We start from the raw sequence: 144,179 nt of genomic DNA, 5'->3' as shown, positions 1-144,179 counted from the left end.
TCATGCAAGCCAATAGCTTGCCACTATGTATTTTCTTGCCTTGTTACCTTTTAGCACGGGCGTGTTGTAAGTCATTTCAGGAAATTGTAGCGCACATACTACAATTTTGAAATTCATAATCCACTTTGCTCGGGACCATTGCGTCATGTGAAAATGATATGAAAAGAACAGATTGAGACCTTTCCAAAAGACCGTTTGTCGACCTCACAAATCCGAGTAACAGTATTGTCTTTTACTCATTGTTTTACCTTGATTGATGAAAACAACGAAGAGCTGGGAACCATGAAGAGTGACGTAGAACTATCGCAGTGTACGTTTTGCGTCAGTCACGTGGGGACATATAGATGATTGTGATCAGCATGAAAAGCAGACACCATCCCTATCAGAACATGGATGCTTAATATACGCACTGGCACATTTAGAAGCATGTGTTACAGCAATGTCAGTGAACTGTTACCACTTTAATTATTGAAGGAACTGTCACTGTTCAAGCTGTGAAACCTGGCACTGCCAAAATATTTGATGAATATGTCGTTACTTGTCCCTTACAGTCATCAGAAACCGATATTTACATCATACCTCATGCCGCTCACACGGCAAAGCATGGCCATGATGTCATGAACAGTAGCTGCGGATGCAACGCAGTAACGCTTGCTCAAAACATGCACTCAAACCACCGAGTGCACCTGCACCTACAGCATGTTAAAAGTCAGCCTACCAGACAGGCCATATATAAGTCCCTTCTTCCACAGAAAAGGGTAAGCGTGTTCTCTAACGGACAACATATCACCTCGCACTAACGCCGTGTGAAGAGGTGGTCTCTTGTGGTTAGAGAAAGAGGTGTAGCAACCTATCGAGTGCAAACAGTTCTCACTTAAATACACTGCTGATGTGAGGACCATAACACAGACTCTCCTGATATTTACCAAGAGTTATCATTTTATTTAAACTGATCCTGTAATGCATAAACGGCCTTTCCAAAGTTAAAACAGTAGCGAGGAAAGGCAAAGTAGAAAAAGCAAACGTTCGTGATGATGCCAGTTTGAATCGGTCATCTGGGATCCATGCTTGTCGTAAGAGGCGATTAATGGAATCGGGTGGTCATTCTGGGTGGCATTCTTCAAGCACTCCAAAGCAACACACATCCTCTTACAGCGGATATACAATGTTTCCTTGTGTTGCGTGTGACATTCTACTGTATGCTTGCATGGGTATATGTCTAAAGGCGAGTATAACTCGAGGATGTGTAAGAGACTGATGGTAAATTTCAGACCCCTGAAGATTCCGGCTAGACAACTCTACAGGTTGTATACAGTCAGGCTCGCTGACCTGGTTGACAGACACACTGTCATGTAATCGTAGCCCAGATACGTAGATCATGATCATGCTGTCGATCTCTTGATAGGTGGATAATTTTCAGACCGATTCCATGCAGTAGGAATATTGCCGAGTGCGACATTAACGACAAACAAACACAAAATTGAGTGCTTCCATATCTTCAAATTTCAGTTGATAGCTCTGAGAATACTATAGATATGTTGGATGTACGTGTCTTTTGGAAATGCGTCTTGTCTGCTCATTAAACCATTTGAATTGATGATCCATGAACTTCAATCGCAAAGCAAATGTGATAGTAGTAAGCCTTTTATATTTCGACCAGGCGCCTTCGAAGTTTGACAACCATTTGAGAAGACCAATCGGTTATTAATTTTATAGATTACCCTCAGTCTGAGAACCAGTTAAGATCATCAGAGAGGTTGTTATGAAATATTATAACATATATCATCATAAACGGGGCGATATATATATATGTAAAAGTCATTTATCCCCATGTTAAATATTTGTTATAGACACGGGACATCACTGTTACAGGTAGGACAAATACTTTCTACTATAGGTAGCTGCCGGTTTCACTTTACGTCCATATATACAGATTACTGGCATGCGATGCGTTGTCAATACCTGTAAAACGTAGCATTGTGGTCGAACGTATGGACCTTTGTTAAAACAAGTTTCAAGCATCCTACATAAAACCCATTATCGTGAGAAATCTGAAGTACTTTTGTACGGGTAAGAAATTGTGTTTGTGTTAAACCAAATATGAATTCGAAGGATATCGAAACATTAATCTACTAGTAGTTTGAACCATTTGAATTATTGTTATTAGTTAAAGAGCATAATACTTGTGTAAATGTGACACCTTCCATACTGAGTCCAGGTCTGTAAAACAGTCTCAGAGACATCTTCTTTTCGCTTCCAACAAGCCCCACAAAAAGCATGTCTCAGGTTGAAGGTAGCACTGTGGACTACATGGGTGATCGTATCTACTGCACAGCGTCGGGCACGTGCTATATTTTAAAATTTTGGGATTCGCTTTACCGGCGGGTACGAGGAATGACTTCGTTTGCTGGTTATAAGTGTCTGACTAGCGTGAGTTGGAGTCCCTCAAAATCTAAAATATCTTCTTTACTGAATAGGTGTAATCCCAAATATAACACGTGTTGCATCTGACCACCTTCTACATGACCTTGTGTATTTATCAAGGCCACGATGGAAACGGCATGTATTAATGATTAATCACAAGTTGATATCAGCTTTGAAGGATTGTTCTTCTCCAATCGATTTGAGAGTAACGGTCCACAGATAACGATATCTATATTGTATGACGGGTGCTGTTCGTTGTTATTACAACTGCTGAGAAAGACCAGAGCCATGAGTAACTGAGACACTAGGTACCTATCGGAATTCACAGAGAAGCTGAATTCTCCATGTATTTGAATGAAGTTAATCATGTAGAGAACTCTCAGCATCATCAGTCCATAGTGTATTTGTTAATAACTGTCATTCATAGATGACAGAAATCATGTCACGTGATAATTATACCAGATAAACACTAATGAAGACAAATAATTGTATCTAAAATGTGACACAATGGTGTGCTGATTAGTCACATACTGAATCGATGAATGGAGATAAAAGTAATTCCAGCTCTGTGCCCTCAGATGCATTTGTATAGGACCGCACTCGCAATTCAAACCTTATGGGACTGGTCTATCGTTTCCTTCTATCGTTTATCATCTTTATAACCCTCAGGTCCCGTCCCGTCTCGTCAAGTATGCTCTGTCAATCTATTTTAGCACATTATTACATGTATTGATTAAATCAAGTTAAGTCACACATTGAATGCCAGTACACATCACATTAATATATTATGGAGTAGATACATAGTCAAAGTTGAATTGCATACCAATATGTGCTAACTGCTGTTCTGGTCGTCGCTCGGTAGATTACTGAGTCTCTTGATATAGCAATTCTAGTTTACAGCTTGCTGTATCAAACGTTTAGACTACAGGGAGTCAACAGCCTTGTCAGTGTGTGTACACGAAGATAATGACAGACAATCGAACCACTCCCAACAAGTTCCTTCCTCTACTCACTATTGACTTCCGCTCTTCACCGCTCGTCTCGCTCAGGTCAGTGACCTCAAGGGACAGACGTTGACTGAAAGCTTTGATGTTTGTTGTTTCTAACAATCCACAAATTCACGACATGAGCACCGATCAACAACATTGCGATACGACAATTAGCTGCTGTAACTACCCAATCCCGCCAGATGTCCCGTAGGACAAGAATGGTAAACGTAGGGTCAAAATACCTGTGGCCCGTAGGACAAGCACGGTACACTTAGGGTCTTTGTACCGCCAGTTCTCATTTAAGGACATGCATGGTGCACGAAGGGTCCAAATAGTCTTTTAAGGAGCTGTACGGCGATCGTAGGTTTAACTGTTATACTGTAATCATTTAAATGTGGATGTCCTATCGAATGTTCTATAAAAGTGTCACAATACAGGACGTGGCATCTGTCAAACAGAAAATGCAACCTTTATTTATGGCCACATGTCAAATATGAAATCTGAAACTGTGGTAATAAAGAAAACAGGATGGTCGCCCATCCACTGGGCCCAAATACCCACTCAAGGCTCACATCACTCCCTGTTGCAGTCCTGTTCACTATCACGGTATTCTACTTCTGTTCACTACTGCATTACCCAAATTGACTAAAGCTAGAAAATATACATGAATTCCTGCTGTCATGTGAACAGTGTTTGAAATCTAGGTATCATCTGGCCGTCAGATTTACACACATTTCAAGGGGTGTTTGCATGTATTTCACAGGTGTGTAAATCTGGCCATTGTTTTCATGGGTTTCTAACATGTGTAACATTTGTAAATGTTGTGATTGCAGGACATGCATTTCAATACCTTTGAAATCTCGTATGATCAGGGTTATTTAGTACACGCGTAAACAGGTGGTAATGGGTAAATATAATGTTACACGACACCATTTAACATGTATTTCAGTGGTTCTGTAAGCGTAAGCGTAAGCGCGTCCGACTTCACCATACGACACTGAGACAACTGGAGACACATGGTGATGATGCCCATGGCAGAGCGGCACTATCAACGTGCGTGTCTTTCTTGACATACACATAATGTCAGTTTGAAAGGTTCAAATAAGGGGTCTATGGGCCAGAGCGACATACATGCTCGGAAGTGTGTAAGTCTGTCTCACAGTCCCTTAACTGCATTATTTTCCCTTCTGCTAAGCTCTCTCTGCAATGCTAAAGCCTGAAATGAAGCGTGCGCGTGCGCGTGTGTCTGTGTGTGCATGTGTGTGCATGTGTGTGCATGTGTATGCGTGTTTGTGAGAGGGGGACTGTGTGGGATGGGGTAGACCTAAGGTGGGATGGTGGCAGTTGGTCGGTGATAGGGCTCTGATAAGTCTTTCTAATCAATAGGTAATATCGTTTATATTTGTTTTGTAATGGAAATTACAATACAGTTTAAAGAACTGACCTAAGGTACACTTCTTCTCGTTGCCTAAATTTAGGTCCCTAAGTTTAGTGCTCACTTGTATGAGTTATCCGACTGATCATAGCTGCACATTTTCGTTATCTTGGCTAGATTCCATCTCTTGGGTAGATTACAGAAATTTCTAGTGATTACAGTTAGTTCATAAACTTAGGTAACTACGCAGGTTAGATGTGTGAAAATGTTTCTTGGAAAAAGAAACTGAAAATTGCTAAATTGGGTAAAATATTTCAAGATTGCAAACAATTATTGTGTGTATAATTAAATCATCAGTGGGCAGACCACGGCTGCGTTCCACAAAACCTCCTAAATTTAGGAGGTCGTAGCCCATAAGACCTTGCTTACGACCCTCTTCCGACCTCCTTTACGACCGTTTCCCAAACACGTCGTATCCATGTCGTACATCGTTTAAAGAGGTACGCTGTCGCATAGCAACGCATACAGAGAGACTAAACAGGCACCTGCGTACCTTGTTATTACCGAAGTATTTCAAAATAGAAACACAGTCACTAATATAAAAACCGAAGGATATATTGTGACTAAACTGGGTTTGAATGTATAATAAATGTACCAATGTATATTCTTGAAACAGTATCAAGGAAAGATGGGGTACACTTGTCAGGTCAAAAGCCAGTGTTTGATTCCCGACATAGGCACATTTTAAGACTGAGGCTTAGTGTCTTGAAAATGTATAATTTTGATAAAAGGCAAAGAACATAATTTCCGTTGAAAAATGGACCAAGTATTTTGAAGATTCACAGACTAATTAACACGGAGAATCAGTGGTTTAGGGGCCCGTATTGCAGTTCTCGTGCATGTGTTATTTACGCAGCATGGACAGCTTGTTACATCACTATTTGGTTATGATTAAAAAACACGCTTATGGTACGGTCGGAATCGTGCTACGGGTTAACATGTATTTATCATGAAAAAAGTCTTTTCATGTACGTGGTTTGAAACTTGCGTTTACAAAGGCCTATAAGTTCGATCACAATATTCATCATTTAACAGCTTCTTTTCTCTTAACAAAACTGATTTAAATTCTAATCGCTGATTAAAGAACAAGACAATAAATAGTATGCCAAATTATCGTTACGACGACAACCCTGTGATATTGATGGACACAGCAGTACTATACAACAGATGATCCTGTCGGCCGGACATAGTTTCTTCAACGCCATCACTAATCACTGGGTATCTGTACAATCATATGTGTGATGGAGGTGAACTTATGTCGCTAGTTTTCTCCATTATCTGAATACATGAACGTATTTCTCACGATATCGGTTTTAATGTAGGATGCTTGAAACTTGTTTTAACAAAGGTCCATACGTTCGACCACAATGCTACGTTTTACAGGTAGTGACAACGAATCGCATGCCAGTAATCTGAATATATGGCCGTAAAGTGAAACTGACAGATCCTTATAGGAGAAAGTGTTTACCATGCTTGTAACAACGATAACTCTCGTGTCTATAAAAGGGATATAATGTGGAGATGAATGACATGTACTTTTATCTTTGCCCGTTTATGATAATACATATTGCGATCTTTCACAGTGATCTCTCTGGCTGTCAGGTTGAGGGCACTCTTCATGCATTACGGGTATTTCTATTATTGCATTTATATTGTAACATTCCTCGAACGTTCTCCAAATACATCCGTCAGTTACATCGTTACATCACTCTTTTCCGTTTTGATGTTCTCAACGACTGCTACAAGAATCCTGGTCAAAGTAGAAAAATATTAAGACTATTCCCTACAATTCTTTAACATATTGTACCTTAACTGGATATAGCTTCCGTGCGGGGGAATATCAGAAGGACAGCAATGCACTTATCTGCAATGTTGTAGAAAGCGCTCCACTGAATTATGAAAACAACAGCACGCTGAGATACTGCTTTCATGTCAGAAAAACAATTCCCGCCCCTGTCAGTTTTGAACTTGAATATGCAAGATCAGCGGCTATGTCGGGGTAAAGGCCTATAAGTTGTTTAGCAACACAGGGGCTTAATAGTCATAGGCCTGCTCCAAAATCACGGAATGTATATCATGTAAGAAAGACTTCTCCGACGGGAAAATTACAGCAATGCAACATCGCATTTACTCTGTGACATTCGCTTTCGAAGTATGAGATAATCGATTGCCAATGTAAACAGTACAATCAAGACGGATTTCACAAAAGGTACGGATATCCAACATGCCTATGGTATACCAAGAGAACGCACCCGCCTGTGCTGCCATAAGTGCTACGTCAATATGTAACTAACTTTTTCCAAAAGCTAATGCGCACAACCTCGTCAGAAGCTTTCTGAAAATAAAGAAAGGTCATAGGCCTGCTCAAAACAAGGGAATATATACATCTTGTGAGAATGATACATACGTTAATCAGAACCCACAGATATGTGCTATTTATTTGCAAAATGTGATTATTCTCATTGTGTGCAACATGAGAGTCAGTACCAATCTTCATTTGCGTCCACTTCATTGTGTGCAACATGCGAGTCAGTAACAATCTTCATTTGCGTCCACTTCATTGTGTGCAACATGAGGGTCAGTAACAATCTTCATTTGCGTCCACTTCATTGTGTGCAACATGAGGGTCAGTAACAATCTTCATTTGCGTCCACTTCATTGTGTGCAACATGCGAGTCAGTAACAATCTTCATTTGCGTCCACTTCATTGTGTGCAACATGAGGGTCAGTAACAATCTTCATTTGCGTCCACTCCATTGTGTGCAACATGAGGGTCAGTAACAATCTTCATTTGCGTCCACTTCATTGTGTGCAACATGAGGCAGTCAAGTTCAGTTGCATGTCAGGTTCCACGGAAAACACAAAAAATAATGTTTCCATAAATTATTACTGTAATCAGTGCATGGCAAAACCATTGCCTAGCAATAAAGTTTAGTAGAGTCAAGTAGAAAGTCTTGTGAGCTTTATACGTCAACATCAGTCATTTCCATGTCCCAAAGTGGGAAGCGGGACTATGTGAGCTGTCACATAGTCGATCACGATCAGTACGGTACACTGTTTTTGACAGTACATAATTGGAATACTATTGCACTGCATGTGACCTTTCTTAACAGTCTCACCAAACCATGTTATTTCTCCATCCGCTCAACTGTAATAACGCCATACATAAACTTTAAAGTTGTCCACATTTGTTTCACTGGCGCAAAAGTATAACAAACAATGCCATATCAAAATATATATTTTGTGAGACATGAAAAATAGTTTTTGTCGTGTAGCGATTATGGCCGGATACCACGGGCAGGTGCGTTCTCTGAGTGTACCAAATGATGTATTTTTATCGATAATTAATTGCTTCACCGACATGCACCTAGATGTATATATTTAACGCTCCTATTCAATTGCTTCGATTATTTCGAAACACATATATCATACTAGCCATGTCCTAGCGACAACTTACGTAATACATTCTGTTGTCAGTAAATCGCCACATTGTGAATGGTATTCTTCGGTGTATATTATCCTCTTTGAAAAGACGTAAAACCGCTGAATATCACATGCGATTCCGTATTTACTGCATCGTCAGCGATTTTACATAATGCACTGTTAGCTTCTAGAAATTGCAGTTGGAATATATGTATATGAAGCATGAACCCGGCAAATAGCTTTTGAAGAAGGTGTTTTTGCCTCGTGTCTGTCCAAGAGCATCCGCTGTGATTGCTCGCGGGTGGTAGTTCAGGATGGTGGGCAAGAGGCGGAGGGAGTCAGTGTGGTAAAGATCAAGACAGCAGCAGTCATGTTTGAATGATGGTCCAAAAGGTATATATAGTGGTAAACATGTGACAGAACGCACATCGGGACTGAATGGAAAATGTTCCCGATGAGGAGACCCGCTCTGTCACTTACACACATTCAGAAGTCGGATGGCGATTCTTCATCTTCGGCGTAGTCGTAGGCGGGGCGACGACCTTGGCTGACACCCCAACTAGCCACACAATCTGTCCACTTTGTCGATGATATGGTTCCGAGTTGAGTTCCGGTGGCTGGTCTCGCTGGTTGGTCTCCCTGCTTGGTCTCTCTGGTTGGTATCTGATGTTGTGAGCGCAGCCATGTAAAAGAGCTTTGCAGACATTTGACCACATGGCTGAAAACTGCTGCTGAATGAGAAAACGTAGCACTACCATTTCAAGGTAAAAATAATAACCCACGAAGTGTTGTCTGTTTGTTGGTGAATAAAATCATTGCAAACCAATGAGTGAAAAATAAAAGCGCTCGTTTTAAGCATGAACAAAGAGAAATCATAAAATACTGTGAAGCTGCCAAATACACAGCTTTTACAACACGATCTAATAACAAGTTTTTTCTCCTTTTGGTCATCTTCTCACAAATTACTTCGAGGTGAAATGTAGATGCTCTATGATCTACCAAGTACTTTCTTCTAACTAAAATAAACAAAGTATGTGGTTTGTGATGTGCCTATAATCTGAGATATTTTTTGTCCGATTTTTTAATTCAATTGAATATGCTTGATATGCAGTGACTGTCAATCAAGGAACCTGGAACAGGAACTCGTAATGATTAGCACACCACAATCGCGATATTGACAACTAAGGTCGAAAGACATGAAGCAGTTCAAACTTGCAGACACCAAGGATACCTCACCACACCCTCCCGCAGCCATATAGATGGAATATTGCTGGGTGCGGCGTAAAACTGTACTCACTCACTCACCCGCCTTCAAAGAACTGTTAGAACAGAACAGGATACTCACCCTTATGGCTACTTGATAACATGAGAGTTGGGGTTCACTTATAGGAAACTCACAAGAATTTTGTACTGTATTGAGGCAGTATTTGGTTGATTAGTTTTTACAAAATGGATAAGTGATATTGATAATAGCACTAAGCTAGATGTACATTCAGATATTAAGGATATAGTTTTCAATGAATGATATCTTAAGAATGCCCTTCGAAGCCTGTCCTGTTACAATACACGTTTAATAATAGAATGTCATTGTTAAAAATAGAAGTTGGTAGATATTTGCATTTAGATAAAGCATTGCGAGTATGTTAGTTTTGTGTTGAGCAAGGTATTTCTGCCATCAAAGATGAATATCATTTCATTTGTGTATGCCCGAAATATCGTGTAAATAGAATGAGTGCCTGAGTGAGTTTAGTTTTACGCCACACTCAGCAATATTCCAGCTATATGGCGGCGGTCTGTGAATAATAGAGTCTGGACCAGGCAATCCAGTGATCAACGACATGAACATCGATCAGAGCAATTGGGAGCAGATGACATGTGTCAACCAAGTTTGCGAGCCTGACCACCCGATCCCCTTAGTCGCCTCTTACGACAAACATAATCGCCTTTTATGGCAAGCCTGGGTTGCTGAAGGCCTATTCTACCCCGGGGCCTTCACGGGTTTGTAGAGTGAAATATATTGATCGATTTTATTGGGAATGTCGATCAGGGTTCATTTTTTAAAGATGTTACAGTTCTCTAATAAGATGTCTCAGTTGCATATAGTTAAATTCATCAAGCAATGTTTATATTTAAAAGCCAATTTCGAAATGTCCAGACTCCTTGCTCCGTATGTAAAATGTATTGGGTAGTGATGATGAGGGGCTCAATGAGCTCAAGTCCGCAAGAATAAACTTGGTGTCTTGTCTTGTCTTGTGTTGTCTCTTGATAATCAATCCCATCTGCTGTGTATATTTTAATATTTTCCTCCTCATCAACGTTTGGCTTCCCCCAATGTTACTGCATCATTACTCATATCCATTCTTGCTGTTGCTGTTAATCCCTTTGATACACAGCCTCATGTTGTCTTACTTAATCTCTCTCACATGTCGCTTCTGTGCTGTATTACTTTACTCATGCTTGAGAACGGCATGAATATCTATACTGACACGTCGCGTCATACTATAACAGTGTCAAAAGCGGCATATTTTACCTTTAGTTTTACTAAAATTGGAAAATAATCTATAATGTATATTCAACTTTAGTTTACTCTAACTACTCTGGCACTTGGTAGCTGGCATATTATCACTTATTACCTCAGGATGCAAGCTGTCGCAACTGGTCGAGCATGCAGTCACGACTAGTCAAGAGACGCTACAAACAGAGAGGATATCAAACGACCTTCCGTGTAATACCATTTTCATTAAACGAGTTAATGATTTGGTATCAAACGAGAGAAACGAGTTTGATACTATATCTTTAACGAGTTTAATAAAAACGGTATTTCAAGAATGCGAGTTTAGTATTCTGTTCATTACTAGCCAACATAAATTGACAGAAACGGCGGCGACATTACCTACAGTGTGAGGACTCTCAGCTGTCAAGCAGGGTCTAGTAAAATTCCGACCGCGACATTAGCATTGTGACGTCACAACTTTGAACCAGTTTGACGTACTACACAAGTGTAATATTGCCGTAAAAATATATTGATTGCCGTAGTATATTAATATTGCTGTAAAAATATTTCAGTGCAGTATCTTCAACAGGCGAGTAATAAAATTAGATGTTAGGTCACTTTGAGTTCTAATCGAAATACAGGGCTTTGGTGATGTACGGAGCCTGAAAGCGCAGTGACTACGCCAGGTATATTCTATTATTAAATCGGGAATTGGCTCGCTTGTCAAGAGGTATGACTATACCAACCCACACATAACACAACACCTGAGTAAAACAAACGAGGAGTTTAATGCATAGCAATCGCATTATAGCTATTAATCAGCTTTCATTATACGTAGATTTGTTATACATACTACATCAATCACGATACACATTCAAAAGTATACAACGTCATGTTATTGTCAAATACTCTACACCTCAAGCCAGAGGGCGTTTACACAATCGACGTTGTACACAGCATAGTATTTACAACGTAATACCATGGATAAAACATGTCACATACAACCTAATAGGCGTTCATGCAGCACAAACAGCAAGGTGCTGATAGCGCAATGTACAATACACTTTATACAGTCCACAATAGCTACAAAACAAAGTAAAGTTAAACATTATTTACAAACAATTTATAAACAATTCTAAACCGCAATATACACTCTGTGTAACTCAGAAATGCATTTAATTACGTCACGTTTCACATAGACCTAACGGTTGTGCCAAGGGTCGGAACATACAGGTAAAGTATCAACAATAGATTATAGTTAATACAGAATAGCAATGGTAACGATTTGTCAAAAGTAGAAGAAAAGAAAGTTTCTTACCTGAGTAAAGCAAACGAGGAGTTTTATGGACAGCAATTACAAAATGATTTGTGACTGTGTGCCATCCCTGTTTTATACCTATTCCAGTTATCATTACCAATCCCATTTACTGATAAAACTGACTAAAAGCTGTAGTTGTGAACTTCAGTTGCTATATATTAAACCTTTTGCCTAACTCAACTGGCGATAAGGTGCCTTCTGCGCAGTTACGTTACACTATACTTTATCTTGACAAGATTATATAAAGATTTTGATAAACGTCGGTGTTGATGAGTGAAGTTCACACTGAATTCAATTAGCCTATCTCAATCTGCTGATCATACAAGATACTGGTCTCGGACGTTCGTTATCAGTGTGAGCCATGACCAACTGAAGATTGTGAAACGTGTTTAGTTAGTCTGTAATACTTCCACATTTCATTAACACATACTGTCATAAAATATTCAGAAACACTGTGCGTTTTCCTCATGTTAATGTTATCAAAAGACATGAACAACCAGCACGAGCGGTGACATTCTAACGGGATTCATAAATCTTTTATTATCTAACTTTCATTACTTTCATCCAAAAGTGCGTAACGTAACCAGCGTGTCATATATTCGGCAAAAACATCTGCTAATTGAACGTGCACATACCTCGGGCCTCGGGTATATAAAGGATGCTTGCACACTAGAATCATTCCTGTTTTGCCTGAGATCCCTCTCTCTTTGGTTTTGAAGGTAAGTCACTTTTACTTTGCCATTTTTTTGTCAACCTTTGCTTAAAACTCTGGCACTCTGCTTGAAAGATTTGAATTTAAGTAACACTCAGTCAAATATGTAAAATGCCGTTCGAACTCACTAATTTGTAGGTGTATTTCATTTAGGTGAATTAAATTGTCGCATCCAATACAGTACTAAATATAATACGGGTTATCGTTTTCATTTAAAAATCAAATTATAGAGAATGTGAATGTTTCAAATAAATTATTACGTTGAAGTGTTTACATACGTTTTAGCATTGATCTCCGTTTACCCTATTTACCCTAATATTCTACAATGTTAAAATTGTAATAGTTTTAATCATTCAAGTAATTATAGTTATGAATGTGTATGACTAATGTAAACTAAGAATATTATGTTATGCATTTATCTTATATTGTTGAGGTAAAGGTTAATTACTTATAAGACCTTTGATGTTGCGTCATAAGGATGAATTGTCTCGTTAATGATTAATTACATGAATATTCCATATATGCGATCGATTGATTGATTGATTGTCAACGCAACGGTCACAACAAGACTTGTTTCAACCGGTGTAGTATACGGGTATTGAAAAATGTGGGCAATACAATCTGTCTGAATAATACATACTACCTCCAATAGATCTTTGCTGCAGGAACTGGGGTACTGGATACTGTAGGCGCCACTGCTGATTGCTGGACTGTCTTGGAGGAGGCTGATTCCTTGGATGCGGTCGACCTTGAAGCAGCGGGTACTGTTGAGGAGGTAGTGGTTGTTTCTGGACTTGGGTGGCATGAAGCTGCTGCCGACTGTATTGGTAGCATTGAGGACGGTGTGGCATGAAGCTGCTGCCGACTGTATTGGTAGCATTGAGGACGGTGTGGAATGAAGCTGCTGCCGACTGGATTGGTAGCATTGAGGACGGTGTGGCATGAAGCTGCTGCCGACTGGATTGGTAGCATTGAGGACGGTGTGACATGAAGCTGCTGCCGTCTGGATTGGTAGCATTGAGGACGGTGTGGCATGAAGCTGCTGTCGACTGGATTGGTAGCATTGAGGACGGTGTGGCATGAAGCTGCTGTCGACTGGATTGGTAGCATTGAGGACGGTGTGGCATGAAGCTGCTGCCGACTGTATTGGTAGCATTGAGGACGGTGTGGCATGAAGCTGCTGCCGTCTGGATTGGTAGCATTGAGGACGGTGTGGCATGAAGCTGCTGCCGACTGGATTGGTAGCATTGAGGACGGTGTGGCATGAAGCTGCTGCCGACTGGATTGGTAGCATTGAGGACGGTGTGACATGAAGCTGCTGCCGACTGTATTGGTAGCATTGAGGACGGTGTGGCATGAAGCTGCTGTCGACTGGATTGGTAGCATTGAGGACGGTGTGGCATGAAGCTGCTGTCGACTGGATTGGTAGCATTGAGGACGGTGTGGCATGAAGCTGCTGCCGACTGGATTGGTAGCATTGAGGACGGTGTGGCATGAAGCTGCTGCCGACTGGATTGGTAGCATTGAGGACGGTGTGCATGAAGCTGCTGTCGACTGGATTGGTAGCATTGAGGACGGTGTGGCATGAAGCTGCTGCCGACTCGATAGGTAGCATTGAGGACGGTGTGCATGAAGCTGCTGCCGACTGGATTGGTAGCATTGAGGACGGTGTGGCTGGAGCTGTTGTGAGCCTGGATGTTGACCGCTGGCTAAGTCGGCTTCTCTGTTTTAGTTATCAATGTTGCCATTATCACCAACAACTGGTCCACTTTCAACGTCACTTATACCTCTTGTGTACCAGAACCCGACTGAGACCAGTTTAGCATAGTGACGGACATCTACAAGAGTGGCAAGCTCTATATTAATAACCCAATGACGGATGCTAGGAATGAAATCACTGACAGCTACTGCCACAGTCACTAACGCTGGCAGTGCTAAATTGTGTGTAGCTTTCTGTAGCCTTGTCAAATATTCCGCCCTGGCCTCTCCCGTTGACTGCGACATTTGTAAAGCATTCACGTTGAAGGTTCGTCGCTTGTGAAACCTTGACGTGAAGGCTGCCTCCAAATGGGTCATATTTTGTTTGGCGCATCGTCCGGAAGATCTTGGTGCCTGACGTAGGCTCTCCCCTCCAAACAGAAAGGAAACAACAGGCACTGAACCGAAACAACCTTGTCAATGTATGAAGTCCTGCCACCAGGATGCTGCCTGCCCCTTGGGGGGTGGGGAGGGGGGGGTCCGTAATTTAATGTGTGGAGTTGCCATGCTGAAGGCTGGAAGTGAAGATGTTGACGGAGGTGTTGATGGTGTTGAGGAGGACAATGATGTGGGCGTTTGCTGATGATGAAGCTGCTGGTTATGCTGAGGATGTAGCCGTGAGAATGGTCTGGGAGTGGGAGGCTGGGCGGGGTGAAGCCTGCGTCTTGAAGGAACTGGCTAGTTGTCGCTTTGGCTCAGACCGTCGAAGTCTCTGCTTGATGCATGATGATCAGATCAATTTACCTAGCTCTTGGCCTGATACAAATACCATTATCGCCATTACTGCTTCGGCTACTTCAGTTGCGTTTATTGTTTTATTAATTTGAATGTTATTTTGAAAGTACGTGCACTCTCGGCTGCACAGTTGCTAGTTACTTAAGTTGCTCCAGTTAAGGCAATATAGTCTCGAGCACTGAAGTATCATGTACAGACATAAACTTGCGTAACGTAGACAGCATATGATATGTTCTATTATCGAAATTACTAAGTGTCTGTCCGACCAGACAAGTCGTCTTTTGTGGCAAGCATGGGCTGCTCAAGGCCTAGTATACCCCGGACCTTCACGGGCCAAATTCGGACAAGAGGCCTCGAGCATATATACCGGATGGTTGTAGAATCATTCCTGCTTTGCCTGAGATCTCTCTCTTTTTTGAAGGTAAGTCACTTTTACTTTACTATTTTTGTAAATACTTGAAAATCCGGCATTCTGCTTGAAAGCTGAATTTAAGCAACACTTAGTCAAAAACGTAAAATGCCGTTCGAACACACTAGTTTGTCCCTATGTTTCATTTAGGTGAATTAAATTGTGTCGTCAAATACAGTCAGTAAAAAAACATACAAACATGTTTGTGTGTCAAGCAGTATACATACATAAACATACAAACAAGTCAAGATACAATGTACACCACCCGGCCGGAAAGGCCCATGAGACAAGAGATGTCAGTAGGATAGATCGATGGATCGAGAATTGAGTGAAAATAGCTTTAGTATCGATATATTATAAGCCTAAAAAATGGAAGTGTATAACACCCGACCTGTAAGGTCTACGAGACACGTGATGTCAGTAAGTTCAATGAACAGGAATACAAACACGATTAACACGATCGAAGACCTTCATGGCATCGATATAGCATACAAAAGTTGAAGTCTTGACAGATTTCCTATATCAATTAATTACTGAAAACAGAGTATATATGTTAGAGTGTACTGTGCTTGCTTCGGAAACCATTTCGTTCCTCAGTCAAAATATCGTTAGCTTCTAACCAGTTTGTGAAGCGGGTATTTAATATATCCTAATACATCTTACAAAGAATAGAAAGTAGTGATACGCCGCGATAAAGGATCCCTCGGGTCGCTACCCGGTTTCTTTACAGGTGTAATTATACTTTCGCCCCAAGTTTCTGGACAGAAATTATTCTCAAAGTAGTACGTAAACAACCGAACCAACAATATCAACACAGGATTCGTTCTGAAGTGCCTCTGCGGTGATGGGATCACAGTCAACAGCCTTATCGCACTTGTTATCTGTTGCGGCGGGATGAGATCACAATCAACAGCCTTAAAGCACTTGTTATCTGTTGCGGCGAGGTGAAAACGCAGAAACGGAAAAGCCACTATCTCGTCGTACACGGGAGCCACATGCCTGATGAAAGATTAAAAAGGTTGAATGCTGACGTGATAACGTTGATGAATAAAGTGTACGATCTTTTCCGTGCTGAAGCCGAAATGAGCAAACCATATTAAGCCAGTGTACTTGGACGAGACCTAGGTCAATGCATCGCACACTGCCAGCAGTCAGTGGGTACCCGGTTCGGGTGATAAGGAGTCACGTAGAAAGCTGCCTCTGGGGAAAGGAGAGAGACTAATCATTCTCCATGCTAGCTGCTCCAGCAAAGGCTTTTTCCCAGGCTGCGACTTGGTATTCAGGGCAAAGTCCACTGATAAGAGAGACTACCATTCCGAGATGAATGGTGCGGTTTTCCACGACTTGGTTAAAAACAAGTTGGTACCAGCTCTACCAGAGTTGTGTTTTATCTTAATGGACAGTGCCCCATACCACAGCGTGCAGGACCCCGACAGTAAAGCCCTGACATCGAACAGTCGAAAAGGTGATATGACATCATGGTTCGACAAATTTCAGATCGCACGGCCTTCAAAGGCAACGAAGCTTCAGCTATATGATATCATAAAAAAACACAAAGGTGAACCTTTCTACAAAGCTCACAGTTACATAAAAAGTAAGGATCACGATATTCTGCGACTTCCACCCTATCACATTGTCAAAGGAGATGTTTCCAGGTTAAACACAACTTTTGGTTACGTGACGTAGAAGTGAGATCTTCCTGCAACATTGCACGGGGAAATTCTGTACTGGGCATCAGATTCCCCTTTGCCTTCAGAAGTTTTCCAGAGACTTAATTTTATCATTTAGCTTATCAATCTGCTTATCAAAGTCACGTTTCATTTTCTCAGTCTCTTCACGTAGGACTGATCTTGTGTGATTCAAAACCCTGTCCTCGTTTTCACAAATGTTCAATAGGGTTAAGATCCGGTGATCGTGAGGGACAATCAAGAACCTGAACGTTGTTCTGGGCAAGGAAATCCCTGGTTATTCATGCTGTATGCGAGCGAGTGTTCTCATGCTCAAAATGAAAGAAAGGACATGAGACCTGGTGATTTCATCTCGGTAACGTCTAGCTGTCAAATTGCCCTGGACCTGAATGAGATCTGTCCCGCCACTGTATGAGTTGCCAGCCCAAACCATGACACCTCTGCCACCAAATCTGTCCACTTCCTGTACACAATTTGCAGCGTAGCATTCGTTACGACGTCGATATACACGTACACTTCCGTCAGGACGTCGTAGCATGTAACGTGACTCATCACTGAACAGTTCTCCACCTTTGCAATGGCCATGGGAGATGTTCGCGACACCACTGTGTAAGGACAGCTCCTCTTCTGGGCCTAGATTTCTGAAGCTCTCTTAGCGCTAAGATAGTAGAAAGTTAATGTTAATGTATGGCACTTACGATTATCGATTATCCTAAATTTAGGCCCTGGAACAAATACCGGCCTCAAGTAAGCGGTTCCTCACAGAAATTGTTCCGAGTCTTGGCACTACCAGTGTTGTGGAGGATGCTGTGGTGCACCTGTACCGCAAATGTCGAAGACGAATAAACCTGCCCTGAGTGGGCCTGGTCATACGGGATCGACCTGACCTGGAGCAATCACGTGTTGACCCTTGCTGCTGGTAGCGAACTCAAAGTCTTGCTATGGTACTATGCGACACATTCAGTTGCCTTGCAATCGCTGACTGAGACTTCCCAGCCTCCAAATGACCAATCGCATTGTAGCGCTGAACCTCAGTAAGTCCCGGCATGACTTTAACACCTTTAAGATGGTCAACTGTCGCAAGAGCATCGAATTCCCCCCGACTTTTATTGGAAATGATGCATGGAATGTGCGTGCAATAGGAAACGCATGAATTTCTTCACGTTCACAATTCATTGCATTTGTTGGGGAAACCAGATTTTGGTGCGTTTTGGCGAGTTGTCCTCAATGACAATGGATTCAAAGTCGGAAGTGTTTGCAGACAGCGTTCACCACAAGTATACTGATTACATAGACGCTAATGATTCAAATTCGAAAAGTTACATAGAAAAATACTACCTATTCGTTTCATTTTTTGTGTGTAGTTTAGTTACCCGTGGATGGCGTTGTTATTGTCTGGTATTGTTGGATTTGATTTTCCAATTCGTGAACAGCCGGGCGTGAACACGTCCTGGCAGGCCAAGGGTAGATGACTCATACGTTAAAAGTAAGCAATCTCAATAATGTCCCACTATCATCATTAATCCGTTACGGTCAGGAGCTTACATGGACGCCGGGGAAGTGTATACCTTGTGAAGCTCAGCCTCATTGTCACCATGGCATCACTTCCTTGGCTATTGCCATGTATGTCAGTTATCGTTTTTATTTAAAATTAAATCATGAACAATGCGAATGTTTCAAATAAATTATTACGTTGAAGTTTTTACATACTTGTTTTTAGCATTGATCTCCAATTATTGTGTATTTACGGTCATATTCTACAATACCGAAATTGTAATAGTTTTCATTATTCAAGTATTTATTCAAGCTACCTTTATTATGAATGTGTATGAATAATGTGAGCTAAGAATAGTATGGTATACCGTATGTATTTGTATTATAGTGTTGAGGTAAAAGTTAATTACTAATCTTTAGTATGACGCACAATGTTCGGCAATGAATTAGATAAAGCCATTTATAGATATAGTATAAAACCTGTGATGTTACTTCATAAGGATGAATTGTCTTAATATAATTAATAAATTCAAGTAATTAATAAATCATTAATTACTTGAATATTCAAGTAATACTTGGATATGTCTGCGATTGATTGACCTTATTTATTGATTGATAGGTTGATTGATTGACTGGTCAATGATCAATGCTTTGCCTGAGAGGAGTGGAACATCAGGCACGGCAGCAACACATAACATTTAACATTATAACGTCAATATTACGCAACATGGATTGTAATCTCCTATTTCGAAATATAGACTATTTTGACTAAAGCAATATAGATATATTATCCTAATTAAATTAAAATAAGCTTAAAATATATGTATCGTGATACATGTACACATACCTTTGTACAGTATTAGAATAACACACAAAAAATGAATCTCGTAAATACACGTATTTCTTTGAACAATAAATGAATAAACAGGTATTATGATTATATGAATATCTCTCCGACACAAAAGTAATACAAATGCAAAATGCATTTATCAACTCTGGAAAACACTCTCTAAAGTCACATTAATAAATACTAGTGTACTAGGTACATTAACAATACATGAAATAGAAGGAAATTAGGCAGAGAAACACTTTGTCAGGGTAAAATAGTTGTGCACAGATTTGACAATATTTGGATTGATTTCATGAGAAAATACATATGCAAATTCTTTCAATAACACCGTAAATCATACTGTTAGAATAAGTTCATGAAGTGTCGTGATATATATCCTATTAGGCATATGAATGAACTGCAATACAAAACCATAGAGGGGGATAATGTATGGTCATCCATGGGGCATTTTTCACGTCTTGGTATTTGTTCGTGATTATAACTATTTGGATTTTATACTTACGTTCCTGTGAAGCTATACAACGCCAAGAGTTGGACAACATGGGACTTGTAAGACAGCGTTTCTTGATGTGCATGAGGTCATTTACCGTGAATTTCATTTAAAAATACCGAAAGCTGCTCTCATTTTACTTTAAGTTCAGTTAAATATGCTGGACATGCGGTGCTTGTCGTCCTGGAAAAGCTACATGGCATTGCCACGTCTGAAATTGGAACAGGAAGCCGTAACGTTTCACCGTCAACAATTAGCATATTGCAACCACGATATTAACAAGGAAATCGGAGACAAGATAAAACAGTTTCGTCAGAACGACTGTGTTCCAAAACTGTTGTCAGATTAGTGTTTATGTGATGCGTATTGTTTTTACCGTTTACCACAAGTGATACATATGGACTCTATGTGCACTTGCAAAGCGAAAACATATGAGTATACAGGAAGAGAATCTATGATCGCCCAAGGTACTGTCCAAATTTCGACTCTTTGAAATTTGAGGCCACCGATCAATGTTTTATTTCTTCATTTTCACGTCTTTGTATATGTTCGTGGTAATAGCTATATGAAATGTATGCCTTTTTTGTGAGGCTGCCCATAGTGCTGAAAGCTGGACAAAATGTCTTCTAGAATACAAATGGAGCGTGTCACAGATAATGTAAACAATAATGTGTACACGGTTTGCTTCTCCTAGCGTCAGTATCTCAGTTCCTGTATACATCTCCGATACAATAACCTGCAATAATGTCCCTTGCCGATAGTATACATTCACTAGTCAATGTTGGTACGAATTAAGGTAGGACATTTATGAATCTCCATTTGCTCCACAAAGGAAGGATATACAATTATTATTGGAAATGAACTTACAAGTTTAAACCCATTAAACCTTATCATATGTTTTCACGGAATTTTATGAAGATGCTACTGGTCTCATATACAGTTCCTTATTTGTATTACAAAAATGGCAATGTAATGTTGCACAAGTGATTGTTAAATGTACAACTCCACGCCAGTGAACGGCTTGTTTCAAGGTGCTCGTGGACCTGCACCCATGTAAGTTTGCTCTCTATGTTGTGCACCAGTACTAGCAACCAATATGTTCGGTGAGGCGTTTATTTTAACCAGTTTCATTACTGCAGAAGTGAGTGCATTAAAAATGCAGTGGTAATTGGAAATGTCCGGTGGACATGCACTGCCGATACTGACAAAATCTGGTCCACTGTAAACTAGTTTGCATCACTTATTTGTATCGCTGGTCTGTACCACTCGTTTGCCGAGATTCATCTTCCGAGACGTCCCTTCTTGTGTCCCGCTCGGTCGGTCGGTCGACAAGCCATCTCCTCATATAACGCTTGTTAATCGAGTTGTTCTAGTGTCATATGATAGCATACTTGCTTCTGCCGTATTGATATTCTATTAATCTTAATCCTCGGCAAAACCGGTCAGACATTAACATGAAATAGGCATTTTCCCGTAAGACATGTCCATGTGTCTTTTAAACTCTAAACCAGGTGATTTAGATTTGAACAGAAAGAAGCGAGTTTACCATAAAACAACCGTGTATTTTGAACGAAACATTGATAAATAGTTATTTCTGGAATAGCGACTGTACACAAATATGTGAATATCATTTTCATATCTGTTCCGAGAGAATTCCTCATGGTACAACATGAAGAACATGGGGGCTCGGTGGGCGAGCTGACTAAAGCACCAGGCTAATGATCCAGCGGGGTTGACGTGTCGGGATCGAGCCCACCTGTGACCGGGTTTAAAAACCTTGGCGTAAACTTTGTGTGCAGACTCTTTCAGTGTTGTCAGAACCCCTAGTGTACAGGTCACACCCCTGTGCACCTAAAAGAACCCACGAATCCGTTGGTATATGGCCAGATGGTGGCATCATGAATAGGCGAATACACCTAGTTGCGGGTACAGCAACTTGCAGTGAATTTGAACTTGGACTATGTGTCCCATCCATCCAGCTGTTAATGGGTAACTTGTTAGGATGAGAAAGCCACAATAACCTCAGTGCGCCAAGTGGCAGCAGGAGTTGTATACTCCCAAGGGAGTTGAGATTGAAACACGATGTGCTGTTGAGTGATCCAGTGATCGAGTGAAAGGTACCAGCGCCTTGAGCATGGACTCGTGCCTGGATGTGTGCTCTATATAAATAGTCTATATCATATATAACATCTATTCCATTTTTTCTTGTACAGGAAATGGTAAACGCATACCAAGTGATTGTTTACAATACATCTAGACTCTACGGTATCCATGTCTTTGTGTAATCCTGTAAAAAAGGTTCCAATTAATAGAGCGCATGTCAGCATAAACACCTATTAAATGCAATGCCAGTCAGCTAATGTTTCTGCTGATTGTGTTAATTTCTTGCTTCAAGGCCAAGAAGTGAGCTGCTGTTGGTGTCGCGAACCGGACGTGGCTGGGGCACGTGAAGAGGTTGGTGGTTAGTGGATTGACCATTGACGGAAGTAGATAAGAAGTCACTTCAGTCATCTCATGTGGCCGGAAGTGACCTGGATTTAACATCATCTGCAAGACCAGCACAATGAACTTAAATCTTTATTTACATGCGTTAAAGATCTGTTTCCCGCTGCAACATACTCCATCAGAGTTGTGCTGCATGCACACTGGAACACAGTAAGGAATGAAAAGCGCAAATACCAAATTGAAAATCCTTGAATTATTTTAGTAAAATTAGTAGCAATATCAAATTAATTAATATTGTGATAAATTACGGGACTACAACACAGGGAAAGGGGAATTTCGTAAATATGATTGTTGTATTGTTATTGGTGGCATTTTAAATCTGTTCCTCATGCAGTTTCTCATAGGCTGATATCCACACATGCATCACACTTTACAGGTTTTTACCGATAAGAAAAGGGAAAGTGCATGTTTGCAACTGTGAATGGTGACATTATTTCACATGTGACTTCCTATTTCATTGAACAGTGAATTTGTGGACAAGTCACGATTGTAGCAAGTACTTCTACAGAGTGATTAGAGAAGGATGACTTCACACATCCATGAAAAAACCAGTGCCGATTGATTCTCAGTTGTGTTAAGGATTTCATATCTCAGGTTTAAAAGACGTAAAAGGATTACTGATAAATTCATTACATTTGTAATGTAAAACGGATTGCACTTCCAATGTGTGTAGTTCTTATATATCAATAGAAGAACGCTATTCTGCATATGTGCATAAACCTTGAGCACAATAAACATGCATTGATATATAAATGTTTATACTGTCCATTTTCTGTACACTGCTGTGCATATGCAAACAGATATTATGTATTGTTCAAGAAGGCAAATAGTCCATATACTATCCATTTAAGGAGAGTTGTATAGTGGTCGCCACGCCCCCTTCTGGGCTGTATATAAGAGTCTGCCGACGTCTGCTGCCGCACCCGAGGACAGACAGGCGAGCAGACGATACATCAAACATGGCGATGTCAAGTGGCTTGCTGGTATTGGCGGTAAGATCTTTCATTTTCCTTTTTTGTTACTTTTACAAGAAATGAATGAGAAACAAATATTCTGTTCCTGCATATGCTAGATGTGTAAATAGCATGTAGCTATGCTTTCTTCAACCTTCATTTCATTATTTTAATGAGTCCCGTTTCTTGATAGAATTGATGTCTATGTGTCTGGTCAACAACTAACTCCTGAAATCATTCAGGAAACCCTTGAATATTTACTTCAGTATACACAACCTTATCGAAAACATTTTATCAGTCAGTGTGAAGGCCATTTTGATGCCCGCCGTCGTTATATTGTCATGTATGACAACCATCTGTAATAGACTCAGTCAGTGACAATATGCGCATCGCTTTTCGCAAACACTTCCCATTAAGTCGCCGTAATATTGCATAATTATCCATATAGAATAGCACGGTATCGTCATTTTGAGCACAGCTAAACCCCCGAGACAAACCACCCCAATTTCAAACTCTATTCAGTTCGAGCAACACTGCTGTATAAAACATATTTCATATACACGTGGGTGGAATATATCAGCCGTGGTGAAAAGCTAAAGCAACCCGAACATTTGTTGTTGTATGTTGTCTCAGACTGGTGGGATTGCGTCAACACCTCTAAAATTCAGTCTTGACCGACCCCGCCCAGGGGTAGAATCATTCAACAGAACCATTGACCATGGGGCCGGTGTACAATGTGACCTTATAGCTCGTAACTCCCACAATACGTAACATAGGTGTACGACTGCCGTAGCGCTGAGGTGTACGACTGCCGCAGTGTTGAGGTGGTTTTGCTCAACGGTGCTGTGGGACGTCTTCAAAACTAGGCTACACCTCCACTTCTAAAATCACTCACCCACCAGCTGTCGTATCAATACTGCGTGGATCGATCTTCATGATGTTAATCACTGGGTTGTCTGGTCCAGATTCGATTATTAACACACCATACACTTGGAGTGCGCCGTTAAACAACAAACCACCACAACAGTCTCCACCCACCTCTTTCAGGATCATGACACTACCTTCAGGATACAATCACCTCACTTAACATCAAATAGCTGCAGCTGCAGATGCAGGTGAAGGTGCTGAATTTACAATATTATTATTTGTAAACAATATAACATAAATGGGGAAGACAGTACCACAGTTGGTATCCACAAGATAACAGGATTACGTGGTAGAGATGTCAGTGGCATGCGCATAGGTTCTCCTTACATGAAATACTCTGTGTCTATACAAATTTTATTTTCCAAAGACATCGCTCAACCCAAAAGTTTAACTTAAGTGTCACAATTCCCGCGATGGAACGGGTTAGGGAGAGAGAGACGCACAATGATACACGTCTGTCTTATTTGCACACACAAGCAGTCATTTAGCACTGTAGAGATGGTTAGTGATGATTATACCCATTTAAATATTTAACGAGGTTCATCTGTGCGAGGGTCAGCTTTGTGTTTTGTTGTTGTTCTGTGTTCAGTGTGTTTGTGTTGACTGTTCCAGGTTCTTGCGGTTGGGGTATTCGCACGTAAGTACAGCAGATTTTGCAATATTATATATACTTGGTGAGCCTTGTATTTGTCAATGTAAAGTTTAACATATATAAACATACGGTTGTCGAATTTATTCCACGCGTAAGTATGGGAGATAATCTGATATCTTAGAAAGTCATAAAAAGTAGTAGAATTTGAATACGTGAGCATTTAAGATACATTGCAATGTCCGGGCAGTTAGATAATTCGTTATATCAGTATCAATGGCACTCATAGAAGCAGCAGATAATCCAGCTATTTACAATCTATACTCCATATGCGTGTACATACATGTATATGTCTATACGAAGTTACTAAGTAGCAATATTGATGTTATGTTGCAGCTGTTTTCAAGATCATGACGGCTTGTTTGAAACATTTTGATGAGTAGTGCGACTAAGGGTCTAACAAAGCAAAGGAAATGCAGTCTGGTTAACAGGAATTATATGTACAAATTATGGAGAGAACTGAGATGCTAAATTCCATAAGATATATCTTAAATCATTGTAGGGGGGATATAAAGCTAAACATATACCTAATCTTCGATATTATTACGTTTATAAAGCCTACAGACACGCTCTTAAAGTGGAGTTCAGAGGAAACTACATCTACCTAATTCTGCTTCTGGAGGTGATGAACCACAAAGACATTTACCTAACATACTGAGTTGAGATCATATTAACAGAAGGTTCCACGGTTAAAGAATTTTAAACGATCCATGTATATGCAATGCTTTACCATGAGTTTGGCCTGAATCATTCCAAAGCGCGTGTAACCAGTCAGAGGTTCTAGCCAACAAAATGTTTTGTAATATAGTAATGTAAGTAGACACCAATGGGTCATAGATTTACAGGAATTACACCGACTTTATCGTCAACACATAACCCTGGTTACAACTGCTGCCTGGTATTTCCCCATGTCAACACAAACACACACACACTGTGCCATGGGACCAAGTGGGTACTGTAACAGATATAGTAGCTGCTTGTTAGGAGACGGAAGGAAATACAATAGTGACATTTCTCACCATGACAATGTTCATTGATAGTCTGTAGCTTAGCTTGCACACACACTACTCACAGGACAGGAACACCCTGTTGGGTTTCTGGTGACCGTTCTTTACGGTTCTGAACATTGGAATATGCTGTGAGGCAGTACCGTGTCCAGTATATGTAATGGCTGGCCTAGGACAATCGCCGTAAGGTTATTACACTTTTCAAAATTCAATTAAAGCAGAATTAACAATAATTTCTCTTGGGAAATAAGGGTGAAAAGTTTGTAAACCGCAGTAATTTTGAAGTGATAACTTTTGACAGCAGGAAGTGCGCTGGCTCGTATGTTTCTCACGGTCCATGCTCATTAAAAATATTGTACTAATTGTACTTTCATTCTTACGTAACTATCGCCTCGGCGGAGACCACTGTTGGTTGGTGGCATTCCACTCTCGTAATATCAAATATCTCCTACCGACAGACATTACTCTACTTACTGAAATGACGCACAGAAGAAAGTGCACACCGACGGTTTTCAGCTTATGAAAAAGATAACTATCTACGTAAAGAAAAACGTGGTCACTAAGATTATTACATGTTGCTAAAACAACCCAGGTACCGGACACAAACGCAACGTTGCTCACGTTTCACGCTCCGTGCGCAGCGTCTGTTTCAAATAACCGAGTCTTTTGTATGTCCTGGTATTGTATGTGACATATTCCTTGGAGACGTAGCTGGCTTCAGCATATCATTACTCGACGGACATAAGTCGTTGTCTGAAGGACTTAGGGTTTACAGACCTGACAGAGACTTGAGCAAGCAGGTTCGTGCTCATTCATACATTTACGTCTGACATTGTCTGAAAAGTCATAATCATTTTCAATATAATTTACATGCACACTCATATCTGAAATACTTCATTTCCAGAACGTAACGGCCTACCGGATTTCGACCAGAGTAAGTTCATTAGCCGTAATCGAGTCTTTACCTAAGTGAAAACGTTACACACGTGCTTAGCTGAAACGAGTTTTTTTAAATACTGACAACTGCTACCCAGAATTACCGTGCATGCTACCCTGAGTATCTCTGCATGATACCTTGAATACCCGTAGGTGCTACCCTCAATAACTGTGCATGCTACCTTGAATATCAGTGTGTGCTACCCTGAATAACCGTGCCTGCTACCCTGAATAACCGCGCATGCAACCTTGAATACCCGTAGATGCTACCCTGAATAAGAGACGTCTAGACGTAACCTGATCATGCCGTCTCTCTGTGGTCAGCAATGCCATCCTGTCGTGGAAAAGAGGCCGATATCTTCTTCATCTTGGACTCGTCCAGCTCAATCTACATTGAGGACTACGAACTACAACGTCAGTTTGTCCGGGAGGTGATCAACCGGCTCGACATATCTGCACTGAGCACACGCGTGGGCGCCCTGGCTTTCAGCGATAACTATCGTATCTCTTTTAACCTTGGCGAGTTCCAGACCAAAGAGGAGCTGCGTAATGCCGTCAACGACAGGAACATCCCCTACCTCACAGGACTTACCAACACCGCCGAGGCTATCAGGTTTGTTTTAGATACGTTATTTTGCAGGAGGGAAATGTTTGTGATAACATTTAATCGACAATACTCCAGCAATATGGAAAAAGTGCGATATGATAAACAAATGTTACTAACTGTATCAGCTACGTAACAAGTAAATACTTACATATAGGGACTGGTCATTCTTAGTCTAAACGTTTGGTGCCTCTTGTTATAGTTTTGTTCGTTTTACTGGTAGCTGCGTCAAACCAAACTCTTTAACACGTTTAAGTCGGTCCAAAAAGAACCCTAAACACAAATATGGGCGAGGGAACACTGATTATATAAGTGCTGCTTCCTTCAGAACTGTCCGAACAAACAATCAGTTCCGCGCCGACGTGACCCGGGTCATCGTTGTGGTGACTGATGGCTACTCGCGTCAGCCCGGCGCTACCCGGAACGAGGCAGACACCGCAAGGCGTGAGGGCTTCTATATGTTTGTTATCGGCGTCGGGCAATACACGGACGAAAGAGAATGGAGAGCCATTGCCAACGACCCAGACAGCAGCTTCATGTACAACATCACCAACTACAGGGGTCTCGACAGACTCTACAGTACTATTCCCAACAACATCTGCAATCTCCCGCCAATTATACTCAACAGCGGAAGTAGGTTGACATGACAATTCAGCCTAAAACATATTAACATATGATCTCTTGAACTTTAGGCTTTAGATTTAAAGAAACATCACAGTTACAAAAACTACATGTTACAATTGTAAAAGGCAATTTTAGTGTACCATAGTTTATGCTTTGTTTTGTTTAAGAATAGTCTCTATACAATTCTTAAATTAAATGTTAGCCATATTGATAGCCTGTACAATGATTCTCCAATCCTTCACCTGTATTGATGACCTATAACACTCCTTCTGTACCTATAGCCTGCAATGTCGCCGAGAACGCTGACCTCATCTTCGTCGCCGGACCATCAGAAGCTGACAACGCCTTCAGCATCGTAAGCAACATGGTGAACGCCCTCCGAGACGCCCGTGGTCAGCTGCGTCTGTCCCTGCTCCTCGGCTCATGTCGAGCTAACGAAGTTCCTCTCTCCGACCCCTCCCTCTTCTGCAACAACTTCGGCGACCCGATCCCTCGCCAGGATTCCTACAGTAACCTGTTGAAGGAGATGCGGGCCGAGGCTAGGGATGCACGGGGCACAAGACCTCAAGCTAACCAGGTGGGCTAAGAGATGGTTGTTCCCGGGGCAGTCTAAGAAAACTTGATTTCAGTAAAGCTCGTTACACTCCTCTAACAAACCCCAGTACGAGGTCGCGTCAAAGTAACATTTGAGATTGACCAATCAAAACACAGCTTACCAAATCGCTAAAGTGGATATTCGCACATATATTTCGAATTTTTACCTCGAAAAGGTTTGTACCCGAACGATTCCGAATGCTATTTTGTACCATCGCTTCCGGGTGATGCACATGAAGCACGTTACATCACTGTCAAGAGGGCGTAAACAGTCGCTTGTCAGTATTCAAGCATGTCAGCTTGCGGACATATTAGCTGACGGTAACCATGTCACCAGAAAGCCCCAAGCGTATGCACCGCAGGTCAAATATCCGTTTTATGCGAATGTTTATTTGTTGAAGGATAGGTTTCGGTGACTGTTTGTAAGTCCCGCCAAACAGTGTCTGTTTTCTGATTGGCTACGTCCGTTCGGCCAGGTCGTGTTTGATTGGGCGGTGACAGATCGCCCAAGGGTTACCTGACGCGACCTCCTACCAGGCTTTGTTAGACTCAGTATAGGAGTGTAACGAATAATACTGAGATCAAGTTTGTTTAGACTGTTCCCGGGGTGACCTTGTTTATCGGGTAGCTAGGAATGAGTGGGTGGGGTGTTGGAATGGTTGTGTTGTTGATGAGAGTGCCAATGTTCAAATTGAAAATCAAACGGTAAATGTCTAATCAATACACAATAATACGGAATGTTTGTTGCAGTAAATGATACATGGTAGTTATCTAATGATGACGTGATTGCTTCCAGGTGGCCATCTTGTTCCTAGACCAGCAAACCATGGAACTAGGTAGATTCGACATTCTCCGCCAAGCCAGGGACGCCCAGTTCGACGGCATTGACATCTACGTTGTCGACCTTGGTGTCAGGACCAACCAGAACTTCTTGGGTAGTATCGCTTCGAGCAGAGATAATGTCCTGTCCACCAGTGGCCCCGGGAATCTGGAGAACATCCTCCTCAACAAAGTCTGTGACAGTGAGTATATTCAGGCCCATGCTTCTTGTCAGTTACACAAAACCATCCTGGCCGCGACCATCAAAGTAATTTTGTTCGATATTTAAACCTGCACTCAATAATCCAAACATGTACAGACGTTCTCTGCGTAATCGAAACTAGACAATCGATCAAATGCATCAGCGAGCCTGATCACCCAATACAGTTTGCTGGGGACCAGTTCTAGTCTGAAATTCACCACAAACAAATACATTAAAAGTATTTGAATTGGGATAATTATTGGATCTGTGATGTGCTGGGCGCTGCGTATTAACACAAACGTCAAGTATTCAAAGAAGCTCCACGAAACAACCGTGTAATACCGAGTTCTCATAGCTCATGTGGCCACCTTGAATCTTCATGTCAAATAGGACTTTGGCGATGAATCTTGATGAACCAGCTTTATACATTATTGAGGTGTTCAACAGAGATGGGATCGTCAAATCGGGTATTTCAAAGTTTGTAAATACCTTTGATTGACCAATCATGGAGTTTGAGATATTTTACAGATTACATCAAAATCTTTAACTAAAACCTGAAACACTCATTGGTTGTCTCCCAAGTAGCGTTAAACTTTAATATTATTTTTTGACGTCTTTGAGATTAATCCGATGTATTTCCTTTTCAGCTTTAAATCAAGTCTCAAACCCCCTGCCAACTCTCCCCTCATCCTAAATTGACGATCGCAGAATGGACAGTGGAGCGCACACGGGGGCACATGATGAGTTGTCGCCCATTGATAAGCCGACAACCAGAGGGCATATCTGAAAAGTCAGGACAGTTCCATCTGGTCCACCAACTGCCCCAAAGACTCTGAAAGTCAATTCTGTGGAACAAAGATTTTCAAAGCTATTTTGGAAAAATGAAAAAAATAAAATATACAAAAATATGGAATCGTGTGGTTTAAAAAGTACAAAGTCTATGCTTTTACTATTGCTGTTCCCACTTCTTTATGGTCATCTCGAGGGTGCACTTACAAAATGTCGTATCAGGCTTTTGGTTTATGGAAATCATGTTGAATTTGAGCATTATTTTTTAACAAGAAAGTTTGGTTTACGAATTTATATTCTCTTCGTTTTCTGTGTAGATTTAAATCCCATTGTTGCGTCAGGATCCGCTCATCTCTGGATTGATTCCCACTTTATCCATGCATAAAGGTGTAAACCTTCAGTTGATATCCGCGATATGTATGCTGTAGTGTTAAAAGCAGTGATATAGTCAATAGTTATAACAGCCAAATGTCATATATTATGACGCATAACATGAGGCACATTACAAATATCAATATTTTAGCCTGAATCCCAATTATCGCTAATTTGCGTGTTAGAAGCACGGGAGCATTTTCTTTTTATTCGGTATACTTATAAAGCTGGCGTACAACTATCTATTTTAGTGATGTGTATTAGATAACAATGAAATAATAAATGTCTGTATTTTAGGTAAAATCAAAAACATCTTCCCATTTACATTCGCAACCACCGCTCTAATTTTATGAACATGTATTGGTTTCACAAACCTGCGTTCTTTCTTTCTCTCTCTCTCTCTCTCTCTCTCTCACACACACACACAGACACACAGACACACTATAAGTCCTGACTGAAATCTCAACATCGGTGAAAGACAGCCTGCGACATATGTCCAATGTTGAACATATGAACGTGGAATTTCTGTCATTTGCAAGGTTAAGTCACAGTGTTTAATGCCATGATTTGTCCAGTAAGCTTTGGGTCTTATGACCAGGGAATTCGAAACCAGGCAACATCCACTTATATATGAAAACATGTATATTTAATCAAACAATCAATTTAGTGTTAAGAAATATGTCTTCATTCAAAAAGTGCATACACAATGTCATGTAATTGAAAAACACAACACTGAAAACGTGTGTACCGGACGGATATTGCAAAACCTGATTTACTGGCATTTACTGGTTCCTCTGCAGTTTGTTTTCAGGTGTTAATTAAATATTAAGGATGTTATAGGTGCAGTAAAGCAGTATGATAAACTGGGTATCAAAATCTGACAAATATGCAGATTAGGCTAATGTACAAACTATTTTCACAAAACTATATACACATGTATAAGAGATTGTCGCGAGTTTTTCAAGGTGTGGAGTGTGGGGTGTGGGGTGTGGGGTGTGGGGTGTGGGGTGTGGGGTGTGGGGTGTGTGTGGGTTCCGATGCATCACGACCTTCACCTTGGTTTATTTTAGTATTTTTACGCTTTTTTAAGAGTAAATTTCATAGTAACATAATATGATAACAGATTATTAACCTCGTATGTTACCGCTTCATTAACATCATGGATTGGGAATACACATAATTAGGAATTAGGAATAAATATATAGCAATTTTTGGTATGAATATGATAATCTGTGTGCGTCTGCACATCTGCTTACACATTATGGTTGCGGGTTTCTGGACCGAGAAAAGACACCACGCATGTCTCGTATAATGAATGTAGCCTAGGTAATTAATGTTAGACTCGGGCTATTCATGGAAAGTTGAAAAAACCGTTCTGAGTTCTGAAGGTGGACTTACAGGGACGATTAGTGGAAGGGGCACCCTTGTCTGGACTCATACTCGGACCTCAATATCCCCGGACCTCAATATCCACAGAGTCAATCAGACGAGTCTAGTTTTAAGACTGTCATGACCGCTCACTAAGCGGCCCAGAAACACCTGGATTACAGTAGCACTAATATCTATCTCCCCACGGCAAGGATGTCTGCTTGGATATTATAGGCCAGTGGACACCCATGCTGGTTGAGCATGAGGCTCAACACAATCAGGCTCACAACAATGTCGGATATGCTACTGACTTTACGTGGCGTCGAGATTGTACGGACGCTTCGTTGCTTTAATTGCCAACGGAATCATTTCGGGGAAGAAATAATCACTGGAGTGCCAAATAGTTGTACTTTGATCATCACAGTAACAGGAATTCACGCATAATCAACATTTCGAACATTTTTTATACTCAGTCATCACCATGACCACCAGACAACTCTGTTAGTGAAGAACGTCGGACAAAATACAGTCATAGTATGTTTCCCCGCTTTGGACTGGCTAACTGGTACTAACTTGTACTAACTGGTACCGGCGATGTATCGGTACTACTGGCCATCTGTATCAAGTTTAACATTCGCGAAATTGAATTTGAATGTGAACAAAAGATGTGAACTAAATATATCTTCAAATTATAACTGTTTATAGTCCTCACGACTTGAGCGCTCATATGTTTGGAAGGAGACCCGTGAAGGTCCGGGGTAGAGCAGGCCTTCAGCAACCCATGCTTGCCATAAAGGGCGAGTATGCTTGTCGCAAAAGGCGACTAACGAGATTGGATACTCCCAGTCGGTTCCCAATTGCCAAGACCGATGCTCATGATAGTGATCACTGGATTGTCTGGTCCAGACTCGATTATTTATAGACCGCCACCATATAGCTGGAATATTGCCGACTGCGGTCTAAAACTAAACTCACTCACTCACAACCGAAAGGAACACCTTCAAGTCAGGTGCATTGAAGAGATATCCTTAAGCATACCACTATTCACTGGTCTGTGTGTTTAAATGGCTAATTTCACAATGATTCTTGGATACTGATATATATCCCATAATATCTTGTTACTTTGTATTCGCAAGTTTCCTGTAAGTTCTACCTTACATGTATTCACATCGATCTGTGCATCCTTTGATACTTCGATACAAGAGTGATTGACTGTTCTGAACCTACTGAATATATTAACAAATCCGCTGCACGACAAATAAAACCAAAGTTTTAGCTATGCCGTCTTTCACCCTCGCTGATTTACTTGCATCTATGCACTGGTTCCATCCCTTGCATGTCTACGGCTTTTTCTGCACATTAGCGGCTAAATTGTTAGTGGCTGTGTTATGTCTTTCGTGTGCTGCTTTTAACGAGATCCCACTCAATAATAGACGTCAGAATGGGTACTCATGTAAGGAACAGAACCCAGACCTTCTGCATGATCCCATCTGACCACCTCCGCAAAAACTATAAACCAAAATGTTTAATTTCTGTGTCCCCTTTGGTCTAAATCGTGTTTACATGACATGGACAATAACGATTGTCATGTGTAGGATTTACCCACACAGCACAACAGCACAACAGAACAACAGTTCCTTTTCAACTCACGTAAATCAGAATGCCATTCATAAATCGCCAGAATCCATGCATCAAAGTTTACGGTGTTACACATTTTTACTATCCCGGTCAATGGGTCTGCCAGCACTCGAATTTTATTCTCAGCTCCACGGGAAGTATAAACCCGAAGCTGCCTATGAGGTGTAACAATGACACAGTTCCATTACAAAGCCACCTGACGACACAACAGGCAGTAAGCGCTTCCGTGTGGGGCTGTAGGGAGCCAGGCTGGAGAACATGTCCACCATCTGCCTATACACTACACTCTGTATAATCTGGGCTCCATGCAGGACCACCTGCTACCACTTTAATGCAACTAACAGATCCTATTTAGGGTAGTCATATTGTAGGAGAATTAACTTGACGCAACCTGCGTATTTGATCTAAATTGTGGCATAGTGTTGTCGGAGTTCGTCTGTCTGTTAATTTTGTGCTCACTGTTAAGATAGTTAAATACACCATAACATACCCAAGGAATAGTCTGTCTCACTAGCCCTGAACCATATTATTTCCCTTCCTCGCAGCTCTTACTGGAACTAATCTCTGACTCCCTAACTGAGACAAGACGTCAGGACACTACCACCCCACCGCGGATACTTATCAACGTAGATAATGGTGTTTGTTTCTGTCTAAACTAAGCGTAAACTGATGGACGGTCCAGGTTGTGCTGAAACCGCCCTTGTGCCTGCAATATGTGTAAGGAAGTATGTATATGTTGCAGATGTCGTATGTTGTACTCATACGTGTACAGATGCACATAGGAAGTATCTGCAGTTTGTACTCCGTCGACGATGTATCACACACACACACACACACACAAACACAAACACACACAAACACACACACAAACACTCACACACAAACACACACAAACACACAGGTTAAGTTTGATAAGGGCTCATGGGACACACCAGTATCTTCCTGACTGAACATTATCAGAAACATTTCATTGTGTTGAAAAGTAGGAACTGCTGTAGGTTACAGTAATGAAGTGTCACGATCACATGTTTGTTCGGTGTACTTAATCGGTCAGAACAGAAGTTTTCTACATACTATATATACCCTTGGCCATACATATGGGTAAGTGGAATCAGTCAGAGAACGTGGTCTTACGCCACTGTGATAATACGTCAGACATAGTAGAAGTTGATCAGTAGTAACAAAGGCAGAAACACTCGTGGATAACAACTTCCTATTATCTAATGGTGGATGCTTCGTTATAGATTTTTTGCGGGTCACTTGGCTGAAACTCATGAGAACGTGTATGTTGTTGACAAACCAAGGTTGTTGGCGTATGTTGGGTATGTTGTTGACAAGCCAAGGTTGTTGGCGTATGTTGGGTATGTTGTTGACAAGCCAAGGTTGTTGGCGACTAAAGGTTTGTGGCGTGGCTGAAGACGCAACACTCCACAGCGAAATATGGTGCCTTGAACAACCCGGCTACCTTCCATTTTCCTCATGTTGAAACACTGATCTAATTACTTTCGCACACCTCTGTGAAACTATTGCTCAATGATTTCTCAAGAGGGGGAACAAAGGAACAAATAGTAATGTAGGAATTCATCCGTGCACCAACGTTTCAGCCGTAAAACGAATATGAGAAATTTCTAAATACCCAGACAAGGAGGTCCTGATTTAAACAGGTCTGTGCAGCATATGGTATTCTAAAGCGAGCACATGGACGGCAGTTAACTATGGACTCCAAGTTGTACGTTGAATACGTAGTATTTCCAATGTGGATCTCGGTACGGTTCAGATTTCAATAACTTCCTTCCTACAGATGGCTTCCGGTGTTAGTCAGGACGTTCCCCCTACGCTGTACGAATGTTCAATACATGCGTATTTTAAGGCAGACGGACCACCCACAGATTTTGGTCTAATTTCTATTATAATGTGCGTTTGTTGATGTGTCTGCACGTCTGTATACAGTTACAATACAACATGTTCCAAGTTACAGACATATGGCCTTAATCGAGACTGAATGCTTCTTTAATTAAATGTTGATTAAATTAAATTATGCGGAAGAAGAAGAAGAAGGAAACCCGTTCAGAACATTCTGCAAGATGCTTTTCACATATATTTGTCACTGGTGACTACAGTGTGGAGATATGTGAATGTGTCTCTACAGATATTCCGCCTCCATACCTCAATAATACGACCAACAGAACGTGCACAATGTGTAAAGCCTGTATTGAGTCATGATCACGTGTTTAAGTATAGGAAGAGATGTGCACCTTGACATTTGATAGAAAATTCCGCTGCTCGCTGCTTCCCCGACAAATAATTGTTGTTGCGAAAACTTGAGAGAGTGGTTTTATTTTCATTTTGAAAAAAAAAACGCTTTTGGTTTGACTGTTTAGTTCTATCTTGCCGAGCGAGTACAATCCTTGAACTTTGGAAAAAATAAGACATTATAACGGGGATGGAATTGTAATTGGGATGAATTGTGTCCACGAATGTGTATACAACAAGTCGTGTTATGTTTGGGAATAGACATGCGATCAAGGGGATTTCAAAGCGAACGAAAGGAGGGAACATTAGAAGATATCGATCAAAAATACATTCACTTTAAAGTGAATAAATCACTTTATCCTAAACACATACAACATTAGGTCAAAACAACTTTATGTTGATCACATGAAACAGGGTGCTGTATGAGTTGGAGAGTTGTTCTCTCCTCACGAGTCACCTGTTTGTAATTCCACCGTATAGAATGAGAAATCATCTGATGCATACAGCAGGAATCCTTTATATCTCCAGTTAATGTCAAACACATGCACACTACCCAGCAGTCACGGAGCTGCAATGCTGTGTTGTAATGCACCTGTGTCCAGTGGAGTGAGTGATAAATGAAGGATGCTCCTAGTCCTCGCCTAGATCTATTTAAAACTGCTTCTTGGTACTGAACAGAAACACACACAAACAAACACATACACACACACACACACGTACACACACACACGTACACGCACACACATGTTCCATGTTCGACAGAAGGTTAATGAATATGCCATATTCCACAATCTTGCTTTTACCAGGCTGTAGCCGTACTCTACAGTTCACATTGGCTGTGTAACTGGGTTATCAATTTCAACCAAAATAAGGCACTTTGAAAACCCTGTGCGTACATTTGTCTATGAGCACTTCACTAAAATAGTTTCACCAAGACCTTCCCATGAGATTCCGTCATTATAAAATTAATTACGTTTGAATTATTCAAAGCTCGGAAATGTAGTCATCTCCTGAATGTAGTTGAGACAAAGCCTGGCCTGTCAGCCTACTTGACACTGGGGTCATGTTTGGGGTCCGGCCGTCAGTCCGCCTGAAGTCATTCAATACGTAGTGACATTGTAACGTTTCCTAGAGAAGCGTCGGTGGCGGCGTGGATTCATTCATAACTTTATTGAATCCTCCTGCCGTGGGAACATGGCATCACGTGGTACACGATACTGCCCGACTATTGGTCAGCAGGATGGAGGAGGCAGATGAATCATGTAAATAGGTTCCATATATGGCCAAAGCGCCGGGGTTTGAGGTTGGTCGCATCCTGTCCCATGACAACACCGGGGTGCTGTTACGATAGCGATGGCGTAAGCGGAGGAGGAGAGAGACTATAAAGGCAGTCTGAGACTGCTACCCTGCAGGAATCTTCCCCTGACTAGTCACTAAGGAACCAGTGTGGACCTGACAGAACCACAGTCAAGATGTTTCTCGCTGAACTTGCTATGGCAACTCTGGTAAGGCTTGTCCAAGCATTATGCAGTCTTTCTTACGTAACACTGATTCTGTTGCATAACTATAACTAAAGTATAGCATAGCATACATTTGAAAGATATATTTGATGACGCTGATTATTGTATCTCATTGTGGAGAATATTAGAACGAGTTAGGATGTAATATTCACATGGCTTTCATATCTATAAAGCTTCATAAAGACGAGGCATTAACTTGTCGCATATAATAAAGCCTTATTTTATATTTCAGATGGTGTCATTTGTATCTTCAAGGCCATGTAAGTATACGTAACTAGATAAGCATCGCTATACCTGAACATATTGTCATTCTTCAGTGTAACCTTTCAACATTTCCAGTTCCTGAAACATAAATGCCTACATCATTTCATTCAGAATTTCAATTGCGTTATTCTGATGTTAACATAAAAGAGTTCAATGAAAATGTTTACTGGGTTTATAGACAACGAAACAAATATACTGCGTACATTCCTAGTTAGCATAACATGTTCCTTGTGCAATATTCGAGCCTTAATAAGAAACACAAACTTCAAAATATATATTTGATTTAATAGTAGTTATTAGTAAATCTTTATGATTTTCTTTCTCTTTTAGCGGTGATTGACTGCGGCGGTAAAGCAGCAGACATCGTGTTTGTGGTGGATACATCGAGATCGATATGGCCGCCAGATTTCAACAGACACGTGCTTCCTTTCGTCAGTGACGTTGTCGGCATGTTTGACGTGGGGCCAGGTGAAAAACAAACACGCGTTGGGATGATCACATTCGGAAACACATACCATCACCAGTTCCACCTGAAGGACTACCAGGACAAGGAATCAGTCACAAAGAAAATCCTCAACACACCATTCAGGGGAGGCAACACCAAGACGGATGCAGCTCTAGACTATGTGAGGAATGTCATGTTTGCACCTGAGAACGGTGCTCGTGAAGGAGTCACCCACATAGCTGTTGTTCTCACAGATGGTGAATCAGACAACACAGAATTGACCAATGTGGCTGCATCCCTAGCTAAGAAGGCTGGAATCCAGATCTTTGCTATCGGCGTTGGGCATCGTGTTGTATATTCCGAACTGAGGAATATTGCTTCTGAACCTGATAGTCAGTATATGTTCCATGTTGGAAACTTCCGGGCTCTCGACAGTATCAAAGATAACCTTGCAATTCGTACATGTGCAGGTGAGTGATGTATTCAGAGTTTGTTTGATACAATGTATATTGATGTACACGGTCTCCATGCTGAACATGCTTTTAATATCGCATATTACCATGTATTTTGAAATTACTCAATATAGTTTTAAGCGTTATGTATGGACATTCTAACAACCTTTTCTGCCTATAGCAACGACTAAGGCTCCCTCTACGACAGAGCGCCTGACAACACCAATCACTACTACCACCACAACTACCACAACGACACCATCAACGACAACAACAACAACGACGACTACGACGACAAAACCATCAACAACCAGTACTGCACCTACAACTACTGCTGAACCAACTACAGGCACCACCACCACAACAACCATTAGAGCATCACCATACACGTTTCCTCCACGGACACCAGCCAAGATTGGCGCAGCTACAACATCAGCTCCACAAACGTCAACAACTGAACGACTGAGTGGCGATGAGGGTCGCCCAGACACCGACGTCGAACCTGATGGTAAATATTGGTATTTCTGTTTGTCATTTATGCATTTGGCAGTTAGAATGACATATTTCTTGTAGGCCGGCTTGACAGAAATATTACAAGAGAAACCGTGCGAAATAGCACCTATATGGATAGAATGTTATGCTTTTGAGGGGCATATTTCATTTACGATCTGTTTTTAAGAAGCTGTCGAGTTCAACAAGGAATAATGATGTAAATTATCCATGTGAATATACAGACTTAAATTCTAACACTAGATAATTGATAACGTAGTAACACCTGAGACCTATTTACGGACACAGCGTCACGCACACTGGAATGAAATATATTATATTGCAATAGTTTATGGCAATATAGTTGGAGCTGCCGAAAACTGAAGAAAATCTATCCCTCCCTCCTTATTTCAGACTGCAAGAGCAAACCTGCCGACATATATTTTATTCTGGATGTGTCCGCTAGTCTGTACATCAAACACTTTAATGAAAAGGTCATCCCCTTTGTCTACGACGCCGTCAAGGACTTCGACATCAGCCCCACCCACACTCGTGTCGGTCTTGTCACCTTCGCCGACAACGTCACATCTGTCTTCGGACTGGACACGTATAAAACCAAGGACGAACTTCAGAAGGCTATATCCGCCAACAACATCGTATACACCGGTGGTCTGTACACGAACACAGCTGACGCCATAGCTCACGTCAGAGAGGTTGGCTTTGCTCGCAACGTTGCTCGGAAAGGAGTCACCAAGATGGCGGTCGTTGTAACAGATGGCATGTCATTCGATCCATTGTTGACAGCAAAGGAAGCTAAGCTCACCAAGGATTCTGGAATCTTCATGTTTGCTATTGGTGTTGGTCCAAGCATTAACCCAGCAGAGATGAAAGTTATTGCCAGTCATCCCGAGGAACAGTTTGTTTTCCATGTCACTCATTTTGACGCCCTGGCTGGAGTGACAGATATTCTGAAGGAGAAGACATGCCGACTAAAGGGAGCGAATACTATCGTCTTTGATCCTGAAAGTGAGTATCAGTTCGTTCCTAAAGCATTAACTTGTATTTCCATACACATAACTATATCCGAAGGATATAACAGGTGCAAACAGTTTCCATTTTTGAATGTTTCCAGTCAAAGGAAATGTCAAACCGTCATCCACTTAAAGTAAGGCAATTCTAATCTCGACAAAATTGACACTTTCAATCATTTTTAATAAAAATTATCATTTTTCCAGACTGCGTCATTGATCCCACTGACATCATGTTTGTCTTCGAGTCCGCCTCTAAACTTCCATCAAGCCGTAGCATCATGAGAACAGTAATCACCAACTTTGCTGAGAAATTGAAGGTGAAGGCCGAGCAGGTGCGTGTTGGGTCACTGACTGATCCTTGTCCTGCAGAGGAGGACCTATCCTTCATCAGCCTCGAGGCATTTAAGCAAAAGGTCAATACCATTGTACATAACACAGAGGGAGAGATGCATCGTCTTATCAGCACCTTGAGGACAGAAGAGTTCAAGGAAAAATCCGCACGTCGTCAAGTGGCAGTGCTGTTCTTGGACGAGAACACTCGAAAAGCAGGCTTGGTAGTGCGTCAGGCAATGAAACTGAAGAAAGAAGGTGTGGAGGTTTATGTCGTTGCCGTAGGAGATGTCTCTGAGTACATGGTAACAGGATCAGCTTCTGAACTCCTCATAGATCACGTGATACGGCTCCAGAGTTATCCTCATCTCAAATCAGTGAAACTGAACAAGCTTTGGAACATTTGTGCAGGTAAATATTGACCCCCGACAGCAATGTAATATGATATGGAATTCCAAAGTTAAGTATGACGTTGACAATCGATCCTGTCAAAATTATTCTTTCAAGCAATGATTTGTTTTAATTTCAGAAGCTGAATCAAAGCAACCGAAGCAGTAGGTGTCAATGACACTTATCCAAGGTTAAAAGGAATCCTTGACTATGATGGCGCTCGTAACATTCCCATGGAGTTCTGAGGATCTCATTCCAAGGTTGTGATATCTCTGATCTCTAGCACGCAGGGTCTTCTTGGCCCTTCTAGCGTTCAGCCAGGGTATGCCGTACTGTGTCGAGACATTCTGAATGTACTTAATACCCGCAATGTGGACGCGTAACATGTTCCTCTATATGGCGATGATACTCATATTTGTTTCAAACGTCATTGTGTTTTCTGGTGAGTTTGTTCAGTTTCGTATATTTTCGAAAAGAGAGACTCCAACTTCCATATCTGACTGGTACTCTACATTCACATTCATAGGGTAATGTCCCTTTGTTCATGTTTGAAGTGACCTGCTGGGATCATGTGTTCATTTGCTTCAAAAGAGCAGTGTCAATTGTAAAACTGTTTTTGTCCATTGGTCCATTGGTGTTTTCCAGTGTAAACGCAGACTCTCCTCTTGCCTAGGTGTGTTATGATGTCAGTGTTACATAACAGCGTACCAATAGCAAGATGTGCTACAAGAACGATGCTCATCCCTGTTGTCAGCTGCATGCTATCACGTCAATATACATCCCTGCGAATCTAGTTGGAACCCATGCTGTTTCATTGTGATGATCCATTGGCCAAGCCTTTGTTGCAAAGCAAATGCTCTTATGTATGAATCTATTTGATCGATCTAATCGATCTATCTACATATTACCTTCATGAGTATATATTTGTGACAGTCATACAGAGTGATTTGTATAATTTTCATATTTTCTCTTACAATAAAATATATTAACATTTGATATGTGTTTGTGATCACAGAATGTGTTATAAAGTATTTACATGGATGCATCATAATGTACGATTTCCATCATCACGTGGCAAGATGGTGGCACGTTCACACAAACGTAACATTTTTTTATTTAAGGGTGTGGCACTCATACATGGCCATATCATATAGTTAAGACTCCAGTGGTAATGCAAGAAGGGGTGTGGCACCCACACATGGACACATCATATAGTGAGACTCCAGTGGTAATGTGAGAAGGGGTGTGGCAAACACACACGGACATATCATATAGTGAGACTCCAGTGGTAATGTGAGATGGGGTGTGGCACCCACACATGGACATATCATATAGTTAGACTCCAGTGGTAATGTGAGATGGGTTGTGGCACCCACACATGGACATATGATGTAGTGAGACTCCAGTGGTAATGTGAGATGGGGTGTGGCAAACACACATGGACATATCATATAGTGAGACTCCAGTGGTAATGTGAGATGGGTTGTGGCACCCACACATGGACACATCATGTAGTGAGACTCCAGTGGTAATGTGAGATGGGGTGTGGCAAACACACACGGACATATCATGTAGTGAGACTCCAGTGGTAATGTGAGATGGGGTGTGGCACCCACACATGGACATATCATATAGTGAGACTCCAGTGGTAATGTGAGATGGGTTGTGGCAAACACACACGGACATATCATGTAGTGAGACTCCAGTGGTAATGTGAGATGGGGTGTGGCACCCACACATGGACATATCATATAGTGAGACTCCAGTGGTAATGTGAGATGGGTTGTGGCACCCACACATGGACATATCATGTAGTGAGACTCCAGTGGTAATGTGAGATGGGGTGTGGCACCCACACATGGACATATCATGTAGTGAGACTCCAGTGGTAATGTGAGATGGGGTGTGGCAAACACACACGGACATATCATATAGTGAGACTCCAGTGGTAATGTGAGATGGGGTGTGGCACCCACACATGGACATATCATATAGTGAGACTCCAGTGGTAATGTGAGATGGGGTGTGGCAAACACACACGGACATATCATACATAGTTAGAGTCCAGTGGTAATGTCAAAAAGGGGTGTGGCATCCACTCATGGACATATCATGTAGTGAGACTCTAGTGGTAATGTGAGATGGGGTGTGGCAAACACACACGGACATATCATGTAGTGAGACTCCAGTGGTAATGTGAGATGGGGTGTGGCAAACACACACGGACATATCATACATAGTTAGAGTCCAGTGGTAATGTCAAAAAGGGGTGTGGCATCCACTCATGGACATATCATGTAGTGAGGCTCCAGTGGTAATGTGAGATGGGTTGTGGCAAACACACACGGACATATCATGTAGTGAGACTCCAGTGGTAATGTGAGATGGGTTGTGGCACCCACACATGAGACATATCATGTAGTGAGACTCCAGTGGTAATGTGAGATGGGGTGTGGCAAACACACATGGACATATCATATAGTGAGACTCCAGTGGTAATGTGAGATGGGGTGTGGCAAACACACACGGACATATCATATAGTGAGACTCCAGTGGTAATGTGAGATGGGGTGTGGCACCCACACATGGACATATCATGTAGTGAGACTCCAGTGGTAATGTGAGATGGGGTGTGGCACCCACACATGGACATATCATGTAGTGGGACTCCAGTGGTAATGTGAGATGGGTTGTGGCACCCACACATGGACACATCATATAGTGAGACTCCAGTGGTAATGTGAGATGGGTTGTGGCACCCACACATGAGACATATCATGTAGTGAGACTCCAGTGGTAATGTGAGATGGGGTGTGGCAAACACACATGGACATATCATATAGTTAGACTCCAGTGGTAATGTGAGATGGGGTGTGGCAAACACACACGGACATATCATATAGTGAGACTCCAGTGGTAATGTGAGATGGGGTGTGGCACCCACACATGGACATATCATGTAGTGAGACTCCAGTGGTAATGTGAGATGGGGTGTGGCAAACACACATGGACATATCATATAGTGAGACTCCAGTTTTAATGTGAGAAGGGGTGTTTCGCCTACAGTTAATGGTGTGTCATATCAGGATGTGACCCCAACTCATGAAAGTATATTATGATGTGAGATTCTCATCATACTGTGGTTGGGATTTGACACCCACACACCTAGATATATCACCATTTGCGATTCCCATCATTATTTTAGAGGAAATATTACACCTTGATGAAAGGCTATATCATATTTCGATATATTTGGTTTTTGAAATATTCTAATCACAAGATACAAAACTTGCATGTGTCCAGCCTATTCTATATTAGTTAAGCTGTTTAAAGACGCTATGGAAGCGGTACTCAGTACAACTTGTATGTGTCTGGTGTCTCTCTGTGTGATGTTAATTGTACAATAATAAAACAGTACCATTGGATGCGAGGTGGCAGATTATTGGTTCAACCTATGAAACCAGGATCAAAGCTTGGCTGCGTCCTGTTGGATACCATTCACGGTCACGTGAGCAGAGCGGTGGGAAGTACATAGCGTTGTGGGATAAGTTATGACTGATACACGGCATTTCAGCGCTGTTTTGCCTTTTGTACCCCATTGAATCTGTTTTGGCGCATATTCCGGGAAGGATATACTCTTGCTTTGACGTTGTGCATGATATGAAACTGGATTCTACGTGTGTAGTATTCAAGAGAGGAGTTTTTGCGAACGTGGATGTAGACAATCTATCTACAAGATGTTTCTGGCGAAATCTGTTTTTGCTTTCATACTGGTAAGCAACTTTCGTATGTATATTTCTAAACATTCTAGGAACAGTTTGTTACATTGCAAACACTGAAAAGAGGTTTGGTGACTGCTTTGTGTTGCTACAATGGAACCTTTATGATACTTAAAGACAGGTGAATGTTACAGTTGTCATTGCATTCTTAAATATGTTAGTGTTGTTGCAGACGATGTCCGGTGTGTCGTCTTCTCCATGTAAGTATACATTTTGAGGTTTGGGTTTAGTTATCGACAAATGAGTAATAATGTAAACGCCATTTTGTTCTAATTTCGAGACATGAAGATGGTATGCTTGTTGTAAGAGGGACAATCAGGCTTGAATTGGTAGCCACATGTCATATTATCCCAATCATTGCTTAGATCGTTGCTCATGTTAATCACTGGATTGTCTGGTCCAGACTCGATTATTTACAGAATGCTGCCACCTACTTTGAATATTGGTGAGTGTGGTGTAAAACTAAACTCAGTCACTTTTCTAGTTTCGACTGTCGATTGTCTTCTTTGTTTTAAGATAAAGCAGGTTGTAGGGGTAAAGGAGTTGACATCGTTTTCATCGTGGATGCATCTACTTCAATATGGCCGCCAGATTTCCACAGTCGTGTACTTCCCTTTGTCAGCAACGTGATCAAGCTTTTTGACGTGGGGCCAGGTGAAAAACAAACACGCGTTGGGATGATCACATTCGGAAACACATACCATCACCAGTTCCACCTGAAGGACTATCAGGACAAGGAGTCACTCACAAAGAAAATCCTCAACACACCATTCAGGGGAGGCAACACCAAGGTTAATGAAGCACTAGACTATGTGAGGAAGGTGATGTTTGCACCTGAGAACGGTGCACGTGATAGTGCAAGTGACATTGCTGTTATTCTCACTGATGGCGAATCAGACAACACAGAATTGACCAAAGTGTCTGCATCCCTAGCTAAGAAGGCTGGAATCCAGATCTTTGCTATCGGCGTTGGGCATCGTGTTGTATATTCCGAACTGAGGAATATTGCTTCTGAACCTGATAGTCTGTTCCATGTTGGAAGCTTCCGAGCACTTGACAGTATCAAAGAAATACTGGCTCGACGAACCTGCGCTGGTATGATTTCATATATGTCTTTTTATGTCAACAGTTTAAAATTTCATTGGTGTCTATTTGACAGTTCATTAATTCATACGTGCTTTTGATGGTGCATGGGTCGCTCGGCCCCTCCATATAATTTTAATATCTGTCATATGTCCTACATCCTGTGACATCTGTTTATTGATACCGATTACGTAACGTGTCTCATTTCCTTCAGTTGACTTTGTTGACAATATTTGTACGGTAACTTGTCTTTTTTTCTACCGACAATAGTTGCAATACAAACACGTCACACAACAACAGTCAGCACATCTGAGCCAGCAATCACACCGACCACAGAGCCCAGTACCTACCAACCAGTATCCCCTACGTCGTTCTCCCTACCCCCGAAAACACCACCAGCGACAGAGGAGTCATCAAATGGGAGATTCATTGGTGACGAGAGTCACATAGATTCTGTCAAGAACGGTAAGCATTGTGAGTCATTGTTACCATACCCCTTGGAATTATTTCACGATTTGGGCCTGGATTCTGAAATTTGAAACATGCCATACAATACGTTTCATTCAAGTCCATTCCTTCTTTCAGGATGCAAGACCATACCTGCCGACATATATTTTATTCTGGATGTGTCCGCTAGTCTGTACATCAAACACTTCCAAGGGAAGGTTATCCCCTTTGTCTACGACGCCGTCAAGGACTTCGACATCAACCCCACCCACACTCGTGTCGGTCTTGTCACCTTCGCCACTAACGTCACATCTGTCTTCGGACTGGAAGGCTGCGCAACCCATGACGAACTTCAGAAGGCTATATCCGCCAACAACATCGTATACACCGGTGGTCGCAGAACAAACACAGCTGACGCTATAGCTTACGTCAGAGAAGTTGGCTTTGCTCGCAACGTTGCTCGGAAAGGAGTCACAAAGATTGCCGTGGTTGTGACAGATGGCATGTCATACGATCCATTGTTGACAGCAAAGGAAGCTAAGCTCACCAAGGATTCCGGAATCTTCATGTTTGCTATTGGTCCCAGCTTTGACCCAGTTGAGATGAAAGCTATTGGCAGTCACCCAGAGGAACGGTTTGTTTTCCATGTCAACACTTTAGAAGCCCTGGATCGAATGACAGACATTTTGAAGGAGGAGATGTGCCGACTAAAAGGAGCGAATACAATCATTTTTGATCCTGAAAGTGAGTATGTGTTCGTCCCTAAACACATAACTTGTATTTCCATACGCATCACTACCTCAGAAGGATATAATAGCGGATGGGAACGTTCAGTGAACATTATGGCATGTTCCCAACCAAACAAGATTGGTAGTGGCTCCACCAGTGGACCATTTGTAGGGCATTTTTAATCTCGACAAAATCCTTTTAATATAAACTGGGTATTTGTAATGTCGACGAAATCCTTTTCTATTGTAAACTGTCATTTTTCCAGATTGTGCCATTGGTTCCACTGACATCATGTTTGTCTTCGAGTCCGCCTCTAAACTTCCATCAAGCCGTAGCATCATGAGAACAGTAATCACCAACTTTGCTGAGAAATTGAAGGTGAAGGCCGAGCAGGTGCGTGTTGGGTCACTGACTGATCCTTGTCCTGACGAGGAGGACATTTTCAGCCTCGAGGCATTTATGCAGAAAGTCAACACCATTGTACAGAACACAGAGGGTGAGATGCATCGTCTCATCAACATCCTGAAGATAGTAAGGTTCAACGAAAAGGCAACGTCCGTGCGTCGCCAGGTGGCAGTGCTGTTCTTGGATGAGCACACGCGAAGTGGTGCCTTGGTAGTGCGTCAGGCAAGGGAACTGAAGAAAGAAGGTGTGGAGGTTTATGTCGTTGCCATAGGGGATGTCTCTGAATACATAGTCACAGGATCAGCATCTGAACTCCTCATAGATCACGTGATACGGCTCCAGAGTTATCCTCATCTCAAATCAGTGAAACTGAACAAGCTTTGGAACATTTGTGCAGGTAAATATTGACTTGATACTGTGAATTCACAATGGATCTTACAACGTGATCAAATACAGACACAGGCAATGGGAACCACGCCAGCTGGTGCTTGGTTCATATGTCTGGTTTATTGAACAACGCCACGATGTTGACAAGCTGGCTTGATTGATTCTGGATGAGAATGTCCTTTTCGGCCATTCGTTTATCCAAATTCAATTTAATATCTTGCATCAGCATTCACCCTAACGAAGTCCATATACATATACGTACGAAGGCACATTCTTTACCGTTTCGTTTTCTATTTGCAGATGCTGAGATGAGCAAACATGGTTGATCTGCTGCTGGCGACTTCTACCCATGCCAAAATGCTCAGGCGCTGACGTTATGTCAAACATTCAAAACGAGGCCACTAGAGTTATATGTGCATGGCATATGACAGATGTCAGCTTGAACTGCTAATGTATACTCGAACTACTAAATATCGAGCTTTTTTCAAAGCAGCGATGGCATGTGTGCCCACCGATAGATTTGCTGCAGTATGACTGTACCCGTCATTACAAGAGTGTGTGTTACTGCCCATCTCCTTACCCACGTAATATATCTCAGGCAATTTGTACTTGAAATCTTTGGTATGCCTGGTCTTTAATGTGCCCGATGTTGTAGTGACAAGTCACATTATCATTGAAACACCTGCGGTTTTACATTCACCGTTCACTAATATCCTTGTCATAATGCTACGCACCTGCTTTTGGTTGGTATATTAGTAGATGTGAAGGATATGTTCACAGCATCTGTCAGGTCTTACGCCATCAAACAAAACCAAGGAACAGTCCTTTATCTTATAAACCGCTGAGTCGACTGTTTTGAAGCTTGGAGTATTTCTCCATTCATGACAACGCGACAAGGACATCTAGAGAAACGCTCGTAAAATATATGTGGCTAGGAAATGATAACAATGGCACTTCAGAATGAACCACATGTCAGCAACGGGTTCTGAGGCCACCATTCATGTCTTGTTTATATTGTACAACACTGGAACACTAAATCCACGTTTCACATGTAAAACATATGGTATATTATGAAATAGATATTCGTCGATCATTCCAGTTGAGTGTATACTCATCATGACGTCCTGTGTTACAGAGGTGAATCTGTACATGTGTCCGTGGACTGACGTAAACTTCAGCAGATACACTGTTGTCACAAGCGACAGATTCCAGAACTATAGCTCCTCCTATATTAGGGACAAGAAATAGTTTAGAAATGTCGCGGTAAACAAATAGAGAAGTTGTTATCATTAATGTTTGCCTTGCATCGATAACTCAAGCTGATCACTGGATTGTCTGGTTCAGACTCGACTACTGACAGTCCGCCGCCATTAAGCTGGAATACTGCTTGAGAGCGGCGTTAAACAACACACAACGAGTGTCACTAGTTTATGTTCCATACCAAATCACCTAAATAAATGAAACATGATTTGTCGTGAAATGCACATCGATGCTATAAAAATGATGTACTTGAAATGTGTTTGGAATGACCCCGGTATCAAGATCTGTCACATCTATAACTGTTTCGTGGTAATACCATCTGATGCACTGATCTGAAAACCATGATGATATAGATTCTTTAATAGATATAGTTGACGTAAAGTTGCAGTACACCAACAAATACACCTGACAATCTAAGTACATGTTAATATTGCAACATTTAATAGGCATAGCTTAACTGTTGTGAAAGCAATAATACATGTACCACACAGATATATGGTGATGATGTATAGTAGTTTAGCCTTAAACTAGAACAATATCAATGATAACACATCCTGCAAATAGTCAGAAAAAGACGAGTATCCGCTGGATGGATGCCTCACATAGATTATGGTGGCACACACAAGGTCATCCCTTTGTAGTGACCATACATTCTATAGGACAATATATTGAAGTTAAACAACATGGACCTTGCTCCTCGTAATGCACATCTAAGATTTGTCAACAGGGGTAGTCATTAATTCTATTGTTACCATGCTGTCACCTTTAGATATTGTTTGTGAACGTCCTGGGTACTAGTGTTAGATACAAACAGGACACCCGTCCTCACTTTCCATCTCGCTGTGGTTATAAAGGACGAGTGGTCACCTTCTCACTGACGGAGAGTCTGGAGCAGTTAGTGGTGAAATGCCTTTTGTAAATTATTTCATCAATCGGTGTACTTTGAATCAATATCGAAGCAGGGAAGATAAAGATATGAAGCGACATTTTAGTGCACTACTCTAGTAATTTGGGGGTTATGTTATGTAGCATGAAGTCAGGAGAGAGCCTATATGTGTGTCACATATTTAACCCCTTCCATCACAAACAATCCCCATCGTCCAATCAGAAACTACGGTATACGGCCCGACCTACATTTATTAATGGGATTCCTGGCTTTTCGTGCATAGTTGTGTATGTTTTGTGTATAAATAACCATGTTCAATGCCCAAACCCTGGATTCATATTTTGTAACCCAAATAATGAAACTATCGTACCAAACTTCAGATTTTAGAAAATGTGCAACATTTGAAATTGAATCATAAAACGTCAAGCCCAGCCAGTCAATAACTGTCAATTATCCAGCTGAGCAGTTTCCCACGAGTTTATCAGGAGACAAACAGCGTTAGAAGGATCATTGGAAATCGGTGGAGATATCAAATACCTGCATGTAGGGGTCCCTGCGACTTGTTCGCTACAACGACTAAACATACCTGGCACAGACTGAAGGACAGCGCATTTCTCTGATGACTGTGCAGGGAATGTACGATACCATAGATCTAACCGATGTACTTGGTCGTTTTAAAGGGTATTGTCAATTTGTTGAAATAGAAAGGGACCATAGGTACAACATGAGCTGTGGAATTCCGGATTGCCGAGATTATGGTGACAGTTTAGGATACAACATTTACTACTAATTCCGCCATCCCAATTCCAGAATTGTGTTTCTTCGCACACCAATAGAATGGTGGACTGAGTAAAGTAATGACACAGTGCCAAGAATGGTATCAGTTAATCTAACCTACAGATCTGCATTTAGAAATAAACCCAGAAACCATAGTCGATTTCCTATCAGGATACATCTAGAAATTCAAAATGATGGCAGCGTGTGCATCAAACTCTGCGCCAGGTGAGGTGATTTCCAAGGCATTTATGGCAGACATCTGTAAATTTCGCAGTTGTACGCATCACTGACAAATATATATGAACTATATTGTACCACTTGTTTCCGTGTATTATGTGAAGAGTTGACTGCCTCACCTTTACGTAACCACCCTGTAGAATCACTGTTTGACTCCTAACATGACACAGACTGGCATTTACTGTAAAATTCTTATAACTATGGAAAGAAATTATCGTATTGAACTATGGGATTTGTTTCCACACCAACTTAATATTTTCCTGATAAAAATACATGACAATCCTTGACAAGTATCCACTTATGTGACCGGCAACTTGCTCGTATGTATGAGCCTGAGCAGATGACTAATAATTTGAGGCTACGTATTGAAACTAGTGACTGCTAGCAACCTTGTGCGTTATTTCCGGTTACCCTTCGTCTAACTGATAACCACCCACGTGCACAGCGACGTCAGGGTGCAGTGTCCGGCTCCAAGTATTCAAAATGTAATAATATCCTTGAAGCATTCTCTAAATCAATCAGTGCTGTACATACCAATGAGAGGCCATGGGTCTGTGGTACATGCTATTGTCTAACGTGTAGATATATGATCATAGACATATACATACAATGACATGGCCATTTCATTATAACGGTGATCGTACTTGACATTAACAATCAACATCTCTGGATCATGGAATAACCATTTCATAAATATGACGAGAGAAAAGCAATGTGATTTGTTATAGAGACAACAGGCAAAAAGCACTGATAAATGGAAGTTAGATTTCTAAGCACTGCAATTTATGGCTTTGGGAATAAGATACTTGTAGATGCAGTTGGTGATCTTTATTGTATGAAGTAGACACACACGGACACATCTTCTGAGTAAACTACTTTCAAATTTCAACATAACACGTACTGTTAGTAAGAAATAACATTCACTTTTTAACAAATATGACAGATTCTTCGTTTTTTCACTCTTGAAAAACCAATATTACCGCTAAAAAACTGTTATGCTTATATTTGCCCGTCAGACCTAACACCCTAATGCATACGGCACCTTAACTTCTCCAAGTGTCCTGCTCAGACCGTGTGTTTTAGACTGTAGTTTCTTTCAGCTAACAGAAAGAAAGTCTTTCGAACAATCTACAGAGACTGAACGTGATCAACACCTTTGCTTAGTACAATGTACTTATTTTGTCAACAAATATGACAGATTTCCAGATTTGTAACTGATCCCATGAAACCAACATCGCTAATCTCTTCAAAATCACAGAACACGTGTGCTTTTTTCAGATTTAAATGAACATTTCGCCAGCATCCGTACAACGAAATGTCTACAACACGTGCGTCGTTCTTTGAACAATGTGCACAGAGACGTTCATATGTTAATAGTAGTTTTCAGAAGAACATGTCTTCAGAGAATTGTAAGGCCATCCTGTTTGGTTCGTGATATCAGTGTGTAACGGGAAACGTCATCACACTTGCATGAAAATAAAGCATTAGCTAACGCAGGGTGTCCTAGCTGTCTCCTGCTTTCATCTCCTGGACAAAGGGCGAAATTATAGTACTGGACTGGATCAGCTGGAAAAGGGCGAAAGTATACACCACTTTGGACAATCTCATAATTCCCTAAGTCGCAGTCTGTAAGACGAGGGACCTGACGCAAATGCAAGTGCTATTCTATGTCGACTAAACTCGGACTTCTTGTTAACCATGTATTCAACAGTTAACTACGGTGGTAAAGACAGCAACAAAGTTGCTCGGAAATATAAGAAAAACAAGATTTATGGATGACAACTTTTATATTGTGAATAACGCGACGTTTTCGAATATATGCATGCTCCTTCATCAGGTGAATCAGGTGAGTGATGAAGGAGCAAGCTTACGCTCCGAGACGTCGTGTTGTGCACAATAAAGAAATTGACATCTTGCTTTGTTTATGCATTCCACGTCTAAATGCCCTTCAGAGATTTCACTCTGGAATATGACAATACATGTCATGTACAGATATTTTATGTAGTTGTATAGCATGTGTTAGAGTTCAGACTTATGTCTGGAAGATGCCCGCTAGTAAATTGACGTTTGTGCTGAAGATAATGGCGAGTTGATATAGCTGCCAGGTAACACTCCACAGAAATTCAGCAATATTGCGTGAAATGTCTTAACGACGTAGTTTACAGAGCCCTTGACCTCACGGATATCCCCCATTCCCCTTGAACACCACCTTCCGCGTGGGCATTCTGTACCACAGACAGTGTTGGGATTCCTGTAGTTCTCATTCTCCGGGATTCGCAATTTGCATCAGCAGACCTGATTATCTGAAATCATATCAAGCTATACTGGCTAGAAAATTCTATTTTCCCCGAAATGGATAATCTAGATCTGTCTATATATACATCCAGCAGTTTGCCATATGTAATAGCAGTTAAAGTTACCACTTCATCAATGACTTGTTACCAAAATAGTTATAACAGCTGTAATATATGAAATGGCATCAGTGTATGAATGCGTGGTTAATACCTTGCAAGAGTAACGCCGTGCAAGGCGATACTATTAGTACTGAAATTACTTCAACAGTGTGAACATGCTGTACATAATTCATTAGAATAATGTACTCATATAAGACCATGATCTTGCTAATTACCCCATTACAGCAGAGACTAATGAATATTCAGATACACCTCTTTCCAAGACTCGCCCGGTGGACAGTTACAAAGTAACGTTACGTCTTTATTGTTTGCTGCTTGACTTGTTGTAGGTCATTACTGAATACAAACATATTCCGGGAGGAAGCCGTCACGACATCACTGCGTCTTCACTGTGACGCTCTGTGAGGTCATTATTACTGCAATACAACGTTCATGTAGACCCTCATGACGTCATAATGGTGTTTGGAGCAAAACAGAAATCGCGTATTTTCTCTAGGGATATCGGTTTGAATTATAATTTCTGATATCGTGTTCTGTTTGTTTTCTCTCTGTTAAGGAGCCTTTAATTCGACCTTTCTACCCCTACTGAAAATATCAACCTCTGCCATCACTGGTCAGATCTCCTCTAGATATACGGCTGAGAGTCATTTGTGAAGAACAGCGTGGAGACGCATCTGGTGTGGGGATGTTTCCATTGTTTTCTACGACGACTCACTGGCAGCGTTATGGTGTACACCTCTTACAAGAAACAAATACATATCCCCACAATTTAAACTAAGTCTTGTATTATGTAACTGTCGCTGGTGCTTCCTAATTGCTGATAGGAACGAGTATGATGTTCTGTAATACTGTCGCATGTAGCCATTTTTAAGACATAGTCCCATGAAAATCAGCGTTGTGTCAGGTCGATAATGTTACGAATCAGGGAGATTTTGTGACGAACTACTATTTGATCATTGATTACCCTATTCACGGAGGGTTGTTTGTTATAAACTCACCAGTCCCTCGTACCAAACACATTTGCTGTCATGTTATATTCGCTACGCATTTGATAAAAAGGCAATAATAGTCATCCTTAATCGATGCAAATGAATATTTTACGCATACAGTAAGGTTCATTGACATCGCATATATTCCTCATTGAGTAAAAAATGTATCATCACAATGTAATGTAATTATTCATCATTTTGTAAAAGACGCAGAATCTAATCAAGCATTGACTTGTATTCAGTGTATATTTGTCTTTGAGCATACTTTAAACACATGCTGAACAAAAGGAACATGTATCTACTTTCGTATTACGCACAGCAAATCCCCGTGACATACAGGTTTAAATTAAACATTGTCGGGAAGGAAATCACAACATGAGTACTCCGGGTTTCCCGTTAGGGGTGGACCAGACGTCAACATAATTATCTTCACTGCAGTTATCGCCCTTTGATTTCAACATTATATCTGATTCAAACGTAGTGCAAGTGTAGAAAGTGTCACCATCTTTAATAGGAGAAACCAGTTATTTAACATCGTAGGTCGTTATGAATATTTCGACTAAAATCTGCACCAGGTGCTACACCTGTCTCTTTGTTATCATCGCGTTCGTGGTAAGAGTAGGTCACTGGGCGTAACAGCATAGTCTTATTAAGCACGTGTGTTATTGTTAAGCACGTGTGTTTATGTTTAGCACGTGTGGTTTTATTAAACACGTGTGGGCAGAATGAAAACGTAAATACATTGAAGAGAACAAAGTTTCATGAATTAATTTCATTATTCTTCGCAGTTCAAGGATATGAGGAATAATCTACATTGTGATTAACACTCACTGTCGGTATTCACATGTCTTGTATATCCTATAACAGGGCGACAAGACAGAAATCGGTACAGTACCTAGTGTATGTTACCAAGAGATGAGTTATTCAGGTCCAGCATTCCACGCTGTCCATACGGAAGTGGATCTGTTATCAGAATAACCGCGGTTACAATCAGCACTTGACACTGGCCACGTGACCAGCGACCTTTATACGTCTTCGGAAGCTCCCACGCCAAATCCACGCATGTTGAATGAATTGAAGCACCGGACAAGATAGTATATAAGGTCCATGAGATGTCCAGTTCCATGTCTAACCCAGCCAGAGGAAACCTGAGCAGACGATCTGAAGGCAGGAGACATGATGTCCATATCGGCACACATCTTGATCTTGGCGGTGGTAAGTCAAATTTAATGTACACTTTTTATGGCGATACTGTTTCAGATTCAAATTGGATTTAAATAAACACAGTGGTCCACACCAGCGCTTCTTCTACCGGAAACGGCACTCTGATTATAAGATCTGCTATATTTAAGTTTGAATTCTTTTTGAATTTTGTTTTCAAAGGAAGTTTCTTTCTGTTCTTACAGGGCTTCGGTGCAGTTCAATGTCATCTATGTAAGTAAAGTCTTCTCATGGTATCTTGCTCAATAAAACCCACTAAGATTTGCGGTTAGAACTGTCCTTCAGCAAGGAGTCCTTTCGTAAGAGCAGGTCGTTGTTTGTTGATAATGTACCTCGAGTTCCATTATTCGATGTCAAAATACTGGATTGCCTTGTTCTAGATAGACCTCGAGTTTTATAATTCGATGTCAAAATACTGAATTGCCTTGTTCTAGATAGATCCCAGTCAAAAAGCTGCAATATTGCTATTACAGAAAACAATCCCACAGTTTACATATTTTTGCTTTCTCTCCTCAGCACTGAAAACGTGTTCTGGCAAGGCAGCTGATGTTGTGTTTGTGTTGGACACCTCCACAAGCATTTGGGTGTCCGACTTCAACCAGTACGTCCGCCCGTTTGTTCGTGATGTTGTACGTATGTTCGATGTCGGGGCAGCCCCTTCACAGACACGAGTGGGTGTTGTCACCTACAGCGACGAGTACCACCCTCAGTTTGACCTGGGCACCTACCTAACACGTGACTCTCTAGAACAGGCCATCGAAAATATCGTCTTCACTGGAGGTAGTACCTTCACCAGCAAAGCACTTCATTATGTGGCAGATGACATGTTTAGGCTGAAGAACGGGGCAAGATCAGAGGCTACCTCCGTTATTATCCTGGTGACGGACGGAAGGTCACGGTTCCCAACAGTCACTAGGGTCGAGGCTGACCGAGCACGCGTCAAGGGCGCCCACATCTTTGCTATTGGTGTGGGAGAGGATGTTGATGAGAGTGAGCTGCGTGCCATATCGGACAACCCGGACTCTATGTTCATGTTCCATGTCAAAGACTACATGGCTCTACATGGCATCAAGAGACACCTTGCCATTAGAACATGCGAAGGTAACCACAAAGCTTGAGTTCCGAATACGACGTTGTGCATCATAGATGTTTGAGTATAAGTCGTACAGGCATACTTGTGCTACAGTCGTGTATATTGTTATTACCATTATTTTGATCTTGTACTCTAGTTTGAGTGAGCGTAAACACAGCCAAGAGAGATGAATGTGAACTATAGTTTCTTATTGGTTTAGGTTTAAATGACTGTATTTCGTTCACCGCTGTCTTAGTTAGGTGCTGGACCATGTAATAACTGACGGCTTTGCGTTTTCCAGTTATCCCGACCGTACCTGTACCAACTGACGGGCCACAGAACGACATTGATCCGGAGGCCATTAAATGTTAGTATGGGCCACTAAAGTGTGTTCTCAAGGCATCGTTAGTATTAGCTTGCAACATTTGTGTGGAAGGATAGATGGAGATATGTCACAGTCTGAAACACCAACCAGTTATGACTACAGCATCAGAAAATACATTTTGAACTCATAAATGTTTACTCTTAAATACTTCTACGTCTCTATAAACTTAAGGGGGATGATATAGAGGTTTACTAAACTGTACCCAACATTTCTTGTTGACAGATTGTGGAGGGAAACCAGCAGACGTTTTCTTCCTCTTGGACGTTTCCTCTAGCGTCTGGATAAAGAACTTCAGGACAAAGGTTCTACCCTTTGTCAGAGACATGGTCTCTATCTTTGACATTGGATCAACGAAGACTCGCATTGGCCTAGTAACATTCTCCAACAAAACTACCCCAATCTTTTCTCTCAACCACTTCAACAACCGCGAGCAACTCAAGCAAGCACTGAACCCTGAACGAGTGCGCTACACTGGTGGGCAGACCTACACGTCTTCAGCTCTCGCTTATGTCAGAGATTACGGATTCGCGCCAAATATCGCGAGACCAGGTGTCGCCCAGGTAATCATCCTCGTCACCGATGGCATTTCCTACGACCCAGCCCTGACTGCTGCAGAGGCTGAGAAGGCAAAGAAGAAGGGGATGTACATCTTCGCCATCGGCGTTGGGCCCAGCATAGATTACAAAGAACTGAGAGACGTGAGCAGTGACCCCGATGAACGCTTCGTCTTCACTGTAACCAATTTTGCTGCTTTGTCCAGCATCAGAAACATCCTGGCCATCCAGACATGCCGAGTTGAGCCAACCCAACCACCGCCTGCCGACATCAGCAGTATGTACATACTCTCATTCATTCCTCTCAGTACAAGGTTTGCCCCGTACTGTAGAGTTGCGTCCCTTGTCCATGCCAGAAATCTGTGATCGTTGGTAAAGTGGTAATGAGCACCAGCTTTAGGAGCCACGTCGTCATATATCAGAAATATCGTTCAAATCTACCTAAACCCCAGTTCACTCAGTGGAGAAGGCATGCCCTTTGAGTATTATATGTGTATACACAGTTTGTCATTGTATTATCTTAAATACATAGTCTGCTCATAGGTGTATAAATTTCGTTTAGAAAGGTGTAGTAAAGGATACAAGTGAAAATATTGTCAATAATATATTTTTGTTTATTTTCAGTTTGTAACATCGATTCTTCCGATATATATTTCGTCTTTGAATCGGACCCCAAGACAATCGAGGAACGGAAACAGTTCCGTTCTAACGTTATTAAACTGGTCAAGAACACATTCTCCAGCAACAGGGGCATCCGTATCTCCGCCATCACCGACCCTTGTATCGGGGATCGCGACATTCCTTTCACCACACTTCTCGACTTCAAATTCAGGTTTGGTTCAACGCCAGTACCTCCTAAAACGAAGATGCATGATCTCATCAACAAACTGAAGGATCAGGCTGTGGAAACACACAGGAGAACTCGTCGTTCACGACAGGTAGGAGTTATCTTCCTTGACGAGAAGACAACAAATTTAATGGACGTCGTTATGGAAGCTAGACGGGCACAGGACATGGGTGTGGAACTTTATGTTGTTGCTATTGGTAGCTTGCAGAGTCGGATCATCGATATGATTGGATCAAGCCCAGCACGTGATCACGTGGTGATGTTTGAAAGTTATGACGACCTGCACACGCTCAATGATGTGTTGGGGAAGAAGATGTGTTAATACTCTCGTACATGCATTCAAATGCTGACCTACAATTGATGATCTCAGTAAACTGCACAATGTTTCCTTTACATAATACCCATACATTGTGTATTGTTATCGTGCTGGACGCGAAATAACGTGACTGTATTTTTGTCTCAGATTAAAAAAAATTCATCCACGCTGTATTTTATTCAGTCTTTATGTTTGAATTGTTTAGATAATTGTCAACGCGTGTCTGTAGTCATCGGCTCGTGGTGAATTACCTCATGATATTGATGAACATTACATTGACGAAGACAAATGAATACGTTGATGAAGACGAAGGCATAGTTTAGTTGTTAAACTTCTTTAGTTGGTTTCACAAGACATTACAAACAAGTATACATGAATGAGATGAGCGGACTTCCTGCTCAACCCCCAGGGCCTTTCCTGCGAGCGACATAATCCTGCTCGCGGTCGTCCCTGCAAAGACAGCCGGAATGCCGGTCTCCACACTCACATCTCAGTATAGTTGTGAGCATACATATATATGATATAATTATAGCTTTTAACATCATCAGACAGGCAAAGACAGATAGAGAAACAATAGCACTTCCTTCTACAGTTGATGTGATGACAGATTCAGGCAAGGGGGATGACCAATAAAGGCCATAAATGTCATATACAGTAATTAATGGAAGTGACAAAGAGAAACAAGGTAGCTGGCGAAACAGTGTACTCTGCGGTAGTGATAAAGATCAAGATTGCAGATTGAATAATGATAACTAAATATGATATAATCTGGCTACATAGTTTTTGGTCTGTAGAAATATTTGGATATGGCTGTCCTGAAGTAGACACTATAACAAAATTTTGCGTTGCGTAAATACTGAAACAATATCACAATATTCCAGGCAGTCAGGGATGGACGAGTAAAGATAGTGTTATATATGCTTTCGTTGAGTATCGTGCTTTTATTTAGTATCGTGCAGTCCGGTTCTACCGCGAAAAGAAGCAGGGATGGTTTGAACTGTACAAACCTTCTACATGCACTAACCCGGAGACATCAGCACAAACAATACTGTTTAGCATTACGGCTGTTTGCTTTGAGGTTGGTCTACAAACACAGATGTATACACGTCGTATCTCTAAACACTACTGATAAAATACAGTTACTGTTTGAAAGTAACAGGTACACATTTGTCGGTACGAGATGACCACACATTAACACAGACGTAAACCACACTTATAGTCCAAACTCAACAGATTAAGATCATCAAGGGGCATCAACAAAGTACTGCAAGTCGTTGCTACGTCTTATAGTTCTGTCTTATTACGGCCTGTTGGCTCAATGCTAGCAACATAAAAACATAAAACATCGCAAACCGATGAGTAGGACACCCAGTAGATTGGTGCGCTCTCGATATCTAGAGACACATACTGACAGGATGGGCGTGCGAAAATCAAAGTTATCCAAATATTCCAGTCAGAACATGAGATCGACAACGTCTAACTATGTCATGAAATTTCTGTTGCGAGTGCATCGAAACAGTGAGAAAGAAGCGGCTGTAAAATTCCCACATACTCCGCTGTGTATGCCATACACGTGGGCCAGAGACGTTTGGCTCTGGACGCGTATGTGAGTGGGTGAGTATGATTTTATTCCGCCTTTAGCAATATTATAGCAATTTAAAGGCAGAGGACACTAGAAATGGGCCTCACACACTGTACCCATATGGGGACTCTAAACCTAATCTTCGACGTGACGAGAGGACCTCTTTAGCAACTTCTTTACCCTACAGTTCTCTGCAAACTGCAGCATTCGCGACTTGCATATTCTAAGTTCTTTGAACTTTTTATTGCGTGTTTATTCACTTTACTTGGTGAAACCCACCAATTTGCTTCTACTTATTTAAGCACTTATATTATCAGAAAACAATTAGCAAACTGTACTCTTAAGCTATTTAACACCCTTCTGTCATGCCGGAAAGATATACTGAACACATTGCAGAACCAATCGGTCCTCTAATTTATGACTGCCATCTTATTTATACACGTCAGTGTAATGAGGAGTGAGTGAGTGAGTGAGCTAGTTTGAAGCCGTAATCTTCAACATTCCATGTATATTCACATGGGATACGATTACATGAGTCAACCAAGGGAGCGAACCCGACACCTGAACCCGTTGTAGTGTTTTGAAATATAACTCCATCAAGTAAGTCAGTTAAAGTTTGGTTCTGAGACTTTCAGACACCCTGCTTGACTGTGCAAAGGTACATCTCCCGTTCTGTACCTCTGACCTTGACGACACACCCACTTCCCATTGTCCGTCTCCTGATTGTGAAAGATGGACTTTCAACATGGTTGTATTGCACAATTCTGTCAAGCCCTTACGAGAGGATACAACCACTTGTATATGGCAAGAAATTATACAGACGTATTTCTATCTATTTCCTGTCATCACCATTGGTACAAATATCTCCCGTAGACATAATAACCCTGCCATGTATAAATATAAATGATTCAACACATATATTTATATATAATGTAAACCGAAGCTACCAAAGGCATTAAAGTATTATTTGACTAAACTGATCTCACATTCTCTCCCACATTCTTTGGTGGTAACGATCAACAAAATCAATCGAATCCCCGAGATCATGACATAACGGACGTTTTTCCCCACTATTACAGGCAGGTGATGAGACAAATATGTTGGGTAAACAAACAAGATGGTGAGTACTTCGTATGTTTGTGTGTTTCTTTGTGTTTATACCTATTCAAATCCCTAATCATAAACTCCCCTCTTAAAAATGCTAAATCACGTTTCAGTCTCAATGAAACAATGAAACATAACGGAATATATTTTGTAACAATGTAACGCCAATACCCGCTTTCTATTACTTGTGCAACAAGCTTCAGTTATCCTGTGTGACATCGTGCCCTTCCGATCCGACGTCGGTGTTGCCACACTCAGTCTGACCATGGCCCTGCGGCAGCTGATGCAGTGTCTAGCGGTGCTGATGTTACTGAGTGGCCGCATCAAAGGTAAGATTCCGCTGCTGAAACAGGTCATTAGTAGGATGCAGTTGTCTCACTAAACACTTGTTTGGCTGAAGGAAGCTGACACTAAGGTAGAGCTCAATCAACTCGCTGGTCGTCATTAGTAGGATGCAGTTGTCTCACTAAACACTCTGCTTTGGCTGAAGGAAGCTGACACTAACGTCAAGCTCAATTACCTCACTGGTCGGTTAGCAGCACATAGATATAACCTGTAGTTACATGATAAATGCACCAATATTTATTATACGGAACGCTGCGCATTATCCATCTATGGTAAAATAACGTCTAGCCAGACACTTGAGACTCTGACAGAAAATTAGCTATTGTATGCGTCAGAGAAGTAAAGTTTAGGTGTGATTTGAATGAGCCAGTGCCGCAATGAGATGTCAGGTGTATTTTTGGAATCGATTCCACGAGTTTGGTGGATTTGAAAACAACGGCAGGTGATACCATTGGGTTTTAGGGAATGTGGCAAAGGAGAAGTGCGAGGATCGAAGAGCTCATACGGGTTGACATACCGGAGGACCTGATTGCGGAGACGCTTGAAAACAAGAAGAACAACTTTGTATTTGATCCGCTGTGGCACTGGCAATCAGTGTAGATACTGGGGAATCGGTGTGATGTGGTCATGTCTCGGTGTTCATGTTGCTATTCGGGCTGCTAAGGTTTGTACAACTTGTAACTTCCTGATCAGACACGATGCCAAACCTTACCGGACAGTGTTACAGTAGTCGTGACAACACATTGAGAAGGACCAGGGAGATGGCGGTTCTATTGTTTATGTACATTCGTACCAAGGCAATGTTGCGGATATGAAAATAAGATTTCCTGCACACAGAATGTATGTGAAACTCAAGTGTCATGTCTGCATAAAAGTGACACCTAGATTTCGGGCCTGTTGGCTTGGTTGCCGATGTAGAATTATGACAAAAATTCTGTTTTGTCTCCTTTTAGTTTTAGATAATGGGATATCATCCATTCCTATGTCTCGTCAGTGCATGTTTCCAGCACAGTGAAGGTATCAGAAATGGATGATTTCATCAACGGTCTGAATGCTATGTAAAGCTGAGAGTCCATGTGATCGTCCGATGTCATCAAGTGGTGAAGAGTTGATGGTGAACAGTATGGGCCCCAGCACTGAACCTTGCAGCACACCATACAGCAGATCTCATGAGTCAGAGGAATGATCATTACTGACAAAACGTCATGTTGTAGTTTTTACGAAATCTTCCTCAGTTTGATGCTGGTTAAAAAGAGACGTACTTTGGTTACCATCATTCTGTTATTGCACAAAAAATAACCCTGTCCTGAAACTGTGTCATGTAACTGGCGAATCACGCAGTAGGGTTATTTTCAAATGTATTCGTATTTTCTTTAACAGCGGAATTGATAGTGCTCATCACCGACCACAACGGCGCCATCTACAAGATAGATTCAAATGGCCAGAACATGTTATACGACGATCAAGAAGGAACGGAAGATATTGCCTATGATCCAGTTGAAGAACAAGTGTATTGGTCCAATCTTGACACCCATTCTGTTAGCAGAATTGACCTCGATGGACGAAATTACGTGAAACTTTTCGACATCGAAAGTAAGAATAATTTTATTAGTCATGACACTTTTCTTATACTTAGTACACTTTGTTAAACTGGTCATTGTCCTATGTCGCTTCAACTTACCGGAAACATGGGAATCCCGCTTGGGACTTGGGGGAATGCATGTATTTCATGAGTACAGTAGGCAATGCATTTTCTCACTTTAAATACCAACCGTTTCATGAATATAAAGACATCTACGCATATTTTAACTCCCTGTGTGATATGACAAAGACAACATTACATCCATATTGAGGCGATATAGCTATATAGCGTACAGTGAAACGTGAACCAGCTGTGTCAGTGGTTACATCCATATTGAGGCGATATAGCTATATAGCGTACAGTGAAACGTGAACCAGCTGTGTCAGTGGTTACATCCATATTGAGGCGATATAGCTATATAGCGTACAGTGAAACGTGAACCAGCTGTGTCAGTGGTTACATCCATATTGAGGCGATATAGCTATATAGCGTACAGTGAAACGTGAACCAGCTGTGTCAGTGGTTACATCCATATTGAGGCGATATAGCTATATAGCGTACAGTGAAACGTGAACCATCTGTGTCAGTGGTTACATCCATATTGAGGCGATATAGCTATATAGCGTACAGTGAAACGTGAACCATCTGTGTCAGTGGTTACATCCATATTAAGGCGATATAGCTATATTGCGTACAGTGAAACGTGAACCAGCTGTGTCAGTGGTTACATCCATATTGAGGCGATATAGCTATATAGCGTATAGTGAAACGTGAACCAGCTGTGTCAGTGGTTACATCCATATTGAGGCTATATAGCGTACAGTGAAACGTGAACCATCTGTGTCAGTGGTTAATAGAAGGGTTTTTACCACCGCTTGATAAGAACATGTACGACATGGACATACAAGTCAGTACAGCAACAGTTTGGTTCATACAACCGATGCACCCCCTCCAAGGAGGTGAGAAAGAGAAAGGAGAGGACACACTAGTACTTGAGGGAGGAAACTGGCGATGTCCGACTACTTATCGCTCATCACGTCTAATGCATACAGAGACGCCAATCGCTGCCTTGGCCTGTCACCCCTATAAAACGAGGAGGTGGGATCAAGCATTTCATGTGTTATTCATTGAATAATTGCATAGAAGCTATTGTCAGACAGAAGATAGATATCGCCCAGTCTTCCTACACAAACAACGTCAGGGCTAAACATTGAGGGTAGGGTTGAGTTGGCGCGAGTCTGAAGTTACTCATTTATCGCGAATCTTCCATCCACAATGTTGGCAATGTTGGTTGTTGCTAAACTAGAGTGTACACCACTTTATGGAGACTACCCATCAGGTACAGACTCTCTTGGATAAATGTGGCTATTTACTTCAGTCAACAGGTCTAAACTAGATTTTCCAAAGTATTTTATTTGAAGGTACTGTTTACAAATGAACTCATGTATTGTAAAACAAATTCGTAACGTTGAAAAGATTATTGTAATGAGTTCAGGAAATGATGAAAATCAGTGAAAAGTGGCAAATTGGCAAACAAAATTTGTACCAAGACGCAACTGTTCACATAGAGATATTTGCACATGCTTTATAGCAATTTGCTGCATGATCCTTGTGCAATACAACTGCAGTTGGTTTCCCCGAACACCAAGTGAAATATTTCACCTTCGATGTAACCACATACACATGCATAACATATAGTGAGTTCTTTTTGAAGCAAGGCTAAACGTGTGATGGTAGTATACATTCATAATGTACAGTAGAGATGTCAACCCAATTCCTTCATAACTCTATGTGTACATCGGGACTATATACACCATTTAATGTGTTTACTACCAGGACACAACATGTCGCTTCATTGGGAGTCGTTTTTCACTCGCCAATAATTCGCTAGTTTTCTCCAAAAACATGCCTTTAACGTTATTGTACACCTGACACTGAGCACATTCAGCCGTCCAGTGTGACATATACTTATTTCAAGCATTAATAAGAAGGTAATGGGTGTACAATTGGTTGTGTTCTATTTAACTAACTACTAAGTTTAATGGACCTTGTCTTGAGCGTTTTTATATACATGATTTAATTAGCCCCCTCATCACCTCCCCTACCCCTACCCACCCACGCATGACACAAACACGCTCAAACACGCCCCCGCCCAACGGTTGACATGTTGATTGGTGCTTCTTTGTTCTCTCTTTCAGAATGTCAGGGACTTGTGTTGGATCCGACCTCAAGGATCCTTTTTTACAGCGATGATAAAACAGCGATCATTGGGAAGTACTATCTGGAGACCAGCGTGAAGGAAGTGATTGTTCGTTCAGATTTGACCAGACCACACGCCCTTGCAGCTGATGCACGTAGGAGGTATGGCGACGAACATTAAGAGAGTTTGATCGATGAGAGAGCGCATGTGCCTCTTTGTGTGTGTGAGTGTACGCGTGTGTGTGTGAGAGAGAGAGAGAGAGACAGGTGGTGGAGAGGGAGGGAGAGACAGAGGGGAGGGAAGGGAGATGTGAGAAAGAGTAAAAGAGAGAGTGGGAGGGAGAGGAAAAGAGAGGAGAGAAGAGAGAGAGGGAGAGTGAGCCGGATGAGAGAGAGAAGGGAGAGTCTCTCTGTCTGGGGGCGGAGGAGAGTGAGGAGGGATGGACGATCGAGTCATAAAACGTGCAGCATTAGGTGGCAGCATTCTACGCCCATGGTAGTCTATATGTGGTTATTTTGTTCTTTGATGTTGATCATTATGTACACAGGAAACTGTACTGGTCAGACATTGGAGTCGACCCCAAACTAGAGATGGCTGACTACGATGGAGATGACCGAGAAACTCTTGAACGGTCTAGTCTCATCTGGCCCACGTCGTTGGCGTTAGACAAAACCGGTAAACTGTCACAAACATGTCCACATGTCGTGGATATCACTATAAGCTACATTCCCCTACATTCATACAGCATCAACATTGGTGTAAATACATTTTATTTCTTAACTGTTCGCAGCATTGTATTGCTTGTTCCATGATGAATTCATCTGAACATGTGAGAGTTTCAAGTTTTCATTGTTGCCTGCATGTATTGTCAGTGGAATTTGTTACGTAGGTGACAACTTGTTCTGGGTTGATGAACACGGAAGCCTGAATGATGTGAAGGCGCTGGACCTGTCCACAAGGACAACAAGGTCCATAACATACAGGGGATTCCAACGGGAATTCTTCGATATTGATTTGTGCAACGACATGTTATACCTTATTGACCGGGAGAGAGCGTAAGTGACGTTATGCTAGATATGTATGTTCACTCACTAGTCGTGATTGCCCTAGAGTTACATTGCCACCATGGATGTTGACAGAGATATACTAGTGTAAAATCTGCAGTCTACAGAACAGCATGATACAACATTCATAATGTGGTACTGTGCGCTAAGTTTTACTTGTAGATTTACAAATCTGTCTATCTTTAAAAAGTATAGACCTTCTTTCGCAAGGGAAAATGAATGAAATCGGATATAAGAGGACATATCAACTTTTGTCTTGCAAATGCATTCTTTTTCAGGTCTGTCTATTTATCGATGCCAATAACGGGTGGGCGATTAATAACAACATCAATACCGGGAGGGATGTCCATGTACAGACATATCCGGGTGTTTAACCACCCACAAGGTGAGTACATCTATGTGACAGGGGTACACGTACATATTCAAACATATCCGGGTGTTCAACCAACCACAAGGAAATTACATCTGTGTGACAGGGTTACACGTCCATATACAGACATATCTCGGTGTTGAACCACCCACAAGGGCAGTACATCTGTGTAACAAGGTCACATGTCCATATACAGTCTTTTAAGGACCGCGTGTACTCAGGAGAAATCTTTTGAAATATGTACATAGTTGCCCCTAGTTAGATTCTACTGAAATACACTACTTGCATCAAAAGAACCACTTCATTACCCTTAATATAAACATCATAACACAATGACTATCATGACATATAGCATCTATCATGACCTCATGACATTATTAATTCAAGCCATTCAAGGGTATATAAAACAACTGACACAAGTTTCTGATTTTCCATGCGCAATAATACATGGTGCACAGTAACTTACTGACTTTAAGGACTGTCTTTTAAGGGGCAGTAAGAATATTGTTGAGCTCCTTCACATATATTTCAGAATGCCCGCCTGGTAGGCACGGAAAGGAATGCCAGCTACCATGTGGACGCTGCCGTGATGATACGCCGTGCATGCGTGATACTGGGTACTGCCCATCAGGATGCCGGCCAGGGTGGACAGGGAACATGTGCACTGAGGGTAGGACGTTTTCCTGCAAGCTGCTCAGTCAGGCCCATTAATGTACATTCTCATAAAATCACTTTGAAAATGCGTACTTGAATATATACTGTAACCGTGGGACCTTTAATCAACTTCTGTAACTTATATTACAAGTGAGGTTTAACGGACACAAATCACATTCAAAGCCAAATGATATTAATAATGGTAATTAGATGACACTACACTGACTGTGTGTCAGATTCTGGATTATTCTGCATATATTAGCAAACAGATTTAACCTTTTTCTAAGGGAATGTTTTGGTATATTTTGTATTAATGTAAAAGTCAATTTGAAGATTAAAACACAGCAATTTCCCGACAATGCACTTGTGACTTGTGTTCATTAACGTCCAGTGCCTTGAAGTGACGTAAATCCTTGAAACCAAGTGTCGAGAACGGCTTCACAGCGCTGACAGTCACATAACGCTTGACAATGTTCGATTCATGGTTTAGGCAGCATTGTCTTGTATTAGGCGCATAATGCTGACCTATGTGGTGTGTGTATATCCTCTCTACCAGCATGACACAAGAAGCAGTAGACACTAAAGGAAGGAACCTCGTAACAAACCTTCAAGGGACTTAGCATGTTATATTTCAGAGTGCATGGATGGTTATTTTGGGATCAACTGCAAGGATTCATGTGGCCATTGCAAAGGAGAAACTGCATGTGACAAATCGAATGGGCAGTGTGCCTCGGGATGTGAGCGCGGCTGGGTTGGATATAACTGTGCTCAAGGTGAGATTTCTTACATAATATGTTTGCAGTGGGTTGCACTTATCTCGAAATGTAATGAAATGGGTTTGCAGAGTGGACGCCTTCCTTCAAATGCTTGCAGCTGTTCTTAATGACCAAATAATGTTCAAATAATGTAACCGTCATGTCAATGTTTTGAGGAAACTCCTTGGTAAAGGTGGCATGTAGGCCACATCCACGGGCATAATGTTCAAGGAGGCAGAATATCTACCAAACCATTCATCAATGATATCAAGATTTGCAAGTGCACTTAAACCAGCAGATATGTCCACTCTTCATTTGTACAGGGAAAGAAAATATACAACTGAATGTTTGTCTCGGGGATAACAAACAACCCTTCATACAATCAATGAAGGACTCTCCTGTTATTCTGAAAAGGTACTTTAGGCAAGTGTTTATTTTCAAGCAAGCCTCACGGTAGTTTCTTCACGCTTCACAATGACAGGAAAGGTTCAGTTCTGTCAGAACATTTGATTTTCAGCTGAAAGCTTGCACCATCAGGAGCGGCCATAGAAACAGCACTGTCGTCAGAGGTTTCGAACAATGTGTCAAAAATGAAAAGAAATAAGGTTTACTAGGAATATAAAGTGTGAAATGCTGTAAAACGTTCCAAAAGCATCTGACATAAGACATCTGCGCAAGAAGTACGTATTCAGCTGACACCAGATGTGCTTTTCCTATCTTGTTGATGTGTTTCTTTACGTACATTGACGGGGATTTCATCTCGGACTGGCAAATACGTCGACCTTAATCTTCTAGTATACAAATAATCTGATCTCGTTCACTAGCTATGAGGTAGTGATGACGTTTATACACAAATGCCTAACTTTCATGTCATCTAAGACGATTTGTTGATTTCAAATGTAAATATACATCTATTTGGCATTTCATCAGTACAATATTGCCGCATATGAACTGTATATGGAAGGCAATATGCACCATGGGCTAAATGCAGTGTTGTAATCATTGCCATATTTCAGAGTGCACGGAAGGTTATTTTGGAGTGAATTGTACGGAGATGTGTGGTCACTGTCTGAGTGGAGCTGCCTGCGACAAAGCAGATGGGCGGTGTAGTACAGGCTGTGATGGTGGCTGGTTTGGATTCACCTGTACTAAAGGTACGAAATCATTAAAAGTCTGCAGGTCACCGGTTTCAGAGGAAATGATCTTTACATATGTGGAAAAGTAATACCTATTTCCTTAACACCTATCTCCTTAATGTGTTTGTCTGGTTAGACATAGGATGACCTTTTCTTAACAAGCACAATCAACATCAAATGTTGCATACCCAGATATTCTGTTATTTGTTATGTCTGAGATAATCAATGTGTTATTAAGAGTGCGTCGATGGCTATTTTGGTGTCAACTGCAATGAGTCCTGCGGCAAATGCAAGGATGACCATCCATGTGACACAAAAGATGGGAGATGCCTGTTTGGGTGTGAAACTGGCTGGATTGGGAACAACTGTACTCAGGCCACCCCAGCATCAGGTACTCATTCAGGTGGGTTCTCTGCGATATCCATGTCAGCGATCTGAGCATGGAATCTGGTTGATATTTATTTCGGCAAAGAACGAAACCAAGATGTTCTTTCGCTATAAACACGAAAGACCAGATTTATGATCTAAATAAATAAGTTTAACTATAAACTGTCTGTACTCACTCCACAGATAAATGATGATGCCTCTCACTCAGAATAGTGTGACTTCGATGCAGTTATGAAAATGTCCTTGACGGGATAAATGGGGGGATCCGTTATATGATATTTGTACTTCAGAATTCAACCTCGTCCCCGTCGTGATTGGTGTTTGTGTTGCTGCTGCTGTCGTGTTTGTTGTCTTGGCACTTGGTATCTACACATGCAGGTGAATATAGAACCCACTGCTAAAACAAACAGATTATTTAAGATTTCAACCATACTATAAGCACATGCTTATATAAGTAATCAGTATTACGTTTATCTCCATGAGGAACTAGTGAGTTAATAAAAGGGCAATCCATTCATAAGTTATACGTTTTTTGAGAAGTTTCGAATGTTAACGTTTTTAGAGTTTTGAGAGTTGTAAGCGTTTCATTGTAATCAATAGTGTCTACTGCAGTTTGACTTTCTTTCACAGCCTTTCAAAACTCTAATCGGTTTGTTGTTATTGTTCATAATGACATTTTGTTTCTATTTATTTCATTCAATAACACTTGATGCTGGGGTCAATGTTCCGATGTTATGTTGTAGACTTATGTACTATCTATAACTAAGTCTGCCTTGTTTTCTTTTCATGAAGAAAATCATCAGCACCCAGACAAGGGCAAGGTACTGTAGCATACCGCACCGTCAAGAACCGCTAGCGGAGAAAATCTGTGGACACACCATTGAACGACAGTTATATATCTATTATCTGAAGAAAAAAAACCCCACACTGATTCGAGTATTTTAGAACACTGCCTTTAACTACTAGTATACTACCAATCAAGTTAGGCTCACTCGAAGCACTCACTATATATTATCAATATATTATTAAAATATGGTTACATCGAAAATGAATGTCTTCCCTGACTCTAGGAAACCAACCGCAAACGTTATGCAAGTATTAAAAAGCATGTGCAAATATCATGCATTGTGGCGTAAAGTTTTGTTAATTTTCACTGATTTTCATCATTTACTGAGCTCAAGACAAAAAAATATTTTCAACGTTACAAATTTGTTTCACAATACATCAGTTCATCTGTAAACAGTACTTTTAAACAGAACGGAATAATTTGCAAAATCTAGTAAAATGGCAACATTTACACTAGTAAGTCTAAATTTTTTATGGTTAATATATCTGTGCACTAGTAACTTACAACGGCTACATGAATATATTCTGTAACAATTTCTTTCATTAGCAGGTCTAACCAGCTGTAATTTCCTTTTGTTTGAAAATTTATGGTTGAAATAAACGATTTCATAATATTGTGTAAACAGTTTTGATTCTCACATCGACAATGTCTTGTGTTCGAGTCTGTCTTTAGGCAATACAGCGTCTGTCTTTAGGCGCTACAGTGTCTCTCTGTCTTTAGGCGCTACAGTGTCTGTCTCCAGGCTACAGTGTCTGTCTTCAGGCACTACAGTGTCTGTCATGCGTGAGAAGGAAATGTAACATTTGGTTATAGTAGATCTAGTAACGCATGGTAGTCAATGACCGATGGAAACATACAACAGTGGCGGATTCGGGGGGTGGGGTGGGAGGGGGGTGGTCCGTCCATGTACAAGGTAAATGACTTTCATTATTGCTGTAGGGGTTTTTGAGAAACGTATGTACTCTAGTCTACACTGCACAACAGGGACAGGGGGTAGTTGACAGGTAGGAGCCTGACATGTGACCGCGAATTGATCGGAATTATTTTGACGCATCTAGGTGGGAAGGAGGACCATAGTAACATGACAGTGCATTTTTTTAAACAAAAACGTTAGAAATTTCAACATTGTTCAATAAAACTCTTATTCAACTTAGCATTACTGGTTAAAATTTCATGAATACTAGCATTATCAAAGCATAAATTTGATCTACTCTTGTATGTCAACAAGAGTATTAAAGAGTTGTAATTTGGTGAAACACTCAGTGATATTTGTGTTAAAGTTTTCATGCAGTAGCTGTTTACGTCTACCCTTCTCAGTTACCATGGAGAACGTGCAGAACAGAATATTAACATTCCCCAAATATGACACAAAACGTGTCATAGTAGTCTCCCTTTGTTGCTAACTTGAGGTCCATATTCCATCCTAGAAGTATTCCATGGGGAAGAGCTATCTACACTGTGTTGGATGCTAATTTGAGAAAGAATATGGTTGTTAATAATATTTAAGAACAACATCAATACATATAATATATAAAAGAATCAAGTCTGTGTGTACATATAGTACACACGTATGCAAATATGTCTTTATGGTACATGCAAATGCTGTACCTAAACTAAGGGAACGCGGCAGATCAGGGTTTTATCTGTTCAATGGTTCACACACCCCTCATCTTTTCTCATACATAAACTGATAAATGAATGAGTGATACGATGATTTTTGACGCACTCATGCACACACGCGCACGAGCCTCTGCAAGAACTACAAAAGCGGAAACACATCACCTCACATACGCGTAAGATCAAATGCCTGCCATTCTTCTCGAACGAAGTACTGCACCTGTACATTAATTTTCTTTTCCACTTCAGTATAAATGGTTGAAATGCTATCCTGGGCAAACTTACCTTTCAAATTAATTTCAACTTTACCAAAACCGTGCAGAATTCGTGAAGAGAATAGTGAGGTTTTCAGGAAGCTCTTCCGACAAGCATGTCTATAGTTGTACCACAGAACATCTATTTACATGTACATAGAACATGCAGAGAGTGGTCAGTTCTCTAAAACAGACGTGTGTCAGAAACAGATTACCTCAGGCCGTTTTCATTCTCAGATTTGCCCTTTCTTTTGTTTGTTAGTTACCATCTTGGTAAAGAGTCATTTGTATTTGAATTAATGTAGTCTGTCTGGAACAAACGTTTGCAAAATAATATAATGTATAATGTCGCATTATACAGAGTCCACTGTATGTAATGTCGATATTGACGTGTCCCCTACCGCAGTACGTGTCAAGTACCACTTTAGATGATACTTATTAGATGTGGTGCTCTAGGCGTCATTGTTCTGAAACGTAGACTCGTGTCAGTGGGAAGGAGAACTCGAGAGAAATGTGTAGTCGTTACGCACAAACATTCCGTGAGGGTTAGGATGGAAGATCGGGCCTTTCTGAAGAAAACCTCCTAACATTACCGCTGAATATTCTCGCTGAACACCTCCAAACTTGGCTTTCAAGAATCGGCATTGACTCACTCACCTTGTGTGGATGTTGAAAATGAACGGATATGGTTGTTTTGGTACACTCTGTGGATTTATTTTTATGAACACGGTATTAACAGGTAAGGCATATTGTATTGCATTGAAGGTTAGTTGACTGGGGTCATTCGTAGGTACATGTAGGTCATGTTTTACATCTGTGATTTGCACATTAGACAGAACAGTATCGCAGGGGTGCTGTCACCTAGAATATATTCATTAAACGTTACAGCCTTGCTTACGTTCTAGTATTACCGTCAGCCCTGAAACATTGTCTCCCAAAATATCATAGCGACACAATTCATGTACATACAGATGATCTCTTAATACAACTGTTTGCCACATGAATCTCGACACGATTGGAAGAAATCACAAGATTAAACAGCGTTCACAATCAACGATGAAATATCTCATGTTGAACATATTTCATTCGCCCACACAAAGTTAGACTGTTTGTTGTTTACAGATATTGTGTACATGATCAGAATTGAACGTTAATGTCATGGCAGATTGTCAAGCTGATGTCATGGCACTTGTCACCGACTACAATGGCCCCATCTACAAGGTGAACACTAGTTCTGGAAATGTCAGTGTTGTGTACCGCGATGTAGTTGGTGTTGAGGACCTCGCCTATGATTCTCGGATGGAGCATGTCTACTGGTCTCATCTCATACGCAAAAATATTCAGAGAGTCGACCTCAAAGACGGACAACATACCACAATTTTGAAAGTGGGAAGTAAGATTATTTTAGAATGTATATCCAGCATGCAATTGTAAATGTAATAACTTTTTGACAACTTGCATAACATGGCGGAGACACCAAACTACTCATACAAAACGAATCTCGGTTACCCGAAAGTCCTTGGAGCAGAGTTTGGTCTGTATCATATAGAAGTAAATCATAAGAGTTCTACAAATGATGCATTTGGTTATTTCCGTAGATTAACGTCTTTCTTCGTACTGCCAAATACACTAAACACCGAAAGAAACGTTACCCCCGTCATCAATGACGGAGGTACCTACCTTCAGCTGGCGTTGTGGTGCGTGTACGTCTACTTCATGGTCTGGCTGTCCACAGTGACTTCAGTCTCTCTGAAGCGCCGAATAAATCATATACCCGTGACCGTGGCATCCGAGGGTGTTGGCAACAGCAATGTGTGTCGACCTTATCTGCACCATCCCAGTGGATCTTTCTCTCTCTTCAGTTGTTAATCGTGGCATATTTCTCTTACTTGTGTAACATATCATGCACTGTAGTCTCACTTTATACCCTGCAGAGTCGTTGTACTAGTGAAATTGATGCAAATACCGCTTGGATATTGCTGCGTTTTGGCGATTGATATAATTGCTGTGTGCAAACAGAAAATGGAAAAATGTTACTTTGCAAGCAAAAAATGTTAAACATAATTTTAGATGTTCCCAAACAGGTTTTCACAATATCAAAGATACGTTTTACGTATATTTTACAAATGTTAATCAGCAGAAAAGGTTTTAAATGACTTTTGTCTTCATTTTATTCATAAGAATCATTGCCTGAAAGACATTTCTTTCAGAATGCCAAGGATTGGCGATAGCTCTAGAATCTAGACTGTTGTTCTACAGTGACGATGTCACGGACGTCATACGGAAATATGACCTGAAGACGAACAAGGACACGGTGATCATACGTTCCAATCTTGGCAGAGCACATGCTGTTTCTGTAGATGACGTCAATCGGTAGGAGCTATAGTCATTATCAATCTCAGTCTCATATCAGACCAATAGCAGGAGTTCTCACCATGAACAAAAATCAGAGTTTTAATGTCCGTGTAATTGGCGCATGAAAGCAAAATGATAAAACTAATTATAATTACCAATCCGAACAAAAAACCCACAGATGACACAAGGTGTTAAAGTGTGTTGATTTTAACACCGTTGACTGCCAAGCTCTAGAGCCCACCATGGATAAAGCATATTCATATAAAGGCATCTGAGGCTGACACAAACGTAATGACCTCGGCGATATTCCTTAAAGGTGAGCATTAGCTCTCTGTGTATCCGGTCGAATGTGAAGAATGATGGAAGTGATAAGACAGCTTGGTGCCATTTACTAGTCCTAAACCAATTCAGCCTACAGCTGATTTGCTGTTTTCAGTAAACCAAGCTATTTATTATGAATGCGAAACCAGCGTCAACTGGTTGAATAAGGAGGGACATGGTCATGAGTGAAATGACGTGGGGTGGGGTGATGTTGCAACTGCTCTTCTCTCACTGACGGTGTCTTTATTTTACAGTAGAGTATTCTGGTCCGATGTAGGTCACAACCCCAAAATCGAGATGGCAAACTACGGTGGCGGAAACAGGTTGACTCTCGTACATGCAGGAGCTGGTATCGTCACCCCAACATCTCTAGTTGTAGACAGCAGAGGTAACAATTCCACAGTAATGGACAGACTTTAGTACATACAGAAGATGGTATCGTCATCACCCCAGCATCTCTAGTTGTAAACAGTAGAGGTAACAGACATTAGCACGAGCAGGATGTGGCCATGTAGCTGCAACACAAACCACTGACCATAATGAGAACGCCACATTCAACTCATTGGGGAACATGAACCATTCTGACATTATCATCATCACTTAGGTTAGTTGTATAGACACCTCAGATTCACACATTTATTCATCACATCATTCTCGTCATCTCTCTGCAGTCCAGTGTGACATCATCCTTTGATGGGAAGTAGGCATAGCAGATATTACCGCAGCTGCTTATCCCATGCAAGCCCACCACCAAAAGATTACCCGTATCCTCGTGGTCGCGTGTAGCAATGGTTGGACACCAACAGTGAACCCCCACCCCCTAACCCTTCTCCTCGGTGTATTTGAAAACAGGTTGTATTTAATGTGACAACGTATAAATACTAACATATAAACACGTGTAACAGATGCAGACGGGAGTGAGTGAGTTTAGTTTTACGCCGCACTCAGCAATATTCCAGCTATATGGCGGTGGTCTGTAAATAATCGAGTCTGGATCAGACAATCCAGTGATCAACAACATGAGCATCGAACTGGGAACCGATGACATGTGTCAACCAAGTCAGCGAACCTGACCACTCGATCCCGTTAGTCGCCTCTTACGACAAGCCACCTTTCGTGGCAAGCACGGGTTGCTGAAGACCTATTCTACCCCGGACCTTATATAATGGGTCTCCAAGGTAAATAGTTCAGTTTAGTATTTTATTCTACCCCGGGACCTTCACGGGTCAGCTGAAGACAGGGAAATGTATCAGACGAAGACAAAAGCCCTTCTGCACCTTATGTCCGGTTAAGTGACAGTCTATAACATTCAATGTGGTTAATTTATCCTCACGTCAAGAAAACACACTTTTCTGTCATTCAGGTGAAAATCTATATTGGATTGACGAGCACCGGTCTCGGAGTGAAATCATGGTGATTCGACTAAACCAAACTACTGTGAGATCTATACCGTATGATGGGCGTTCTGATTTCTTTTCGTTTGACTTGCTCAATCAGAACTTTTACTTAATCGATCTCAGACAAAGGTAAGGAATATTACTTAACAACTATTTTCTGGACACGTTATATATCTATACGTGTTGCTCTGTCAGATTCCTCTGCATCTGGTAAAACATATATGCATCTATCTCGTAGTAAGATCTTATCTACCCTATACTACATTTCCGGCCTAACTTAGTATTGATCCGTTTGAATCCAGGGGAATTCTAATTTATGGACCAAACAAGTTATCACACAACAGGCGGAATGTACATTTCCACCACGTACTTTTGCAGCATCGGTTGCACGTTAACCAGGCAGTTATTTTACGACTTGTGTCAAAAAAACACGTGGCCAACGGTGAAGTAAGAGATCGTCCAGTCTTATTTTCTAATCACATGCCGAGGAACTGCGCCGTCAGACATTCCACAAGTAGCATCAGGAGAAGGCCGCTAGTCTGACGGGGTGCAGGCTCCGAGATCACCTCACCTTGAGGACTTGCTCCATTGGTCTGAGGGAAGTCGCTGACTTCTAAACGTTAAAGATGACCGTTTGTCGCGAATGGGGACCTCGTTACAAGGCCTGCCACTGGGGGATGATCCATGAGCTGAACCCTTTCACGATGGGTCAGTGATGTATGCCTTCAAATTGGATCTCCTTCCAGAACCTATGGTACTCAAAGGTCAATGTTTTCTAGAGGAAGTACTTGAAACAACCATCGTGCCACATTTCGATAACCCTCCCTCTGTCGATCTTGCGATATTCATGGATTACAACGCTCCACCTCACCGTTCTCTAACCGTCATCGTCAACATTTACAGAACAACGCTATCTTAACATTACAATGGCCTTCAGAAAACCGCGACACGAACCTTGTGAACGTATTTGCCACCATGACTATGCCGATGTGCCTACACCGGGTACTGCAGTAGTCACCAGTGTTCTTGCAATCACAGCCATAATTACCTGACAACTTTAGCCAATGATCATCAGATTGGTCACACGGTCATATTTTCCTTCATTCACGTGTTGTGTGTATTCCCCTAAGACAGCAAGGACATGTAGTAAGTTGTTACTACTTTACAATGTTATTAATGTGCCTTTAGTATGCAGCAACATATAGCGTTACCATATTTTAATAAGAAAAGGTGCTGCTTGGTCAATGCTCATGGTGAATATCAAACCTTCTGTATATATCTTGATATCTGTCTTCCTATCTTGATATCTTAGTACCTATCTTAGTACCCTTCCATCAATTGTTCCATGAATGTCCATGAAATATATCTGATAACAATAGCAATTGAATGTATACTGGCCACATAAAGAAACTGTGCATTGTCAAAATAGTATCCTAGTTGATAGATACGATAACAATGTCAAAGGTACAAAACACTTTCATGGAGGGATCATGAGACCATAACAAGTCGGGAGAATTTCAATTGAAAAGTGACGTCACGAGTCTACAAGCGCGACAGGGGTCAAGGTCAAGGACGTTATCTGGCGGATTAGGAAGCCGGCATAGACGTCGATCCATCTCGTCCCAAACATGCTCTATCGGGGAGACAGCTGGTGAATTTGCATATCACAGTAGTAAGTCAACGTTGTGGTGTTGCAAGAAATCCATAGCGGACGGGCATTGTCCGCTTGGAATGTTAACCTAGGTCCATGACCTTGCAGAAAAGAAATTGCCACAGGTCGAAGAATCTGATCCCTGTAGCCCACACCAGTTACGTTGCCCTGAACAATCACCTAAGGAGTTCTTTGGCGTGCAGTTATTCCAACCCAAATCACGGAACCACCGCCACCACCAAAACGATTCCTCTCCCAGACACAGGCCTGTGCATAACGTTCTCCCACGCGCCTATAGGCACGTTGACGTCCATCACTATGGGAAATGTTAAACCTGGACTCATTTGTAAAAACAACATTTCTTCACCAAAACAAGTGTCTGTGGACATCATTTCGGCACCACATTCGGCGAGCTTGTCGCTGACGTTGTGTCAGGATAGGTCGTATGGCGGACGTCGTGGTCTGATCCCGTGATGACGTAAACGTGGTCGAACTGTGTTTGGGTGAATACGGCGAAGTCCTGGGATGGTCCGGGCAGTGATCACTGCAGTCTGAAACCTGTATCGAAGATGGGTCACCGTTTTCCATCTGTCCTGTATTGGCGTTGTTACACGTGGACCTCCAGAGCGTGGCAGATCGATGACGTCATTTGTGTTCTGATAGCGTCTCACCAGTGTAGAAATGGTGTTTCGGTGGCAATGGAAATGTGCAGCCTCTTGTCGCTGAGACATTCCTGCGCGGACAATCCCAATGACCTCATGACGTTGTGCAGACCTTAATCTCGGCATGCTATGCGTTTCAAAAGGCGTTTAATTTTTGAACGATCGCAAGGGCAAAGGTTGAGCTTTCTAAAGTGACAGTATTTTGTGGCATTCTTTTGCTCTGTTCCTCTTTCCCGTAATGCACGTGCAACAACGTTTTGGACGTCTCAAGGACGAAACCACTGACAACATGGAACGTGGCACGTGCATGCATGTTGGACATATGTCACTGATCTCTGAGATTAAATGGTTATGTGTCTACACAAGTTTGATAAATTTAGATTAATTTTTTTTGTATGCACACTCTCTTGGTAGGTGTGTGATTGAGATAACCCATAATAGTAATGTCTCTTTGTTTATGGAGGAACGTGTTTCTGTCCGTGCCCAAAACTGGAGGAAGCATGGTCTCTTACCCAATGCCATCTGGAATGTCAGCATACCGGAGTATCCGTGTCTTCAATACCCCTGACAGTACGTTCTGACTTGTGTGTTGCAGCATGTGTGCGTGTGCGTGTGCGTGTGTGAGTGTACTCGTGTGTAGCGCCGCGTAGTATTTGATTGTGGTTTTGACTTTCAGGCGGATAAGGGTCGCAATGCATCCAAGCTTCTTGCACTGTAGAGCGGAGGGCATACATATGTGTAGGTGTCTGTGCATTTGTGCGTGAGTGCATGCATGCATGCTAATTTAACACTCATCAATATAGAAAAAATAAATATGATACTGATGGGGAAACGTTCGAGTAACTATGCAGAATGCTATACTTGGGAACAGTAACAGTTGTCTCCCTGACTGGCCTTGGGCCCCGATATCTGAGTGTAACAGGGTAGAATGGCAATGTTTCAGAGTGCACGGAAGGGTATTTTGGCGTCAACTGCCGGCAATCCTGTGGACACTGTATGGATGAAGTTGAGTGTGACAGATCAGATGGCCGATGTGCCTCTGGATGCGAGGCCGGATGGTTTGGCGTCAACTGTAGCCAAGGTAACATGTTTATTGAACAGTATCACCACTAGATATTACAGTGACTGGCGAGCTTGTACAGTAGCATTAAAATGTACATTCATGCGTTTGTATGCGTTTGTAAATGATTTTTGTAAACATCAGGAAACACATCGGCTTAACAAACCTTTCGCAACACTTGTCAGTGAGTGAATGTAGTTTGCCATCAGTAGAATCAGCAAAGTCTATGTTCCTGTTGCAAATAGTCCCATTACACACGTGTTACGAACGGTTATGGCTGTGCCACTGGTGAGCAGGTGTGAAATATTAAAACAGTTGATCAAACAAGCGTAACACTTTAGATACCAATGAGTACATTTAGCAGAAAACAATGTCATGCAAAGTTTTCATTTTGATGTCATTCCTGGTGAGCCTGGGAAAATGACAAAGTAGCCATCGATAAATGATGAATACTTGCAGTCTCTGTGAAGACAAAAGGACCTAGTCTCAGGAAATCAACCTGACATTTGTAATTCGTTTAGTAGAACGATAGATTATCAAATATATGTGTAATGCGGAGACTACGTTTCTGTTTCAGAGTGCCGGGATGGTTTTTTTGGTGTCAACTGCGACGATTCCTGTGGTCATTGTAGAGATGGAGCTTCTTGCAACAAAACGGATGGAAGATGTTCCTCAGGATGCGAGGCTGGTTGGTTTTGGTACAATTGTACTCAAGGTAAATATTGTAGTTTCCGATTCCAACGAAAAGGGATTCGGTCTAAGTTATTAACTGTAGTGGAGCTAAGCCCCCCTTTCAAAAAGGCTGAACCTGGCAGCAAAATACCAGGGACACGTGCTGAGGAAATGACTGCATACTCATGGAAAGTGAAAGTACAAGTGTTCCTTTATTTATTCTCAGAATTTCTCCAGTAGTGCAATACATACCTCGTGACGAAACCTTGAAAAGAAGAAAGGGACACTTGTACTTTCATGTGTTACTATATTCCTTTCAATCAGTGTATTTAACATTTCATGCATTTTCTATTCTTTCACCATAGTGGCTAGTAATGTACAGACATACCTCAGTGATGATTTCATAATGGTCCGTTTTGGATTGTTGATCGTGTGTGAAACGGATTTAAAATCTTACATTTAAAATCTTCTGTAAGAGTTCGTCAACGATTGGGTAATATCAAAACATATGATCTGTGTGTTTATACCCTGGGCTGTTGTTCACCGGATGTGACAGGCGAAACCTTGATGCGTCATGTTCCAACTCGAAACGTATTTAGTGTAATGCCATTTGGAAACGTTCCATCATTCAACAATCACAAATATCACCGTGTCATAGCTGAAGTATCGAAAACTCAAACATAACTATATCTCCCTGACTCCCCTCGGACTCGCGTATCTGAATGTAACAGGGTAGAATGGCAATGTTTCAGAGTGCACGGAAGGGTATTTTGGCGTCAACTGCCAGCAGTCCTGTGGACACTGTATGGATGAAGTTGAGTGTGACAGATCAGATGGCCGATGTGCCTCTGGATGCGAGGCCGGTTGGTTTGGCGTCAACTGTAGCCAAGGTAACATGTTTATTGAACGGTATCACCACTTCTAGATATTACAGTGACTGGCGAGCTTGTACAGTAGCATTAAAATGTACATTCATGCGTTTGTATGTCTAAATAAATGATTCTTGTAAACATCAGGAAACACATCGGTTCAAATGTCGAGAAGATAATGCTTTTAGTACAACTTGCTTATTAGCTTAACAAACCTTTCGCAACACTTGTCAGTGAGTTTGTCAACAGTAGAATCAGCAAAGTCTATGTTCCTGTTGCAAATAGTCCCATTACACACGTGTTACGAACGGTTATGGCTGTGCCACTGGAGAACAAGTCTGAGGTATTGAATTTGGAGTTTAAAGTGTTCATAATTGATGAATTCTTACTGCCGCCGAAAAGAGAAATCTACCTGAGATTCGTAGTTCGTTGAGTATAATACATACTCTTCAAGAAAGAAACCTGGCCTAGGAACAATTTGAATTTTAGGAAAATATTTGACACAAACCAACTCACGCTGAATACCAACATGTGCAGGAATAGTGGCCGGTGACAAAACGTTTTAAAAAGAAACGTTGAACAAAGACGTTTGTAGTGAATCATTAAAATTCACTCTACACGAAATGCACGTGAATCATGAATTTGTGTATCACCCCTATCTGAAACCCGTGCCTGTAGGCTTTTAAACGGTACTCCACATGCATTATTTTAAGCCACAATAGGCCAAGAGAATGCCAAGACCGACAGACGTTCAACGACACACCTCCATCAGCCGCTTACAAGGACTCTATTCTTTCTATTCTTTCACCATAGTGGCTAGTAATGTACAGACATACCTCAGCGATGATTTCAAAATGGTCCGTTTTGGATTGTTGATCGTGTGTGAAACGGATATAAAATCTTCGTGGGAAGGGACATGTATTTTGCATTCTGTAAGAGTTCGCCAGTGATTCGGTAATATCAAAACATATGATCTGTGTGTTTATACCGGCTGCTGTTCACCGGATGTGACACGCGAAAGCTTGATGCGTCATGTTCCATGTAATGCCCTTTAGAAACGTTCCATCATTCAACAATCACAAAGATCACCATGCCAAAGATGAAGCATGGAGAACTCAAACATAAATGTACCTCCAGGACTGGCCTCGGACCAGTGTAACAGGGTAGAATGGCAATGTTTCAGAATGCACGGAAGGGTATTTTGGCATCATTTGCCAGCAATCCTGTGGACTGAGTGAGACAGATCAGATGGCCGATGTGCCTCTGGATGCGAGGCCGGCTGGTTCGGCGTCAGCATCAGATCAAGAGAATGCCAAGACCGACAGAGGTTCAACGACACAACTCCATCTGTCGTTTACAAGGACATGCATCGCAGCATAGAGTGGTAATGAACCAGACAGACAGAACATCTCAAAACTATGGACTCAATACAACAATACTGGGAGTGTTGATGACAGACGCAAGTCAGGTCGACCTAGAGCTACCACCCAGGATCGCTACATCTGGTCTAGACATCTTCGTCTTCGCATCATCCACAACAGCTCACAACCCTGGAATGCGCCAAATCTCCGACCAGACAGTGCGCAGTCGGCTGTGGGAAGTCGGACCAGTTCCTCGTAACGTTTTGACAGAACGTCAACGGAGAATCTTGTCAGTATGACCATGCTCGACCTCACGATGCTAGCTCCTCCAGTAAAACAACGTTCAGGTGTGACCATGGCCTTCTCGATCACCCGATTTGTCCCCAATGAACATCTATGGGATACTCTTGATCTCAGACACTAGAAGAACTGCACACAACACGTCAGCAAACTATCCAAACAGCTGCTAACCTGTTATTGATGCTCGTAGTGGTTGTACTAGATACTGACATTTTACTCTGATCAAGTAGCTTTAATAGCCCGCTATGGTTTTACCTAACACGTTCTGGATATTCATCTTTGGAAGTGTGTAAAGAAATGATTTTACTGTAATTGAACAATGATATAATGTTTGAATCAGTTATATGTAAATAAACTCCAAAACTGCATGTCAAGTTTCTTTTTTTATGGCATAAGGACCTAGCCTCAGACAATCAACCTGACATTTGTAGTTTGTTTAGCAGAATGCAAAATTATCAAATATATGTGTAATGTGGAGACTACGTTTTTGTTTCAGAGTGCCGGGATGGTTTTTTTGGTGTCAATTGCGACGATTCCTGTGGTCATTGTAGAGATGGAGCTTCTTGCAACAAAACGGATGGAGGATGTTCCTCAGGATGCGAGGCTGGATGGTTTGGATACAACTGTACTCAAGGTGAGTGAGTGAGTTTAGTTTTTCCCCGCACTCAGCAATACTCCAGCTATATGGTTCAATAGCATGATCATCGATCTGCGCAACTGGGAAGCAATGACATGTGTCAACAAAGTCGGTGAGCCTGACCCTCCGATTCCATTAGTAGTCTTTTACGACAAGCATAGTCGACTTTTATGGCAAGCATGGGTTGCTGAAGACCTATTCTACCCCGGACCTTAATGGGTCTCCAAGGTAAATGGTTCAGTTTAGTTTTTTATTTCACAGAAATGGATTTGGGCTAAATTATAAACTGCTTTTGGGATTAAGCCGGAGATAAGCTCACTCGGTGTATCATCTAAGCTGAAGTTTGCAGGGCCAGGGCTACATACATACATTTATATATTTCCTAATTTTTCACCAAAGAGGCTTGTAATTTACGTACACACCTCAGTGATGATTTCATGATGATCCAGTCTTGTACCCCGTGTGGAACGAATACAGAATCATCACAGGAAGGCAAATGTATTTGACTTTCTGGTAGCGTTCATACATGATTCGGTATTAAAGCATAACATCTGTCGTTCAAAATACACATGATACTGTGCATAATGGCGTGCAGTAACACACTGGGTTGGTGTTCGCAGGCTGTGACGGAGGAGAGTGTGATGCGCCATGCGCCAACTGTAGCCAAGCCCAGGACTGTGTTACTGGGAGGTGTTCAAGTGCCGTCACCGCAGGTACCTAACTCGTCCATGAAATTGGAATCCGTATTAGCTGAAATTTCACTAGTCACCAGTGAGACGTATTCATTCCCCTACATGCGCACAAGCCTTCTTCCGGTGTTACCCACCGCGATATTGCAGGAGTAATACCACGCGCACTGAAATGACATTCCACGCCTCTTGGACTTAAATTTAATTGGTATGCACCTGGGTACTGTTTAAATTCAATTTTAGTCAACAATACTCACACGGCTTGTCTAAAAAGTCGCCGTTTGCTTGTTGCCTAAAATCATACTGAGCAAATGTATCCGCCACTCATTACTTCCTTAGCATTGTGTGTTTTCCCAGGTTACAACTCTATACCCATTGTGGCTGGTGTTTGTGGAGCTGTAGGTGGCGTGTTCGTGTTGGCTGTCATTATATTCCTCACCAGAAGGTAAGCGACTATAGCGGGATATTGCATCTCACAGTTATAGAAACACCAATAACATATCTTCCTCAACCCAAGTAAAATCACCTTTGTCACAATTCCATGTATTTCTGTGTATTTCAACCCCAGGCACCGTGGTGGCCTTCTCCAGCCTCCGGGACAAGGGGCTCATACAGTGGTGTACAAGATCATGGAGGACATCCAAGACCCAAATACCTCCGACCAACTGATATCCATTTGATACAAGCTGCGGCAAAGATGTGATAATGCGTTTATATGCAGCAGCTCAGACATGTCAGGACAGGTTCAACTTTTATTTAACACAAAAACGGAGTTATGTACTTTCAGAACCAGACATGCGCTCTACTGGAACACATTGATGCCTACAATAACAGGTGTTACTGACAAAAGTCTTGGCATACAGATTTAATGATTTTAATGACATTGTAAAGTAATTTTGGACATGTGTATCAAGAGACCCTACGTCTATCTTCCTTGTCACTACAATCTATATTTGGTGAACCCATACGAGGTTTTTCACAGTGAAGGGGAGACAACTTCGTTTGAGTTTTGCTACAAGGAGCACAACGTGTCGAGCTGTACAGTATTGCTGGTTATGTTCAACAACGCTGGTAGATGCACACATGGACATCCCAGGATCATCTCTAACAGTAATCATTGTTCGCTCCTTTTGTCCAGCCTCTACTTTGGAAAGAAACTTTGAATTGTTGGGACTTTTCGATTCAACCATATTCTGAAAATGTACATGGAAACATCAATGTTTAAATGTGTTATTTCAAAAATGAATCATTTCGTATACCTACTATTTCGCCGTATACCTACTATTTCGAGAGTCTTGATAGCTTTATATAAATATTACTTGTTTTATAGTGCTTGCCACCCCATCTGATTCATTGATGTGACAACAAGCATTTTGTTCTTTGTCACCGATAATCCAAGAAATGTCGGTCTGGTAAAGCATGAAGAAAATGAATTGTGTGCTTCTATGACACAAGTGACAAGCTTGACCTCCCATGATTTGTACATAAGTTAGGCGTGCAAGTGAATCCCAATGCAAGAGGAAGACAAGGCCGACTACAACCACAAGACAATACATGTATACAGGATATAGGACAGTCTAGGGTATGGTCAACAAATCCTTGCACCTGAACAACCTCCTCCTCGTCTGTGGTTTCATAATCATCAACTATGTCCTCCTTAAGCTTCAAGAAAAATAATACTATTCGATCCAGTGGAAACAGATAACACCTTCAGTCGTTATGATTACAGTGATGACAATCGACAATCACTCATCAAAACTGAAATTATGGGTCGTTCAGATTTTGAATATAACGAATTATTGTCTCATGTAAATCATAAACATATGTGTCATAATAATATATAATGGCAATTCATATCATTGCATCCTGCATAACACACACATTCACCAATACAAACATAAAATATGTAAACAATGCGATGGACATGGCCATGGACACACGTCAACTTCTGGCCATGGGGCAATCAAATGTGTGACTGTCTGTAAATGTAACGCTCTACCGATGGCAGCACACCAACTGTCCGTATGTCTGTATATGGAACTAAACGTCTACTTCTGTCTATGTGGCTACCAGCTGTCTGTCTGTATGTCTGAACATGGAATCAGGCAGTGAGTTCAATCAGGAAGATCATAAACGTGATGACAGACACAGACGCATACAGGATGAGGAAGAATCGGTCTAGGATCAGAGCGATAGTGAGCCAGTCCTGGTACTCCACGGATTCATTTGCTTCCTTTTCAGCATTCAGGTATTTCAGCAGGCGATTCAAACTTTTCGAGATCCTGTCAAATGAATGTAAGAGGACCCCGAACTCTTCAGAGGAAACCGACGAAACTGGCATGTCAGTGTCTGTTGGCGGCGACGACTCTCCAACACTTCGTGTTTGGTTTAGAGCATCCTGGTAAAACAAACTGTCACACTCAGATCACGGGTAAAAAGTCTAAATCATTAAACGATATGTACTCTGAAAATCAGTTTAGAATGGTTTGGGGGCACGTATTTGGCACATTAAGCAAATCAGTCACATTGCAGAAAAAAATAAATGAAAATAAAGAGAAAAATATGTCGTGTATGCTTCCCTACTGAGAGTGTAATTACCTATTACCAAGTATATGATACTAAACTATATGATACAGTATATGGTACTAACTAATATGATACAGAAGTAACCCCATCATAGGACTCATCAATACAGAGAGTCACCTCTCATGTATATTGCACGATTCCGACTATATTAAAATGTGCATGTCTTCAAGAATCATTATCAGTTAATGATGATCACAGGTATTCGCGAAAACATGAACATTCTGATTTCGTTGGAAATATCATTATATCATCCATTACAAATGATCCTTACTTGACATACAAGGGAATACCTTGTTTGGACTTACGAAGTCTCTGCCAAAGGTGGACAGAATAGGACCAATAACCATCATCACTAAGTGTTGTTCAAACGCTGACCAATAGCAATTATTCGAGGCCTCATAAACATCAGAAACACAAGAGCGTATAATCAAGTCGGAATAGGGACCCGCGTGAGACATGACCTTAGTCACTTTTGCTTCATCTTTTCACGTCCACAATAATCCTTTCTGAAAGCTTTAATAGGGATTTGGATGTTTCAATACTTAAGAAATGATTCGATGCCTATTTGTGTAAGGTGATAAGACAAAAAGCACAGACAGCATGTCGACGATTCAAGAGCTACTTACATGTGCATGTTCCCTGAGAATGTGCGGTCGTTTCACCCGTAGTAAGCGGCCCAGCTTGTTGATAAGGAGAGACCTTGCCAGAGAGGGAACCTTCCAGCCCTGCTCCCCCTTCAGGTGGACCCTCAGTACAACCACAGCCAGCACACACGAGGCACTCGCTAGCAGCATGATCAGAACAAGGTAGATACCTGAAATAGTCAAACTGTACATCGCACTTAAAGGGAACAAATGTGAGTGAGTAAATGTCGTTTTACGTCTCATTACTCCAGTTATGTCACGGCGACCTGTAAACATTGGAGGAGTCACCGAGCCTGGAGATAAGTATCGCCTTGATGACCAGCACGAATATTTCAAAAGATAATTTGAAAAATTTATCGCAGCAATGATCGATTATCTCACCTATGTCTAGTAACATGATCACTGGGAATGGTGTTGTTAAACAAGCTTCCAGATGACATGCCTGATAGTTTAAAGTCAGTGGCCATTAAAATGTCTTTATTTAAAGGTATGAGTCATGGAAAGAAGACTTAGAAAGATATTCAAGTAGACTTACACATAAGTGGCAATGGTTTGGAGTTTGGTGGAAGCGTGTCAAGTGTGAGAAACTGGAACACCGTCAGGGACAGCAGCAGGGTGACCTCCAGCCCGACCTTCTCTCCAGAAGCAGGGGGCAGGAAGAAGCCAAGGATCGACATACTACAGATGAGGAAGCACGGGAAGAAGAACGTTACCATGAAGAAGGCTGGTCGTCTTTGTAGAGACACAGTGTAGGTTACGGTGCTATAGCTTAAACCATTGAATACATACGGCATCGTCACTGCACCGATCCCTGTCAGATGCCATTCGGCATTCTCTTGGTAGAAGGAAGTGTCACCTTTCATGTCGCCATTCAGAACAACTACCGAGTCATCATACACCCACAAGCCGAACTGAAGAGGACAGTCCTGTTTGTCAAAGGGGAAGTAGGTGGCATCGACCTCGCAAATACTGCTGAGGACAGTGGGGAACTTCTGTGACACGTGGCCATCATTGCCGACCGCCAACTTATGGAACTTCCTCTCAGACATAGCTATGTTGGATCCAAAGGCAGTGCTGGAATACCGAGAAAACACATTTTTGGAAACAGCCAGACGGAGAGGTTTGTCCAGCATTATGGATCATACTCCCAATCGATACAAATAACATAACACAAATTAACATTTACATACCATATGAACTACAATTATTAAAGAAAGTAAGATAGGCATGTATAAGAAATGGAAATTTCGCTACATTTAAATAAGAAGTAGAACTGTGCAGGGAAAAATGATGACGAAACTGCAATAAGAGATGCAATGACAACACAATATGTGAAATACTTGACTCACTCTATGATAACACTGATAACATCGAATCTGTCAAGGTAAACATTCGAACAATAAATCATATTCTTTCTGTAAAGATGTCAAAGAACGTCTGACGACTCATCCTTCAAAGTTGTTTAGGGTATCTGACATTAGGTATCTGACAGTAGGTATCTGACATTCATGGGCTCAGAAAAACTTTGTAAACGTTTCATGTCGGACATATGGAGACATTTTCCAAATGTAAAATGACAAAATGACATTGATGATGCAATTCCCGAACTTGAATCATGGGTTCCCGTGTTGTTTAGGCGAACAGCTGACTAGCGGTTTTATTTGTTTAAGACGGGTGCCCGCGTTGGGACAGGATACGTACACTTTCGCGTACAATTCGTATCATCACTATTGTATAGTGATTCATAAAAGCATGCACATACTCCAAGTGCACATGCCCAACTATACATGCCCACGATATAGTCCAACTGTACATGCCCATGATATAGTCCAACCGCACAAGGTATAGTCCCACTGTACATGCCCATGATATAGTCCAAGTATACATGTTTATGATATAGTCCCAATGTACATGCCCATGATGTAGTCCAACTATATATGTCTATGATATAGTCCTACTGTATATGCTCATGATATTGTCCCACTGTACATGACCATGACATAGTCAAACAGTACATGTCGAAGATATAGTTCCACTGTACATGCCCATGATATAGTACAAGTATACACGTTTATGATATAGTCCAAATGTACATGCCCATGATATTGTCCAAGTGTACATGCCCAGGATATAGTCCAAGTGTACATGACCATGACATAGTTCCAGTGTACATGCCCATGACATAGTCCCACATTACATGCCATGATAGAGTCCAAGTGTACATGCCCATGATATAGTCCCACTCTACATGCCCATCATATAGTCCAAGTGTACATGCCCGTGATTTAGTTCAAGTGTGCATGCCCAAAATATAGTCCAAGTGTACATGTCCATGATATAGTCAAAGTGTACATGCCCATGACATAGTTCCACTGTACATGCCCATGATAAAGTCCCACTGTACATGCCCAAGATATACTCCAAGTGTACATGTCCATGACATAGTTCCACTGTACATGCCCATGATATTGTCCAAGTCCACACGCCCATGATATTCTCCAAGTGTACATGCCCATGATGTAGTCCAAGTGTACATGCCCATGATATTGTCCCACTGTACATGCCCATGATTTTGTCCACGTGCACATGCCCATGACATAGTCCAACTGTACATGCACATCATATGGTCCAAGTGTACATGCCCATGATACAGTCCCACTGTACATGCCCAAGAGATACTTCAAGTGTACATGCCCATGACATAGTCCCACTGTACATGCCCATGATATTGTCGAAGTATACATGCCCATGATATAGTCCCACAGTACATGCCCATGACACTGTCCAAGTGTGCATGCCCATGATGTTGTCAAACTGTACATGTCCATGATGTAGTCCAAGTGTACATGCCCATGATTTAGTCCCATTGTACATGTCCATGATGTTGTCCAACTGTACATGCCCATGATATTGTCCCAGTGTACATGCCCATGATATTGTCCAAGTGTACATGCCCATGATATTGTCCAAGTGTACATGCCCATGACATAGTCCAACTGTACATGCCCATGATATAGTCACGCTGTACATGTCCATGATACAGTCCAAGTGTACATGCCCATCATGTTGTCCAACTGTACATGCTCATGATATAGCCCAACTGTACATGCCCATGACATAGTTGAACTGTATATAACCATGATATAGTCCCACTGTACATGCCCATGATATAGTCCAAGTGTACATGCCCATGACATAGTCCAAGTGTACATGCCCATGACACAGTTCAAGTGTACATGCCCATGATATTGTGGAAGTATACATACAGTCCCACTCTACATGACCATGATATGGTACAAGTGTACATGCCCATGACATAGTCCAAGTGTGCATGCCCATGATATAGTCCCACTGTACATGGCCATGATACAGTCCAAGTGTACATGCCCATGATACAGTCCAAGTGTACATGCCCATGATGTTGTCGAAGTATACATGCCCATGATATTGCCGAAGTATACATGCCCATGATGTTGTCCAAGTGTGCATGCCCATGACATAGTCAAACTGTACATGTCCATGATATAGTGCAAGTGTACATGCCCATGATATAGTCCCACTGTACATGCCCATGATGTAGTCCAACTGTACATGCCCATGATATAGTCGCACTGTACATGCCCATGATACAGTACAAGTGTACATGCCCATGATTATGTTCAAGTGTACATGCCCATGATGTAGTTAAGTGTGCATGCCCATGATATGGTCCCACTGTACATGTCCATGATATCGTCCAAGTGTACATGCCCATGACATAGTTCAAGTGTACATGCCCATGATATTGTCCCACTGTAAATGCCCATGATTTTGTCCAAGTGTACATGCCCATGTTGTAGTCCCACTGTACATGCCCATGATACTGTCCCACTGTACATGTCCATGATAAAGTCCCACTGTACATGCCCATGATACTGTCCAAGTGTACATGCCAATGATATTGTCCAAGTGTACATGCCCATGATATAGTCCCACTGTACATGCCCATGATATAGTCAAACTGTACATGCCCATGATATAGTCCAAGTGTACATGCCCATGATATAGTCCCACTGTACATGCCCATGATATAGTCCAACTGTACATGCCTATGATATAGTCCAACTGTACATGCCCATGATATACTCCAAGTGTACATGCCCATGATATAGTCCCACTGTACATGCCCTTGATGTAGTCCAAGTGTACATGCCCATGATGTAGTCCAAGTGTACATGTCCATGATTTTGTCCCACTGTACATGCCCATGATATTGTCCAACTGTACATGCCCATGATATAGTCCCACTGTATATGCCCATGATATATTCCAAGTTTACATGCCCATGACATAGTTCCACTGTACATGCCCATGACATAGTCCCACTGTACATGTCCCTGATATAGTCCCACTGTACATGTCCATGATATAGTCCTACTGTACATGTCCATGATGTTGTGCAAGTGTACATGCCCATGACATCGTCGAAGTGTGCATGCCCATGATGTAGTTCAAGTGTACATGCCCATGATATAGTCCCACTGTACATGCCCATGATATTGTCCAAGTGTACATGCCCATGATATTGTCCCACTGTACATGCCCATAATAGAGTCTCACTGTACATGCCCATGATATAGTCAAACTGTACATGCCCATCATATAGTTCAAGTGTGCATGGCCATGACATAGTCCCACTGTACATACCCATGATATAGTCCAACTGTACATGCCCATGATATAGTCCCACTGCACATGGAAATGATACAGTCCAAGTGTACATACCCATGATATTGTGCAAGTGTACATGCCCATGATATAGTCCAACTGTACATGCCCATGATGTTGTCCAAGTGTACACGCCCATGATTTTGTCCAAGTGTACATGCCCATGAGATAGTCCAAGTGTACATGCCCATGATGTTGTCCCACTGTACATGCCCATGAGGTTGTCCAAGTGTACATGCCCATGATATTGTCCAAGTGTGCATGCCCATGATATAGTCAAACTGTACATGCCCATGATAAAGTCAAACTGTACATGCCCATGATATAGGCAAACTGTACATGCCCATAATATAGTTCATGTGTACATGCCCATGATATAGTCCAACTGTACATGCGTATGATATAGTCCAACTGTACATGCCCATGATGTAGTCCCACTGGACATGCCCATGATATAGTCCCGCTGTACATGCCCATCATAGAGTCCAAGTGTACATGCCCATGATATTGTACAAGTGTACATGCCCATGATGTTGTCCAAGTGTACACGCCCATGATTTTGTCCAAGTGTACATGCCCATGAGATAGTCCAAGTGTACATGCCCATGATATTGTCCCACTGTACATGCCCATGATATTGTCCACGTGTACATGCTCATGATATAGTCCATCTGTACATGCACATCATATGGTCCAAGTGTACATGCCCATGACATAGTCCAAGTGTACATGCCCATGATATAGTCCAAGTGTACATGCCCATGATGTTGTCCCACTGTACATGCCCATGATATTGTCCAAGTGTACATGCCCATGATATAGTCGAATTGTGCATGCCCATGATATAGTCAAACTGTACATGCCCATGATATAGTCAAACTGTACATGCCCATGATATAGGCAAACTGTACATGCCCATGATATAGTTCAAGTGTACATGCCCATGATATAGTCCAACTGTACATGCCCATGATATAGTCAAACTGTACATGCGTATGATATAGTCCAAGTGTACATGCCCATGATATAGTCCCACTGGACATGCCCATGATATAGTCCCGCTGTACATGCCCATTATAGAGTCCAAGTGTACATGCCCATGATATTGTACAAGTGTATATGCCCATGATTTTGTCCAAGTGTACATGCCCATGAGATAGTCCAACTGTACATGAACATGATATTGTCCAAGTGTACACGCCTATGATGTAGTCCAAGTGTGCATGCCCATGATATAGTCCAAGTGTACATGCCCATGACATAGTTCCACAGTACATGCCCATGATATAGTCCCACTGTCCATGCACATGATATAGTTCAAGTGTACATGCCCATGACATAGTTCCACAGTACATGCCCATGATGTAGTCCCACTGTCCATGCACATGATGTAGTCCAAGTGTACATGCCCATGATATAGTCCCAGTGTCCATGCCCATGAGATAGTCCCACTGTACATGCCCATGAGATAGTCCAAGTATACATGCCCATGATATAGTCCCACTGTACATGTCCATGATCTAGTCCCACTGTACATGCCCATGATGTTGTGCAAGTGTACATGCCCATGATGTAGTCCCACTGTACATGCCCATGATATAGTCCTAGTGTACATGCCCATGACATAGTCCCACTGTACATGCCCATGATATTGTCCAAGTGTACATACCCATGAGATAGTCCAAGTATACATGCCCATGATGTAGTCCCACTGTACATGTCCATGATCTAGTCCCACTGTACATGCCCATGATCGATGTTGTGGAAGTGTACATGCCCATGATATAGTCCCACTGTACATGCCCATGATATAGCCCTAGTGTACATGCCCATGACATAGTCCCACTGTACATACCCATGATATTGTCCAAGTGTACATACCCATGATATAGTCCAAGTGTTCATGCCCATGATATAGTCCAAGTATACATGGCCATGATATTGTCCAAGTATACATGTTTATTATATAGTCCTACTATACATGGTAATGACATATGTTTTATTGAAAATACATAATATGAATAAGGAGAGGACCTTCCCGCATCCATGTTTGGAACCTAACCATAGAACTGAGACAAACTGGCACACAACTTACTCGTCGTACAGCGTGACATCCGGGGTCCAGATGCGGTCGAAGGGAACGTAGACGGTCCCCGTGCCATTTGTGTCGCTCACGTTCCACACCAGTCGACAATCAGTCCAGTTCTACGACGAGAGAAGCTGACACAGTCGTCAGAAGTTCAAATGACTGATTCCACAATCATGTTAAAAACACTTTCAACAGCTATGTATTTTAATGGTGATATGGACAAAGACAGAGAGATTTTTGTCTTTGTAGATGTGCCATGTCCATTATAACAGTCAATGACATTATCTAAAGAATGTTACCGAAATTCCGTATTATTTCAGCCTTTTAGCGACTATTAGACATGTATACATGTATAAAGGTACACTTTGCCTGTTCGTTTATTCTTTGAGTTTAATAGCAAAGCGAGAAGACAGAGGAAGATGCATCCTCAAAAGATGACATACAGAATTTTATCTAAAGGAAGTGTGAAGTGAACTGATAACCACCACCCTTTCCTTACTATGCATTTGTCTTCCTCAAACCAGAAGCATTTATCTTGTTTCGATTGACATTTGTGTGTCGTCATGACTGACGACGGGTCATGGCTGATACCGGCAATATACATGTAGCTCAGTTCAGTCTGACAAGATGGCTTTGACGTAAATGTGTTGATGTAAACTTAAATGGTGGTCCTGGCACCGATTTCTTGAAACAAAATTCAAGTTTTACTCAAATATCAGACTGAGTTTGACGATTTGAAACAGCTAAATTTTAACTCAGCTTCATTTTTAAAATACAAAAGCCCAAACAACTTAAGTAATCTATCCACCAAACTCAAAGTGTCCACTATGTTTGAGTATTATAGTAATTTAAGTTCATCCAGTGAAATGTATTTTCTCAAATTTGAGTAAAAAATCTAAATTAAGTGAAAACTCACACTTATGTTTGTTTCGAGAAATCGGGGCCCGAGTCATTAGACCCGTGACATTTCACTGTGTATTTTAAAACATGTAACTGATTCGTCGACACACCAAAATCATTAGTAATGTCATGTCTGCCGTAACACCGATGTGGCTGGTAATTCATCAAGGTCGTAATATATCATTTGCTATCACAAATGTGTCACTGCCATGCACATATATAGGTGAAAAAAAGACGATAACAATGGTAACACTTGCTGCAGACTCACGGACGCTTTGCATAAGCATTACACTTGTTAAATGATTTCCTTCATCAACAACACGGCAGATAATATAACCCAGGCTGATCGTGACAGGAGTGACATGTTACAGGAGTGACAAGCCCACCTACCCGTCCCATTACTCCTACCGTCCAACAACCCGTTCCACTACTCTATGAGTTAAGCCCAGCCCAACTACCCGTTCCACTACACTGAGTTAGCCGAACCCTATCTACCCGCCCCACTATTGTATGAGTTATCTCAGCCCAACTAACCGCCCCACTACTCTGTGAGTTAGCCGAGCCCAACCACTCGTCCAACTACTCTGTGAGTTAGTCCAGCTACCCGCCCCACTTCTCTATGAGTAATAACCATTTCGTGTCTTGTCCGTGAGTGCTATCGTTATTCCTGTCTCGCGATATTGCTATATCGTGTTGCGATCCTTGTGATTCGCAACGATACCATTTGACCTGTGGCCAGTATGCGGAACCGCCTGATTCTGTATACACATGGTAAACGCCCTCAGAGAATGATAAATTGCTGTGTGGTTTTCAAAGCATTGTCGGGAAATGCAAATATCTATTATAACTCTCAACATAACTTGAAAAATACACATTCTGTAATTTACAGTCGGGAAACAAACTGACTAAACAAATACTCACAAGACGCATCCAGACGTTGGTGCTCAATATCTGTTTGGTCTCGCTCTGTAACAGATATACACACAGTATTACCATAACTACCGTGTATCTGACAAGAAAGTGTCCACACGAACTGCTAATTTTATCAAATATATCAGTGTAGAAAGGAAGATAATAAATGTTACGAGGCAGGATGTTCATGAATAACCCAGGATCCACAGAAAAGGTTGTTTAACAAACTATCATCATTATGAACATGATGTGTAGTGGAGCAGCGGGGCTCACGGCAGCAACGGGGATGGATAGGTGCGGAAGGGGGGCGTCTCAAAATCTATTTTGAATGATCTGCCACTTTGTCATCTGTGGCATTACAGGCAAAGCTGATGGAAATAACAAGCCACGGAAGCACTTTTCATATACCTACCGATGGCATACACTTTAATTATCAACTTTCTGCCTATACTGTGAACTTCATCTCGTCTACAGCACACGGCGATTATCACCAAATGCCCGAGCGTCAGATGTACGTTTCTGATAAATGAAAAGGTGTTTGGGTAAAGATTATGAACATCTTGCCTCTTAACATTTATTAACTACCTTTCTAAACTGATAGTTAGCAATTCATGGGAACATTTTCTAGCCAAACAGACTTTATGTTATATGGAGTGACTGACAGGACAAACAGACATATTGAAGTAGTATGTCATTGATGTGCAAGTATACTGGCATCAAATCACTTGTTCAGCCTGACCCGGACCGGGGTCTTATAATACAATAACAGCAAATGTCCCAGCAAAGATCACTGGCATAAGTCGTTGCGTCGTTACGTCGCTCACTATTCCGTGACGTACAAACCTACCAGACTGACGACTTGTCTGAGCGCTATACCCAGGTGTATCTCCACAGGTGTGTCACAGGGAGGGTGGATATCCTTCTGGTAGGATCCCAACAGGGTGTCCAGGATGTCACAGGGAGAACTTCCACCTGAATTACACAGTGATTAAACACATATTCTCCACATGCGCACGGGAGTATATGGTATATGAGAGAAAGAGAGAGAGAGAGAGGTGAGAGGTGAGAGAGAGGAGATAGTGAGGTGATGTAGAGAGGAGGAGAGACAGTGAAGTGATGTGAAAATTAGGAGACAGTGAGGTGATGAAGAGAGGAGGAGATGGTGAGGTGATGAAGAGAGGAGAAGACAGTGGGGTGATGTAGAGAGAAGGGGCAGACAGTAGGGTGATGCAGAAAGGAGGCGATAGTGAGGTGATGTAGAGAGGAGGGTCAGATAGTGAGACAATGTAGAGTCAAGGGTGAGACAGTGAGGTGATGTAAAGAGGAGGAGACAGTGAGGTGATGTAGAGAGGAGGATCAGATAGTGAAGTGATGTTGAGACAAGGATGAGACAATGAGATGATGTAGAGAGGAGACAGTGATGTGATGTAGAAAGGAGACAGGTGATGTAGAGACGAGGGTGAGATAGTGAGTAGATGTAGAGAGGAGACAACGAGGTGATGCAGAGAGGAGGAGACAGTGAGGTGATGTAGAGAGGGGGAGGGACGGTTAGGTGATGCAGAGAGGAGGAGAGACAGTCAGGTGATGTAGCGAGGAGGAGAAGGCAGTGAGGTGATCTAGAGAGGAGTTACAGTGAGGTAATGTAGAGAGGAGGGACAGTGAGGTGATGTAGGGAGGAGGAGAAGACAGTGAGGTGATGTAGAGAGGAGGGGGAGGCGGTGAGGTGATGTAGAGAGGAGGAGAAGACAGTGAGGTGGTGTAGGGAGGAGGGACAGTGAGGTGATGTAGAGAGGAGGGACAAACAGTGAGGTGATGTAGAGAGGAGATGATAGTGAGGTGATGCAGAGGAGGATCAGATAGTCAGGTGATGTGGAGACAATGATGAGATAGCGGGGTGATGTAGAGAGAAGGCGACAGTGAGGTGATGTAGAGAGGAGATGATAGTGAGGTGATGTAGAGACAAGGATGTGATAACGGAGTGATGTAGAGAGGAGACAGTGAGGTGATGCAGAGAGGAGGAGACAGTGAAGTGATGTAAAGAGAAGGGGGAACTAATGAGGTGATGTACAAGGGAATATACAGCGTCGACGTGTGAAAATAACAAGTAGGAGCCACAAGAGTACCACCATGGTGAAACCCATGACCAACATGACTGATTCAGACCAGTCAAGAAACATCTGCTACGATTTATCGAACAATCACGAACTGTGTCCAGCGACGATGTGAAACAATGACACTGGTGTGAATTCTACCTGAGCCTATACAGAGCTGTGAACGAGAAGTCCAGAAAAGGATCTGACGGGGTTTCATAGTACATACTTACATTGTTGGCAGAGAACAACCCTGAACAACACAGCCAGCCATATGCAGTACACCTGAGACATGCTTCAACACTTGGATGGCCATATACAATACAGCTGTAAAAGCTGTTGCTATACCTGGAAGTCAGGTTGTATCGTCACGACATTTCCCCAGGGCCAGTTGATAGACGCATTTTGCAGGAGGAAATCTACAGTATTGCAAACATTCCCCTGCTGGTATCTCCGCAACTTTATCAATGTCAAAACACGTGCCGGATTTTCCAACAGATTGTTTTACCCGATCGATATAACTAAACCCAATGTTGGTCCTGACCTTTAGAATGCCTGATAATTAATGATTCAGCGCAGAGTTTGTGAGTTTAAATTGTTATGTGCTGGTATCAGTAGGCGTGATAACATTGCGCTAACGGAATCAGTAACTCTTCTTCATACAAAGTTGTTTAAATGTTATTTTATTTGAATTCACAACATAATGACATAGTGTTATGTCATCAAAGTTAATAGAACCAATTCAGTGACAGTGACAGGAAAGACAGCACCTGGTAACAGTGAGTAGTGTCATATTCCCACAGAGAGAGTTAGTGAGGAAACCCAGTTCACAATGTAAATGTACGTCATGTCATGAACGCGTAGGGATGTGTTATCAGCTGAGCCGCCCTTTCCGCCACAGGGGCGTGTGTCGCTTACAAACAGGCGTGACAACCACCTGATTCTCGTCCTGCAATGGGCGTATGCGTCCTCCGTCGTATCCCAGACACTCTGCATGAGAGACCTTGACAACTGCTACCGGTTTTGGCAATACGGCACGTGCTACTGCTTACTGCTCATATGGAATACTCTCATGATTTCAGTCTCTGAGTTTAGGTCCGTGATAATGCAATTTAGAAAATTTAGAGAAGGTAAGGGCTACATCCTCGAGTCGACGAAGTTATTTGTAATGTTCTAATGTTCTACGATGAAGACGTCATGTTGACGACCAACGGTGAGCATGAATCGAAATGTCGTACTCCGCACCAGCGCTTGACTTATTCAAATACATTCTCTCGCTGTTAGGAACGTGAAGGAGGGTTAGTTAAAGGGAGGTAATTCTAATTTGTTGACATCACCAAGCGCTCGATGCAGAGCATTGTAAATTTCTTCAAAAATGCAGTTCCGGCGAGAATGAATGAAAATAATTCTCCACCGGAAAAGGCATGTAACGAGTAAAATACTACCTCCGCGGTTCCAGAGAGAGACAGAGAGTTGAAAATACTCGAAGAGACAATCTATGGTGAGATGATGACCTGATTTCGAATGTCCTTCAATATTCGTTCACAGTTACTGAATGGAGACTGGGTTTGTTGTATCACTGCTGGTGACTGTCTTCTCTGCTTTCTATATGATAATGATCACATTCTACCACAGCAAGTTTAACCAATAGGTTACCAGAGACCAGATCTTGAGAGTCTTCCTAACAGATATTTCTTGCGAACACTCATTATCTTTAGAGTCCGGTAGGCAAAGTGCGTACGCTTCCGTGTTTTCATTGCACACGCGTACGCAACGCAGTATTGAAACCAGTTTAAGGTTGTTTGATACCAAAATGAAGCTTATCCAATCATCTTCACGATCCCGTTCACCGGTTTAACGAACTAGTGTTTGAATACGACGTGTTTTCGCATTTTGTTCCTCTTAGCGATGCATCGAACACCGTACTATAGGCTTGTAATTACCGTACACCAAACCTTGTAATTCCGTACAGGCATTCCGTCACCGTACACCTCATTACCAGGTATGTTCTAAATTCAAACATATATCATTTCCACTGCTTAAATCAACTGTTCACTATCAAGGTATATGTCTCATAACTCAATATTTGTCAATGTGTGACTTTCAAGAGGTGCACATGTCTGAGTTTTGCAAGTACGGTTTATATATTAATTTTCACGTCGATTAAGCGGCAATAGGTATGTGTGAGAAAATCACGTTTTTGTTTCTTTCTATATTCATTTATTTGTTTTATTCCGTGATGTTTGTATTATTGTTTTACAGATTAAAGATAGTATGCAGCAGAGGGGTGATCCTGGCATTATTATTATTATTATTTCACAGAGTAAGATTGAAATGCAGCAGAGAGGGTTTGGGTGATCCTGGCACAGTCAGGCTGGTCAAGCTCATCATCAGCTCAGGGCCCTCACCCCCTCTACACGCAGCCCAGACAGCGAATGGGACTTCTCCCAGGAAACACTGCCTAGTCGAACCCACCAAGAACTTTCCGGAGAATATGGAGGCTCCCCAACACTGCAGCCTTCTGCATTACCCAGATTGTCAGAAGGGCTGTGCTCCCGGTGGAGAACCCGGGCACTCTCCTCATCTGCGCCAAGAGATCAGGAGGTACCAAACCAAGGGCACCGAGAACAATGGGGAGCCTGACGACAGTGTACTTGGGATGCAAGCGAGACATTTCAAAGGCGAGGTCCGCATATTTATCATGCTTTTCCTGAATCTTGCCAATCACATTGCTGTCAAAAGGGACAGAAAATTCAATGATATAAATAATTTCATTGGTTTTATCAAAAAGGACAAGATCAGGTTTGTTGGCTGGAATTCGTCTCAGGCTGTATATTGGCCTATTCCAGAGAAGTTTAAAAGCATCATTTTCCTGGACGCCTTGGACATGTTCAGGGTCGTACCATGGATGGACCTCGGAGTCAAAGCCACAGGCATGGCGGAGACGATAATAAAAGCAGCGAGCCATGCCATCATGTCTTTTAAGATATGCTGTTTGTGCCAAGGAAGGGCATCCACTGACAAGGTGTTGGACAGTCTCTGTAAATTGATTGCAAAGACGACATTTCATATTGATATTTTCTTTAAGAATCACATTCTGGCGATTGCGAGTGGGAAGTGACTGGTCCTGAGCAGCAAAAAGGAAGCGATCAGTTTCACATTTGAGACCAGCCAACTTCATCCAGGCGAAGGAGTCGATTGGATTGCTGTTCTGTTCCACACACTGCATATACACACGATGCAATGGCTTCTCAGACAGCTTCTCCACAAAGGACCGACTCTGGGCAGACTTGGTGATATTATTATTATTTTTTACAGATTAGAATGAAAATGCAGCAGAGAGGGTTCGGGTGATCCTGGCACAGTCAGGCTGGTCAAGCTCATCATCAGCTCAGGGCCCTCGCCCCCTCTACACGCAGCCCAGACAGCGAATGGGACTTCTCCCAGGAAACACTGCCTAGTCGAACCCACCAAGAACTTTCCGGAGAATATGGAGGCTCCCCAACACTGCAGCCTTCTGCATTACCCAGATTGTCAGAAGGGCTGTGCTCCCGGTGGAGAACCCGGGCACTCTCCTCATCTGCGCCAAGAGATCAGGAGGTACCAAACCAAGGGCACCGAGAACAATGGGGAGCCTGACGACAGTGTACTTGGGATGCAAGCGAGACATCTCAAAGGCGAGGTCCGCATATTTATCATGCTTTTCCTGAATCTTGCCAATCACATTGCTGTCAAAAGGGACAGAAAATTCTATGATATAAATAATTTCATTGGCTTTATCAAAAAGGACAAGATCAGGTTTGTTGGCTGGAATTCGTCTCAGGCTGTATATTGGCCTATTCCAGAGAAGTTTAAAAGCATCATTTTCCAGGACGCCCTGGACATGTTCAGGGTCATACCATGGATGGACCTTGGAGTCAAAGCCACAGGCATGGCGGAGACGATAATAAAAACAGCGAGCCATGCCATCATGTCTTTTGAGATATGCAGTTTGTGCCAAGGAAGGGCATCCACTGACAAGGTGTTGGACAGTCTCTGTAAATTCATTGCAAAGACGACATTTCATATTGATATTTTCTTTAAGAATAACATTCTGGCGATTGCGAGTGGGAAGTGACTGGTCCTGAGCAGCAAAAAGGAAGCCCTCAGTTTCACATTTGAGACCAGCCGACTTCATCCAGGCGAAGGAGTCGGTTGGATTGCTGTTCTGTTCCACACACTGCATGTAAACACGATGCAATGGCTTCTCAGACAGCTTCTCCACAAAGGACCGACTCTGGGCAGACTTGGTGAAAGACTTCACCTGGTTTACTCCCATCACTGTACCGTCCAGCAGTACATCGCCATCAACAAAATCAACGTCAAATTTCAAATTGTGTCCAACAACCTTGGCACGCTTAAAGTAGCTGTGGAATTCCTTGCTTTCATCATTAATCTTGACGTGCATCACCAGAGGATCATCTGACAAATAAATATGTGCAAAAGTACACAATAAAATTCTGTCATGAAGAGCTTCCACATTAATCAAACCCCGTCCTCCTGAATTGATTGGCATATATAAACGATTAAGAGAGGAACGAGGGTGGTGTGCTCTGTTATCAGACATGATCCTTCTGGTCAGGCGGTCAAGACTCTGGATGTCTTGTTTTGTCCAATCAACTACTCCAAAGGAATAGGAGAGGACTGGCACAGCAAAAGTACTGGTGGCTTTGACTTTGTTTCGAGCATTTAGCTCTGAACTCCAGATTTTCTTTAAACGAGATTTATACTCGGCCCGAAGTTTATCTTGAATCAGGGCATTCTGGAGCTTGTCTCGAACTTGCATTCCAAGATAGGTGTAGGCCTGATCTTCCACAAGATGCTCAATAACTCCCCCCCCTTGTAACTTGACCGATCCATCATTAGTTACCTTGCCACGTTTCAAATGAAGAGTATTACATTTGTCGAGTCCAAACGTCATGCCTATATCATTAGAGACGGACTCGACAAGGAGAACCTGTTCTTTCAAATTGGTCTCTCCCTTGGCAAGGAGCTCGATGTCATCCATGTAGAGGAGATGAGTAAGAGGTGTTGGGGATCTGTGCTGAGGAGGTCCGGGATGATAGCCCTCCTCCCTATTGAGCAGAAAACTCAAAGGATTCAGAGACAGACAAAAAAGCAAAGGACTAAAGGAGTCCCCCTGGAAAATTCCCCTTCTAATTGGAATAGATTCCGAAGTCTGCACCTGCCCTTGTGAGTACATCTCAAGTTGAGTCGACCAGCAACTCATTAAAGACTTGAGTAAATCAAGTAGTCGCTCAGGGAGGTCAATACACTGAAGAGACTTCAGAATCCATTCGTGAGGGACAGAGTCGTATGCCTTTTTGTAGTCTATCCAGCACATGGAGAGGTTGCGGTGATAGGTTTTAGCCTCTTCCAAAATCATTTTCTGTACAAGAAGTTGATCCTTGCACCCCCAACATCCCTTTCTCGCCCCCTTCTGCTCCCTGTAAATTATCTCATTGGAAGAGCAGTAAGATGACACGAGGTTTGTCAAACACCCTGTGAATAATTTATATTGAGTATTTAGACATGTGATAGGGCGGAAGTTTTTGGGATCAGTCAAGTCTCCTTTTTTGGGAAGGAGTATTGTGCGACCTTTGCAGAACCATGGAGGAACATCACCTGTATCCACAAGAGAATTGAAACAGTGAAGGAGTGGTGCTTGGACACAGGGAAACAGTTTCCAGTACCGGTTTCGAATGCCATCAGGCCCTGGAGCTGTATTAGATTTGGACTTTTTAATGACACTTTTAAGGCAATCTGGTGAGATGTAACACACAAACGACTTAGTTACTTTCTCATGCATTGCATGGTCATAATCACTTACCCATGGTGCCTCCAGGTTACAGCTGCCGGGTACAGACCACAACTGTTTCCAGAACCTTTCATTGGCAGCCATGAGAGGCCGTTTATCATGCCCACCATCACCACTTGTTTTAAGTTGCCTATAGAATTGTTTTTCATTATTCTTAAACATTTTATTTTGCTTGATAAATTTGTTTCTCTTTTCCCATTTTTTCTTTCTTTCTGTCCAAACTTTTATTTTTGCCTGAAGGGAATCGACAATTTGGAGAAGTACCTTTTCTTTTGTTGTCTTGTATTGTAATTTTAATTTTCTCCAAATTGCCTTTTGTCGTTTAGACATGGGATTCCCTGATGATCGTAATTTCAGGCACAGCTCTATCCAGGAAATATATTTTCTAGTTTCTGTTAATTTCACTTGAAACCGGTTTTTCCTTGGTTTGTTGTTCTTAGTAGTAGAAGATTTTTCTTTGGAAACTGTGTGAAGTTCCTCCAAAGTTCGTGCGGCAGCATAGACGCAGGAATTTATTTCATGTAATGAACAGTCCGCAGAAAGTTTTACAGAGATAATTTCATTTAGTAAATCAATTTCATTTTTGGGAAAAGACACGTTTAGTTCTTTAATTGGCCCCCGTTTCTCTAAAGGTAAATCACAAATTTCCTCATAAATAGATGTAAACAAAATATAAACAGGATTTTCGGTAAGGTCTGCAACTGAAGAAGAGGAAGAGTGAGGGTCCAAAATTTCGGGGCCAATTGGCTCTTTCTCGGAAGAGTTTCCACCAGGAAGAGGAAAGAGGTTGACGCGGACGTCCATAAGAAGTTTTGGGTCTGCTGCCACTTGAGCATTTTGCTCTTGCAAAGATTCCTGACGGGCACCAGTTGTGGGATGAACTGGCTCACGGGGCATAAGATGTTTAGCCGCCGGAGTTGATCTCGGAGATTTTGCTCCGTCAGGTAAGCATACATGGGCATGGCATTGTCCCAATGCAGCTTAAGCGACTTGCCATATTATTATTATTATTTACAGATTAGAATGAAAATGCAGCAGACAGGGTTCGGGTGATCCTGGCACAGTCAGGCTGGTCAAGCTCATCATCAGCTCAGGGCCCTCGCCCCCTCTACACGCAGCCCAGACAGCGAATGGGACTTCTCCCAGGAAACACTGCCTAGTCGAACCCACCAAGAACTTTCCGGAGAATATGGAGGCTCCCCAACACTGCAGCCTTCTGCATTACCCAGATTGTCAGAAGGGCTGTGCTCCCGGTGGAGAACCCGGGCACTCTCCTGATCTGCATCAAGAGATCAGGAGGTACCAAACCAAGGGCACCGAGGACAATGGGGAGCCTGACGACAGTGTACTTGGGATGCAAGCGAGACATTTCAAAGGCGAGGTCCGCATATTTATCATGCTTTTCCTGAATCTTGCCAATCACATTGCTGTCAAAAGGGACAGAAAATTCAATGATATAAATAATTTCATTGGTTTTATCAAAAAGGACAAGATCAGGTTTGTTGGCTGGAATTCGTCTCAGGCTGTATATTGGCCTATTCCAGAGAAGTTTGTAGCTGGAATTTTCCAGGACGCCCTGGACATGCTCAGGGTCGTACCATGGATGGACCTCGGAGTCAAAGCCACAGGCATGGCGGAGACGATAATAAAAGCAGCGAGCCATGCCATCATGTCTTTTAAGATATGCTGTTTGTGCCAAGGAAGGGCATCCACTGACAAGGTGTTGGACAGTCTCTGTAAATTTATTGCAAAGACGACATTTCATATTGATATTCTCTTTAAGAATCACATTCTGGCGATTGCGAGTGGGAAGTGACTGGTCCTGAGCAGCAAAAAGGAAGCCCTCAGTTTCACATTTGAGACCAGCCGACTTCATCCAGGCGAAGGAGTCGGTTGGATTGCTGTTCTGTTCCACACACTGCATGTAAACACGATGCAATGGCTTCTCAGACAGCTTCTCCACAAAGGACCGACTCTGGGCAGACTTGGTGAAAGACTTCACCTGGTTTACTCCCATCACTGTACCGTCCAGCAGTACATCGCCATCAACAAAATCAACGTCAAATTTCAAATTGTGTCCAACAACCTTGGCACGCTTAAAGTAGCTGTGGAATTCCTTGCTTTCATCATTAATCTTGACGTGCATCACCAGAGGATCATCTGACAAATAAATATGTGCAAAAGTACACAATAAAATTCTGTCATGAAGAGCTTCCACATTAATCAAACCCCGTCCTCCTGAATTGATTGGCATATATAAACGATTAAGAGAGGAACGAGGGTGGTGTGCTCTGTTACCAGACATGATCCTTCTGGTCAGGCGGTCAAGACTCTGGATGTCTTGTTTTGTCCAATCAACTACTCCAAAGGAATAGGAGAGGACTGGCACAGCAAAAGTACTGGTGGCTTTGACTTTGTTTCGAGCATTTAGCTCTGAACTCCAGATTTTCTTTAAACGAGATTTATACTCGGCCCGAAGTTTATCTTGAATCAGGGCATTCTGGAGCTTGTCTCGAACTTGCATTCCAAGATAGGTGTAGGCCTGATCTTCCACAAGATGCTCAATAACTCCTCCCCCTTGTAACTTGACCGATCCATCATTAGTTACCTTGCCACGTTTCAAATGAAGAGTATTACATTTGTCGAGTCCAAACGTCATGCCTATATCATTAGAGACGGACTCGACAAGGAGAACCTGTTCTTTCAAATTGGTCTCTCCCTTGGCAAGGAGCTCGATGTCATCCATGTAGAGGAGATGAGTAAGAGGTGTTGGGGATCTGTGCTGAGGAGGTCCGGGATGATAGCCCTCCTCCCTATTGAGCAGAAAACTCAAAGGATTCAGAGACAGACAAAAAAGCAAAGGACTAAAGGAGTCCCCCTGGAAAATTCCCCTTCTAATTGGAATAGATTCCGAAGTCTGCACCTGCCCTTGTGAGTACATCTCAAGTTGAGTCGACCAGCAACTCATTAAAGACTTGAGTAAATCAAGTAGTCGCTCAGGGAGGTCAATACACTGAAGAGACTTCAGAATCCATTCGTGAGGGACAGAGTCGTATGCCTTTTTGTAGTCTATCCAGCACATGGAGAGGTTGCGGTGATAGGTTTTAGCCTCTTCCAAAATCATTTTCTGTACAAGAAGTTGATCCTTGCACCCCCAACATCCCTTTCTCGCCCCCTTCTGCTCCCTGTAAATTATCTCATTGGAAGAGCAGTAAGATGACACGAGGTTTGTCAAACACCCTGTGAATAATTTATATTGAGTATTTAGACATGTGATAGGGCGGAAGTTTTTGGGATCAGTCAAGTCTCCTTTTTTGGGAAGGAGTATTGTGCGACCTTTGCAGAACCATGGAGGAACATCACCTGTATCCACAAGAGAATTGAAACAGTGAAGGAGTGGTGCTTGGACACAGGGAAACAGTTTCCAGTACCGGTTTCGAATGCCATCAGGCCCTGGAGCTGTATTAGATTTGGACTTTTTAATGACACTTTTAAGGCAATCTGGTGAGATGTAACACACAAACGACTTAGTTACTTTCTCATGCATTGCATGGTCATAATCACTTACCCATGGTGCCTCCAGGTTACAGCTGCCGGGTACAGACCACAACTGTTTCCAGAACCTTTCATTGGCAGCCATGAGAGGCCGTTTATCATGCCCACCATCACCACTTGTTTTAAGTTGCCTATAGAATTGTTTTTCATTATTCTTAAACATTTTATTTTGCTTGATAAATTTGTTTCTCTTTTCCCATTTTTTCTTTCTTTCTGTCCAAACTTTTATTTTTGCCTGAAGGGAATCGACAATTTGGAGAAGTACCTTTTCTTTTGTTGTCTTGTATTGTAATTTTAATTTTCTCCAAATTGCCTTTTGTCGTTTAGACATGGGATTCCCTGATGATCGTAATTTCAGGCACAGCTCTATCCAGGAAATATATTTTCTAGTTTCTGTTAATTTCACTTGAAACCGGTTTTTCCTTGGTTTGTTGTTCTTAGTAGTAGAAGATTTTTCTTTGGAAACTGTGTGAAGTTCCTCCAAAGTTCGTGCGGCAGCATAGACGCAGGAATTTATTTCATGTAATGAACAGTCCGCAGAAAGTTTTACAGAGATAATTTCATTTAGTAAATCAATTTCATTTTTGGGAAAAGACACGTTTAGTTCTTTAATTGGCCCCCGTTTCTCTAAAGGTAAATCACAAATTTCCTCATAAATAGATGTAAACAAAATATAAACAGGATTTTCGGTAAGGTCTGCAACTGAAGAAGAGGAAGAGTGAGGGTCCAAAATTTCGGGGCCAATTGGCTCTTTCTCGGAAGAGTTTCCACCAGGAAGAGGAAAGAGGTTGACGCGGACGTCCATAAGAAGTTTTGGGTCTGCTGCCACTTGAGCATTTTGCTCTTGCAAAGATTCCTGACGGGCACCAGTTGTGGGATGAACTGGCTCACGGGGCATAAGATGTTTAGCCGCCGGAGTTGATCTCGGAGATTTTGCTCCGTCAGGTAAGCATACATGGGCATGGCATTGTCCCAATGCAGCTTAAGCGACTTGCCATATTATTATTATTATTTACAGATTAGAATGAAAATGCAGCAGACAGGGTTCGGGTGATCCTGGCACAGTCAGGCTGGTCAAGCTCATCATCAGCTCAGGGCCCTCGCCCCCTCTACACGCAGCCCAGACAGCGAATGGGACTTCTCCCAGGAAACACTGCCTAGTCGAACCCACCAAGAACTTTCCGGAGAATATGGAGGCTCCCCAACACTGCAGCCTTCTGCATTACCCAGATTGTCAGAAGGGCTGTGCTCCCGGTGGAGAACCCGGGCACTCTCCTGATCTGCATCAAGAGATCAGGAGGTACCAAACCAAGGGCACCGAGGACAATGGGGAGCCTGACGACAGTGTACTTGGGATGCAAGCGAGACATTTCAAAGGCGAGGTCCGCATATTTATCATGCTTTTCCTGAATCTTGCCAATCACATTGCTGTCAAAAGGGACAGAAAATTCAATGATATAAATAATTTCATTGGTTTTATCAAAAAGGACAAGATCAGGTTTGTTGGCTGGAATTCGTCTCAGGCTGTATATTGGCCTATTCCAGAGAAGTTTGTAGCTGGAATTTTCCAGGACGCCCTGGACATGTTCAGGGTCGTACCATGGATGGACCTCGGAGTCAAAGCCACAGGCATGGCGGAGACGATAATAAAAGCAGCGAGCCATGCCATCATGTCTTTTAAGATATGCTGTTTGTGCCAAGGAAGGGCATCCACTGACAAGGTGTTGGACAGTCTCTGTAAATTTATTGCAAAGACGACATTTCATATTGATATTCTCTTTAAGAATCACATTCTGGCGATTGCGAGTGGGAAGTGACTGGTCCTGAGCAGCAAAAAGGAAGCCCTCAGTTTCACATTTGAGACCAGCCGACTTCATCCAGGCGAAGGAGTCGGTTGGATTGCTGTTCTGTTCCACACACTGCATGTACACTCGATGCAATGATTTCTCAGAAAGCTTCTCCACAAAGGACCGACTCTGGGCAGACTTGGTGAAAGACTTCACCTGGTTTACTCCCATCACTGTACCGTCCAGCAGTACATCGCCATCAACAAAATCAACTTCAAATTTCAAATTGTGTCCAACAACCTTGGCACGCTTAAAGTAGCTGTGGAATTCCTTGCTTTCATCATGAATCTTGACGTGCATCACCAGAGGATCATCTGACAAATAAATATGTGCAAAAGTACACAATAACATTCTGTCATGAAGAGCTTCCACATTAATCAAACCCCGACCTCCCGAATTGATTGGCATATATAAACGATTAAGAGAGGAACGAGGGTGGTGTGCTCTGTTACCAGACATGATCCTTCTGGTCAGACGGTCAAGACTCTGGATGTCTTGTTTTGTCCAATCAACTACTCCAAAGGAGTAGGAGAGGACTGGCACAGCAAAAGTATTGGTGGCTTTGATCTTGTTTCGAGCATTTAACTCGGAGCTCCAGATTTTCTTTAAACGAGATTTATACTCGGCCCGAAGTTTATCTTGAATCAGGGCATTCTGGAGCTTGTCTCGAACTTGCATTCCAAGATAGGTGTAGGCCTGATCTTCCACAAGATGCTCAATAACTCCTCCCCCTTGTAACTTGACCGATCCATCATTAGTTATTATTATTATGTTTTACAGATTAAAAATTGAAATGCAGCAGAGAGGGTTCGGGTGATCCTGGCACAGTCAGGCTGGTCACGCTCATCATCAGCTCAGGGCCCTCACCCCCTCTACACACAGCCCAGACAGCGAATGGGACTTCTCCCAGGAAACACTGCCTAGTCGAACCCACCAAGAACTTTTCGGAGAATATGAAGGCTCCCCAACACTGCAGCCTTCTGCATTACCCAGATTGTCAGAAGGGCTGTGCTCCCGGTGGAGAACCCGGGCACTCTCCTCATCTGCGCCAAGAGATCAGGAGGTACCAAACCAAGGGCACCGAGAACAATGGGGAGCCTGACGACAGTGTACTTGGGATGTAAGCGAGACATTTCAAAGGCGAGGTCCGCATATTTATCATGCTTTTCCTGAATCTTGCCAATCACATTGCTGTCAAAAGGGACAGAAAATTCAATGATATAAATAATTTCATTGGCTTTATCAAAAAGGACAAGATCAGGTTTGTTGGCTGGAATTCGTCTCAGGCTGTATATTGGCCTATTCCAGAGAAGTTTGTAGCTGGAATTTTCCAGGACGCCCTGGACATGCTCAGGGTCGTACCATGGATGGACCTCGGAGTCAAAGCCACAGGCATGACGGAGACGATAATAAAAGCAGCGAGCCATGCCATCATGTCTTTTAAGATATGCTGTTTGTGCCAAGGAAGGGCATCCACTGACAAGGTGTTGGACAGTCTCTGTAAATTCATTGCAAAGACGACATTTCATATTGATATTTTCTTTAAGAATCACATTCTGGCGATTGCGAGTGGGAAGTGACTGGTCCTGAGCAGCAAAAAGGAAGCCCTCAGTTTCACATTTGAGACCAGCCGACTTCATCCAGGCGAAGGAGTCGGTTGGATTGCTGTTCTGTTCCACACACTGCATATACACACGATGCAATGGCTCCTCAGACAGCTTCTCCACAAAGGACCGACTCTGGGCAGACTTGGTGAAAGACTTCACCTGGTTTACTCCCATCACTGTACCGTCCAGCAGTACATCGCCATCAACAAAATCAACTTCAAATTTCAAATTGTCTCCAACAACCTTGGCACGCTTAAAGTAGCTGTGGAATTCCTTGCTTTCATCATGAATCTTGACGTGCATCACCAGAGGATCATCTGACAAATAAATATGTGCGAAAGTACACAATAAAATTCTGTCATGAAGAGCTTCCACATTAATCAAACCCCGACCTCCCGAATTGATTGGCATATATAAACGATTAAGAGAGGAGCGAGGGTGGTGTGCTCTGTTATCAGACATGATCCTTCTGGTCAGGCGGTCAAGACTCTGGATGTCTTGTTTTGTCCAATCAACTACTCCAAAGGAGTAGGAGAGGACTGGCACAGCAAAAGTATTGGTGGCTTTGACTTTGTTTCGAGCATTTAGCTCTGAACTCCAGATTTTCTTTAAACGAGATTTATACTCGGCCCGAAGTTTATCTTGAATCAGGGCATTCTGGAGCTTGTCTCGAACTTGCATTCCAAGATAGGTGTAGGCCTGATCTTCCACAAGATGCTCAATAACTCCTCCCCCTTGTAACTTGACCGATCCATCACTAGTTACCTTGCCACGTTTCAGGTGAAGAGTATTACATTTGTCGAGTCCAAATGTCATGCCAATATCATTAGAGAAGGACTCGACAAGGAGAACCTGTTCTTTCAAATTGGTCTCTCCTTTGGCAAGGAGCTCGATGTCATCCATATAGAGGAGATGAGTGAGAGGTGTTGGGGATCTGTGCTGAGGAGGTCCGGGATGGTACCCTTTCTCCCCGTTGAGCAGGAAACTCAAAGGATTTAGAGACAGACAAAAGAGCAATGGACTGAAGGAGTCCCCCTGAAATATTCCCCTTCTGATTGGAATAGATTCCGATGTCTGCACCTCTCCTTGCGAGTACATCTCAAGTTGAGTCGACCAGCAACTCATTAAAGACTTGAGTAAATCAAGTAGTCGCTCAGGGAGGTCAATACACTGAAGAGACTTCAGAATCCATTCGTGAGGGACAGAGTCGTATGCCTTTTTGTAGTCTATCCAGCACATGGAGAGGTTGCGGTGGTATGTTTTAGCCTCTTCCAAAATCATTTTCTGTACTTTTATTATTATTATTATTATGTATAAGAATGAGTCAGTTGTTGAAGAAATAATCAAGATTTATTTTGAAACAGCTAGGTAGGTAGACCTCAATTCATTGATAAGTAACAGACACTGGATAATTTAACACGGAAAGAGGTCCTTCCGTTTCCCCATATTCTTTTTTCTGCAGATTAACCAAAGAGGTAGCACAATGTGTTTTGGCCGTATCTGTTGTACTTAATGTGGGTGCTTTTGGTTATTTTAGTGGGTCCTCGAGTAATTGTTGTGTTAGATTTTGTTATAATTGTAGCATATACCAATTTAAACATTTTGTTTGGGATGAGGAAATGGGAGGAACTCTTACCCTTTAACAAATTCATGCTTCATTTTGTTTAAATTTGCTTTGCCGCTTTTCTTTCCGGCATTTCTTTTCTGCGTCGGCCTTAGCCTTTTGTTCGGCCCTTTCTCGTTTCATTTGAATGATAGAATCACTCGTCAGTATCCTGTGCGATGTTAATTTTCGCGAGCGTTTCGTTTCAGGGCGCTGATGAGGCTCAGGCAAACTGAACTCAGCATTGACAGCCTCTAGTTCGCTGACTGGTACAAATTGTAGTGGGATGTTCATGTTGCCCGAGTCATCAAATGTGGATGGGACATCTCCTGTTTGAACTGAAAAAATGAAATCCAGTCAATAGAACAGTTGCCCCTTCAGGCAACTGAGCCAACAGTGAACAATCATCTGGCGTGGAAGGGGTTCCAACAGTTGCAGAACCACTTGTAGCAATTACTGGCGTGGCAGTGATCTTGTCAGATGGTTCTACAACCGCAGGAGCTCCAACTACACCGACAGCACTGACAGAAGGTGCCTGTTCAATACGTGGCAAAGACTCAACACCTTGGGGCTTACTAATGGGCACATGCGTGGTTTCACATGTCGGAACATGTGTCGAAACTAGAGGCAAATCAAATGGCTGTGAAAGGGCGAATGCCTCTGACGGCACAGAATTCATGTTGATGGGAAAGATGCCACACTTTCTGAAGCCACTGACGATGTTGTTAGCAGTGACCGCTTGTGAATAAGCAATGTTAAAACGACGGGGCCATTCCCACTTTGAAACGATGTTATTTGGGCTGTCAGACATGAATTCCGTGCAAACAGAGTTCCACTCTCTACTGAGAGGACCGAAAACTGTTTTATCAAGTGGTCATAGCCACTGTGTCGTGTGAGGAGGAAGCGCTAGAAGGGTTATTTGATTTGCTTTAGCCTTTTCAAGTAAGTCCACAGTTTCATGGGAACTGTGACTGTCAAGAATAATCAGTTGTGGTCGCTCAGGTCCACAGTGCTTGAGGAAGTGATCCTCAAACCAGCGTACCCCTAACGTGTCCTCCATCCAGGCGCGTTCCTGGTAAGTATATACGCTGCCGGGAACGCCAAGTTTTGTGTTATATGCGTTCAGACTTTTAGGTGTTTTGCCTTTAATGATTGCCATTGGCGGAATCGTTCCTCCTGCTGCATTGACGCAGGCCAAAACGGTGACACATTCACGGCTATTGCTTACTCGCGCCGGTATAGTTTTAACACCACTTTCCGCAAACACCTTAGACGGCCTATGCGTTAGGGGTACGCCGGTCTCGTCAATGTTTCATATAGCCTGTGGCTTGTTATGGAGTCCTAAAGAGCTCACAACAGTCTGCAATGAGTCAAAAGATGAGGCTACAACAGTAAGATTCAACATCCTAGCCCTAACTGTGGAGAGTCCTATGGGAGTCCTTAGTTTGACTTCGGGGTGCCGACGCAAGAAACCGGCTATCCAGCCCTTTCCCGGAACCCCGTTTTTAAAGGTAGTCTTTAGTTTTAGTTGCTTGCAAATCCTTGCAAATTTTATCACAAGCTGCCGCCTGGTGATACCAAAGCCTTGTAATGCGGCGGTCTTTAGTTTTTTAACAATGTCTCTCTCAACATCGTCGGATAGAACAGAGGGTGGGCCAAGATTAAGATTACCCTCGTATTTGTCCTTTACTCTGTCTGATATGGTCATCGGCGGGACACCAAATTGTTTCGCTGCTGACCAATATGATGCACCGTTCTTTACGGCAGCAACGGCTTTTTGTAGATCAGCTGCACAGTAGTTTCTCTTTTTCCCCATCTAAGGAAAAAAATGGGAAAAAATGACAAATTAAAAAAAAAACAGAGTGAAGTTCAGTTAACTTTATTTCCGTCAATAGCTACCAAGGTGTCTCAAAATATCCAAAATGCGACGTGTGTCATCTTGAAGCTCTTGGACATAGTTTAATAGCAGGTACTCAACAACATGTCGTGCAAGAAATACCACGGACATTTCGTCGTTGACATTTTTCTGAAATCCAAGAATATGGCATATGACATCTGCCACAGCTTTTCCATAACTGACATTGTCCAATGTTCTTAACAACAGAAATCGGAGGACTACAGCTTCATTATCAAAGCATGGGTCATCGACAATAAGGCTTCTCAAAGCAGACTTAGCAGCGATAACACCCGCAAATCCTTTGCCGAGAATTTCTTGGTCTATAATTTTAAAAAGTGCCATCATCTGTAATTATAACATTTAGCGTTTTAAATGCATCACTATGTGATATAGATCTGTTGCATTTCACAAGTACCAGATAGTATTAAAGATATTAAAAGTGGTCTGATCCCGTTAATTAAGAATTTCAAATTGAATAAATAAGACGCATATTCAAACAACTGAAAAAAGAGATTGGGAGTCTTACTGAGCGATTAATGTTGTGATGCGACTGTTTGCTGGATGGATTATTATTATGGAAAAAAGAGGCGTATCCAGTATATTCGCATTTTCAAAAACGAACTTTGTTTAGAATTCCCACTTATTCTACTGGGTAATGAAATAAACAAAAAAAAATATTGTCACTTTTGATAAATATGAACAGACTAGTCCACTCGTTTACAAGGTGTCATCTCGTTTTGTAAGCTTTAAAAAATGTAACACGATTACTGAAATACGATTGTGTCGGCTAGAAGAGATTTTCTGTTCCTATTGACTACTTTATCAGTTGGTGGAGGGGGGTGGAGTTGTTTATCTGGTTCTATGTATGTTAGAGTAAGACGGTAAAGTAGCGTATATTTAACAATGTACTGTTTGTACGAAAATTGCTATTAAAATGTTATATGTGATGTAGTATTTTTGTCTCGATTTTAGAACTGTTTCAAATTAAAATAGTAATGCCCGACACTCATATTTTTGGTGCGTATCATAGCCGCTTATCAACTGGACCCGACAAATTTAATTCTAATATTTAAGCCACATCGCATAGAATTCCATTTCCAAATTGATGGTTCTGTCACCATAATCGAAATGCAACAATGACTTAAATTTTCTGGGATTGTAATATTAAGCCTACGTATGCGCTATGATATTACTAAGAATGCTTTTCGAAAGACGTGATTAGTGTCTGAATATACTCAGAATTAATACTGTTTTTTTATGTCAAAAGAAAGAGTTATGTACAGGCCTGTTACATTCTCTATCTGTCTTGAGTTTATAGGAACAGCACAGTTATAGACGTTAGACGTTAGCAGATATTTCATCCATATTCAGTTACTGTGTTGAGTATATGTTCACACAATTTCAATTGTGCATAGATGTCCATGTTTGGAAAGTATTTCACTACTAATTATTATGAGTGCATTTTCGTTTTTTTTTTTTAAAAAAGCTTCAATGCAGACACACAAACATTCCTGTCTCTTTATAGCCCATCTTTTACAATTCTAGCATGCGCCGTACGGAATTACAATACCATTGGACTTTGTAAAAAATGTGGCGCTGAATACCGTACACTTTGTATTTAGCTAGTTATTGTGTAAAATGTATATGAAACATATGAAATAAACGGTTTATAATTGTTATTTAGTGCTTTACATGTTTCGTTTCACATTAGTTCTCCCTTATCTCTTTCTGAACATACCACAGCGAGTCAATGAGTGCGGTGACCTATTCGGCGCCTGTTTATTTTGCGCACGTGCGAACCACAGGAGCCAATTGATTTCGAGCAACTGCAGTTCCTGGTGGGGCTGGATTTCAAACTATAAATTGAACTAGATTTCCCTGTAGCTATATTTGGAAATCTTGCGGACGTAACGCAAGTTTGCTATGACCATGACGACATTACTCTAAGCGTACGGACATTAGGCGCCTGTACGGAATTCGAGGTGCCTCTGGATGCGAGGCCGGCTGGTTCGGCGTCAGCAACAGATCAAGAGAATGCCAAGACCGACATAGGGTCAACGACACAACTCCATCTGTCGTTTACAAGGACAGGCATCGCAGCATAGGGTGGTAATGAACCAGACAGACGGAACATCTCAAACCTGTGGACCCGATACACCAATACTGGGAGTGTTGATGACAGACGCAAGTCAGGTCGACCTAGAGCTACCACCCAGGATCGCTACATCTGGTCTAGACATCTTCGTCTTCGCATCATCCACAACAGCTCACAACCCTGGAATGCGCCAAATCTCCGACCAGACAGTGCGCAGTCGGCTGTGGGGAGTCGGACCAGTTCCTCGTAACGTTTTGACAGAACGTCAACGGAGAATCTTGTCAGTATGACCATGCTCGACCTCACGATGCTAGCTCCTCTAGTAAAACAACGTTCAGGTGTGACCATGGTCTTCTCAATCACCCGATTTGTCCCCAGTGAACATCTATGGGATACTCTTGATCTCAGACACTAGAGGAACTGCACACAACACGTCAGCAAAACTATCCAAACAGCTGCTAACCTGTTATTGATGCTCGTAGTGGTTGTACTAGATACTGACATTTTACTCTGACCAAGTAGCTTTAATAGCCCGCTATGGTTTATTGATCTTTGGAAGTATGTAAAGAAATGATTTTACTGTAATTGAACAATGATATAATGTTATATGTAAATAAACTTCAAAACTGCATGTCAAGTTTCTTTTTTTATGGCATAAGGACCTAGCCTCAGACAATCAACCTGACATTTGTAGTTTGTTTAGCAGAATGCAAAATTATCAAATATATGTGTAATGCGGAGACTATGTTTATGTTTCAGAGTGCTGGGAGGTTTTTTTTGGGTGTCAATTGCGACGATTCCTGTGGTCATTGTAGAGATGGAGCTTCTTGCAACAAAACGGATGGAGGATGTTCCTCAGGATGCGAGGCTGGATGGTCTGGACACAACTGTACCCAAGGTGAGTGAGTGAGTTTAGTTTTTCCCCGCACTCAGCAATACTCCAGCTATATGGTTCAATAGCATGATCATCGATCTGCGCAACGGGGAAGCAATGGCATGTGTCAACCAAGTCGGTGAGCCTGAGCATATTCGACTTTTATGGCAAGCATGGGTTGCTGAAGACCTATTCTACCCCGGACCTTAATGGTCTCCAAGGTAAATAGTTCAGTTTAGTTTTTTATTTCACAGAAAAGGATTTTGGGCTAAATTATAAACTGTTGTTGGCATTAAGCTGGAGATAAGCTCACTCGGTGTATCATTTAAGTTGCAGGGCCAGGGCTACATACATACATTTATATATTTCCTAATTTTTCACCAAAGAGGCTTGTAATGTACGTACACACCTCAGTGATGATTTCATGATGATCCAGTCTTGTACCCCGTGTGGAACGAATACAGAATCATCACAGGAAGGCAAATGTATTTGACTTTCTGGTAGCGTTCGTACGTGATTCGGTATTAAAGCATAACATCTGTCGTTCAAAATACAGATAATACTGTGTATAATGGCGTGCAGTAACACACTGGGTTGGTGTTCGCAGGCTGTGACGGAGGAGAGTGTGATGCGCCATGCTCCAACTGTAGCCAAGCCCAGGACTGTGTTACTGGGAGGTGTTCAAGTGCCGTCACCGCAGGTACCTAACTCGTCCATGAAATTGGAATCCGTATTAGCTGAATTTTCACTAGTCACCAGTGAGACGTATTCATTCCCCTACATGCGCACAAGCCTTCTTCCGGTGTTACCTACCGCGATATTGCAGGAGTAATACCACGCGCACTGAAATGACATTCCACGCCTCTTGGACTTAACTTTAATTGGTATGCACCTGGGTACTCTTTAAATTCAATTTTAGTCAACAATACTCACACGGCTTGTCTAAAAAGTCGCCGTTTGCTTGTTGCCTAAAATCATACTGAGCAAATGTATCCGCCACTCATTACTTCCTTAGCATTGTGTGTTTTCCCAGGTTACAACTCTATACCCATTGTGGCTGGTGTTTGTGGAGCTGTAGGTGGCGTGTTCGTGTTGGCTGTCATTATATTCCTCACCAGAAGGTAAGCGACTATAGCGGGATATTGCATCTCACAGTTATAGAAACACCAATAACATATCTTCCTCACCTTTGTCACAATTCCATGTATTTCTGTGTATTTCAACCCCAGGCACCGTGCTGGCCTTCCCCAGCCTCCGGGACAAGGGGCTCATACAGTGGTGTACAAGATCATGGAGGACATCCAAGACCCAGATACCCCTGGCCAACTGATATCCATTGACACAAGCTGCGGCAAAGATGTGATAATGCGTTTATGTGCAGCAGCTCAGACATTTCAGGACAGGTTCAACTTTTATTTAACACAAAAACGGAGTTATGTACTTTCAGAACCAGACATGTGCTCTACTCCAACACATTGATGCCTACAATAACAGGTGTTACTGACAAGAGTCTTGGCATACAGATTTAATGATTTTAATGACATTGTAAAGTAATTTTGGACATGTGTATCAAGAGACCCCTACGTCTATTCTCCTTGTCACTACAATCTACATTTGGTGAACCCGTATGAGGTTTTTCACAGTGTAGGGGAGACAACTTCGTTTGAGTTTTGCTACAAGGAGCACAACGTATCGAGCTGTACAGTATTGCTGGTTCTCTTCAACAACGCTGGTAGATGCACACATGGACATCCCAGGATGATCCTTCTATGACCCATGATTTGTACATAAGTTAGGCGTGCAAGTGAATCCCAATGCAAGAGGAAGACATGTATACAGGATATAAGACAGTCCAGGGTATGGTCAACAAATCCTTGCACCTGAACCTCCTCCTCGTCTGTGGTTTCATAATCACCAACTATGTCCTCCTTAAGCTTCAAGAAAATTATACTTTTCGATCCAGTGGAAACAGATAACACCTTCAATCGTTATGGTTACAGTGATGACAATCACACTGCGTCATCAAAACTGAAATTATGGGTCGTTCAGATTTTGAATATAACCAATTATTGTCTCATGTAAATCATAAACATATGTGTCATAATAATATATAATGGCAAATCATATCATTACATCCTGCATAACGCACACATTCACCAATACAAACATAAAATATGTAAACAATGCGCTGGACATGACCATGGACACACGTCAACTTCTGGCCATGGGACAATCAAATGTGTGACTGTCTGTAAATGTAACGCTCTACCGATGGCAGCACACCAACTGTCCGTATGTCTGTATATGGAACTAAACGTCTAGTGCTGTCTATGTGGCTACCAGCTGTCTGTCTGTATGTCTGAACATGGAATCAGACAGTGAGTTCAATCAGGAAGATCATAAACGTGATGACAGACACTGACGCATACAGGATGAGGAAGAATCGGTCTAGGATCAGAGCGATAGTGAGCCAGTCCTGGTACTCCACGGATTCATTTGCTTCCTTTTCAGCATTCAGGTATTTCAGCAGGCGATTCAAACTTTTCGAGATCCTGTCAAATGAATGTAAGAGGACCCCGACCTCTGCAGAGGAAACCGACGAAAGTGGCATGTCAGTGTCTGTTGGCGGCGACGACTCTCCAACACTTCGTGTTTGGTTTAGAGCATCCTGGTAAAACAAACTGTCACACTCAGATCACGGGTAAAAAGTCTAAATCATTAAACGATATGTACTCTGAAAATCAGTTTAGAATGGTTTGGAGGCAAGTATTTGGCACATTAAACAAATCAGTCACATTGCAGAAAAAAATAAATGAAAATAAAGAGAAAAATATATGTCGTGTATGCTTCCCTACTGAGAGTGTAATTACCTATTACGAAGTATATGATACTAAGCTATATGATACAGTATTTGATACTAACTAATATGATACAGAAGTAACCCCATCGTAGGATTCATCAATACAGAGAGTCACTTCTCATGTATATTGCACGATTCCGACTATATTAAAATGTGCATGTCTTCATGAAGCATTATCAGTTAATGATGATCACAGGTATTCGCGAAAACATGAACATTCTGATTTCGTTGGAAATATCATTATATCATCCATTACAAATGACCCTTACTTGACATACAAGGGAATACCTTGCTTGGACTTAAGAAGTCTCTGCCAAAGGTGGACAGAATAGGACCAATAACCATCATCACTAAGTGTTGTTCAAACGCTGACCAATAGCAATTATTCGAGGCCTCATAAACATCAGAAACACAAGAGCGTATAATCAAGTCGGAATAGGGACCCGCGTGAGACATGACCTTAGTCACTTTTGCTTCATCTTTTCACGTCCACAATAATCCTTTCTGAAAGCTTTAATAGGGATTTGGATGTTTCAATACTTAAGAAATGATTCGATGCCTATTTGTGTAAGGTGATAAGACAAAAAGCACAGACAGCATGTCGACGATTCAAGAGCTACTTACATGTGCATGTTCCCTGAGAATGTGCGGTCGTTTCACCCGTAGTAAGCGGCCAAGCTTGTTGATAAGGAGAGACCTTGCCAGAGAGGGAACCTTCCAGCCCTGCTCCCCCTTCAGGTGGACCCTCAGTACAACCACAGCCAGCACACACGAGGCACTCGCTAGCAGCATGATCAGAACAAGGTAGATACCTGAAATAGTCAAACTGTACATCACAGAGCGCACTTAAAGGGAACAAATGTGAGTGAGTAAATGTCGTTTTACGTCTCATTACTCCAGTTATGTCACGGCGACCTGTAAACAATGGAGGAGTCTGCTAAGTCACCGAGCCTGAACACCTGGCGATAGTTATCGCCTTGATGACCAGCATGAATATTTCAAAAGATAATTTGAAAAATATATAGCAGCAGTGATCGATTGTCTCACCTATGTCTAGTAACATGAACACTGGGAATGGTGTTGTTAAACAAGTGTTTTATAAAAGCCGCTTCCAGATGACAGGCCTGATAGTTTAATGTCAACGGCCATTAGAATGTCTTTATTTAAAGGTATGAGTCATGGACAGAAACCTTAGAAAGAGATTCAAGTAGACTTACACATAAGTGGCAATGGTTTGGAGTTTGGTGGAAGCGTGTCAAGTGTGAAAAACTGGAACACCGTCAGGGACAGCAGCAAGGCGACCTCCAGCCCGACCTTCTCTCCTGAAGCAGGGGGCAGGAAGAAGCCAAGGATCGACATACTACAGATGAGGAAGCACGGGAAGAAGAACGTTACCATGAAGAAGGTTGGTCGTCTTTGTAGTGACACAGTGTAGGTTACGGTGCTATAGCTTAAACCATTGAATACATACGGCATCGACACTGCACCGATCCCTGTCAGATGCCATTCAGCATTCTCTTGGTAGAAGGAAGTGTCACCTTTCATGTCGCCATTCAGAACAACTACCGAGTCATCATACACCCACAAGCCGAACTGAAGAGGACAGTCCTGTTTGTCAAAGGGGAAGTAGGTGGCATCGACCTCGCAAATACTGCTGAGAACAGTGGGGAACGCCTGTGACACGTGGCCATCATTGCCGACCGCCAACTTATGGAACTTCCTCTCAGACATAGCTATGTTGGTTCCAAAGGCAGTGCTGGAATACCGAGAAAACACATTTTTGGAAACAGCCAGACGGAAAGGTTTGTCCAGCATTATGGATCATACTCCCAATCGATACAAATAACATAACACAAATTAACATTTACATACCATATGAACTACAATTATTAAAGACAGTAAGATAGGCATGTTTAAGAAATGGAAATTTCGCTACATTTAAATAAGAAGTAGAACTGTGCATGAAGAAATGATGACGAAACTAATAAGAGATGCAATGGCAACACAATATGTGAAATACTTGACTCACTCTATGATAACACTCATAACATCGAATCTGTGCAGGTAAACATTCGAACAATAAATCATGCTCTTTCTGTAAAAATGTCAAAGAACGTCTGACGACTCATACTTCAAGGATGTTTAAGGTATCTGACAGTAGGTATCTGATATTCATGGGCTCAGAAAAGCTTTGTAAACGTTTCATGTCGGACATATGGAGACATTTTCCAAATGTAAAATGACAAAATGACATTCGAGATGCAATTCCCGAACATGTATCATGGGTTCCCGTGTTGTTTTGTTCAGGCGAACAACTGGCTAGCGGTTTTATTTGTTTATGACGGGTGCCCGCGTTGGGACAGGATACGTACAGTTTCGCGTACAATTCGTATCATCACTATTGTATAGTGATTCATAAAAGCATGCACATGATATAGTCCAACTGTACATGCCCATGATATAGTCCAACTGTACATGCCCATGATATAGTCCAACTGTACATGCCCATGATATAGTCCAACTATACATGCCCATGATATAGTCCCACTGTACATGCCCATGCGATAATCCAACTGTACATGTTCATGATATAGTCCAACTATATATGCCCATGATATAGTCCAACTATACATGCCCATGATATAGTCCAACTGTACATGCCCATGATATAGTCCAAGTGTACATGCCCATCATATAGTCCAACTATACATGCCCATGATATAGTCCAACTGTACATGCCCATGATATAGTCCAACTGTACATGCCCATGATATAGGCCAACTGTACATGCCCATGATATAGTCCAACTGTACATGCCCATGATATAGTCCAACTGTACATGCCCATGATATTGTCCAACTGTACATGCCCATGATATAGTCCAACTGTTCATGCCCATGATATAGTCCAAGTGTACATACCCATGATATAGTCCAACTGTACATGCCCATGATATAGTCCAACTGTACATGCCCATGATATAGTCCAACTGTACATGCACATGATATAGTCCAACTATACATGCCCATGACATAGTCCAAAGATACATGCACATGATATAGTCCAACTGTAGATGCCCATGATATAGTCCAACTGTACATGCCCATGATATAGTCCAACTATACATGCCCATAATATAGTCCCACTGTACATACCCATGATATAGTCCAAGTGTACATGTCCATGATATAGTCAAACTATACATGCCCATGACATAGTCCAACTATACATGCCCATGATATAGTCCAACTGTACATGCCCATGCGATAGTCCAACTGTACATTTTCATGATATAGTCCAACTATATATGCCCATGATATAGTCCCACTGTACATGCCCATGCGATAATCCAACTGTACATGTTCATGATATAGTCCAACTATATATGCCCATGATATAGTCCCACTGTACATGCCCAACATATAGTCCAAGTGTACATACCCATGATATAGTCCAACTGTACATGCCCATGATATTGTCCAACTATACATGCCCATGCGATAGTCCAACTGTACATGTTCATGATATAGTCCAACTATATATGCCCATGATATAGTCCCACTGTACATGCCCAACATATAGTCCAACTGTACATACCCATGATATAGTCCAACTGTACATGCCCATGATATTGTCCAAGTATACATGTTTATGATGTAGTCCAACTATACATGCTAATGATATAGTCCCATGTTTATTGAAAATACATAATATGAGTAAGAAGAGGGCTTCCCGCATCCATATTTGGAACCTAACCATAGAACTAAGACAAAGTGGCAGACAACTTACTCGTCGTACAGCGTGACATCCGGGGTCCAGATGCGGTCGAAGGGAACGTAGACGTTCTCCGTGCCATTTGTGTCGCTCACGTTCCATGCCAGTCGACAATCAGTCCAGTTCTACGACGAGAGAAGCTGACACAGTCGTCAGAAGTTCAAATGACTGATTCCACAATCATGTCAAAAACACTCTTAACAGGTATGTATTTTAATGGTGATATGGACAAAGACAGAGAGATTTTTGTCTTTGTAGACGTGTCATGCCCATTATAACAGTCAATGACATTATCTAAAGAATGTTACCGAAATCCCGTATTATTTCAGACTATGTTATACATGTATGAAGGTACACTTTGCCTGTTCGTTTATTCTTTACGTTTAATAGCAAAGCGAGAAGACAGAGGAAGATGTATCCTCAAAAGATGACATACAGAATTTTATCTAAAGGAAGTGTGAAGTGAACTGATAACCACCACCCTTACCTTACTATGCATTTGTCTTCATCAAACCAGAGGCATTTATCTTGTTTCGATGCGCCCACGTATCGACATTTGTGTGTCGTCATGACTGACGACGGGTCATGGCTGATACCGGCAATATAGCTCAGTTCAGTCTGACAAGATGGCTCTGACGTAAATGTGTTAATGTAAACTTAGATGATGGTCCTGGCCCCGATTTCTTGAAACAAAATTCAAGTTTTACTCAAGTATCAGACTATGTTTGACAATTTGAAACAGCTAAATTTTTAACTTAACTTCATTTTTAAAATACAAAAGCCCAAACAACTTAAGTAATCTAACCACCAAACTCAAAGTGTCTACTATGTTTGAGTAGTATAGTAATTTAAGTTCATCCAGTGAAATTTGAGTAAAAAATCTAAATTAAGTCAAAACGCACACTTATGTTTGTTTCGAGAAATCGGGGCCAGAGCCATTAGACCCGTGACATTTCACTGTGTATTTTAAAACATGTAACTGATTCGTCGACACACCAATATCATTAGTAATGTCATGTCTGCCGTAACACCGATGTGGCTGGTAACTCATCAAGGTCGTAATATATCATTTGCTATCACAAATGTGTCACTGCCATGCACATATATAGGTAAAAAGAAGACGATAACAATGGTAACACTTGCTGCAGACTCACGGGCGCTTTGCATTAGCAGTACACTTGTTAAATGATTTCCTTCATCAACAACATGGCAGATAATATAACCCAGACTGCTCGTGAACGCATTCCACGTTACAGGAGTGACAAGCCCACCTACCCGTCCCGCTACTCTATCAGCCCAGCCCACCCACCCGTCCCACTACTCCTACCGTCCAACAATCCGTTCCACTACTGTAGGAGTTAGCCCAGCCCAACTACTCGTTCCACTACAGTATGATTTAGCCGAACCCTATCTACCCGCACCACTATTGTATGTGTTATCCCAGTCCAACTAACCGCCCCACTACTCTGTGAGTTAGCCGAACCCAACGACTCGTCCCACTACTCTGTGAGTTAGCCCAGCTACCTGCCCCACTACTCTATGAGTTAACCCAGCCCCGCTACCCGTTCCACTACAGTATGTTTTAGCCGAGCCCAACTACCCGTTCCACTTCTCTAAGAGTAATAACCATTTCGTGTCTTCTTCTTGTCTTCTTCTTGTGTGCTATCGTTATTCTTGTCTCGCGATATTGCTATATCGTGTTGCGATCCTTGTGATTCGCAACGATACCTTTTGACCTGTGGCCAGTATGCAGAACCGCCTGATGCAGTTTACACATGGTAAACGCCCTCAGAGAATGTTAAATTATTGTGTGTTTTTCAAAGCATTGTCGGGAAATGCAAATATCTATTATAACTCTCAACATAACTTGAAAAATACACATTCTGTAATTTACAGTCGGGAAACAAACTGACTAAACAAATACTCACAAGACGCATCCAGACGTTGGTGCTCAATACCTGTTTGGTCTCGCTCTGTAACAGATATATACACAGTATCAGCATGTGTATCTGACAAGAAAGTGTCCACACGAACTGCTAATTTTATCAAATATATCAGTGTAGAAAGGTAGATAATAAATGAGGCAGGATGTTCATGAATAACCCAGGATCCACAGAAAAGGTTGTTTAACAAACTATCATCATTATGAACATGATGTGTACTGGAGCAGCGGGGCTCACGGCAGCAACGGGCGATTATCGCGAAATGCCCGAGCGTCAGATGTACGTATCTAATAAATGAAAAGGTGTTTGGGTAAAGATTATGAACATCTTGCCTCGTAACATTTATCAACTACCTTTCTAAACTGATAGTTAGCAATTCATGGGAACATTTTCTAGCCAAACAGACTTTATGTTATATGGAGTGACTGACAGGACAAACAGACATATTGAAGTAGTATGTCATTGATGTGCAAGTATACTGGCATCAAATCACTTGTTCAGCCTGACCCAGACCGGGGTCTTATAATACAATAACAGCAAATGTCCCAGCAAAGATCACTGGCATAAGTCGTTGCGTCGTTACGTCGTTACGTCGCTCACTATTCCGTGACGTACAAACCTACCAGACTGACGACTTGTCTAAGCGCTATACCCAGGTGTATCTCCACAGGTGCGTCACAGGGAGGGTGGATATCCTTCTGGTAGGATCCCAACAGGGTGTCCAGGATGTCACAGGGAGAACTTCCACCTGAATTACACAGTGATTAAACACATATTCTCCACATGTGCACGGGAGTATATGGTATATGAGAGAAAGAGAGAGAGAGAGGTGAGAGAGAGAGGAGATAGTGAGGTGATGTAGAGAGGAGGGGAGACAGTGATGTGAAAATTAGAAGACATTGAGGTGATGAAGAGAGGAGGAGACAGTGATCGAGGAAATGTTGAGAGGAGACCGTGAGGTGATGTAGAGAGGATATAGGGAGGTGATGTAGAGAGGAGAAGACGGTGAGGTGGTGTAGAGAGGAGGAGAGACAGTGATCGAGGAAAAGTAGAGAGAAGACAGTGAGGTGATGTAGAGAGGAGGATATAGGGAGGTGATGAAGAGAGGAGGAGGACTCAGTGAGGTGATGAAGAGAGGAGGGTGAGATAGTGATGATGTGTAGGGACAAGGGTGAGACAGTGATTTGATGTAGAGAGGAGATGATAGTGAGGTGATGTAGGGAGAAGGGTGAGGCAGCGAGTTAGTGTAGAGAAGAGGAGGAGACGGTTAGGTGATGTAGACAGGAGGATCAGATAGTGAAGTGAGGAGGAGGAGACTGTGAGGTGGTGCAGAGATGAGTGACAGTGAGGTAATGTTGAGAGGCCGAGGAGACGGTGAGGTGGTGTAGACAAGAGGGGATGCTAGTGAGGTGATGTAGAGAGGAGGAGACAGTGAGGTGATGTGGACAGGAGGACAAGACAGTGAGGTGATGTAGAAAGGAGGAGAAGACAGTAAGGCGATGTAAAGAGAAGGAAGGAAAGTGAGGTGGTGTAGAGAGGAAGGTCAGATAATGAGGTGATGTAGGGAAAAGGGTGAGAGAGTGAGGTGGTGTAGAGAGGAGGGACAATAGGGTGACGTAGAGAGGAGAAGAGACAGTGAGGTGATGTAGAGAGGAGGAGAAGACAGTGGGGTGATGTAGAGACGAGTCGGTGCGGTGATGTAGAGAGGAGATAGTGATGTGATGTAGAGAGGAGACAGGTGATGTAGAGAGGAGGACATAGTGAGGTGATGAAGAGAGGAGGGGAAGACGGTGAGGTGGTTTAGAGAGGAATAGATAGAGTGAGGTGATATATAGACAAGGGGCAGACAGTGAGGTGATGTAGGGAGGAGGAGACAGTGAGGTGATGTAGAGAGGAGATGATACTGAGGTGATGCAGACAGAAGGACACTGTGAGGTGATGTAGAGACGAGGAAAAGACGGCGACGTGGTGCAGAGAGGAGGAACAATAGGGTGACGTAGAGAGGAGAAGAGACAGTGAGGTGATGTAGAGAGGAGGAGAAGACAGTGAGGTGATGTAGAGAGAAGGGTCAAACAGTGAGGTGATGTAGAGAGGAGGAGATAGTGAGGTGATGAAGAGACTAGGAGAAGACAGTGAGGTGATGTAGAGTGGAAGTTCCGATAGAGAGGTGATGTAGGGAGAAGGATGAGACAGTGAGGTGACGTAGAGTAGAGGGGCGGTGATGTTGTGCAAAGAGGAGGGACAGTGAGGTGATATAGAGAGGAGAAGACAATGAGGTGATGTAGAGAGGAGGAGAAGACTGTGATTTCATGTAGAGGTGAGGGACTGTGAGATGATGCAGTGAGGAGGGGGAGACGGTGATGTGATGTAGAGAGGAGGAGAAGACAGTGTGGTAATGTAGAGAGGAGAAGGAAACGGTGAGGTGATGTAGAGCGGAGATGATAGTGAGGTGATGTAGAGAGGAGGAGACGGTGAGGTGATGTAGATAGGAGGAAATATTGAGGTGATGTAGGGAGGAGGATCACATAGTGAGGTGATTTAGAGACAAGGATGAGATAGTGGGGTTACTAGAGAGAAGGATCAAATAGTGAGGTGATGTAGAGAGAAGGATCAGATAGTGAGGTGATGTAGAGAGGAGATGACAATGAGGTGATGTAGAGATTAGGAGACGGTGAGGTGATGTAGAGATTAGGAGATAGTGAGGTGATGTAGGGAGGAGGATCACATAGTGAGGTGATGTAGAGACAAGGATGAGATAGTGGGGTGATGTAGAGAGAGGGAGACAGTGAGGTGATGGAGAGAGAAGGGGGATATAATGAGGTGTTGTACAAGGAAATATACAGCGTCGACGTGTGAAAATAACACGTAAGAGCCACAAGAGTACCACCATTAAGAAACCCATGACCAACATGACTGATTCAGACCAGTCAAGAAACATCTGCTATGATTTATCGAACAATCACGAACTGTGTCCAGCGACGATGTGAAACAATGATACTGATGTGAATTCTATCTGAGCCTATGGAGAGCTGTGAACGAGAAGTCCAGAAAAGGATCTAACGGGGTTTCATAGCGCATACTTACATTGTTGGCAGAGAACAACCCTGTACATACACACAGCCAGCCATATGTAGTACACCTGAGACATGCTTCAACACTTGGATGGCCATATGCAATACAGCTGTAATTATATAAGCTGTTGCTATACCAGGAAGTCAACCTGTATCGCCACCACGACGTTTCCCCAGGGTCAGTTGATAGACACATTTCTCAAGAGGAAATCTACGGTATTGCAAACATTCCTCTGCTGGTATCTCCGCAACTTTATCAATGTCGGATTTCCCAACACATTGTTTTACCCGATCGTGGTTTAAATGTTATGTTACTGGAATTTACAACATAATGACATAATATTATCTTATTTGAATTCACAACATAATGGCATAATGTTATGTCATCAAAGTTAATAAAACCAATTCAGTGATAGTGAATCCAAGGAAAGACAGCACCTGGTAACTCTGAGTAGTGTCATATTCCCACAGAGAGACTTAGTGAGGAAACCCAGTTCACAATGTAAATGAACGTCATGTCAAGAACGTGTAGGGATGTGTTATCAACTGAGCCGCCCTTTCCGCCACAGGGGCGTGTGTCGCTTACAAACAGGCGTGACTACCACCTGATTCTCGTCCTGCAATGGGCGTGTGCGTCCTCCGTCGTATCACAGACACTCTGGATGAGAGACCTTGACAACAGCTACCGGTTTTGGCAATACGGCACGTGCTACTGCTCATATGGAATACTCTCATGATTTCAATCTCTGAGTTTAGGTCCGTGATAATGCAATTTAGAAAATTTAGAGAAGGTAAGGGCTACATCCTCGAGTCGATGAAGTTATTTGTAATGTTCTAATGTTCTACGATGAAGACGTCATGTTGACGACCAACGGTGAGCATGAATCGAAATTTCGTACTCCGCACCAGCGCTAGCCGAGAGTCGCGATGCGGTCCTATACAGTCAAGACATGACCCTGCATCGCGGCCGAGAACACCACTTTCATAAATCCTATTCAGATTCTAGCGGCCGATTACCCCTCGTATTTTCTTGAGATTTTTAATATATACTTCCCGTGGTTTTTTTTGACTGAAAAGTCGATACCGATCTACTCCCAGATAATTTCCCTACACATACACGTAACTGTCATGTTTTTATGATCATAGGTTTATATATTAATGGGCATGTTACCCGTAAACTTCGTGTTTCAACGATAGCAGGGAGCCTATGTAGAGGGGGAGTAGAAACTCCTCGAAAAGCCGCTGAACGTATGTCTAGGGTCGTTACGTAACCAGTGTAGCCAATATGGTGGCAGCGTAGTATTTAAGATTGAGCCCGTTTTATTTTCAACAGCCGACTAAGTTCACTAAGTGTTATAACAACTGAAATCCAACATGTGTAATACAGGTTAGCTATTTCTCACTTCAGTGTAAGTCAAATAATTGGTGCTAGTGCCCGTATTAGGACAGTAGATTTGTAGTAAAGTTTCAGGTTGGAAAGTTATAGCTTCTATTCTCGATTCACCGATAAAAACTTCTTTCACACATTCGTTTTTATTTTTAGAAGGAGAGTGAGTGAGTGAGTTTAGTTTTACACCGCACTCAGCAATATTCCAGCCATATGGCGGCGGTCTGTAAATAATCGAGCCTGGACCAGACAATCCTGTGATCAACAACATGAGCATCGATCTGCGCAGTTGGGAACCGATGACATGCGTCAACCAAGTCAGCGAACCTGACCACTCGATCCCGTTAGTCGCCTCTTACGACAAGCATAGTCGCCTTTTGTGGCAAGCATGGTTTGCTGATTTTAGAAGGAGAACATACCTTTAGTTGAAAGGTATTCGCAAGTAATAGTGACAATTTTATTACTTAAAAATTGTTAGAGTGTAATTGAGGTGTGTGAAAAATATGACATTTCACCACTCAAAAACATTTTTCACATACACCTTTAATTCATATGAGGGGAATATACTATCAGGTGAAATGTGTTTGCAAGTAATAGTGATAGTTTCATAATCTAAAAAAGAATGTTAGGTTGTATTTGAGGTGTGTGAAAAATGGGTCTCATCGCCGATCTGCCCTGACCCGCCATTGAAATACTATACGCCGTTGTTTGAGTGTTTCTAGTTATTACTTCAAATACATCTTCCACATACACCTTTAATTCTTATGAGGGGAATACACTATCAGGTGAAATGTGTTTGCAAGTAGTAGTGATAGTTCCATAATCTAACACAAATTGTTAGGGTGTATTTGAGGTGTGTCAAAAATATGACATATCGCCGATCTGATCTGATTGATCCATTGATGCTTGAGGGTTATAGTTCCATAACTTCTTTCTTTCTTGTTAATCTTATTATTTGACAAAACTGGAAAGGTGTTTTAGAACGCTTTGTGAGAGTTTTAGCCTACACTTTATTTTTGAGGGCAGTGTGACAGTGTCAGTTAACATTTTGTTAATGTCCATTCCATTCCCCACATGCAATAAGATATCTCAATTGATTACTAATGTGAACAAAAATGTTTCAAAGTAGATTTTTAAAAAGGACAACTGATGTTAACACGTGTTCTTTTACTTTATTCCGTTCATTCATTCACATAATTCTTGCTCTTAATTCTTACTATAATTCATTCATTCATTGTACAATTCCGACTGATACAATAAACTGGCTGAGGTTCTGTTAAACCAGGGATAATCTACACAGTATATACTCTATATAGTCTCCCTGGTTAAACACAACTGAAGTTGCACTGGGAACGAGCCAAGTCACTGTGTGCGTTAGAGCATGACGAGGCACACGTTAATTAGTACAAATGGCTCACGTTAATTAGTACAAATGGTAAAGAAAGCAAGCGAGTGACAAATCCCTGTTGTAGAGTATCCCTGACGATAGCGAGCTTACATGTTGACATGCTATGCGCATGCGCCAAGTTTCTATAGTTTGTATCGGAAGATGTTCTTCAATAGTGGTAGGCAAAACTCACTCTCGTCTCCTGTTTCGCGCGCTCGTACTTCAGTTACAATCACTCTTATGTATAACGTATTTATCTGTTTTTGTGCCATGATTTATAGCTTTTCTTTGCAGAGAGGATTCCATTCACATCCAAACGAAAAAGATGTTTAGGTGGGATCAAGCACATTTATTTTTGTACAATAAAGTGCTCAGGACACTTAAGGGAGCACGATCTTGTCGTTTTCACTATGATTTTTCACTTCGACACATGTCCAAGAATTTCAAACATTCTCCAAATTTACATTCTTGTATAATTAACAAAATCCAAGCAGACCTAAGTGTAAGATAAGAATGTTATTACTGGTATTAGTTTTTACACTTATAAATAATACTCTGCCGGATAATATGAATGTTTGAACTTAATCTGTGTGTGAATTTGATCGTGTTTGTGTAAACGTATTGCTTGTTGCAAGGTAATTTGAATTAAGACGTCATTACATTCTTGTTTAAATCATAAAAATGAAGGTGTTCTTTTATGCATTTTGTTAGTACCGGAATAATTTTCTATCCATTTTATAAGGTTGAGCACCCGTAAAAATCCGGGATAGAGTTGATTTTCAGCATCACATGTCTGTCGCAAGAGGCAACTAACGGAATCGAATGGTCAGGCTCGCTGACTTTGTCACACATATCATCGTAAGTAGGTAATAATTAATCTGTCACAGCCAAACAATAGCATTCCTGAACCAAACAAAAGAAATTCCTACAGGCTCAGCCTTAAGGAATGTGGGTTCTTTACATTATGAATGACATTCCATAGGTTCAGTTGTTACAACAAAACAAATTCCTACAGGCTCAGCCTTAAAGAATGTGTGATCGTAGGAACAATCTTAAGAATCAAAAGACATTCCTACAGATGTCCCCCAGGTGCATACAGGTGCGCTAACTCACATTCCATAGATATGGCATTTGTCACTACACATTCCTTCTATACAATACTAAATTGAAAAGATTCTATACAAAACCAAATTCTTATCTTAAGGTATTTAAACTCTTATCAAAGAACTGTTTATAATAGAATAATGACATAGCTTTTTAAATTTGCATCTATTTCAATCGCTTGAAGCAAACTACTCATCATTCCATATCTCTTAACCAATCAAACTGAATGTGTATTACACATAAACCAATCAGACAAACCATTCTATACAATCCTATCTTACACTCAAACGTTTTAGCTTTTTCAAATCAGTTTTATCACCAACTTGGAGCAAGAAGGTGGTGAAAATCGTCTATCACCTACATATATATTCGCCATGACGCAGAAAAGTGTGGATGTGAAACATGTTGCTTTTTCGTCAGAGGAGACATTTGATGATACATTTCTGAAAGTAAAGGATATTCTTGATAGTCAAGTTTATCTACATGAAATTATGATGAGATCGAGTGAGTTGTACAAAACCATTTATATGGACATGTTGGAGAAGACCAAAGAACTAGAAGGGAAGCTTCAACCAATGTCACCTGCTTTCTTGAAATGGTTGCCGGATTACACTGATCTTATAGGGTCTTTCTCCTCTGCTCCGGAGCAAACTTCAGAGAGAGCAACAACACAGAAAACAGTTGCTGCTAAGAAAAAGAAGAGAAGCAGAAAAACAATGGAGGATGATCTGTTTCAGCCCAATGTGAAGAAAGCAAAGGAAGTATATATTTGTGTTACATGCAACTGTGTTCTATCTATTTATTTTGTAACACCAATTTTTGTTTTATATTCATATCGTTTCCTTTTCTTTTTGTTGGTAGGGTAATGGACAAGGACTCAAGTCAACCATCGCTTGTTATAGAAACTATTACGCCTCCAACTGAAGCTAACTTAGATGTTTCCAGTGAAGTCAACTTGTTAGTGGATGAAGACACTCTCGTAGCCGACTGTCAGCCTGTTGAATCTACTGCCCCAAACGACTGGTGGCAGGATTACAATCAGTTCATGAAAGATATTGAGCAACAAGAGTCAAATGCAGTAGAGGATGATCCTTAAGAAGAACACAAACTCACTCCTCTTCAAAAGAATTGTAGTGTGTGCTGTCATAATAATATGTTGCGATATATGAGTTGCAATAGCGGACAGGTTCGGTGTCATGTGTGTTGTATGGATCTGATGAACTGTATGTGTTATCATGATCCAGAGGGGATGGTGGATGACATGATATCTCAAGACTTTCGTGGTCATATCCTCACAGTATAAGTTGTTGCATTCCAACAGAAGACATATGACTGAGATGACTATCATTGGTTCTATTCTTGTTGTGTATGACGATTGCTATGTTCAACTGATGTTATGTATAGAATGTTCTGTGGTGAAATAAATTCTCTTCACTTCTTTTTTAGTTGTATAAAATCTTGTTCAACACATTGCCTTGCTTCAATTCATCATGAGTTCTCGAAAGAAGAACAGCGATTTAAAGCAGAAAAAAGCATTAGAAAAGTATTATTTCAACCCACAAAAACCAGGCGCTTTCTATGGTCCATCTAAACTGCGTGATGAATTGAAGAAAAACAAGCAACACAATATCAGGTTGAGGAAGGTGAAACAGTTTGTGAATGAGCAAGATGCTTACAGTTTACACAAACCAGTTAGACACAAATTTAAAAGGATGAAAATAAGAGTTAATGCAATGGATGAAATGTTTGATGCAGATTTAGCAGATATGACAAGGTACATGAAATGGAATGACGGTGTCAGATAGCTGTTGGTAGTTGTGGGCATTCTTTCACGCTACGCTTCTGTCTCGCCTTTGGAGAATAAGAGACCACTTACAGTGGTGAAATCTTTCAAAAACATGCTCAAATCAAGACGACCAAAGAAAGTTCGTACCGATGCAGGATCTGAGTTTCGTGGAGAATTTGAATCATTTTTGAAAAAGGAAAACATCACCCACATCATCACACGTAATGAAAACATTAAAAGCAATTATGTGGAACGTTTCAACAGAACACTGAAATCTTTGATCACGCGTTATATGACAGATAACAACACCAAAGAGTACATTTCTATATTGCCTCAACTGGTACAGAATTACAATCACACTTTACATTCATCACTTCCTTATTTATCACCAGCACGAGTGAATAAAAGCAACGAATTGAAAGTATGGCAACACCTATATGTCAAACCTTTGAGGAAACAACTCAAGAGCAAATTCAAGTATGTAGTGAAGAAATTCAAATATAAGGTTGGAGATATTGTTCGCATTCCATATCTGAGGAAACCATTCAGTAAAGAACTTGATTTACGCTGGACTCAGGAATTGTTCAAAATAGCTTATCGCTACAAAAGGCAAGAAATACCCTTGTACAGAATTAGAGACTTTCGTGATCAGCCAATTGAAGGAACATTTTATACTCAAGAACTTCAAAAAGTAAACAAAGGTGAGGACATTGAGTGGCAGGTGGAAAACATCCTGAAACGTCAACGTAGAGGAGGTAAAACCTATGTTCTTGTGCGATGGTTAGGATGGCCAAGTACGTTTGATTCTTATGTGGAAGAAAGTCAGTTGAAAGATTTGTGATGGAGAAATATATTTTCCTTAAGTCTTCAGATTAAAAAAAACTATTTCAAGGACAACAGCCCCTATCATTTCCGTATCAAACTGAATCAAAGACTGGTGTTTGATGGATTTTGGGTTGTTTCATTAACAGAGTTGAATTTTGGGAAACTGGCCAATGTGGACAAAATCCAAGATCCGTATGTAAACATACTGTGCAACTTGTGCGATAGTTCACTGGTAGGAGAGGATTAGTTACCATTGTTGAGACGCATTGACTTGAAGCTGGGACCTAACTTCACCTTTGCAAACGAATATAATATTCATGTGCTATTGAAAGAATCACCTGTTATAGAAATTGTTATAAAACCCAGTGATGAAGTGGTCTTGTCATTCTTGAGCGAGGAGACCAGTGCAACACCTCACTTACAGCGATATCCATTTGCAAGTTAAGATGGAAGACTATCCTCTCTATGTACCTCACTATGAAAATTGGAAATATTACTTCAAGAAACTGAGCACAAGTCAACAGCAATACCACAATGGAAAATTATCAGCTAAAGTAATGCCATCTCATACAGTGAAAAGAAAAGAAGAAGGACCTTCGGTTGAATTGCAAATGACATCAGAGACTCAGAGCACAGTAGAGAAAGCAGATGCCAAAGAGAGACGACGCAAGTCTTTAAAAAGAGCTGCAGGAGGACAGATCATCACTACCAAGAGGATACGTCAGACAGACAACACTACTCCTTCTAAGACAGCTAAAGTTTTAACGTGCACACCTGTTGCAGGAAACGATATTTTCAGTTAACACAATGGCACTCTTATCCAGCAGTAACTTTTCGGAATATCTCCCAGATTCTTACTCTCTTTTTTCGCGTCCAAGTTACACAACAACCACAGAGGTGTTCTATTTCAACGATGTACGTCCATTAAGCCAAATCAGTGACTCGTCACCATTCGAATTTGCTATCCATAATCAGGGTAGTGAGTACATTGATTTGAAGAGAACAAGACTACATGTGAAACTTAAAGTGGTGCATGATGATGCTACATCATCTTCACTGGCTGAGGATGAGAAAGTGGGGCCTATCAACTTGTTTTTACAGTCCCTGTTCTCTCAAGTTTCGGTTTCCCTGGGAAATCAATTGGTATCAAGTGCAAATAATCACTATCCCAATAAAAGCATGTTCAAGACATTGTTGAATTATGGAGCAGATGCCAAGAATTCTCAGTTAACAGGCACCCGTGGCGGGCCACCTCCTCGTGGTGGGTGCTGGGTAACGCCAAGAGCTCGCCAACACCCCCGTAGTGGACCCGGGGGGATATTTGGTCCACCAACCCGTTTGCCGTGGGTTGCGGCCTTGTGCCGGCGGAGGAGGGGGTCCTGGTGGTTGAGGGGAATAGGGGCCTGCGATCGTGTTCCTGTTGCTCAATACACTACTTTGGCCCTGACTTCGCCTAGACAGGTGGTCGAATGGGCCCGGTTCGACCAATCGGCTGGTCATGCCAAGCCCTGTGCGTGGATTATTTAATTGCACAAATTTGAATTTATATTTTTTCAATTTTGGTCTTGGCTTTTCACTCATATAACATTTGTAAATTTGAAAAGTGATGTTACTAACTTTGCGTAGAGTCTTATGCCCAGAAGGCGGTGGCTCATGGGCCAGTCTGGTAGATCGATTAATTTTCTATTAATCTTCTGCTGGAGTATACCATTTCAGTATCCTTGGTGCTGCCAGTCGGAGACCCACTGGTGTATAGCATTGTCCATATGATACTCGGTGGAGGGTGGGGAGCTGGGATGGTGAACTTTCTTTTATTAACCATGGCTCAACCCAAAAAACATAAACGAGCACTAGATGAGTGTTTGTCCTCTGATGAGGAAAATATCACAAACAGGTATCCAGATACATGGAGTAGATTCTTGGTTGTATCTTCGACTGATGGTGAACCACTCAAGCTAAATCCGTTTGCCACATCAAAAGCAATTTATGGACTTGTTGGTGATGTCCAAGCTGTTAGGAAAATTAGATCAGGGTTTCTCCTCATAGAGTGTAAAACAGCAAAACAATCAGCTACCCTCATAGCCACAAAACAGCTTGCAAATGCTGAAGTTTCAGTTTCTCGTCACAAGTCTTTGAACAGTAGCAAAGGCATCTTGAGGGACAGAGACCGCTGGCTTGCCCACATGAGTGAAAAGGAAGTAGTTACTGAACTGCAAAACCAAGGAGTCACTCATGTTAAAAGATTCATGTTTAAGAAAAATGGAGAAACGTTGAATACCAACACATACTTAATTTTTTTTTCTCAACCCCAACACCCAAAGTACATAAAAGCTGGATATTGCAACATCGAAGTGGAACAGTATATTCTAAACCCACTCCGTTGTTACAAGTGTCAAAAGTTTGGTCACGGTGCCCAAACCTGCAGAAATCGTGCAACATGCTATAGATGTGGTAAAGATGATCATGAAGGTTCTGTCTGTTTGTCTTGTCTTCTCCAAAATGTGTCAATTGTCTTGGAGATCATATGTCTTCGTCAAAGTCATGCCATGTCTGGAAACGTGATTATGAAATTGTCAAAATCAAAATCCAAAAGAATGTCACACATCACGAGGCAAAACGTTTAGTTAATGTAGCCTCCCCTCAGTCATCAGGTGTACCAAATTCTGCAGTTGTTGCTGCAATCTTCAGGCTGTTGCTGTTCGTCTTACCTTACATATAACCCTTACTCTTTGTTCCTTGTATATCTCTCCTTCCACTCTCCATCAGAATGATCTTCAAGATTTGTATGACCAATTACCAAAACCCAAATGGGTGATCTGAATGGACATAGCCCATTATGGGGAAGTCCTGATACCAACAGTAAAGGGAATGTTCTTGAAGAGTTTATATCTGATAATAATTTATGTATATTCAATGATGGCTCTGACACATATTTACATCCTGCAACGGGAACATATTCTTCCTTAGACCTGTCACTCACTGATTCAAACGTTTATAATGAGCTTGAATGGTCAGTCCATAATGATCTTTGTGGTAGTGACCATTTTCCAACAGTACTTACAGCAAATAACCCTTCCGATGATCCACCTGTAACAAGATGGAATTTTTCAAAGGCCAGTTGGCCATTATTTCAGGCCACCTGCCTTAAGGAACTTAAACCAGACCTTTTCTTGGATGTACCTGATCCAATTAAAATGTTCTCGGACAAACTGAAACATATAGCTGATGAAACTATTCCCAAGTCCTCTGTAAATCCGCACATCCGTAAACCATGGTTTAATGATGAATGCAAACAGGCTAGGAAAAAGAGGAAGAAAGCAGAGAAATATTTTCGTCTTCATCCCACTGTTCATAACTTAAATAATGTAAAAATCAGTTACGCTAAAGCTCGACGAACGTTTAAACACATTAAACGTCATACTTGGAAAAATAATGTTTCCAAAATAAATTCCCGTACTCCTATGTCAAGGGTATGGAATATGATCCAAAAAATTAAAGGCAAGGGTTCCAAATCCAGTATTATTCAGCATCTCAAAAATGGTAATAACATACTAACTGAAAAATCTGATATTGCAAACAAGCTGGGTGAAACTTTGGCTAAACATTCGTCCTCCTCAAATTATCATCCAAAATTCCAGACTTATCAAAGACACCAAGAGAAGAAACCAGTAAACTTTAAATCTGATAATGGTGAAGATTATAATGAGGTATTTTCATTACATGAACTTCATACTGCGCTATCACAGGCTCACGATACTGCAACAGGACCTGATGATAATATTATCCATTACCAACTCTTAAAACACTTGCCTGAATCATGTCTGGAAACGTTACTTGGCATATTTGACCATATTTGGATAACACAACATTTTCCCCCTTCATGGCGAAAAGCCATAGTTGTTCCTATTCCAAAGTCTGATAGGGATCATACAGATCCATCAAATGACCGACCTATTTCCTTAACTAGCTGTGTTTGCAAAACCATGGAGCCAATGGTAAATAATTGCTTAGTTTGGTTTTTGGAAACCAACAATCTGATTACTGATATACAATGTGGTTTTCGTAAAAACCGAAGCACAATTGACCACTTGGTTCGTTTGGAATCGTTTGTAAAACATTCTTTCATTAAAAAACAACATGCAGTATCAATCTTTTTTGATCTCGAAAAAGCATATGATACTACTTGGAAGCATGGTATTTTGAAAGATTTACATTCTTTTGGGTTGAGAGGTCGCTTGCCTCAGTTTATATCTATTTTTTTAAATGACAGACAGTTTCAAGTACGTGTGGGATCAACCCTCTCAGACTATTTTCATCAAGATCAGGGTGTTCCACAAGGCAGTATTTTGTCTGTGACTTTATTTAGTATTAAAATCAATAGTCTTTCTAAGATTTTAAGTGATTCAGTAGATGGATCACTATTTGTGGATGATTTTAATGTTTCTTGTAGAGGTAGAAATATGCATACAATAGAGAGGCAATTACAAATTTGTCTCAATAAAATTGAAAAATGGTCACTTGAAAATGGGTTTAAATTTTCTATAACAAAAACAAATTGTTTGCTTTTCTGCAGAAAGTATAAACCGCATAAAGATCCAGAACTATTTTTAAATGGCACCCCCATCAAAGTAGTAAAGGAGGCCAAGTTCTTGGGTCTTATTTTCGACTCACATCTAACCTTTCTACCCCACATTAAATCCCTTAAAACTAAATGCCTGAAGGCACTTGATCTGTTAAAAGTTGTTTCCAATTCAAAGTGGGGAAGAGACCAAACTACCCTACTCCATTTATACAGATCTCTCATCCGTTCGAAACTTGATTACGGTTCCATCGTTTATGGTGGAGCCTGTAAAAGCAGCCTCAAACTACTTGATTCTATCCACCATCAAGGTCTAAGACTATGTCTTTTGGGTCATTTAGAACTTCTCCTATTGACAGTCTTTACGTCGAGGCCGATGAGCCATCTCTTACTCAACAACGTATAAAACTCTGCTTACAGTATATAACAAAACTGTATTCTAATGAGGCCAATAATGCATTTAACTGTGTTTTTAATCCTCTTTATGAGGATCTATACAATAAAAAGTCTTCTCTTGTTCCGCCTCTGGGACTTAGAGTGAAACCTTTTCTGTCTGCTTGCGGCATTGAGCTAGCCAATATATCTCCTTCCCGTCTACTTTCGTCTCCACCTTGGCAGTTAGTTAGACCCGAAGTTGACCTAACACTGACAAGTTTTAAAAAATCAGAAACAAATGAATTACAATATAAACAAGAATATAATCAATTAAAAAGTAACTATCACACATACAAATCTTTATTTACAGATGGGTCCAAGGATGGTGGCGCTGTGGCTTGTGCCACTGTCATTGGATCCAGAACAATATCTTTCAGATTACCAGATAATAGTTCTATTTTCACAGCAGAAGCAAACGCTATATTAACGGCTCTTAAATATATTGAAAGACATCCTAGACATAAACAGTATATTATCTATTCTGATTCTCTTTCTTGCCTCCAGGCAATTAAAAACATGTCATGTAAACATCCACTTTTACTAGAAATAATTGAATCATATAATAATCTTGCTACTGGCCAATACGACATCGTCTTTTGTTGGTTACCCAGCCATGTAGGCATTTCTGGCAACACAATGGCCGATCTTGCTGCCAAGGCAGCACTAAAAAAATCCGTGACTCCACTTCTTATCCCATACTCTGATTATAAAGCTACAATTAGATCGTATATCCGAGATCTGATGCAAAAGAGGTGGGACACCCAAATGGATGTAAATAAATTACATGCAATAAAACCTTATATTGGTTATACCCACTTGGGTTGTAAATCAAGATTTGAGGAGGTCATTATGTGGCGATGTCGTATTGGCCATACGAGATATACTCATGAATACCTTTTGGAAGGTGAGGATCCTCCGTTCTGCATCCCTTGTGATGAAAGAATCACAGTCAAGCATGTCTTGCTTGACTGTGTTGAGTATTCCATCACAAGGGATCAGTATTTTAATTCACAAACTATGAAGGACCTTTTTAGCAATATTAGCCCTCATTTAATTATTGCATTTTTAAAGGAATTAGATTTATTAACTGAACTGTAAATAGATAAATATTTTATAATTGGAAGATTAAATTAGTAGCTCAAATCGTTAGTGGATGTACCCTCGAAGGGGGGTGAAGTACCGTAAAATAATTGTCCTCCTGAGAGGGTACTTAAGTCCAAAAACATTTGAAGTAAATTTACGTTTTCCAGCTTTTTAATCGTAGAATAAGTGGGTTTTTTTAGTTTATGGCTAGATTTGTCTAAATTGCTAACAGCTGAAGGGATGATGTAAATCCAACTAGGGTCCATGCAGGAAGCAAATGTACTGTAAGTCCCCATGGTCCTTAGTATGGTGATCTACCTTCAGTTGTTGGCAACCTATAGCTCATTTTTATATTGTACTGTCCTCGATAGCTACATTGGTTTAGGTCTATTCACTAGTTTTACATTCTACTCTGTGATATCCTAGTTAGTTTTACTGTCCTTCGGGTTTTACAATGTATGTGCTATTAATTCATTTGTATTGCTCGTTCTCGTCACGATATGACTACAATATTGCCGATGTGACGTTAAATATTAACTCACTCACTCACTCACTCAGTTAACATCACAGTTGTTCTATAAAGATACTGGCAATGACAATGACGACATTGAATCAACTGATGCTGTTGCTGGTGGTAATGGTGGATTGTTGAAACGTGGAGACTTCATTGCTAAAAGTCAAGAGATCACAATGGTTGGCAATTTGTTTGAAGATGTGTTCAACATGGATCACTATTTGATTAACGGAGTAAAATTGAATGTAACCATGTATAGAACTGATCCTCAGTTTTGTCTTATGAGTGGAGTTGCATTTTAGATGCGACGCTTAAAGTGTGTTATTTGAAAGTGAATCCAGCTTTAATTCTGGCTCATAACACTGTCACATACCAAAGTAACCACAACAGAAGAATAGTTTGTTTTGCAAAACTTTATTCCTCCCCTCAAGATATAAGTAACCCCAATACCTATACTACACTAATTCTACAGGTGCAAATACAACTAACTAATCTAACTACCTAACCTAGCTACATATACAGTTCTGTCTACCACTTATATTGCTAAAGTTATAATAACACTACTACTACTAACTACACTAAAATCCTAATACCCTCACTAATATAGATAATGATTACATATAATCCCAATCAGAAACTAAACAATTGAATTAAATAACAATAAAGGAATGTGCCACTCAGAGAGAACACTTTCTCTTTACAATGTAATCAGAATGTCAGTGCACTTTGGTTCCACTTGGTGACGTCATGGTATTTGTGTGGTATCCCTCACACCCAGGCGATGGTTTCCCTCACGGAGTTTAAGGGGCCTGTGTAATGGTTGATGGCTGTGCCATCCACATCTCACATTACTAGGAGATACATGCTCCTTGTACAACAGGGAAGACTCTTGTCTGTCTCCTTACAGGCGGAGATAATACCCCTCTCCTTACTTTAAGGATAACCGGCCAGTTCCGGGACACTACAATACAATATAAGTAACTACAGTTACTCAGTAAGACATGTGTCAATGTCTTATACTTTATGCATGTACTTTACTCCGATTTACATATTTGAAAGTGGAACAGTTTTTGTGGAACGATAACATTCAAATTTTGAATGGCTTTGTGGCTATATAGTGTTACAATAT

The 144,179-nt window shown here is 41.7% G+C and overlaps 6 protein-coding genes across 8 annotated transcripts; 4 read left to right on the top strand and 2 right to left on the bottom strand.

The window, feature by feature from the left end:
- The first annotated feature begins 23,604 nt into the window (after positions 1 to 23,604).
- LOC137278660 (collagen alpha-4(VI) chain-like) lies at positions 23,605 to 30,952 on the top strand. The gene is made up of 8 exons (XM_067811162.1): positions 23,605 to 23,716; positions 25,217 to 25,241; positions 27,165 to 27,194; positions 27,521 to 27,809; positions 28,129 to 28,433; positions 28,706 to 29,001; positions 29,815 to 30,040; positions 30,687 to 30,952. Exons 1-8 carry the CDS (start codon positions 23,684 to 23,686, stop codon positions 30,731 to 30,733), a joined length of 1,251 nt encoding a protein of 416 aa, XP_067667263.1. The 5' UTR covers positions 23,605 to 23,683; the 3' UTR covers positions 30,734 to 30,952.
- A 6,917-nt stretch (positions 30,953 to 37,869) lies between these two features.
- On the top strand, positions 37,870 to 59,331 carry LOC137279110 (collagen alpha-3(VI) chain-like). The gene is made up of 18 exons (XM_067811586.1): positions 37,870 to 37,964; positions 38,212 to 38,239; positions 38,574 to 39,158; positions 39,322 to 39,648; positions 40,044 to 40,655; positions 40,865 to 41,405; positions 45,066 to 45,153; positions 45,332 to 45,359; positions 45,676 to 46,254; positions 46,513 to 46,707; positions 46,828 to 47,433; positions 47,684 to 48,220; positions 55,930 to 55,988; positions 56,180 to 56,207; positions 56,511 to 57,095; positions 57,368 to 57,433; positions 57,674 to 58,282; positions 58,630 to 59,331. The coding sequence occupies exons 1-18, from the start codon at positions 37,932 to 37,934 to the stop codon at positions 59,172 to 59,174; spliced, it is 6,051 nt and encodes a 2,016-aa protein (XP_067667687.1). The 5' UTR covers positions 37,870 to 37,931; the 3' UTR covers positions 59,175 to 59,331.
- A 2,367-nt stretch (positions 59,332 to 61,698) lies between these two features.
- On the top strand, positions 61,699 to 86,374 carry LOC137278655 (pro-epidermal growth factor-like). 3 transcript variants are annotated; one of them, XM_067811154.1, is made up of 15 exons: positions 62,117 to 62,183; positions 63,580 to 63,792; positions 65,980 to 66,142; positions 66,529 to 66,656; positions 66,871 to 67,036; positions 67,324 to 67,430; positions 67,948 to 68,085; positions 68,705 to 68,842; positions 80,395 to 80,532; positions 81,089 to 81,226; positions 81,936 to 82,073; positions 84,210 to 84,347; positions 84,971 to 85,063; positions 85,397 to 85,484; positions 85,608 to 86,131. In XM_067811154.1, exons 1-15 carry the CDS (start codon positions 62,120 to 62,122, stop codon positions 85,717 to 85,719), a joined length of 1,962 nt encoding a protein of 653 aa, XP_067667255.1. In that variant the 5' UTR covers positions 62,117 to 62,119; the 3' UTR covers positions 85,720 to 86,131. The 3 variants fall into 3 exon arrangements, with proteins under 3 accessions (XP_067667258.1, XP_067667255.1, XP_067667256.1); XM_067811157.1 differs by lacking the exons at positions 80,395 to 80,532; positions 81,089 to 81,226; positions 81,936 to 82,073; ... (2 more) ...; positions 85,397 to 85,484; positions 85,608 to 86,131 and adding exons at positions 61,699 to 61,870; positions 69,841 to 69,978; positions 70,199 to 70,363; positions 70,638 to 70,725; positions 71,140 to 71,816 and having other exon boundaries at positions 62,052 to 62,183; XM_067811155.1 differs by lacking the exons at positions 62,117 to 62,183; positions 63,580 to 63,792; positions 65,980 to 66,142; ... (3 more) ...; positions 67,948 to 68,085; positions 68,705 to 68,842 and adding exons at positions 73,515 to 73,804; positions 74,231 to 74,458; positions 75,276 to 75,438; ... (1 more) ...; positions 77,105 to 77,267; positions 79,915 to 80,021 and having other exon boundaries at positions 85,608 to 86,374.
- LOC137278656 (neuronal acetylcholine receptor subunit alpha-10-like) lies at positions 85,778 to 99,360 on the bottom strand. The gene is made up of 7 exons (XM_067811158.1): positions 99,201 to 99,360; positions 97,725 to 97,849; positions 96,887 to 96,931; positions 95,072 to 95,181; positions 88,805 to 89,343; positions 88,252 to 88,439; positions 85,778 to 87,437 (listed from the first exon to the last, which is right to left on the bottom strand). The coding sequence occupies exons 1-7, from the start codon at positions 99,259 to 99,261 to the stop codon at positions 87,141 to 87,143; spliced, it is 1,365 nt and encodes a 454-aa protein (XP_067667259.1). The 5' UTR covers positions 99,262 to 99,360; the 3' UTR covers positions 85,778 to 87,140.
- Positions 99,361 to 117,445: 18,085 nt separating this feature from the next.
- On the top strand, positions 117,446 to 119,955 carry LOC137279109 (uncharacterized). The gene is made up of 5 exons (XM_067811584.1): positions 117,446 to 117,712; positions 118,188 to 118,326; positions 118,910 to 119,002; positions 119,336 to 119,423; positions 119,532 to 119,955. The coding sequence occupies exons 1-5, from the start codon at positions 117,446 to 117,448 to the stop codon at positions 119,779 to 119,781; spliced, it is 837 nt and encodes a 278-aa protein (XP_067667685.1). The 3' UTR covers positions 119,782 to 119,955.
- A 393-nt stretch (positions 119,956 to 120,348) lies between these two features.
- Positions 120,349 to 130,027, bottom strand: LOC137278654 (neuronal acetylcholine receptor subunit alpha-10-like). Its single transcript, XM_067811153.1, has 7 exons — positions 129,964 to 130,027; positions 127,503 to 127,627; positions 126,865 to 126,909; positions 124,952 to 125,061; positions 122,380 to 122,918; positions 121,787 to 121,974; positions 120,349 to 120,970 (listed from the first exon to the last, which is right to left on the bottom strand). Exons 1-7 carry the CDS (start codon positions 130,025 to 130,027, stop codon positions 120,674 to 120,676), a joined length of 1,368 nt encoding a protein of 455 aa, XP_067667254.1. The 3' UTR covers positions 120,349 to 120,673.
- Positions 130,028 to 144,179: the final 14,152 nt, after the last annotated feature.

This window comes from Haliotis asinina, chromosome 3 (genome assembly GCF_037392515.1).
Source record: "Haliotis asinina isolate JCU_RB_2024 chromosome 3, JCU_Hal_asi_v2, whole genome shotgun sequence".
NCBI classification, from domain to species: Eukaryota; Metazoa; Mollusca; class Gastropoda; order Lepetellida; family Haliotidae; genus Haliotis; species Haliotis asinina.
This window is presented reverse-complemented; position numbering and strand designations above follow the sequence as displayed.

Excerpts from the sequence above, each read along its gene's own strand:
- LOC137278660 (XM_067811162.1), top strand. The coding sequence starts at position 23,684 with ATGGCGATGTCAAGTGGCTTGCTGGTATTGGCG. Across the intron at positions 25,242-27,164 it reads TGCGGTTGGGGTATTCGCAC|AACGTAACGGCCTACCGGAT; the intron begins GTAAGTACAGCA and ends CTTCATTTCCAG. Across the intron at positions 30,041-30,686 it reads CCTCAACAAAGTCTGTGACA|CTTTAAATCAAGTCTCAAAC; the intron begins GTGAGTATATTC and ends TTTCCTTTTCAG.
- LOC137279110 (XM_067811586.1), top strand. The coding sequence starts at position 37,932 with ATGTTTCTCGCTGAACTTGCTATGGCAACTCTG. Across the intron at positions 39,649-40,043 it reads CACCGACGTCGAACCTGATG|ACTGCAAGAGCAAACCTGCC; the intron begins GTAAATATTGGT and ends TCCTTATTTCAG. Across the intron at positions 48,221-55,929 it reads GCTTTGGAACATTTGTGCAG|ACGATCTGAAGGCAGGAGAC; the intron begins GTAAATATTGAC and ends AAACCTGAGCAG.
- LOC137278655 (XM_067811154.1), top strand. The coding sequence starts at position 62,120 with ATGGCCCTGCGGCAGCTGATGCAGTGTCTAGCGGTGCTGATGTTACTG. Across the intron at positions 68,843-80,394 it reads TGGATATAACTGTGCTCAAG|AGTGCACGGAAGGGTATTTT; the intron begins GTGAGATTTCTT and ends GCAATGTTTCAG. Across the intron at positions 84,348-84,970 it reads TGGATACAACTGTACTCAAG|GCTGTGACGGAGGAGAGTGT; the intron begins GTGAGTGAGTGA and ends TGGTGTTCGCAG.
- LOC137278656 (XM_067811158.1), bottom strand. The coding sequence starts at position 99,261 with ATGTCTCAGGTGTACTGCATATGGCTGGCTGTGTTGTTCAGGGTTGTT. Across the intron at positions 88,440-88,804 it reads CAAACCATTGCCACTTATGT|GTATCTACCTTGTTCTGATC; the intron begins GTAAGTCTACTT and ends TGACTATTTCAG. Across the intron at positions 87,438-88,251 it reads TTCTCAGGGAACATGCACAT|GATGCTCTAAACCAAACACG; the intron begins GTAAGTAGCTCT and ends TTGTTTTACCAG.
- LOC137279109 (XM_067811584.1), top strand. The coding sequence starts at position 117,446 with ATGAACCAGACAGACGGAACATCTCAAACCTGTGGACCCGATACACCA. Across the intron at positions 117,713-118,187 it reads GTCAACGGAGAATCTTGTCA|AGTGCTGGGAGGTTTTTTTT; the intron begins GTATGACCATGC and ends TTTATGTTTCAG. Across the intron at positions 119,003-119,335 it reads TTCAAGTGCCGTCACCGCAG|GTTACAACTCTATACCCATT; the intron begins GTACCTAACTCG and ends GTGTTTTCCCAG.
- LOC137278654 (XM_067811153.1), bottom strand. The coding sequence starts at position 130,027 with ATGTCTCAGGTGTACTACATATGGCTGGCTGTGTGTATGTACAGGGTT. Across the intron at positions 126,910-127,502 it reads TTAGACAAGTCGTCAGTCTG|AGCGAGACCAAACAGGTATT; the intron begins GTAGGTTTGTAC and ends TATCTGTTACAG. Across the intron at positions 125,062-126,864 it reads CCAACGTCTGGATGCGTCTT|AACTGGACTGATTGTCGACT; the intron begins GTGAGTATTTGT and ends CTCTCGTCGTAG.